This window comes from Mauremys mutica, chromosome 6 (genome assembly GCF_020497125.1).
Source record: "Mauremys mutica isolate MM-2020 ecotype Southern chromosome 6, ASM2049712v1, whole genome shotgun sequence".
Classification (NCBI taxonomy): Eukaryota; Metazoa; Chordata; order Testudines; family Geoemydidae; genus Mauremys; species Mauremys mutica.
In genome coordinates, this window is record NC_059077.1 from 55158608 (window position 1) to 55302786 (window position 144179).

General features: G+C 41.2%; 1 protein-coding gene and 1 long non-coding RNA gene across 6 annotated transcripts; one reads left to right on the top strand and one right to left on the bottom strand.

The window, feature by feature from the left end:
- Positions 1-9085: 9085 nt before the first annotated feature.
- ARRDC3 (arrestin domain containing 3) lies at positions 9086-25822 on the bottom strand. Of its 5 annotated transcripts, XM_045021118.1 has the most exons (8): positions 25182-25822; positions 20940-21021; positions 18369-18516; positions 17059-17161; positions 16460-16716; positions 15360-15522; positions 14360-14514; positions 9086-11790 (listed from the first exon to the last, which is right to left on the bottom strand). In XM_045021118.1, exons 1-8 carry the CDS (start codon positions 25459-25461, stop codon positions 11734-11736), a joined length of 1245 nt encoding a protein of 414 aa, XP_044877053.1. In that variant the 5' UTR covers positions 25462-25822; the 3' UTR covers positions 9086-11733. The 5 variants fall into 5 exon arrangements, with proteins under 5 accessions (XP_044877053.1, XP_044877055.1, XP_044877056.1 ...); XM_045021120.1 differs by lacking the exon at positions 18369-18516 and having other exon boundaries at positions 25182-25222; XM_045021121.1 differs by lacking the exons at positions 18369-18516; positions 25182-25822 and adding an exon at positions 23350-23471.
- Positions 23166-99547, top strand: LOC123372742. The gene is made up of 3 exons (XR_006580433.1): positions 23166-23607; positions 96725-96957; positions 99423-99547. It is a non-coding gene; the product is annotated as an uncharacterized LOC123372742 (long non-coding RNA).
- The last annotated feature ends 44632 nt before the right edge of the window (positions 99548-144179 follow it).

Genomic DNA, 144179 nt, shown 5'->3' on the forward strand with positions numbered 1-144179 from the left:
CTTAACACTTTATGGTCATACTGTAAGGATGTGGTGGATGGAAACTATGTCAAATATACTGCTGTTTAAAGTTCCTAAGCCTACATAGCTTTAAAAATCAAAAGGCTCTACTGAGATCATAATGGAAAAGTATTTTAAGGTGGGAAACTAATCTCCAAAAAAACTAATATATTATTTTAAAGAATGTAAAATGAACTCCCTAAGATGGTTTTCAAACACTAAGTTCCCTTGAATATAAACTGCAGGCACTTTTATGGCATGCAGAGCTTACTCTGCATTCATAAAGCATCAAAGGCCAGATGCTTCACTTTGAATGGAAAAATGCTCAAGGCCAAAGTTTTGGTACAACTCCATGCCCCATAAGGACAGCAGAACTTGTCTTAGATGATATCCTTTGATTTCTGCAAATCTGGCTGTAAAAGAGGTTTATAGATCTGCTTTTCAGAGACACGAGGTCAGTGTCCTCTGCCAGGCCCATAGTGGGACTTAGCAGTGAAGTTTGTGTTTTCTCCATTCCAGGTATCTCATTCTGAGTCCAGAATATATGACTAATAATTCCTTCCTACACTGCACACCTTCACTCCTAGGAATAGGGTTTTCTGAAATACACATATGTTTGTGGCAAGGAAGCAAGTTCCCAATGGATAGTTCAGATGACTAATGCCATGTCACTTTTGAGAAAGAAATTAGTCTATGAAATCCTAATATTAGGTCATCAACATAATAATTTTGTCGACAACTGCAAGAGACTTGCACAGATTTTTGGCTTAATACAGTCAAGCTCCCCTTTCTTAGTTTTAAACATTAGAAAATTAGGACATTTTTAGACCCTGAATTTTATTGCGCAATGTGAACATGTGTCCAGTATGCTTTTGGTAGTACATACCATTGGAGGAGCCCCTTGCTAGGCAACAGCAATGAGAGTGCTGTTCTTACACCAGCCACAGAGATATAGCAGAAAACATGCTGCTAGGCAATGGGCTCCCCAGTATGGCAAGGACAGTGGTAGCATAAGTGCTGTTGTAGCTTCCTAACAGACTGTCTTCACTAGTACCCATGGCACAATGGCGTGAACAATATGTCTCCCCTGAACAACACAAATTTCCAGCAGTGGCTGTCGTTAGCACTGTCCTTTCCAAGCAATATAATTTTCAGCATAAGCAACTTGTTAGTAAGAAAACCAACAGCTTTAGCTGCACATGAAAACAGGAATGTATTCAAAGGTGCAATGCAGGTACTACAAAATGCAGCACTAATTGCTGTCAGTGAAGCTGCCGGCTTTTGGAGCTGTGTGACATTTAAAGCAGGAATAAAGTCTCTTGTTTTTAAATACATGGCCTTGACCTATTTCTCTATTAAAAACATGCCTCACTAAATAATTAGCAAATACAGTTAAACTTAATTGCAATTAAATTGTAATTATTTTGAGTTTTATTTTATGTAGGCAAACGATATAATTTAATCCAACTGCAACATTCTGCAGTCTAGGATTCTGAGGCATGCGTCAAGCGATCATGAAGCGAGGGACATAATAGACACAATATTTGATTTTAGTAATCCACCTAGATTGAGTTAGCTAGTCTAGGCATCAGGCCATAGCCCAAAAGTACAGGTATAGCATGTCTCTGATGTCACTGATATGCGTGCCCCATGACACAAAATGCTGAATTCTTTACTGTTTTGGAGAAACAGTTTAAATTCCATTGTCTTCAGTCACACACAGCCTCCCTAAACAATTTAAACTGTAGCTTTTCTTAACATCCCATAAGGGTGACATTTTGAAAGACGATGCCAAGTTAATGATCACATACTGTTCTCCATGATTAGAAAGAGGGAAAGAGATTTTTCTCTGCATCTTTCTTTTTATAAAATGATTTTGAAAGTTTGATTTACTGATCTGAAGGAAACATGGGTGAGTTTTCCTTTTAATAACATGCATAGATAACATTGTTACCAGATAATATTGGTCACAGATGAAAAAATGATATTTATGCTTCAATCTTTGCTATAGTTGACAGATGTACAAAATCCAGTATAGCCAGGCAGCTCGCCAGACCATGTCTCGGTGGATACTGAGGAACACAAAATGTTGCTACTTGATCAGCATTTCTGATTATGATTTCCTTCCCCCACCAACCTCCCGAGCTGACTTCTACTGATGTTACACGTCTTGTTGTTTCACGCTGATTCCACCCACTTTTGGTTAAACTATTCCCATTTGTTGGTGATCTTCCAACAGAAGACGCAGGGAGCTGAAAATCCACCCTTTTGGCCAGATTAGCAAACTAGCAGGTCATCAATCAGATGTGGAGGCTGCTGTCAGCCCCTTAAATGTATCAATAAAGCCAAATTTCAGAGATGCAATGCAAATCTGATGGAATCCTAAGTGTGACTGTGAAAAGGCATCTAACTTCTAACAATTACATTTAAGTGAATAAGGTGCTAAGAAAAAATAAATTCAGTGGTATAACCCAAGAATATTATATAGTTGCATAATGTACACCCCTAAAAGTTTGTTTATAGCACTTTGTTACAATCCACATAAGCAAGCAAAAGTATTTATTATTTCTTCTTCATTTGTTTACAAGTTGCATACAAACTACTTATTTAAATAATTGCAACTATGTTGTTTCCCCAACCTTGCTCTTTCCTTTTGGAATGAACAGCTCCTAGAAATAACTAGTGTCAGCTGTGAATACGAGAGGACAGGTCAAGAATATGAAACAAATGCAAGTGCAGACAGATTTGACTCTTGCTGGGGGCAGAGACACTTTCCCTACCCCATCCACACTATGTGAATGTCATCAAATCCTTTTATATAAATCATATGAGCAGCACGTGCCTGATTTTCTTTGCAGCTGCTACCAAGAATCAGACAGCTTTGCCTCTGATGAGGATGCACTTTAACGTCAACTGGCCTGTGATTGAATACTGTTTACAAAGCACATATTAGTGCCACATTCTACTTTTGAACACTGATATATTCTGAGTTATGCTACAGTGTAAAACGTTACTGCACCAAACTGGTGCACAGAAAATCTTTGACAATCCAAATATTGGATATCATACCTGAATGGGTGAGATTTACATTAACATGCACTTGCAGATATTAAGCCTTGCATGAATACTCTATTGTCCTTGCAAACTGTTCAGCATTACTGATTGACATTGGGTCTAGACTGAAAGCAGACAACTGACATCTGGTACCCTCGAATAAGTGGAATGCCAACGTGGTAAACAGTTATTCATTAAGCAGTATCATTTACTAGCATTGCACAGAAGGTTTCACCTACTGAATCCAGTTGCTTTAATTTTCCTTGCAAGTAGTATAACATTATTAGTTTCCTCTTACCACGGTCCCCTTGCTACAACACTAGCCAGCCTTCTGAATATAAATTTCTGAACTTGAAAATTATTACAAAATGTTTGTTCCTGGTGTCAATAAATTACATTATGCCAAAACTGGCAAAAAAAACCAGTTTACTTTAGTCCCTGGTAAAATTCTGAACCTCCTGGAATAATCCCATAATAACATTTTGAAACTCTTATTAGAAATGTCACCATATTTAGAAAGATCTATGAGCAAGGGAAACAAAACATCTGCTTATAAGGTTAAAAAATACAACAGCATGTTCCAGTCCAGAATGTCCTTGTCTGAACTTGCAAGAACTCTGTTTTGTGTAACTAGTAAACAGACTTGTGACTTACATAGACTGAAGCTTCCGCTAATCCAAAGCCTACAAGTGTGAAGAGCTTTTCCCTTACAAAGACTATTGCTATAAATTAAGAGCCACTTTACCTGGCTAACGATCTCCACCTCTACCCTTGCTGCAGTTGCTTGGGACGCTGGAGGCCCTGGTAGCTGGGCTTGTAGAAGCAGCTGCAGCAAAAATTGGGGTTATTCCTTCCCATATGTAACACTGGCAACTTCTCATCTCCTTCCCCTTTCCCCTCTGCTCACATGGAGATAATCCCCTGGGAATTTTGCATTTCATAACTATCTGTCAGGAGATTAAGGAGTCATGCAATGGAATCTGTCTATAGTGGAGTGAAGCTTCACTATAAAAGGAGAGAAAGTCCACTGAAAGCTTTCCCTCAACTTTAACATAAGAGGAGTTTCACTGTCACAGAGTGTTGGCTATAAGTAGGTTTCCCTGTATATGGTATTAAGGTCACTAATGCCGGACACATTAGTTACAATCAGAGCCCCATTGTACTAGGTAAGACACAAAATCATGGAAAGATACAGAACCTATCCCAAAAAACTTACTATGTAATTTAAGATGACTTTAACAGTTGATGTTGCAGACAAAAGGAGGCAACAGGGGAGGCAGGACAAGGGTAACATTGATAGGAACAGTGGGTCCACAGGGAGACTGATTCCATGCATTAGTTATATACACATACACATAATGCTTACAACTTATTTAATAGTTGTTTTTGAGGGGGAGAAGTGTGTTTATTAATAAATAATATAGATAATAGCCATTCCCGCAAATCCTCTGCCTGGCAATTATCAGTTGGCAATTTCTTGAAGGCATCAAAGTAGACATGGGTTTGAGGAGGGATCTGAAGGGAGACAGGGTCATGGCTGTACCAGTTAGTTCTGGGATAAGGGGTGAAATGAAAGACATTTGTGTGGAAAAATTGGCCAATAGGCAGCTTGACCATGTTGGTGGAGTGGCAATCAATGTTACAAAACGCGAGGCACTCAGTGGTTAAGAGCCTAAAAGGTGAGGGTGAGAAAGTTGCCATTTGCTGTGGCAGAGAAGGAAGACTCAGTGTGGGGATTCAATTCAGGTGATATAATTAGGAGAAGGGGTAAGGAAGAGCATTTGAGTAATTTTGTTCTGAATAGTGAAAAGGGGGAAAGGCCAACGAAAAGGTTTCAGTAGTCAAAACAGGAGAAAGTGAGGGTAATTCTGGATGCTAATTTTAACTGTGTGTACTGATGGAGAAGGCCAGATCTTGCAAATTTACATGTAGCTAAAATTCTATTTTTACGTCTAAATTGGCTAGGTGTAACTTACTAATCATTTCCCTTTAGGAGTAAGCTTAATAAAGTAAGTAGAGCATACCTGTATAAATATATTCAGAGTATCTGTCAACAAAAAATAAGGACCATCTGTACCATACCCTGGTTGTCCTACTTAACATTAGGCTATTAAACAAGCATCAATAAGAATATATCCTGTAACATATTGGAAAGCTTCCAAACACAATGAGCCAAACTGAACTCTGTTTACACCAATGTAAACAAAGGTTAGAATTTGGCCCTGTCTTCTTACCACAGGGGCTTGAATACATTTTTAAATTTTAGCAGTCAAGTAAAAAATCATTGCTTGTCTGAAAATCTGTGCAAGATATACATTTTTATTTAAAACCATTTCATTTTGAAGAGCCAACATGAACCTGAATCCAATATATAGAAAAGTCTTAACCTACATTGCTTTTAATAAGAGGTATTAAAAGTGAAATAATTTTTAAGAGTCCAATTTAGATTCCAATATTTTATGATGATTTCTTCTCTGAAATCCAGTAATGTTGGCCAAAAATAGACTGGCCAACATTACTGGATTTACTTCAATGGCCTTTAGCTCAGGCCCAGAAAAGGGTGAGAGGAATAAATAATTCTATATAAATTATTCATCAATTAACCCCCCCGCCAGAAATAATTAACTGATTAATAGTATTTCATAATCTGTAGAGCTGGTTGAATCTTGGACACATTTATTTATGACTAATTTTTTGTCAGTTGGGGGAAAAGCTGGCAAATAATTATCCAGGAATATTATAGGGACCATCTGTCTTACTCATTTTGCCTACCTTGTAGTAATGTTGCCTTTTTCATCTAATTTACAGTGAACTTTTGTGAACCACTGAATGACTTCAATTACTTACCCACATTCACATTGGAATTTTACTTCTAATATCCATAGTCAGCTGACAGAACCATTGGCTTCATTATGACCACACACCTTACCATATGGCCTGGCTTGAGTAGCCAGGTCAGATGCTGGGCTGATGTAGGGGAGGAAACAGGGAGCCATTTTTTCAACAAAGCCTATGGAGGCTTTAGTTTAGTTTAGCCATGTCCTGCCCTGCTATCCTTAGTGGACTCCAATTCAGGGAGTGAGTTCTGTGATATTCCTGGGGTACCCCCCTCCACATCCTGCCTCTTTTCTTGGGCCAGAGATTTGTGCTTGTTTGAGGGGTACAGTGTGCATGCACATGTCCGGGGCACAGACTTGTTGCTGAATGAGTACTGATTTAGAAGTAGAAATGTTGAGGTAATAATTTTTATTGTATTTGTCTATGCTGTGCAATTTTTCTCTTTCTTTGCTCACATCACCTCTCCTGAGCTGCCTGATCACACCTGATTATTCCTTTCACTATTTCTCTTCTGTTTCTTTACTCCTTCGCTACTCTGGCTCATTGTCTTGCTCCTGAGCCTAAGGAGGGCTGCATTCCAGGGTGCTCAAAAAAAAAAAAGTGTTCTATAGCAAAATTACTGACACCACACAGAATCATGCCAGTTATGAAATGGGTCAGGTGAAAGACACGTAGTTCAACTCGCAGATTTCTCTGGAGCAGTGACTGCTGTATGTAAGCTCTCGTTCTGTCCTAATGTCCACTAGTTCACAAGAGATGAGGCTCTAGCTCTAAAAATAGCAGGTTATAGCTGTCAGAGAGAGTTTAAAAAACCACATGATTATTTTGATAACAAATAGGGTACTTTTTCCCCCCATGCCTAGAATTCCAGCAAGGTAGCAGACAAAAATTGCTCTTTAGCCAAGGTCAAATTGCATTGGAGTCCAATGGTACATGTGTGCCTGGTAAGTACATTTCACTAGAAGATCTCAGAACTGAAGCGTATTTAAAGCATCCTTCAGTTCATTCATTCAGGCAGGCACTGGCACTTTTTTAAATGTTGGTGCGCTCTGAAGTGGTGTTCAGATTCTGCTGCAAATAAGTCTTTAACTGGATTCTTGGTGTCAAAAATCATGTGTGTGAATTATGATTTTTTTATAGCCTCTTCAGCCAAATGTGCATTTCCCCAGGGTAGCTGCCCTCTTAAGTCCAGTGTCCTGGTAAAACTCCATATTTGGCCCTTGATTCTGCAACAAGCCCTACATAGCCATACTCCTGCATCTACATAGTGTCCCATTAAATTTAATGGGCTCCATATGGGTGATGGAGTTTGCCCACATGGAGCTCATTATTGGACAGGGACCCAGCTTATTGTAGCCCCCATCCAGTTTCAAAAAGATGCAGTATTCCTCACTTCCAGACCTAAACTCTTGTATGGTCTAGCTCTGCACTGCTAAACAAAGGTGGCTGCAATTCAACGGTGGGTGTTTGTAGTGGTTAACTTTGGAAAGCATATGGAGATAGAAAACATTATAGCCTGGCTAGCACACATGCATATCTCCAATAGGATGATCAACTTATAACATTGCCAAATCTCATCTGGAAACAATGGATTCTGAAGGCATTCCAATTTGTCACCTTGCACCACTGGACTGATAACTACACATGAACATAGTCAAAGATGTTAGAAGTAAACAGTTGATGGGTACAGACTATTTATTGTATCTGTGTGCAGCACAGACCTGTACATATGTACAGAAGCAATGATATTTTTATATTTAAAGAACATAAAATGCACTCACATTTCTATGGAATATATTCAGAGGTCAAAACTTTGATAGTAATTCCCAACTTGACAGATAGTGCTGGCAATGAACTTGCTCTTAAAAGGAACAATGGTAAGTCATTCGAGCCCCAAAAATGTAGATTTTGGAAAAAAAAAATTAACAAAATTATTAGAATATTGATTTTTTAAAATATCAGTGAACAGTAATTTAAGTGCTAATAGTCTCAGTGTTGCAAACCCAATAACAAAAGGATTGCACTAGTGCAAGCAAAAACCAGAATATCCAATCTGACTGAAAGGCAAAAAGTAAATTAGGATTTAAAAATTGTTTTAATAATAAAGTATTACCAGTAATGAAGATATAAGGGATTTCTAAGCATATGTATCTGCATGCACAGGAATCACCTGAGTGCTTAAGTTTGCAACTTTTACCATTTTTAATGGTGGGATTGTGTCTCCTGCCAAACATAGCTACCATGGCTGGTTGGGGGTGGTTTAATTATGTCGACGGGAGAGCTCTCCCTTGTCACCATAGAGCAGTTACAGGAGAGATCTTAGCACAGTGCAGTAGCATCAGTACAGCTGTGTCGCTGTAAGGTCTCTAGCATAAATGTAGCTACCGTCTCCTAAAGGTGGTTTCCATTCCCAGCTTATGTAACTGGTCTTTGGCTTCTAGCCCTTAGGCCAAATGATATTTTGATACAGGAGGTGGGTAATACATTTTGCCAGAGGTTCAACTGTGTGTGGTATGCTGCAGGACTCCCTGGTGGTGTGTTCATTGTTGGAATACTGAGGTACTTTACTAGTCAGTATCTAGCAAGCTCTACTTAATAATTCCCCTTTCCCATCTGTGTTTTGCTAACAGCTTATAACTACCCAACATTAATGAGGGCAGCAAAAGGCACCTTCCTGATCCCAACATTATCATCATCTGCTGCTCTTCCAAGTTCCAGATGCAAATCATGGAAGCACTAGTGCACCCCCCTGCAACAAACAAACAAAAAGCTACTATAAAATTTAGGTGCTGGGAAAAATTAGGCAACCTGAATAGGCCACTATGGCTCCCCCTATAACTATATATAAACTTAGTGTCCTTTACAGGTGTCCTATAAATAATTAGTGCTTTCCTATGTGGGAAACTAGGGTACAATACCCACTCATCCTGATAGGTCACTGGGATAGCTGCATAGCAGCAGCTGGTGGGCCTGAAGCTTAGTGCTTGTGTTGCTTAAACAGTTGATCTTTCAAAACATTGGCCACAAGTAGTTCAAACTGAAGACAATCTCATGATTGAGCCCTATGATAAATTTCCAAACTTGTCATGTAAATAGTAAAGTGTTCTTAAGTCACACCTTCTCACAAATAGTTTCATAGCAAAAGTTTTGTAGCTGTCTACATAAAGCACCTCAAGACAGAAAGGTTTTTTTGTTAAAAAAAAAAGTTTATTTTTCACAAGGAAGAGCAATAGGAAATTGTTTTCCACTTTTTCTGAAATCAGTCTACAAGGACATATTCAGCACCAAACTGGGGGGGGAGGGGAGGAGAAAGGAAAAAAAAATACAAACAGCCATAGAATATAATCCATAAAGCAAACATTTAATATTGCACTTAGTTTCTCTTAACATTTTGGATTTTACTCATTTTTTTCCTGATTCAAAAATCAGGAATCTAGCTTGAATACTGGGCTAACAACTGTGATGCTCACGTTTTATAACATCAGGAATTGACCAATATTTATATAACAAGAAAAAAAATAATGCCTCTAAAGAATTGTGTAAAATACTTTAATGGAAATGACTATTTGACAACGTTTTTAGAACTCTGAATCTGATCACACTTTGTGATGCAGTGCCAATTATGATGATATTGGTCAATCCCGCTTCATATGTCATTTTTCATTATATTGTGATAAGTATTTAATGCTATGCATATCCAACAATTGTTCCCTAGTCTGTTTCAAACAAACAAAAAAGGAAAAGGAAAAAACCACCAAATGCCCTTTTATGCCAACAAACCCATCAGTTTTTTTTCCTTTTTGTGGGGGAGGGACATTCAAAAAAAAAAAATGGTCTAGTAAAATTAAAAAAAAAAAAATTCACCCAGCTTCCTTATTATCCAGCATATTAGTTTGCTTGCTGAAGCCCAAACCCTTTAACTGAATCACTTAAAACGCGACTCGTATTTACATTGGGTTTTTTTCACCCTGTCATTTTTAAACATGAAGTGTCTTCCATGTTTTCATAAAGGCCACTTATGGAAAAGCCTATTTTGTTTTTTATGAAGCCTTAAAAGCAAGACAGCATTCCGGCATTCCACCATGCCAGAGACTTAACTTTTATTTTCAACCACTTTAACACATGGCATTAAATGACAGAATAGACATGAATGTTAAATAGCCAACCCAAGAAACACTATTTTTGTTAAAAATCGTGCTTGAATTCTTTCTGAAAAAAGTTTATACATGAACAGCTTTTGCAAATGAACCTATAAAATTCCTAGTGCCTACATCCTGATACTTGTGCTAATGGATCCAATGGTTCTCTGCCCCTGTGCACCTGTCCCAAATACTCTGACAGTTTACCCCTTCCACAATGTGCAGGGTGGAAGCCCCCAATCTTCAAGTAGTTGAAGTTTTCTACATATGTGGCTGTACAGTTACAATCTTTTTGCTTGGATACATGCTTTTAATTCAAGGGCATGAAAGGGAATCAATCATCAAGACAAATCTCTGCTAGCTAATATTCTAATAGGGCTGGTAATTTTGCTATTCTGGCCATTTCATTTTTCTGAGAATCTTTTATTGTTTTACAATTTTGTAAATGCTGAAGATCAACACAAAGTACACAAACAGCCATCTCACCAACCCTATACTCTTCTTGCACTTTAAAATATACTTTTAGACTAGAAACTCACTATGTATGTATAGATTTGGTGATTAAGTAACTATGTATAAAAATAAATTCAATTTCCCTTTCCACCTCACGATTAATCATGAACAGTACATTACTATTTCTTGTTTAAAACCCTTGGCTGGTGTCTGCTGGTGCTGCCTTCTTTTAAGCTTCAAAACTTGACCGATCTCTTCTGAAGATGCAAAAAGATAAAAAGGGAACGAGGGTGCATTTGTTACTTATGGGTATGTCCCTTTTCTAAATCCCCCTTTCAAATAAAAACCAAAGGAAAAAAAAACAAAAGAAAAAGTAACAGTGCAACATAACAAAACACACATAGCTTTCCAACGGTTTGGCAAGTGATGAGTTCACCTGAGATTAAGTGATTTTAGGCAGTCTGTAACAAAATGCTTCTTTGCGATAATAGTAGAAAGGCAACAAATTCTTAAAAGAAATCAAGAAGGTATACAATCTTGCAGAAGTCTATTATTCTCCTGTTAATTTTTTTCCATATAACTGTTGCGTGTCTACTACAGTAGGCTGCAAAACATACAGCAAGAAGGATTGGCTTGAAGGCATTTGATGTTTGTAAATAAATCCACAGCTGAAGAGGTGATACATGATCAGTCTACTAGGACAATTCTGAGCATGTGCATACGTAGGTAAAGTCCAGGCTACATTAAATTAAAAGAAAAAAGTCAGTGCATTTGTCATCTTAAAGTTACTGTTTTTTCAAAGCTTTCTTTTTGCTCCTTGTTGTGCGGACCACAAACAAGTTAGAAGGGGTAACAGTCCAGCATAAATGAGAAAAAGCTGTAGTGACACTGAACCGCACAACATAAGCAATGCGCATGTGCAAATTTTCAAATCAGAAGAGGATGTCCTCATCCCTCTTTTACAACATGGTGAGTGTTTTGACACATATTACCATAGGCTAATAAGGCTGCTCCTAGTATGTGCCAGTATTTAAGGGAAAAAAGCTCAGGTCTTCAAGCATGTGGAGCAGTCCTATGATGTTGTAGGCTTCAAAAGCATGATCACAGGTTGTTTTCACTTATTCACCGTTTTACAGGCAAGAGCAATACCACTTCCTTTGAAAGTATATCTCTGATATGACGCCTCGATCCTCAACACGGCAGAGATACGACTAAAAATCCAAATCAAGTCAGCTAGTGAATGATTCCTTCAACGAGAGGGACAAGATGGTCTGTCATCTGTGGGCTGATCTGGGTTTGGATCAATCTGAATGGAAGGAAAAAAAAATAGAAATTTAGTTTACAACTTTAAAAAAAAAAAAATTAAGAATCAAATTCACAAGTTACAAATATTGTGATAAACAAATACTGTGCCCGATCCAAAGGTCACTAAAGTCAATAGAAAGTGACTGCTGACTATAATGGACTTTGGATCAGGTGACCAATTATCCATATTGGCTTGTATCCAATACATCCATGTTTAATTTTGTGTATTTTAAACACAATGAAAGGCTATAGCTATGACCTGACAGTACCATGAGTTTAGGCATAAAGAGCTAATCATGTAAACAATGAAAATTAATGGATAAAAAAAAACCATTATAAAGTGTGATTTCTAATTATTTGTAAGGCAAACAATTTTCAGTTATTTGAAATGTGTTGAATAGTTTGCTTAAATGATATTTTATATGAAACATGCCTTTTGCTAATGATATCACTGAATATTACTCATGAACTTATACTGATGTATTCCACTAATTTATCAAATGCAGAAATTTTTCTTGAAAAAGTAGAGAAATCAATAAAACAGTCATTTTAGTTTTGGTCAAGAACTATTTTAGAACAATTTGACAGTTAACCAGTTTCTGCTATTGAGGTGTTTCAAGGTCATGTAGCTTTACTCTCCCTGCTTCTCATTTGTTGTAACATACTATCTCGAAAAGAAAACTATATTAGCTATCTTACATATACATCTTAGGGGGCAATATTGTACACTGTCATTGTACTGTCTAAAAATCAATAGGAGTTAGAAACTTATGGCCTTTTGAAAATCTCACTAGGTGCCTTTCTGCATATATAGGCAATGTATATGGATACCTATGAAAATCTGGCTTTGAGCTGTTTTTCATGAAAAACAGCAACAATACCCAAATCAATAGTGGATTGAATTCCTTGGTTTGGAGTATTCAGCATTACAAATCAAAACACAGCTGGTTTGTTAGTGTTCCATGTGTGGAGTATTACCATTCTACAATCTAAACTAATAATGTTACTTTCTTAACATGTAGAATTGTACAGCTAAACAAAGGATAAAAAGTGTTGTTCTTTTATTCTGCACAAATAGTTTTCCTTCTTGCAGTTACAAAAGATATCACTCAACAGGCACTGATACTGCCTGCTCATCCCAAGGTGTTTTATAAAGCTTAAAATCCATCCCAAGTGGCATTGAAGAATCTTATATTTAAGGCAGATTTTAAATCAGCCTGATCCAAGCATGTCACTTCCCAGCTGGCAGCTTATTCTACAAAAGTGGATTCTGATTATGAAAGCCCTGCCTCAGAAGGACTTCAGAGAATAGAAAGAGAAGCCAAATACCCAGCACTGGCTGACCTGAAATGGCAGGCAGAAAAACTAATTTGAAGGAGGTATGAGATATTCTGGACCTAAACAATGTTAAATGCTCTCTAGATCAACAAGAAACCAAAAAAAAAAAGTCAACTCAGTACTTGAATACTAACCAAAAGAATTAAAACTGGAATCACAGGCCTAGTGATGTAGCTACATTTACCTTGTGCTATGTCTGATTAGGCCTAGTTGGCCAAACTGGAATCACACTTTAGTAATCCAATAAAATGAAAAAATATGAGATATTGACCAATATAGTGCCCCCCATTCCTATCAAACTATAGTTTTATACGTACTATTGAAGTACCTACTGATAGTCAAAGGACATATTGCAAATGTAATTGTACTGTAAAAGGTAATTACAAAAGAGAGAGAACTTGATTCCACTATAAAATCAATATTCTGGATAATTTGCAAAAAATTGATGGAATTAGCACAAAGGTCTGCCAACGGGCTTCTAGTCTCTTAGGAGCTAACACTCAAGAGATCTGCAGCATACATAACTATCAATCCTGAATATACTACCTTTTAAACATGGTGAAAACTGAGGGTAGCATACATCAAGGGATATAAGATGAAGATGGATGATATAAAATATTATTTTTGTCCTCGTTTACTATTAATAGACTTAAGGTTAGTGGCCCAATAGAAACAAGAGTAATGAAGTAAGAAAGTGATCAAAGAATAATCAGCTCACTCCAGTGAGAAATTTGAGACTATAAGGAATACCTCTTACTCCTACTTACATTAGAGTAAGATGTGGGTGGCTTGGGAGCTCTGAAAAAAATCAGGTGATTTCTGTTGTGGAGCCTATCTATCTATAAGATTAGAGCCAAAATTTTCATAGACAGGGGCCTTAAATTAGCCTCTAAATCCATATGTAGGCACCTTGAAATAAAAGTGGCCTGATTTCATTTTATTAGAGATAATGAGCACTTGCAGCTGCCACTTTATAGGCCAGGTTATGCTGTCAGCTACACTGGTGTACATCTTCACTAGTCAATGAAGTAAATGAAATACTTCAGAATTATACTGGTGTAAGTGAAAGAAAATCTTGCTCCATGTTTTGCTTTAGTGATTTATATAAATGTTAGGGGGTGGAACACAAAAGTTCTCATTTTCTACTTATTGAACTTTTGCTACTAGAATGGAGAATGCAAAAAAAAACGCAAAATAGACTGTTATGGTTAACTGCATTTTTGTTTGCTTACCTCTGAATAGAGAGGTGGAGGCAGAAAACGAAACTCCTGGATATATGCAAATAATGGTCCTTGAAGTGCCCTCTCAAAATCATCACAAGCAGCTATGGGTACAAGGCTGGACTGCCTTTGCTCCTCTGTGACCACTTCTGCATAGCTAGGAGGTGCTGTAGGGAAAAGGTACACGCAGTTCGAACAACAGTTCTTATGCATGTCAAAATACATAACATGACAAATATTAAACGTTATAATTTGCACTAGGTAGGTAAAAGTGCTCAGTGACAAGTGTTATAGATGGTCTTGTGTGTAACAGTCCATGCTATTTAACTTAAATCTAAGAAAATAAGTTTACATTAAGACACGTTGAGAATTTTCATCTACTTTGGTTTGACTGTCTCCCTGAAATCCAAACAGGAATCCCCACATTTTCTGTAGGGGGAGCAGGGCAACCTCACATTCCTCTGGATCCCATACAGGGTCTCTTCCTGGGCTGGGCTGCAGACTAGGTACCCCAAAAGGAGGGAACGGGGATGCACATCATTTTCCCCCCCTCCAGTCATGTGGAGAATTCCCATAAAAAAGGTAATATAGACTGTTACCTTTCCACAAAGCATCTGCTACCAAGGATCCTGGGGTCACAGTGAGACCTTGGTAGCATAGCTGCAGTGGGCTGCACTGCCTGAGACAGAGCTGGTGTGGAGGTACTCAGATTCCACAGATGGCCCTGTCCTTCTGTGCACTGATTCCACTGAACCTGCCAGTTGTTGACAGATTACCTTTCTGGGGTTAGGAGAGGCAAAAAGGAACTCTAACCTCATGGTGGAATGATGTGGAGGAGATCTCAACAAGGTAGCAACCCTGAGGAGATTTCCTCCTGCCCTGTGTCTTTTATTGCAGGAGGGGATAATGTAGGTCTTAATATATCAGTGAAGTGTTAGTCAGGGGGGAAAATAAATAAAGAAAGAAAGAAAGAAAAACAGTGAATTGTTTGGGAATTGTATTGTCAAATTACCTTCAGGTCTTTCAGGCAGTGGCAGACCAAGCCAGTTCATATTCATGCTACACTGACTGCTTACACTTGACGTTCTGCTGCCAAATGGATGTAGAGGAATAGTACCAATGACAAGTGGTAAATTAAGGAATAAATCCATTGCTCCAGGAATATCAACATACACCTAAAAAGTAAGTGACAAAAAGGCCATGATTAAATGTTGAAACAGATGGTTTTTGTGGTTTTGTATGAGCCCTTTGATTTAGTGAGCTAAATTCTGCTCCAATATCCACATGGGTCTTGCTTCTCTTCCTCCTTTAGGATCAATCCTGAAAAGTGCTGAGCTCCCTGAAGTCCAACCAAAATAAATGGAAGCTAAGGATTCTCATAATCTCTCAGCATCAAAGCCCAGCTGCATGTTTTCCACTTACATTATATATCTGCTTAGCTGACAGGCAAATATTTTAAGATCTGCCATGGTTTTAACCAATCACCCTTAGCAAATTTCCTGCTGTGATGTGCATTTGGAACTTAAACTATTCATTATAATGCAGCAAGGATTACTGCTGAAGATATGTAGGTTTCACAACCAACTAGCCAAAAATATCTAAGTTTGTTTCAAATGTGTGTGGATGTCTCCATGAAAATTATTCATATCATATACGCCAGGGGTCTCAAACTCAAATGACCATGAGGGCCACAAGGACTAGTACATTGGCCCAAGGGCCACATCACTGACCCCTCCTCCACCCCCCCAACATGCTGCCCCAGCCCTGCCCCCACTCCACCCCTTCCATGAGGCCCTGCCCTGCTTCTTTCCACCCCTTCCCCACCCCCATTCCAACTCCTTCCCCAAATCCCTGCCCCGCTTCCTCCCCTGAGCACGCAGCTCCCTGCTTCTCCCCCCTCCCTCCTGGAAACTATTAAGTGCCGCCAAACAGCTGTTTAGCAGCGGGAAGCGTCTGGCGGTAGGCAGAGGAGTGGGGACGGGCAGGGGAGAGGAGGGGAGGGAGAGAGCTTCATGGCCACAGGAAATACTTGGGGGGGGGGGAGGAGACTCCACGGGCCGCGTGTTTGAAACCCTAATATATGCTTTGAGACAATCCGAGCATTTTACTTACCATTAGTGAGTATTCTACACGGATTATACTACAGTCAAGGATAGAGGGGGAAACAGGTGGAATTTTCAACTGTTTCCCATTCCAGGTTTCTGTTTTCCCAGATGACAGGGATTCCCCACGCAAGTTGGCAACAAGCTGTTTTACTTCCTTCATTTTTCCTTTGGCATAGAATGCCTGGGTTTGATAAATGGCTGCCTTTGGCACCACCATACGGGAAGAGCAGTTTTCAATCTCAGCAAAGATCTGAATTGATTCACCTGGAACAAAACAGAATTTCATATTGTTCTTGTTATATTACATAGCAACTGCAAAAACATTTTCAGCAATCTAAACATGGTTACAATGGGCCAGATGCTGCTCTTACTGAACTTACTGGCAAAACACCCATTGATTTCAACAGAAACAGAATCATGCACGACATAAGCAAATATAACAAAATGTGCAGTTTATGTACTATAACAACTTGAAGACAGCTACTACTTGGTCTGTTTTGATTAACAGCATACTCACAAGTACTTATTATTTACATATGGCTATACATGTAAAAGGGTACTTTTTAAAAAACAAGTCTTTTTTTCTGTAACTACTCTGCTACGTACCTGGGGTGTAGCCCTTCCTTTCAATTTTGGCACTTAAGGATATTGGGCCTGAGGTACAAAACCAACAACAGAGAGTCTTTTCTTTTGTGCCTGCTTGGGGTGACTGCAAAAGAACAATAGATACCTGTGATTAAATTTGGGTTCAGTGCAGAATAGAAGTACCTCTACATATCTTTTAATCAACACAGAGGAATAACCATTAGAGTTTAAAGGCCAACTCCTGCTGCTTGTTTTACTCATGAGAATAGTCTTGTTCACTTCAACAGCATTATGTAAGTAAAGCAAGCAAGTTTTGTCCTAAAAAGTCATCCCAGCACTAGCGGTGATAATTAACCAAAGAGCTACCCATGTCATGCTCATCCTCAACTCTGACTTAATTTAAATTAGAAAATACTGTATATGTGACAGTTAGTGGCTTTTTAGCCCATATTTCTGCAACATACTGTCAGTATAACTTTCCATATAATAATCTGTAATTAAGACATCTTTCCACATTCCATTTTACTTTTGAAAAATAAAAAAAAATTAAAAAATCCCTATCCCTGGCTACTTGAATATTGATCCTGCTGCCATTCCCATCTAAATCAATGCATTTCTGTTGTTGCCTTACATGAGATCAGGGCCCTGATCCAAAGCCCACTGAATTGTCTAGGAAAATCCAACTTTTTTCATCCACACACAAAAGAAACCTATTTCAATGGACTGTATTTTATTCATTTTTTTGCCTACATTACCATTTGAGCAAAAAAGAAAAGGGATTTCAGGCCAGATTGAAATGAGTGTGCCTCACGGAAAACATCTTAATGCAATATCTAAATAGTTTAGTAAAATACAATTTGAGAAAAATATTCTACAGAATTGTGATAATTTCTCCCCATTGGCAGACAATATCCATATTGAAGTTATGAATAATGCACTGTAGTACAATTTTACTTTGCATTTTTAAGTTAGCAGTCTATTGTTGAAAGATTCATAGGAGTAACACTGCTTCTCAAAAAAATAAATTATTCTTTATTAAATCAACAAAGAACAGTTAATACAATTTTCTCTTGAAAGAGAGATTTCATAGTTTATCATGTATGCAGTTCACCACTGAAGTTAAATGTAGATTATTTAAAAATAAGCAACTCCAAGTACTTGGAGTTTGTTTTCAAATTGTCAGCTATTAGGAGTTGCTCAAATGCAATATTTAAAGCATAGTTGCAGTTTAACGAGCATATTAGTAAAAATTGAAGATTTTGATGCTGTTTCAGTTATAGTTTTTTTGTATGCCAAAAAACAAAACAATTAGTAATTCTGTCAAGTCTTACCAGTAATGAAGGAGTGTTGATATCTATATGTTCAAAGACTGTAAATTCCTTCTTTAATTTTACTGGTAAAAGCCAAGGCCTGTGCAATTCGGCTTTCACCCAATAGCGCACACTGCCATGTCTGCCTTCGAATGAGGTAGCAAGTGGTCTGTGCAGGACACAAAGGTCAAAATTGAGTAAGTCTTTATCCTCTCTTTCTAATAGTGATACAACTGATCAGAATTAAGAATCAATAAGTTGTACAGTATTGTTTATGCTGCATAATATTTAAGCATAACTTATTTGCAAAGTTTCCATATTTCAAAAGGGATTAAGTTTGGGAGAAAAAATCTCTGTAGTTGAATTTTAATTCATTTTACAGTAGGTATGTCGAAATTTTCACTATCATAGGAATTTTGCTAGATCATGCCACAAGGATACACATTTCCTTTAAACTTACAAGAAGCAACTTTTAAATCTGGAATATACGAAGTTCTAGGACAAAGTAATGCTAACAGTTTCTAAAATTAGCAAGAATTGCTCCAATTGCTATCTGTGGTAGTCTATTTTGTAGATTAACTATTCTGAGTACTGTTTAATTGTGCCTTCATTCCTATTGTATCTGATTCTTCCTTAGCTAGTTTAACCTCTTGCTCTTGTAGTTGACTTTAGACAACCTAGTTCAGACATTACAAAACGCTGCCTGACCAACCCCTATGTTTCTCTAACATTGTAAAATAACTAAGAGCCTCAATCTGCAGTATTCTGATTTTCTGAATTGTACTTCTGTATTTCTACATCCTAGAATTTCACACAGAAAACAGGAATTAAACACAGCCTCACTGTCCTTATGCAGTGCTAGAGTAATTTCTTTCAACCTATAGTTTGACACCTCTATCTGTACATCTGAGAAATGTGCTTAATTTTTCTCAGTGCTATTAAAATCCAAGTTGAAGGCTTTTATCATCACCCTATTTTTCAGCACTTAACCAGTGAGTTTATACCATGTTTATACTTTAAGCCATTTTCTAAGAGGGACATCCCATTTCTTTATACTTTAAACCCTCCACTTCGCTATACTAATTACTCTTCAGGCTTTTATCATCAGTTCTCTCTTTCTAAAGTTCTTCATCATGAGCTAATTTCATGGTCGCTTTTAAGTCATTAACATAGTAAAAAAAAGACTGTTTTGACCAGTCCTTGTAATAATTTACTTGTCTTCTTCCATCTCAAACTTCTACATCTCCTAAGTCCAGTACCATTGGTTTTGAAGTCCAAACCTACTACTCAGGTTGTTCACCCATATGTTTACTTCCTGATTACTTTCCTAAAGTCTAGTCCCAATTACAGAATGGAAAACCATTTTTTTTTCAAAATGAGAACAGAATTTTGTGAACACACAAGCAGAGTCTGTATAACAGAGTTTGAGTCAAAAGAGCATTCTGAATATTGGTAAATGATGTTCTCATCTGAGTGCCCAGCTGGCTTCTAGAATTCCATAGAGGGGTCTTTTTAAATGTGTTTCTAGTCATACTATAGCATTTCCAGCAGTATCACATTAGTCCAACTGAGCCTGAGAAGTGATGAGCATCTGCAAGTTCCATCGAAGCCATGGGAAATGCAGGTGCTCAGCATCTCTAATAATCAGGCACTTTATTGGTTTTAATGTGGAAGTTAGGATATCCCAACTTGCATGGTATTTATCCAAGGTTTTCTATCTTAATTACTTCTGTTTTATATTGAAAGTCTCCTCTCTGCTTCTGTTCTTCCTGTTACTCTCTCTCATTACTTAGTATCCACTGATATTTGAGTTAAGCCCATGATGTTGATATCTCCTGTGTATAAATAATTTCAGACCTCCCATTTTTGCATTTATGTACATTTTAGTCATTTTCTCAGAGGAACATCCCATTTCTTTATGTCCAGATTACATTTTGTTAAAGTATTAACACTGCCTGACCTAATATTGTTCCTTGCTATCTATACATCTGCTTGTTTCTACCCTGCTTTCTGCATAACCACCCTCTTGGAAAATATATGTCCCTTTCCCCCCCCATTTACTAGTCTAAACTCTCAAAGGTGTTTACCCCTCTGTTCAGATGTAGTTCATTCTATCACATCTGGTCCAAATAAACCCAAATGGATTAGTATTAAATTCTCTTCTTATCACTAACTCTGCTTATCTACAGGGCTCCAGTAGAATCTTGATTCATCAGGAAGTGATCTCAGCAACTTTGCAGGGTCCAGTGGTCAACTGGTTCCTTTACCCTCTGTATAGTGAGTAAAACATTGCATGGGGTATGACCAAGTGCCACACATTACACTTGCAACAGGTCACAAAAGGAAATGATTGCTGCCCTTCAATCAATAGCCCTAATTTTCAAAATGTTTCCACTTAGAATAAAAGTAACCTCTTTAATAGTTTAATAGGACTATGTCCTTGTAGCATGTTTTAGTGGAATCCCTACCACCATTGAAAAGGGTTTTATTTCCCCCCCCCCCACAACTAGAATTTTCCATACAGTGCTTGCTTTCATAAGTATGTATTTCAACATTATTTCATACAGCATTGGTATTATATGTGGTACTTACGTCTGTGGAAGCTCAAAGCTGAATGCATATTCATGCCTTCCTGAATGAATAGTGTTGAGGCCTTCTTCAGAATTGTCATCATCTAGGAGGAAAAAACCCAAAAAGCTATTTCACCTGTGAACATTTTACATATCACAATATATTACATAGGTTTCTTGTTCGTATTGTAAGGGATTAACATCTGAACTCTTAAAAATAGTGATATTTCTTACTAAGATACAATCTATTTGGATTCAATAAAACAAAAAATGGTTAAATATAGGCAACATGTTTAACATGCTTTTATGTAAAAGGATTCTAGCCACAATTTTAATAGAGAATATTCTTGATTTGAACATAAGCTTGGATGTGATTATTACAATTCCAGTGTTTATTTAAACATATTACAAAATTATAATGGGAATAACTTTTCAATACAATTTCTAGGTGTCTTAAATGAAATAGCTTAATGATATTCAAAAAGCAATTCCATGTTATACTGACTATGGAGTCTGCACCAGAAGATTAAATTTAGCAATTCATCTTCCTTTTATTTCCTACCTAGCAACAGACGTCAGAAATTAGATAAAAAAATCCTGTTCTGTAAAAAGATGTGGGAAGTACTTGCAAAATAAAAGGGTGTGGAAGGGTGGCTAGCTACTACAAAACAATCAGCCTTGTTTAAAGCCAATCCATCTTAAGTGTTTTACACTTTAGATAGGTATCCAGGGAGGATCAGTTTGTCAAGTTCCAGAAAAGTTGACCTTCCTTGTTCTTATCTGTGATTTCTTGATGTTACACTGGACGTCCAATAAAATTTATTTTATTGTGAACTATAAAACTTGAGACAGTCAAAATTTCCATTTTGAGGGAAGTCTATGTTAAATAATAAATACTTGAATGCAAATTAAGTGGGTTGCTGGGTATATCTGTATTCACCATAGCCTGATTGAGAGCCCCCCCCCAAAAGGGGGCAGAAAAAGGGAGTTTTGTTCTCGTCCTTCACACCCCTGCTCCCCAAAAGTGTGCTGCACTCTTGACTTCTTTACCACAAGTTATATGAAAGAGGCATAGTATCTACCAAAAGGACAAAGTCCTGTAGCACCTTACAGACTAACAGAAGCACTGGAGCATGAGCTTTTGTGGGTGAATACCCACTTGGTCTGATGAAAGACTCTTTGTTGCTTTTTACAGATCCAGACTAACAGGGCTACCTCTCTGATACATAATATCTACAGGATCAGATAATTTACACCTCCTAAGGGAGATTTGTGCACATCTCCAGCATGCAATGTCACAGAAACTGCATCCTAGGTTTTCACAAGGGCATTTTAGTCTTTATCCTTTTCTATTTTTTAATCATTTCCTGGCACTGAAGTTTCTCTCCTTCTCTTCCTTTCTGCCAGCTCAGCACTCCCATTGAGTCTCAGCAGCAGCAGCAAAGCTGTGGTAAACAAGTGCTGAGCTGTCAATCACAGACCAGACTAGAGCAGGAGAGGACCGGCCTAAACCGGCGCGAGCAGCTCCCCAACCAGCCAGCCGCTCATATACATACCGTATACATTACACTAGCGCGTTTGCTCAGCACCTCCCCCACGCGCAACCCAGCTTGGCAGCCCGGGAGGAGCCGCCCCTTGCCTGGGCTCCCGCTCCGCACGCTGCCTGGCAGTGCCGCCTCCCACCACGGGCCGGGAGGGGCTCAAAGCCCAGCCCGAGCCACAGGGGCCGGTGGCTAAGGGGCAGCCCGGCGGGGCCCAGGCACCGCGCTAACGCCACCCTACGGGCCGGGCTCCCGTGGCGCGCCCCGGGGCTCTCAGAGCCGGGCGCCGGCTCGCCACGGCAAAGCGTGGGCAGGGGCGCCGGGGAGGATTTGCTTCTCCTCGCTACCCCCCCCCCTCTGCCCCCCGTGCGGCCTGGATCACTGGGCGCCCCCCGCTCCGGACCCGCCAGCCCGGTCCCTAGTCAGGGCAGAGCCGCTCCAGCCTCGGCCTCACGACTCCCCGCGGCCGAAGCCGGCAAGGCCCGGCGCTGCTAGCGGCGCGGAGCGGGTCTAGCCCGAGGGGCCGCGGCCAGAGCCGGGGGACGGCGAGCGGTTGTATGAACAGTGAGACTGCGGGGGGAGGGCGGGCCCTATCCTGCTCCCACCGTGGAGCCGCTCAGTTCACCGGGGGCAGGATCAGGCCCTAACCGCTCACGGCGCAGGGCTGGGCCCCGGGAGGATTCCGGGCCCAGGCGGCGGCGGCGAGCGGACACCGCCGCCAGCCCCCCCTTCGCCCCGCACGCTACGACCCCGGGACTAACTGGAGCCTGCGAGCTACCGCCCCCATCCGCCTTCCCCTCCTCCAATTAGCGGCCGGCATCGCCTTAGCAACAGGCTAACAAACCCCACTGGGCCAATGACTGAGTGAGCCCTGGGCGTGGTCTCTGTTACCAGGCTAGGCTGAGAGGTGCTGCCGGAGCTAAGTCATTGAAACTCCCTTTCCATTCAGCGCAGAGTGCACGGTAGCAGCAGTCGCTGGCTGTGCTGCTCCGGGAGCGGGTGCCTGAGCTGCTCCAAGCTCACAGTTTAAGTGAATGCACAAATCACCGGCGTTTACGCAACACACACTGCGCTTATCTACAAGTGCTTCTCATTTGCAAGCTTCAGACCTACTCCATCTTCCGTCTCCTGCTTCCCATCCAAATAGAGGTACGTGAATGGGACTGGTGGAAAGACACCTGAGATATATACTCACACATGCAAAGTCATTCTTGCTTTAAAAACAGCACTTGGGAACCTCTGTGGACATATTTGTGATCCTACACCCTGCTCTGAAGCATGCATACATTTTTGCATCTCTCTGTGATGGAGGTAGGGAATTCAGGGATTGCATATAGGGGAGAAGGCAAATGCACTTTGCACGGATGAAATGTTTGCACGGTAGGAAAATAAAGAGCCTTTTATCTCTATGCCTCTACCAATTATATTTACCTGCTTCCACCCTGGTAACTTAAACCCTTTCCATGACTGTGTAACATACACTAGGTAACTTCTTTACTGATATTAATTTCTTAGGGAGGGAAGGGGGAAAATACCCTACTCATGCACCTATCTCTGCAGCAAATATACTGCATATAGATGTAAAAAGAGAGAACAGCCGAAAATTACATAAACACTTTTAACATCATTTTCTTGTGCTAGGAATTAAGTCATCGCCATCACCTGACGCGTGTAAACCAATCTGCTAAGAGGAGAATAAGCACCCCCTCCCACTCCCCAGTACTGGTCCCAAACAGGATTGAACCGCTTCTAACAAAGGGTGGAAACTTCAGAAAAACAAGCTTAGTCTCCTATACTTCCACAATGTAACCATTCAAACAATAGATGAACAGTCTGAAGACCCACTCCTCTCTTGAAAATGCTTTATTCCCTTTTCCTAACCTAAATTAGATCATTTTCCACAGTACTTTTCATTTCCATTGGGGCTGGCACAGTAGGTTTCACTGAATGCAGGTTCCAGAACTCCCTAACTTAGAAATGATGGTCTAATTACACAATAATGGACTCTAAATGGCCTTTCAGACGGACTTCTTTACAGCTGTCTCACTGACATATAGTGTATTAAAAAATTCAGATATTTTACTAACTTGTTTAAAGCAAAGGAAAAAAACCACACGTGGGGTGCTGACTGCATATGTCAAAATAAACCACATGGAATCCTTTATCTGCCAACAATTATCCATCCTTGAAGGATTATCACATATATAATTTGAAAATTGGAATTGTTTCCATAAATGTCAAAAGCAGAATTCTATGTATTAATTATATCTCAGTATGTATGACGAGATTACAAAAAAAAATGAACTAAACCATTTACATCTGATTTCTGCTCCAGTTTTTCTTAATCCCGTAGGAGGCAAAAGCCTACTAATGTCTATCAGATCCATAGGACAAGAGTGTTTTTACATTAAACAAATGGAATCCCCATGCATTGGAAATGCGTATGAAAGGCTCTGTTTAAGGGCAGGTAGTTGGGAAAAGTCTTGTTTGTAGGCACTTTGCAGATGCACCTCAATGCAGTTTTAACAGTAAATGTCCATATCATCAAAATCTAAATCCCACAAAGAGGCACTGCACTTTTACTTTCGTATTTGTTCTGGTTTTTTATACCTGTACATTAAAAACAGGTTGTAATAACTAACAAGATACACGATACAATGCTGTACCCTCTTGCATCCAAAACGATTGTATATAATTTTAACTAGTGTAATAAAATGACTTACCTCTTTCGTGCCCAATTAAGATGTCTTTATGGTTGAAATATTCTACTTCTTCAGTGTAATTCTGTGTATAGGCAGTGTTGGATCCAGCATTTCTAGATTCTGTCCAGCGTACTTTTGCATGTCCTCTTGCATGAATTTTAAGAGATTTTACTCTAATTTCCCCAGTAACTTCTAAATTGACCCTTCCTGAGACTGTATCCCCACTAGAATAGACGGGGACATTGCTGTCATTGAGACAGTCAAAGCTTATTGTCAAACTCTTCACCTTCCCCAGCACCATGTTTTATAACAAAGTCTATAAAAATATATTGTAAGAAAAAAACAACAAAAGTCAAGATCTCATATGAAATGTGATCTTCACTTTACACTGATCAATACCTCTGCCGTGCAAAAAGTTTGCAGGCAGGATCAGTGTATTCTCTACAAACACTTCATTGGGATTGCTAAAAAGTAACAGCACTAGATGCTGTTCACAGCTACTACCCAGCTCTGTGGTCTCTGTACAAAGACGGGCTGGCTGCAGCCTGCCAGCTCACTTAAGACTAGCTTTGTGAAAAACAACCGGAGTGCGCATGAGCGGGTTGCTGCTGCTTCCCTTATAGGTGTAGCAGAGAAGACGAGCCTGCTGTGGAACAGAAGCGAGTGTCCTCTCCATTGTGTGTCTCCCCTGATGTGTGCTCGCTACCCTAAACTCTTTAAACAAGCCCTGCAGATTAGTACCAAATAACCTCTAATAGCAGGCGTTCAGCATTATATTATAGCAGTAAGGATAGGGGAAGAGTGGGCTGAGAGCCAGAGCTTCAGGCAGCTGATTAAGGACACAGCCACAAGCCCAAACCTCCCAAATCATTTGCTTCTGGGTAGTGCTGTGCTGGAATGGGGATGAGGGAGTTTGAGGGAAATAAGACACATATTGGGGGTCTGAGACATTCTTCATCCCAAAGAAGAGTTTTTGGCTAGTTCATTTAATTCATTGCATCTGGTGCATTCCAGAAAGCAAAATATTTGCTCTCCAGTTCAGAGCATTTCAATGAGCCAGGAATAAAAGTCTATCTTGGCAGTAATGGTTTAGCACCAGCCAAAGAGTAGGATGAACTCCACCAGAATTAGCTAAATCCCTTTTCCATCCCTCCCATTCAGTTCTGGTGTTGGAGACCAAGAGAAGAACCCCACATAAATCCAACCTATTCCACTGGTGATTTCTCTGATCTCTCCTGCAATTTTTTTTTAAAAGTTGATTTTTAACAGGAAAAGGGAAAAATATCTTTAAGCCTCTGTGCTTCCCTCTTATACACAATTAGGTCATTACAGACACCACCTACAATTTTTGTTCAGATTATTTCCACTTCTGTGTCCTGTGCCACCTGTAGGAATACAGCGGATTTAAAATCCTCCAAAAAGGTTTGGCATGAGTTTATGTATCAGACAGATTTTTTTAAAATAAAGATTCTATGAGAATTGGTGCAACTTAATATATAGATGAAAAAACAGAAAGTTTTAAACACTGACTTCTGAAATTAAGCAAAGCCTTCCATATATCTTGCATGGATTCAAAAAAATATAGCACATTTGTGTGCTAAAAGACTTTTTAAAAAAGCAACCAGAAACATAAGCATCAGACATACCTTAATTAGTGCATCTAGAAGCATTGTGCAAAACAACTTTTTAAACATCAAGCAAGGTGAAGTTTTTATTGTCACTTATTAACATGTAATTGTTATATAGTAACATTTGATTTGGGGAGGAGAAATAGGGGGAATATTGTCATTGCTTGACCAAATTATCTAGATTAAATTCAAGGCTACATTTCTTTTTCTAGTCCCTTGTTTATTGAAATAAGCATTTCAGCATGATATATAATTTAAATTATTAATGTTAAACAGATTAATATGTGTTAACAGTTATATTGCTCTGATTCTGTGAATTATGTATCTAAAATAAAGTTCAGAGAAACAGCTTTGCTTTTTAGCATTGTGCTTATATTATTTTCTTAAGTCTTTCACATTTTCCTTTGGTCGACAGCTGGTGAAAATTCTCATGCTGTTTAGTTTGAGAGACTTTGTGCTATTTCCTTCCAATCTCTTAATACGTTTTATGTTTCTGCACCATCTTGTGGTAAATAGGGGGAACTTACACAGACACTTTGCAATGGTATTTCATCCCTTTCCTGGTGGTTTTGTTCCTCTACTCCCATATATGTGTGCAGAGAGTCTCTTCCATGTGCAGATCTTCCCTCTCCCATGTGAAAGGGAGATGGTCATCTGCTTCAATGGGTCTGTTCCCCCCCTTGAGTCCTCAGAGTCTGCTCTGGGACAGTAGCTGAAAACTGTTTGGGCCATGTATACTCTCTCCTTGATGTCCCCTCCCACAAAGATCAGGCAGAAAAGTTAATACAACCGGGGCTGTGTTGTCTTTTCTGTAGTGTCCCTCCAGGGATTCTGGCCAGGAGTAGTCCATGTAGCCGTGCCCCATGGCACTAATCTCCTGCGGATCCTCTGGGATCTGCCAGGTTTGAGAGCAGGCCCTGTTGCTCGTACATGAGGAAAACTCCTGCTAGTCCAATGGAACAATGTTTATGGAGATTTCCTCCTACAGAAGTTCTTCTCGTGTTTTTTTTCTTACATGGGAAGGGAATGATCCAGCCCACAGTATTTTTTTGACTACATAGCACTTGCTGCACAATTATTTTATTTTCAAATGTATTTTCCTTCACTATTGATGTGTTTTGTATTTATATTAGGGCTCCCTGCTTGGGTCATTTGAGTAGGATCAAATGTCCTGTTAGATGCTATAGTAACATCAAGTACCACCAACTTCAAGTGCAGCTCTAAACTGCTCCCTCCTTCCTCCCCCCTGTCACCCGCTGCATGCTGGGGCATGCTGGGTCAGGAGAGCTAAGTGTTATGGCTGTTTTGGGCTAGGGAGGAACCTGTGGATAGCCAAAGAGAGAATTCAGGTCTTCTAGGCTGCTCCTGCTCTGTTGAATCTCTTGGGAGACGCAGCCCGAGACTGAGCCTATTGAAGTTAGTGGACCATCCAAAGGGACCAAGGAATTCAGGATCAGGCTCATAGTCTCTGAACCTTTCAGATTTGCATGCACTACACTGTTGGTGTTTTGGGTTTCAACACTGCAGGGTAAATTTAACAAAAAATGTCCTCTTTCAATTTTTAAAAAGAGTTGTAGGGCCCACCTGAAGTGGGCCAGTTTTCAGGGCCAGTCCCAAATTCCTGTGCTGGCTTGCACAAACAAGGCTTATTTCCAGTTTCAGCTGAGCCATGGAACATAGGGTATGTCTCCACTGCAATCTGAGGTGTGACTGAAGGTTTACCCATGCTAGCATGGTTAAAAATAGCAGTGTAGATGTGTCAGTGTGGGCTTCAGCGCATGCTACCAATATGAGTAGGTACTGAGGGTCCCCGGCATGCTTACACAGACCATGCTGAAGCCTGCACCAGTACATCTACATTGCTATTTTTAGCTGTACTAGTGCAGGTATGTCGGCCCAAACTACAGTCACACCATGGATTGCAGGAGAGACATATCCATATACTCCAGTTACTTCTGGTCCGGAATGAGCCACAAGAGGCCTGGTCCATGCAACATTCCATCCCTGAAACTCCATTAGCCCCTGCCACCTACATCTCAGCACTACAGAAAGTGGCTCTGTTCCTTGCCCGACGCACAGCAGTCATCTTAGGCTTCCAAGCCTGGATCAGTGAGGCTCCTCCCTCATCTTCTCCACCCAGCAACTTTTCCACCTGTTTCTCCCCCATTCCCTCTGCTCTCAGTACCCTGACTCCACCCTCTGCCTCTTCCAGGCTCTTACACCAGCTCCCTGAAGATTATAAAGTATGGCTTGAGAGTGGCTGCACCTGCTCCCACAGGTGATGGCAGGCACAATTGCAAGTCTGCTAATTTTATTGCCAGCAGTGCCAGATTAAAAGAATTTTGGGGCCCTGTGCACTAAGGAATTTGGGCTCTCTCCTATCTTCACTCAGATTTGTCCCACCAGCCCATTTGTCGTGACAGAAAGGTGGCTGATCCAAATCTGAGTGGCCCTGCGACCCTGCTCTAGTTCTGCTCCAGCTTCTGCTAGCCCTGTGCAACATGAACAGGGGCGGCTTAGCAAAGTACTCTTGCCCCATACATACCCCACCTCACACACAGATACCTAAATGTCCCTACCACTTCACATATACCCCAACAACCCTGCATCAGCCCCCACTTATCCTGACAGCTCCTCCACATGTCCCAGCAGCCCTGACATAACTCCTATTCACCGCAGCCCCCAACAACTCAGCTCCTCTAGACACAGTCTCCAAGATCTCCCACTCCCCCTCGCGACACCCTCCCAATCTCCCAGCAGCCCTCTATAACTCACTCCCCAATCAACCCATAGCCCCCCCTCCAATACCTTGCCCCCAGCCCCTCACCCACCACTCCCGGGACCTTCCTGGCTATTCATTGATGTCCCCCTGGCTCAGTGCTCCACTCCTGTCCTGGATTAGGAATGCTCCTCCCTATCCTGGCAGACCAGCAGCTCCACTTACTCCCATCACCTGCCTTGCACTCAGACAGCGTGGGTCAAATTTGAGTGAGTGGCATTGCCAGGTTGTAACACCACTCCATTCACTCACATTGGCAGGCCACTCCTCCATTGTGATAGGCAAGGAGTGGCCAGGTCAACCCTGAGTGACGCTGCAACCCCATGCACCACACCAGGTCATAAGAATCCCTCAGGTTTAGCCTGTCACAATACCACCCATCCATATCTGATGGTCAGGCTCCACTGCCTTCCCCCCCGTCCTGAGATGGGCCCTTTGCAAGTGGATATTGATTACTCCAGGCCTAATTCTGAGTCCCAGGATATGAGATATTTGTCTTAAAGATCCAAGTCTTGGATTCGTGTGATTAGGTAAGAATCTCATCTTTCATTGTTAAAAGGTACTTTTCTGGCCCTCAGGGTAGTGGAGAAAAGCTTGAAAATGTGATCCAAGTGCACCCTGAAGACTCAAAAATCTGAAGACAAAATGAGCTCAATGTGTATTATTTAAGAAAACTCTCATAATTCTTTGAGGCCTACCCCTATGATTTTTGAATACTTGGGACTGGCAATACTGTAATAAATGTGTTTTTAATTTATGGGGGGGGGGTCACAGTCAGAGGCTTGCTGTGTGAAAGGGGTCACCAATACAAATGTTTGAGAACTACTGACCTAGCACCTTCTCTAGTTCTCTATTGACTCTCATCCAGTCCTGCTTGCCACCAAGGATACCACACACCCAGTTTGCCACTCACCCATCCAGTTCCCTTCCCAGGCTTCCACCTATTCACTCTGCTTGCCAGCTATTTAGCCTTTCCCCAACTCACTAGCTACCCATCCCCTCTTCTTCCCATTCTGCTTCATCCACACTCACGCCCTTCTGGGCTGCTTTGCCACTCATTAAGCCCTTCAACCTGTTTCTCACACAAGATGCCACTCACCTTCCCACCCTTCCATTCACCCTCCCTACCAGCTTCTATACAGACTTGTATCCACCCCCATCTATTACTTTACCATTGTGAATACTATATATAATTTAAATATGTAACACTAAACAGACTAATGAATGCTGAAAGTCATTACTGTATCTGATTCATTTCAGGATATATATATGAAATAAAGTTCAGACCAACAGTTTTGCTTAGTGGCACTGTGTGTGTGCGTGCCTATACATATAAATAAATCAATAAGTCATTAATATTTGCTCTTCATGTAAATTCTAATCTGTTTTGTCATTGAGATGTTATGCTAATTTCTTCTGGGCTGCTGAAAATTTTTATGTTCTATGCCATCTTGTGGTGAATATGGTGCATTGCCTGCCTTGGTATGAGGGATGGCTCCAGACACCAGCGCAGCAAGCACGTGCCTGGGGTGGCAAGCCGTGGGAGGCGGCCTGCTGGTCACTGAGAGGGCGGCAGTCAGGCAGCCTTCGGTGGCATGCCTGGGGGAGGTCCGCCAGTCCCGTGGCTTTAGCGGTAATTCAGCGGCAGGCACTCCGAAGGCGCGGGACTGGCGGACCTCCCGCAGAAATGCCGCCGAATCCGTGTTAGCAGTGGACCGCCCACAGGCGTGCCGCCGAAGGCTGCCTGCCTGCCTGCCATGCTTGGGGCGGCAAAAAACATAAAGCCGCCCCTGCTTAGTATCTACCAGTCTTCTTCCTGTACACTTGTCCTCCAAACCTGCCATAATCATTCCCTCTTGTCCTTTGCAACCAGAGACCCATCTCTTTCTCCACATAACTCCCACTACAATACTCCCCCATTCACCTACTTGTTTCATGTCATCTCTCTCCACAACGCCCATTCCCTGGCCACCTGACAGATGTTTCTGTTTTTAATTTTTTTAACACCTCTTCAGTCACCATGAAAACGTTTCTATTAAGATAGAATAGCTTTCACCCCACCCATCCTTTAAAAACCCCACTTAATCTGGATTTAAGCTACTTGACAGTGGGTACAATTTTCTGAAATGCCTATGATTTAGGAGGCTAAGTCCCATTGAGTTTCTAAGGCCTGTTATATACTTAAAAAGTTTTCCCAGCATAGTTATATTGGTTGGACTTGTGAAAAAAATCACACTCCTAACTGACATAGCTATGCCAGCAAAAGTCCTAGTGCAGACACAACTATACCAGCAAAAAAAAAATGTATTTTTGTCAATATCGCATATTTTCTTTGGGGAATTGCTGTAAGGTATATTGGCAAAATAACTTTTTTGCCAATATAAGCTTTACGTACATTAGGAGGGTTTTCCGGTATAGCTATGCCAGTTGTATCAGCAACCCTTTCTAGTGTAGGTAAGGCCTAAGGTAGGCAGGGCCCACATCATGTAGGGAATGCTACTGATATAAATCGCATTCAAAATCTGACTGATTGTAGCATAATGGGTTTTTGATATTTCTACCATGGCTGTGCAAAGGGCAAAGAAAGATTTCTTCCCTCCTACCACAGGAGTCTTAAAATTCTGATCAGTAGAACAGTTTTGGTGGACAGCAACCTGGTTAATGTGGCTTATTTGTATTGTGAAACAGGGACAAGTGTTTCTCACTAGGAAATTTTCAAATGTTGTATATATGAAAGCTTGAATTCAGACCAAGATGATTGTCTTTGTAGTTGAGTTTCCTCTGCTTGAGTTTCAGCTAGTTGTTGTTCACTGAGTTGTGGAGGTACTGTGGGAAGTGTGGACTATGATATGTGCATTAGATATATGCCCTTCTTTGTTGACATAAGCCGGAAAGGAAGCACTGTGGTCATTATTGGAGTCAACATTTTGCTGCAGAATGGCAAGGTTCTATAAAGAAGCAGTCATTATCAACCCTTGCTCATTAAACCACATCCTGAAGTGCCACCTCCCTTTCTTTAATTTCCTCTTTTTTGGGAAGATTGTTTAGAATAGGGGTCGGCAACCTTTGAGAAGTGGTGTGCCAAGTTGTTATTAATTTAAGGTTTTGTGTGCCAGTAATACATTTTACATTTACAGAGGCCTGCGGACGGAACCCCAGACTGGCAGCGGGCTGAGCGGGGCTGGCGGCTGGGACCCCAGCTGGCAGGGGCTGGTGGGCGGAACCCCAGACTGGCAGCGGGCTGAGCGGGGCTGGCGGCTGGGACCCCAGCTGGCAGGGGCTGGTGGGCGGAACCCCAGACTGGCAGCGGGCTGAGCGGGGCTGGCGGCTGGGACCCCAGCTGGCAGGGGCTGGTGGACGGAACCCCAGACTGGCAGCACGCTGAGTGGCTCAGCTCGCTGCCGGTGTGGGGTTCCGTCTGCTGCCCACTCTGCGGTCTGGGGTTCTGTCTGCTGCCCTCTGCCTGCCGGGGTCCTGGTCACCAGCCCCGCTCAACCCGCTGCTGGCCTCGGGTTCCGTTCAGGCAGGCAGCAGGCTGAGCGGGGCCGATGGCCAGGACCCCGGCTGGCAGCAGAGTGCCACTAAAAATCAGCTCCCGTGCTGCCTTTAGCACGTGTGCCGCAGGTTGCCGACCCCTGGTTTAGAATGTTGTAGGTAGAGCATTCCAGGAGTGTCTTGAGACCATAGGTCTCTTTGACCCTGTTCCGTTTGATTTTAGAATGGAGACTGCACTGAGTATGTTGACTGATTATCACCTTTGGAGATGGCTGAAGAACTGCTGTCAGACTTTATGACCATTGACCACAATATGGTTTTGACACCAGTAATTCATAAGTTGCTATTGAGTAGTCCCATTACTTCTTGTCTGAGAGGTCTCTGAGAAGGACAGTCCGATGATAAGGATGTTAGCCTAGGATTTAGGAGACCTGGGTCCAGGTCCATGTTCTGCCATAGGTTTCTACTGTGACCACAAGCAAGTCACTCACGCCCAAATCATTATGAATTAGATGCCTAAATACCTGGAAAATGCTATTTGTTAATGAGACAACATATGCAAAAAATATGTTATTGTGTTTGTGTTTAGAAGATTACTAGACCTGAGTAAATAATTCATAACAAATAATTTATTTGATGAATTAAACCTTTTTTTTCCTGTTTACAAATTATCTGCAAGCAAATTTGGATATTTTCCTATATATTTCTTATCCTAAAATATTTGGGGCTAGACCGACACCTACCTTTTAGGCATCCTGTCACCTACTGGAATCCAGCACCCTGAGTTAGGCAACCAGATTTCCTAGACAATGCATGGAGAGATTTAAGTACCTAAGGATAGGATTAACAAAGGCCAGCACACTGAATTGAGAGAAGCCTAAATTAGCCAATAGGAAATGCTGAGGAGACTAAGCCCTGTCCCTCAAAGGCAGGTAGGCCCCTCATGGGAAACACCTCTTTCTCTGTGAGATATATGACTGTGAACTCTTGCTTGGAATTATATGCCTAAACCAGGTCAGTCCTTTCTCACAAAAAAACGAGGAGGAACAAGGACTTGAGTCTCCCACATCCCAAGTGAGTGCCCTAATCACTAGGCTATAGTCATTCTCAGTCTCTCTGTAGCCTATGTCTATTAAGTATATCATACAAAGCAGAAGAGCTTCTATGGGAGAAATTGAAAGAGTCCTGCCCCAGAATATCCAGTGGTTGGGACATTTATTGGGAAATGGGAGAGCTGAGTTCAAATTTGTGCAGCACAGCACATGGAGCAGGGATTTGTGCCTAAGTCTCTCACATTCTGGGTGAGTTGTCTAAACACCAGGACACAAGTTATTGGTGGAGGGAATTGCCTCCTCCAGCTGTATTTTTTGTGAGGTCTGGTCCTGTAGGCTTTCTTAGAGTGTGCCTACCAGATTGGGTTCTGCAGGTGAGATAGGTGAGGGAACACCTACTGTATATACTTGTTCATAAGCCGAATTTTTTTAGTAAAAAAGGGAAGCACCAGAGAAGGGGGTCAGCTTATGAATGGGTATAGAGAGGGAGAGGTGGGACACAGCCCTTCCCCCGCAACAGAGGGGCAAGGAGAGGCAGCAGAGCCAGAGGGGAAGAGGTGGGGCCAGAGTCTCTCTGCTTCTGGCCACGCTGCTCTCTCCCCAGCCTCCGAAGCAGCTGCAGCTCCGGGGTGGCAGTCTGCCGAAGCATCTCCGGCCAGGCCAGAGACATCCTCCCCTGGCCCACCCCAGCTAAGGTGGGAAGGGATAGGATGGGGAGAGTGTGAGGGCCTCAGGCTAGGGTGGGGTCATGTGTGGAGTGGTCACAGGGGTTACTCCCCTGACCCCCAGCTTCTCTCCCCCCCCCAAAAAAAATTTCCTCACCAGTTGCTGTCCTGGCCCGTCAGGGTAAGCCTCTGGCGGGCTGGGACACTTTGTCTATTTAGGTTTACCTCCGTGCCTGCAGACGCTCGAGGTAAACAAACTGTCTTGGCCCACCAGCGGCTTATCCTGATGGCCCAGGCACCAGTTTGGCGACCCCTGAATTATAGGGTCAGCTTATAAATGGGTCATAAAAGAATTCCATTTTTACTTATCCATCTTGAGAGGGTCGTCTTATAAATGAACTGGCTTATCATCAAGTATATATGGTAGTTTGTGAATCCCGCCAGAGTTTAGGAGTGAGCTAAACTCCAGGCATCAAGATTTAGGTGGTTTTGCATGTGCCCATTGGCTGAAATTTAGGTTCCTAGGGGACTATACCAGTGGAAATGTACAAGCCTCTGGACTTTAGGCACCTACAGAGATAGGTGGCAGCTTAGAGGAGGCTTTGAGGATCTAAATTTTGAACTTAGATGCCTAAAGGGGCAGTTAGGTGCCTAAATCCTTTTGTGATCTAGTCCTTGCTGAATAATTACTTAGAATAATTCTAGTGTGAAGCTCATTCCTATTAAGTCTTAAAAAAATAAAATTCAAGCTGTGTGATTATTTCCATTCCCTGATTTGATAAAATAACTCTTAGAGACCCTCAAAAGCAGCTTAACACAAATTTACAGCTATCCCTACTAAGCAAAGCACTTAAGCACATGCTTAAAGTTATGGTCTATGTGACCTTAAACTTTAAAATACATGCTTTGATGGATAATGATAGACTTCAGAGTCAGGGCCACAGTCCAGCTTCTGGTACTATGTCCATAGAAAATTAATTTAAAATTTGCTTTCCATGAACATCCCCCTATAGTTGTTTAAAATTTGCAGTTTCAGTCAAGATCCCTGCTAATAAACTAATTTCTTGAATATTCATAGCAAGGAAGCACAAGGTGCACAAGCTCCACAACACTTGTTTGGATTTGTACCCTGTGTTAGTTTTGATTTGGGGGCAACTACAATGTGTAACTAAAGGCCAAAAGGCATTTAGAAAGGAATTCACAATCAATTAAAAGGAGGCAAGAATGAATGTGTGTCTAGGTGACATGAGAGCCTTGAGGATTCCATACAGAGTGTAAAACTTCACTTGCCCTCAGTGGACATTGAGAGTAGCTGACGAGGGAGGGTACCTCAAAAGAACTATTTGTATCTTCTTTATCTGGGGACTGGTTTTGTATCTCCCCTATCCTCAGTATAGTTTTAGTTCCCAAAGAGCTATGACCGTGGTGATATACTTGGTACACTTCTTTCGATGGAAATTCCCATGAGTGCGATAGCCTCTTGGGGACCATTGCAAGCCACTACATAGGCCGTGGAGCTGCGGGGGGCACCCATGCCATGGCCTGACCACTTTTTGGCTGGGCCATACCTGAGTGGCAATGCAATCCTACATTCCAGGTCACCACACCATTCACTCAAATTTGGAGGGGTAGGTGTAGGGGCTTATGGGCTGAGGGTGTGGGGGGAGGTCAGGCTGCTAGGGTGGAGGGGAGACTGAGAGGGGAAGAGGATGGTCAGGTGGCAGAGAAGGGGAGCAAATCTATCCCTTCCACACTTGGTGCTCCCCAGCCACTGAGCCTGCATAGTTTAGAGCCTCTGACATTAGTTGAAGGGCCAGAATCTCTGCCCCAGGGTCTGTGGAATGAGTAAGAAGAAAACAAAAAATTCCCATGGAGAAAATAGGACAGTTGCTTTTCCTTCTCAGCACCTATGTTTCTTTGAAGATTTGCTAGAACGCCTTACATAAGGACAGGAAGAAAGGCTGAATTATAAAATCTGGATGATCTCAGAGGGTGACTAAGCTGCAAAAACTGTACTGAAGGCATTTCAGAGCCAGAATATGTTGTGCAACATCACTGAGAAAGCCTGTTTCTGTGCTTTTCCTGGTAGGCAGGACTTAGCTCCAGGGTCGTTTCTCCTTCTCACTGCCTCTAAGAGCTGACTCCTTCATTCTCTCTTACTGCTGCTGCTTTCCCTTTTTCAACTGTCAGCTCTTGTCTCTTCTCTTGTCTCTTTCAATATTTGGCCCCCTTTCCACTCAGTCTGCTGGCAGGAATCTTTCCGTGTTTCCTAGGCTGCATGTGGATGTGTGTGTGCGCCTACTCGCTGGTCTTTCTGCCACTCACTCTATGCCCTTTCCTAACAAGCAGTAAAGGAAGACCAGATTTGTTATCAGAATTCAGCTGGAAAGATGTTCAGATATCAAAACATCTGTTGCAAAATAGTTTTAAATGGTTTTGTGGAATGTATTTTTCTCTCCCTTCCTTTTATCTGATTAATCAGAAAGCACTCATATCATTCTTCCTATTTCTCTGTATCAAGACATACAGAAGAGGGGAAGATTTATAATGCTTCATATGCTGTTAAAGCCAGATAGGATTTCCACCCTGTAAATAGCATATCCTAGGAAGGCAGCATTTTTAGGAAGAAAGGAGCTTTATATAAGGTTGGCGGTCACTTTTTTAAAGGTAATTGCCATAGGCATCCTAATGCAACCTGAAATGAGCACTAGACAACAGTTTACTTCAGCTTGTTGAATTCAGCTAATAACACGATTCATCTTGACTTTTATTAGTGAGGAAAGGGTTTAAGATACACCTCTACCCTGATATAATGCAACCCGATATAACGTGAATTCGGATATAACGCGGTAAAGCAGTGCCCCAGGGGGAGGCTGTGCACTCCAGTGGATCAAAGCAAGTTTAACATAACGCGGTTTCACCTATAACACGGTAAGATTTTTTGGCTCCCGAGGACAACGTTATATCAAGGTAGAGGTGTATGTATTAGCTATGTTTCAATAGCTGAGAGTCTTAATAAAAAAAACAGTGGACTGTTGCCTTTGCTACTGATTTCTGATTCCCTAAAAATGAGGATTTAACAAAATTGATATTGAGCTCAATCCTGCTCCTGAGTGCTGCTGAAACAAATATGGAGAGCTAAAGCCCTGGCACTCAGCACTCACTGTTTGCTCAGCAGAGAGTCTTCAGCATAGCATGCAGAAATATAGAGTGCTCAGCAGTGTAAGCAAACCTTTCCACCCACACTGAAACCAAAATGGTTCAGGAGGAACAGAAGTGAGTGTGATAGGATTAACTGACTTTGTACTAGAACCTGGTGCTGAGACAAGGGGGAAGACACAGAACAGTTCAGTCATAGTTGTATAGGGCAATCTGGAGATTGCAAATGGTGGGGGTAGCAGCTATTTTTAGGATTTTCAGTTACTCCTACTGGCAATGTGTTTAAGAGCTAGACGAAAGTAAAGAGGAGGGGCAGCTACAAGAGACATTGACAGAAATGCTAGAGATTGCTATGTGATGGATCTGCAAAGCAGGGGATTACAATTCCTTCAGCTCCCTCTTCACTGTACATCCCCTTCCTCCTGGCTACGCAGGGACTATGTTTGCCATCACCCTCTGCCCACTATACTTCTCCTTCCCCTTTCCCTTTCCCTGGATGGGTAAGGGGAAGGGGGAAAGGTCTGACTTCTGAACCAGGAAGCGGCCAGACTCTGTCTGGCAGTGGTGGAGCTACATGGCAGCAGAGAGCTGGAGAAAGAAGCCCCAGGAACAGTAAACAGAGCCACATGTGGAACAGGCAGTGACTGCTAGACATCCCAGATGGGTGCAGTTTTGTGGGTTTATGGGGGATCAGCAGTGGTTGGACAGGGAACCGGTGGTAAGGGTCCCCAGTGGGAGACACCAGGGGCGGCTCTAGGAATTTGGCCGCCCCAAGCACACCGGGCCCGCGGCTCCGGGGGACCTCTTGCAGACGTGCCTGCGGAGGGTCCTCTGGTCCCGCGGCTCCGGTGGAGCATCCGCAGTCATGCCTGCGGGAGGTCCACCGGAGCTGCGGGACCAGCGGACCCTCCGCAGTCATGCCTGCGGGAGGTCCGCTGGTCCCGCGCTCCGGTGGACCTCCCGCAGGCATGACTGCGGAAGGTCCACCGGAGCCGCCTGCCGCCCTCCCGGCAAAATGCCGGCCCAAGCGTGCGCTTGGTGCGCTGGGGTCTAGAGCCGGCCCTGGGAGACACTGACTGAGCTTGGTTTGGAAACCAACAAATGTTTATTTGCTTGAATAGAGACTGGACTGGAGAGGGTGCCCAGGTACCGAAGAGCCCCGATTCTCAGCTGGACTGTCAGGGACCCAAACAAGAACTGCTGCTGCTCACTTTGAACTGTAACTGTTTAAGTCTCTGCACCTAGGGTATTTGCAACCTTTACTGCTAGCCCTAGTAAAACTTTTCCCTTAGTCATGTGTCTGTGTGTGTATTGGGACTACCAGGCCTAGCTACTGAAATACCTACAGTGCTTGCCTCTGAGACTGAGATGAAATACATTGGGCATGCTGCTGGCACTCTAGGAGTTTGGCATACAGAGTAACCTCAATAATTATACCAGGAAACATTCTGTCTCACAGTCAGCTACTCAGTGCTCATGCTATGTTTTGAGCACAATGGCTGTGATTCACTAAAGTACTTAGGCTCCTAAACCACAGACGTAGATGCCTAAGTCCTAATTTTATACACTTAAGTCTCAGTTTGGATTCCAGTGTGATTCACAAAATTCTCATTGAATGCTGTAAGTGCCTAAACTCACTCAGCGCCTAACTTTTTCAGGGTAAAAGTTTCCTACATGCCTATGTTTCTGCCTCTGGCCATGTGCACTGCTGCTTCCCTCTAGGCATCTGGACACTATCTTCTTCATAAACCCAGGGCGATCCACGAACCAGGGGAAGACAGGCATCCTGCTGCCTAAGTCACAGACGGGGCCTGATCTGGTAGGCATGCTCAAAGGGCGCCTACTGGATCATGTCCCACTCAAACCAGGGTGTGGGGGCAAGAAGAGGAGGAAGTGGTGGCACCCACCTTAGAATTTTTAGCTTAGTGATTAGAGCACATCTCCTAGGATGTGGGAGACAGGTTCAAACCCCTCCCCCCTGCCCAAGGGAGAGAAAGAATTTGAACAGGAGGGTCTCCCACCTCTCAGGAGAGTTCTTTAACCACTAAGCTATGGGATAATCTGTGGTGTGGCTCTTCTGTTGAAGCTGTTGCAGGCTTGATAAATAATGAAAGAGTGATTAGAGCAGGGGGACTGGACCTTGCCTCCCAGGTAGGTACACTGGACTACACTATGTTCAGTCACCCTCTAATGACTCATGTTTTTCCACAATCTTGTAGGATAAAGCTTATTGTGAATAATTAATCTGAATTAAAAAAGATCACCTTTCAGTCAGATAAATAGTCTAATTGAATAAGTGTAGGGATGGTGAATATCCAAAATGATATGGGCGACAGTGACCCATGTTAAGCCATGTACTGATCCTAGTAGTGATATTTAGAGGTCATTGTACTTTAATTTTTTTTTGCCTCTGAAACCATGAAATAAACTCTAGTGAACAGAGGGAAAGCTTTGGGATAGATCTTGATACCTTGACTCACCCTACTCCAGCATCCTACTCCAGTTAGTCCTGTTGTCTTCAGTGAGACCATCAGTATAGAATGGTACAAGTCAATGTGTGAGAAACTATCAGAACCTAGTGCTTTGTGAATATTACAAGCCATAACTTTATTAATGAGTGACATTTGTAAATTCCGTCCAATGCAACAGTCTAATACCTTAAGAGCAGTTTCTGCTGAGGTAAAATGTCTCCTAAAACCAGAGATAAAAAGAATAACTTACTCTGACAGGTGATTAGTAAGTGGGCAGGACTGCCTGACATCAATTAACCTTGCACACTCTGGAGATCTGAACAAGAAGAATGTTTTCCAACAGGATGGCAAAAATGCTATTCAGAAAGGATTTAGCTGAGCAGGTTTGCAAATGGTGCTCTGCTGAGACTGATAATTGTTGTTTCTGTTGGCTCACCGGGGACACTTAAAAATCATTTTCACGTTGAAGACAAGAACTAACATACTTCCTAATTGAAACGGCTTGTTTAAAAGAACCATCATGGCTAATGTAGTATTAAATACTATATTTTGACCCGTGTGACTAAATCTGAAATAAAGTCTTGTCCACATATTGCCTTAGTCCAGTGGTTCCCAGACTTTAACAACCTGTGAACCACTTTCACTAAAATGTCAAGTCTTGAGAACCCCCTCGTAAAAATAAATATTTCCAGGGATTTTCTCCTTTACCTGAGTATAAATTATAAAAGCAGTGATCTTGAAAATATAACAATTGTTTTTATGACATGCTTATTACACACTATTTATTATTAAGTGTCCCTGGCCTCTGTTTGCCAGAAGCTGGTAATGAGGGACGGGGATGGATCACTTGATTACCTGTTCTGTTCATTCCCTCTGGGGCACCTGGCACTGGCCACTGTTGGAAGACAAGATACTGGGCTAGATGGACCCTTGGTCTGACCCAGTAGGACCATTCTTATGTTCTTATTTATCATTATAGTATTTTTATTACATTTTGAAAATGGCAACACTCTTCCAAGATCTCACTTTCATAGCTTGTATCACTTTGAATAAGCCTGTTATAAGACAAGCTCCTATGTTTCATCAAAGAGTATCAGATGTGAAACGGCATGAAGGTATTTAAGAAGCCAACTCAAAGAGTTCCTCCTACACAAGCATTCAGGTCTTGAGAAGTCCAGACAACAAAGCTTACACACGTTACAACAAAGCTTAAACTTGTTCGTCATAATAATTTAAAAAACAATATTGGCTGCCTATTTAATTTTAAAAACAGCAAAAAATATCCACCTCCCTTTCCATTTCTTATAAGGAGTCTTGAAGTTTAAATCTCCTCAGTGTGATAGATATGCTTGCTTTGATCCTCTTAGCTCTTGGCCCCGTGCTCCCTGGGATCCCTAGGGTCAGCTCTGTCCGCCATTGGGGAATTTTTTTCCGAGAACCCATTGTAACATTTCGAGAACCCCCAGGGGTTCTCGAACGCAAGTTTGGGAACCATTGCCTTAGTCCAATTATAAATTGTAGCTAAATATACCCACTGATGGAATGGAGCATATGATTTGATATAATTACATTGTCTGAACATTGGATCAGTAATCATATTTGTTACTAAGCCTTTCAAGATATGCTCAAAAGGAAAAATCCTCAGTATTCTGGTGAAGGGATATATAGTGTTTTACACAGAGACTGTTCTTGAATACCTCAGAACTGGCACACAGAGTGAGCCAAATAGCTACACTTGCAGTTCTCTGCTGTTGTGGGTGTTGACTCATCCTTCAACTATAGATTGGAATTATTACAATTTCTGTGCCTAAATTAATCAGTGTGGGGAAAACATGGGCTGCTACAGTATAACATATGGAGTTGTTATTAGTTCCCTATAATTGAAATTGCTTTTGATGTTTTTGGAAAAAGATCCACACCAATGCATTTTAATAATAAAACCTAACATTCAAAGATTATAAAATATGCAAATACAAAAAAAATGCTGAGAGGCTGATTTATGGAAAGATCAGCCACCGAACGGCTCATATTCTTTCATTTATTAAGGATAAAATTCTTCGACAGAGAGGATCTGGACTCTGATATATGACTGTCCTGATATGTAGTAGTCTCTCAGGTGCATCACAGAGAATTCTGTGGATATGGGAAAAAACAGATTATCAGAGACAATTTCCATTATATGCAAAAGGAGAATTCTGCCTCAAATGATAATGTAGATCCTGCTAATGAGCTGCTGTGCTGGTGGTCTGTTGTAATAATCTAAACTACAGATTTATCCAAATTCTAACATCAGCTGGAAAAAGTAAGTGAAAGTTCATAAATTGTCACAACAACCTGCTATATAAAATTGTTTAAGAAAAGATGTAAGAAGGAGACAGAAAGACTGAATTAATTTAAACAGAAGGGGGGTTATTGCACTGAACTGGACCATTCAAGCACTGTGTTAAGATTATGGTCAGTAAACAAAAGCAGTAGAGAACCTGAAATCAGTAAACCAAAACTGGTGTGTCAGAAGTTAGGCCTATTGGTGGACAATAAAAAGATGATGGACTCTTCCGCCAACTCTCCCTTTTGGAAAAAATTAGTAGAAGAAGCAGCTCTCTACCAACAATCACAATGCTGGCTGACTGAAAGATGAGAGAAGGGGAAGAGAGAACTTCACGATTATGGCTGCCACCTCCACCATCCCCTGAAACCCTTCATCTTAGTTCCGAAAGATATCCTGACCAGACCGGACCAGAGAGAGGGAGCCAGATGACATCACCACCTCCACTGGCTTTGGTTAAATCCTGATTACCACCTGGGATTTGAGACTTTGTTATTCCCCCTCCCTTTGTGTGTTTTTTCCTTCCCTGTCTTATTTCTTGTCTTTCCTATCCCTCTCCTTTTTTTCACCCGTATAATAAGAGTCTGGATTAGTTAGCCAAGACTATAAGCATGTGACAGAAAGAGGCAGCTAAATGTAATGCCCTAAACAGCTCAGTGCTGATAAAAGTTTGCCAGATCTCAAAGTGGCTGATAAGACCATATGCTGTGCCTGTGTTTTCCAGCACTGAAGTTGTGAGAGTCAACATCAGAAACAGAAGCAGCATTTTCTATCATTGCTGCTCTTCCCTTTCATGTGTGCTCCTCTTGTTTTGTCATCTAGGAAGCGAGATTGGTCTTTAACAGTAATAACAAGAATTGTTCCAGCCCATCTTAACTAACTTTGTCTCTTTTCCCCAAAAAGGATAGTTATTGCCCACTAAGAGATTGTCAAACATGGGTTTTTTTTCTTTTTAAAGACTCTAAAGCTGGAGAGAAAGGGAACAAGGAATGTTAAAATGAAAACTTTATAATTTAATATTTTACATTTGAAATGGTTTAATTGTTTTCTCCTCCTTATCTGTATCATTAATCAAAGGCTAAAAGGATTTTTAATGGTGTGTTTGCCATGATACTAAGCAGGCTGAGGTCTCTGTATATCAAACCTTGCTTAAACTGTTTAATGTCAGTCAGTGACTGGATTATGTTAACACCTTTGACTCTTTGGGCCCATATATTCCATCTAAATTAATATGATTGTCCTTCTAATGGATTCTGTTATTGCAGGGGATAGGTTTTCTATGAATTATTTTTCATTTTTATAAGGAAGAACGTCCCACTGTAATTTAGGGAGAAGATCTAAATACAAGTAGGTGACCAAATGGTCTGACCAAATGTTCTAAACGAACTTAGGCATAGAAAAAGAAAAAGATCCCAATTAGTGTGATCAACATTTTAGCAGCTCAGCTTGTCCATCCCAGCATCACACAGGAAATATGATTTGGACTGAGACAGTGACTTCATTAACAAAACAATCTTGAGTGCTAGAATACCTATGAAATGCTTACAGTAAAGGTTGCTGAAGAACAAAAAGTTCTAATGGAAAATCTTTAGCTGGTATAAATTGTCATTGCTCCATTGGACTATTTACACTGCCTTTTTATTTTAGAGTGAATCACTTGTGACTGTTCCATTTGCACCCAGGGAACAGTGCACTCCTTTCTAGGAATAAAGCTTTGTAGGTGTCTTTTGTTTATGAGCTATTGGGTGTGAGGAACTTCTATATATTTTCTAACTTACTAGAATAGCTTTTTAAACTCAATTAAGTTTCAGATACACAGTGTGCTGTGTTCTTTGAGCTTTTAAGTCTTCATGTACATACACGAGTAAAATCATTACATATCTGAAAAGGGGAAGGTATAAAATGGTGAAGTCTCTGTTGATATCAGGGAAAAAATAATTGTGTCTATGACAAACTAGCAGTACTTACAGTTCATTGACCAGTAGATATTAATAACAGTGAAGTGATAGTGTGAAGGAGATAAAATTAGTGATCAGGCATAGTGTGGGATCCTGACTTCATGCACTTACTTTATTATTTTGAAAGCATCTAAAGTAGTACTTATTGATAGTGCAAATGTAAAGATATGGTTCTTCCCCTGAAATCCTGACAATCTCACTATGATATGCAACATATGATGGTAATTAAAATCTAAGGAGGGAATGGAATGATGAAATACAATGGTTACTGCAGTAAGGTCATGTGGTTATTAAGGTAGGTATGTGCAGATTCAATATTTATTTATTTTATAGATATATAATATTATTGACTTATGGGTATCTATTACTACAATACAGGTCCTTATACTGTGCCCATCCCTGTAGTTTATGACTACAGTCCACTAGTGCTTTATGCAATGTGATGAACATCTGAAGTTTGACACATAGATGAGCTTAATTTGTTGGGGAATAGTCAACATGGTTTTTGTAAAGGGAAATCATGCCTCACCAATCTACTAGAATTCTTTGAGGGGGGTCAACAAGCATGTGGACAAGGGGGATCCAGTGGATATAGTGTATTTAGATTTTCAGAAGGCCTTTGACAAGGTCCCTCACCAAAGGCTATTAAGCCAAGTAAGCAGTCATGGGATAATAGGGAAGGTTCTCTCATGGATTGGTAACTGGTTAAAAGATAGGAAACAAAGGGTAGGAATAAATGTTCAGTTTTCAGAATGAAGAGAGGTAAATATTGGTGTCCCCCAGGGGTCTGTACTGGGCCCAGTCCTATTTAACATATTCATAAATGATCTGGAAAAAGGGGTAAGCATTGAGGTGGTAAAATTTGCAGATGATACAAAACTACTCAAGGTAGTTAAGTCCCAGGCAGACTGTGAAGATCTACAAAAGGTTCTCTCAAAACTGGGTGACTGGCCAGCAAAATGGCAGATGAAATTCAATGTTGATAAATGCAAAGTAATGCCCACTGGAAAACATAATCCCAACTATACATACAAAATGATGGGATCTAAATTATCTGTTACCACTCAAGAAAGAGATCTTGGAGTTATTGTGGATAGTTTTCTGAAACATCCACTCAATGTGCAGCGGCAGTCAAAAAAGTGAAAAGAATGTTGGGAATCATTAAGAAAGGGATAAATAATAAGACAAAAATATCATATTGCCCCTATATAAATCCATGGTATGCTCACATCTTGAATATTGCATGCAGATGTGGTCACCTCATCTCAAGAAAGATATATTGGACTTGGAAAAGGTTCAGAAAAGGGCAACAAAAATGATTAGGGGTATGGCATGGCTGCCGCATGAGGAGAGATTAAAAAGAGTGGGACTTTTCAGCTTGGAAAAGGGACTAAGGGGGAATATGATAGAGGTCTATAAAATCATGACTGGTGTGGAGAAAGTAAATAAGGAAGTGTTATTTACTCTTTCTCATAACACAAGAACTAGAGGCCACCAAATGAAATTAATAGGCAGCAGGTTTAAAACGAACAAAAGGAAGTATTTTTTTCACACAATGCACAGTCAACCTGTGGAACTCCTTGCCAGAGGATGTTGTGAAGGCCAAGACTATAACAGGATTCAAAAAAGAACTAGATAAATTCATGGAGGATATGTCTATCAATGGCTGTTAGCCAGGATGGGCAGGGATGGTGTCCCTAGCCTCTGTTTGCCAGAAGCTGGGAATGGATTGATGATTACTTGTTCTGTTCGTTCCCTCTGGTGCACCTGGCATTGGCCACTGTCAGAAAACAGGATACTGGGCTAGATGGACCTTTTGATGGACATATATATTCAATGGGAAAGAAAATATTGTATTTATTCAAAACTAATACTGCTTATAGTCAGCTATGCCAGAAGTTGTCATGTAGCTTGTCAGCTGGTATTTTGTGCCATCTGGTGGCTGAATCAATGTACTTCAGACACAAAATATTCCTAATTTTCCACATTGTCCATTTTGTTTTATTGTGCTTATTACACAATAAAACAGAACTAGCAAATCAATATATACAATAATTAAGGAAGTGAGATCGTCTGAGCTGAAAAGGTATTCAATATAGGCTTGATCCTCAAAAGTACTGAGGGTGCTCAAGGCCTGTTGACTTCACTGGCTTGAGGTGCTCTGTGCAATGAATAATTGGGCCCTGTGCCCTTAAAATTTTTTTTATTTTGGTGCCTGTGGCTTACATAGGACTAAGTGAATTATTTCTGCAGAAATGCTTTATTAGTACTAAAGGACCATTTCACAGGCTATAGGTTGTAAGGCCAGAAGGGACCATTGTGACTGAGTCTGACCTCCTGCATAGTACAGGCCTTGGGACTTCCCTGAATTAACCTGTTTGAACAAGAGCATAGCTTTAAAAATCATTCAGCCTTGATTTAAACATGTCAAGTCATAGAGAATCCACCACAACCCTTGGTAAATTGTTCCAGTGGTTAATTAGTGTTCCTTTGTCAAAAGGGGAAAACTTTGGACGAGCATACTTTTATTAATTACTTTCATTCTACTCTTTAACATTTCAAGAAGTAATTTGTGGCAGATTATTTCTGAATATCCACAAATGTAAATTTGACTATTGGTATAAAGAAATATATGCTAGGTTAGGAAATAGTTTGTAAAGATGTAGTTCTGATGGGGTCAAGTGAAAGCTGTAACAATACTTAGAGATTATTGTCTGAAAGAATGATCTTTACCCTATTTGGTAGTTTTCATCTTATTTTGTTTCTCTTTGTTCCCTATCGTTCACAAATCCTAAGGAACTCTCTCTGAATCTGTGTATACACATCCTCCTGCCATATTTCCCCCCCAAAGTTTGGTCAGCGTACTCTGCTAGATTAGTTTCCAAGCAAATCTGTTGTCTTAGCTGTCTTAGCTGTCTTAATTTATTGTATATCATTCAGGGGAAGGCACAACATTTTAACTTAGGTTTCATTCAGTTATCCTGACACTGGACCAAAACTTACATATACACAACATTAGGGGTAATGTTTAATATTGGGGTAACTTTGCTGCCTTCTGTACAGTTACGTGAGGAAAGACTCTGGCTCTTGGTGTTCAGGCAACAGTCTAGTGACTGTTCAAAAAGAAATATACAAAATGAGCCAAGGTGCTATTTTCCATAGCACCAGTTAATTCAAAACTAAGAGTAGATTTGTAACCTGCATCATCTACCAGATTTATACCCTGTATAGAATTTGCTTCTTTCTCCCTAGCAGCAATTTCCTCATTGCTGTTCTTGTTATATCATAGCTTTACTATTGTATCTACTTCTTCTCTGAGGTGTAGCAAAGCAATTCTAGGTTTCAGAGTAGCAGCCATGTTAGTTTGTATCCGCAAAAAGAACAGGAGTACTTGTGTACAAATTTGTTAGTCTCTAAGGTGCCACAAGTACTCCTGTTCTCAAAGCAATTCTCTTCCTTGCAGCAAGTGCACTATGTGGCAGCATATTTTCTTGTTGAAATGAGCATGTGTTAGCTTATGGGGCTAGATGCTGGGTTGTGGCTGAGGAGCAGTAGGTGTATTTGAGGAGATCGTGGAGGCGGGTGTGAATGTGGTTTAATGTCTCTACATTCTCTTGGTTCTGGGGTTGTTCAAGCATCTTCAGGCTGTTCTAGTTTACACTGGCTGCCAACAGCCTCAGTGGCTGGTTTCACATTGGTGTGCAGGGGAACCCCAGCCACACTCACTTTTTCCTTGCAACAGCCCCTGTGGTGGCCTGAGGAAGAGCAGGGTAGCAGAGAAGCTGCTTCTCCATCATTTGATAATCCCCTGTAACCTGGGGAAATCCTGCTATACCAGCTAAAACAACTGTAAGACTTTGCATATCTCTGTTAAGGTAAAGCAGCCCAAATGCCTTGGAGAATCAGACTTGTTATATTCATCATGCTTTCTTGGCACTGACTGCCAACGGAGCAATAGGTGGATTATAACTTTGCATGACGTATAGAACCCATGCACATCCCTGCATTTTACTACCCACAAATAACTCCCTTAATGTTCACAATATTTACATCAGTTTTTATTTTAAAAAATGATTTCAAATTCATGATTATTTATTGAATGCTGTTGGTGCTTGGCATTATGGAAATACAAAGGAAGAAATTTAGAGGACCTGATATGCCTCGTTAATTCTAATTGTTTGCTGATGTAACACCAAACTTTAGACTGCAAGGCCTGAATCCACAAAGGGACTTATTGTTACAACCCTGAGCTGCAGACTTTGAGCTTTGCCCAAAACACTGCTCTACAGCCAAAATGCTTCTAAAATAAATGTAGTCCAACTTTACTAATTCTGGGTCACTGAGAACGAAAATGATGCTTAAAATTGTTGATTGGCTCTAGTTTTCAAGATATGCTATTGGGTCAGTATATACGACCCTTGACTTGGGAATAGCGGAGGATAAGTGAGTTATAAAGGAAAGGGATCTCAATTTAAACCAGAAATGACTAAAATACATCTTTGACTGGTTCTATGAATAAATCTATGACTGGGTTTGGACAGTACTTGCTTTTTAGGCAAAACAATGAATGATGCAATCTGAAGCTGGTATTGCGTCATACATGATATGAATTGCATCATGTTATTCCTAGAAGTCATGGATGATGCAATCATAACGAAGCTTACATCACTCTGCTGAACAAATTGCCCTATATCAGCTCTAGAAATCATACAGTGTCGTGCTCTCTTATTTGTTAGTGTTTGATTTTGCAAAGGGACACATTTCTGTTTAGCCAAAGTGAGCAGAGATGCCTCGTACTTGTGTGAACAGTGCAGATAACTTCTGCTATGTTTGTGGTGAAGTGACTTTTGGATCACAAAAGCGCAGTATAACCACTATGGTTAAGAAAGCCTATCACCTTTATTTTGGCTGCAAAATTGGAGATGAGGACAAGAGGTGGGCCCCACACATATGCTGCAACACTTGTGCAACAAATCTTCGCCAGTGGTTGAACAGGAAAAGGAAATCTATGCCTTTTGCAGTGCCAATGATTTGGAGAGAGCCAACAGATTAGACCAGCAATTGTTACTTCTGCATGGTGCCTCCAGTTGGGAAAGGTGTGTCAAAGAAGAAAAAGTGGACTGTGCATTATCCAAACTTTCCATCAGCTATACGCCCAGTACCCCACGGAGAAGGACTGCCGGTTCCTGATGCACCAGAATCATTCTCACTTGAGTCAGACGAGGAAGAAGATGAAACTTCTGGTCCTGAACCATCAATGTCACAGGACCCACATTTTCTCCCATCCTCCTCCTCTGAACCACACCTCATAACACAAGGTGAACTGAATGACCTTGTCAGGGATTTAGAACTACCCAAGAGTAAGGCAGAGCTGTTGGGCTCCAGACTACAGCAGTGGAATCTCCTGGCAGGTGATGTTAGGGTTTCCATGTTCTGTGACCGTCAAAAGGATCTTGTCCCATTCTTCTTCATGGAAGGTGATCTTGTAGCTTGCAACAACATCGATGGTGTGATGGCAGCCCTCAACATCGTTCACGATCCAGATGAGTGGAGACTGTTCATTGATTCATCGAAGACGAGTCTTAAAGCTGTTTTACTGCATAATGGCAATGTTTTGCCATCAATTCCAGTTGGTCATGCAATCCATATGAAGGAAACCTATGACAACATGAAACAACTTTTGAGGTGCATAAACTATGACCAACATCAGTGGCAGCTTTGTGGCGATTTGAAGGTTGTTGCTCTCTTGCTTGGTCTGCAGACTGGATACACAAAGTACTGCTGTTTTCTCTGCGAATGGGATAGTCGTGCAAGAGATTCCCACTACATCAAGAAAGATTGGCCACTCCGACAGTCATTGGAGCCTGGGAGAAAAGTGTTCAGCATCCACCACTTGTTGAATCAAGGAAGATTTTGTTACCACCCCTACACATCAAGCTGGGTCTGATGAAGAACTTTGTCAAGGCCATTGACAAAACACAAGCAGCTTTCAAGTACCTCCGTGGAAAATTTCCAAGGTTAAGTGAAGCTACGATAAAGGAAGGTGTCTTTGTTGGTCCTCAGATTCGTGAACTTCTTCGAGATGATGCATTTGACCATGCACTGCGTGGCAAGGAAAAGACGGCATGGAAAGCCTTCCAGTTAGTGGCAATAAATTTTCTCGGAAACAACAAGGCAGACAACTACAGGTTGTTGGTGGAAAACCTCCTCAAGGCATACAAAAGCCTTGGTTGCAACATGTCACTAAAGATACATTTTTTGCACTCTCATCTAGATTTTTTTCCACCAAACTGCGGAGCAGTGAGCGACGAGCACGGCGAGCGATTTCACCAGGACATTGCAACAATGGAGAAACGCTATCAGGGCAAATGGAGCCCATCAATGCTTGCAGACTATTGCTGGACAGTGACAAGAGATGCTCCATTTAATGAATACAAGAGACAAGCCAAGAAGCGCCGAGTAGACACTGAATAGGACTAAACTATGTACATAATAGTTTTTTACCTTTTGTTTCATAATAAATTTTATTTATATAACCCTTTTGCTGATTTTTAAAGTGTTACATAAACAGGACAGGTGAAATATTATCATGTAAAGCAACCATAAACATATGAAAAAACCTAGGTTTACAATTTATGATTAAAACTCTACTATCTACACAATATACATAGACATAAAATGTAAAAAACTTAAATACCTTAGAAACAGTAGCCAATCAGTTGTTTTAATTGTCATATTTGAATTCAGCACATCAAAATACATAATAAATAGCACATTTTATCTCTGAAGCAGATGACTTCTCAAAAATTGTAGACCAGTGAAATCAGTGGGACCCACAAAGCTTGGGTTAGGCATCTAACCTCCCAGTGGAATGCATGGGGAGAAACTAGTGCCTAAGAATGGGATCCATAAAAGCCAGCATGCTAGGCAGGGAGCTGCCTAATGTAGCTAATGGAAGATACCAACAAGCGGGGTGTGTCCTAAATCCCACCTATCTCCAGGAGTTAGATGGCTTAGGTGCCTCAGCTGTTCTTGCAAGAAATGGCAGAGAAGGAGGTGATGTCTCCCTAGCATCTTTTAGCCCAGTGGTTAGAGCACTCACTCAGGATGTGGGAGGCCTCTGCCTGAGGGGGAGAAAGGATTTAAACAGATGTCTCACAACTCTCAGAAGAGTGCTCCAACCATTGAGCTACAGGATATTCTGACATCCTCAATCTCTCTTGCTGATGTGTTTTACTGTTTTACTTAGGAGTCATTGGGCCAAAGAGAGCGTGAGAATGACTCTGTATCCTTGTGGTTAGAGTACCCACATGGGAGACCCAGAGTCAGTCCCTCCTCCTGGTTTCTGAATGGAACCTAATCCAGCAGGCTTGTTCTGTGCAAGCCTACTGGAGTGGGCCTCACAGGTGAGATAAGAGCACCCACCTACTTTTTCACTTGGTTTGAAGATTTTGCTGGGGCTTAAGCACCTGGACACCTGGAGTGAGGCAGCAGTGCATGTGCCCAGAGGCAGAAATGTAGGCAGGAAACTTTTACAGCCAAAATGTGGGCATCAAATGAATTTTGGCACCTACAGAGTTAGGTGGCAGCCAAGGAGATTTTTATGGATCACAGTGGCACCTAAATCAGTATCTCTTGTGGATCTGGGCCTAAAGTCTTTGGGTTAGAGACCACCTTGTACTCTTTGTTAGCACAATGGGCTCTAATCTTGACTGGGCCTCTTGGTGCTACCAGAATACTAATAAAATAATTTATGCTAATGGAGTTTCTCCTCATTCAAGTAAATCAGTGGAGAATCAGGCCCTTACAACTGAAGGTCCAATTTCTGCCTTGTCTTTATAGAGATGTATAAAGGGTATGGAAGGTGGGGAGGACCAGAGTGAAGGTGCAGCAATGGGTTGGCTTGTAAAGGGGTATAGCAGCAGGGATGAACTGTGTATACTGGGATGATTTGCAAGGCAGAATGCATCCCAGAATGTTCCCTGTGGCATAAGGTAGCTCACATCCCTCGGCTGTCCCACCCACACACCTCAAGCTGGCTGTGCGACCTGCAGCCGGTTCGCTTTTGGACCGCACCAAGGGCACACCTGTATATGCTCATGCTCCGTACTCTCCATTTCCTCATCCTTATGTCCCACCCCGATACTAAGTGGCAGGACCTATTGCTACCTGTTGAGGGTGAGGAACCCAGGAAGGCCAGCCTATATTTTATCTTGGTCCCAATGCCGGACAGATGTATTGGTTGGCAGCTCCTTCATGGAGCTGTGAACACAGGCGTGTACCTGGTGTGGTTCATCCCTGTCCCCGATGCCTGTCCCTTTTGCAGTGTGAGGAAGACCCTGGCACATGTTTACCTGAGTGTGCCAGGTTGCAGCCCCTCTTCTGGCTCCTCCTAGACCTGCTGTTGCATTTTTGGCTTCACTTCTTCCCCTACCGTCTCATATATGTATACCCTATCCGTGGCCCCACAAAATCGCAGGACCTCCTCGTCAACCTCCTCCTAGCGATGGCCAAAGTGGCCATCTACAACATCAGGGAGAGGAAGTTGGCTGAGGGGGTGCTCTGTGACTGTGGGGCCTATTTCCGATCCTCCCTCCATTCACTCAGCCAGGCAAAGTTCCTCTGGGCTGCGTCCGCTGGCTCCATTGACACCTTTGAGGGGCAGTGGGCGCTGTTTGGGGTTCTCTGCTCAATGTCTCCTTCTGGTTCCCTACTTTTGACCCTCTGACCTTCACACCTGTCCTTGTTATATTTTCTGTTGTTCCCCCCTAATTTTTTTGAGTCCCAGACTCAATGGATCCTCCCCATAGGCTGGGGGAGGGTCCTTTAGCCGTGGATGGGTTTGCGCCCATCCACCTCCCTGGAACCCAATAGGACATGGCCCACAACTATAGGCTGAGCTAAAAAGGCACAATCAGACACAGACTGTCTATTAATATTACTCATCATTTTGTAAATACAGTTTAGACATGCATAATACACCTGATGGAAGTGTATTGGTGTAAGTTTCTTTGGGGGCAATCATCAAGAAAGGCTTCAGAGATGAAGGAAAGCACTGAAAGATGAATTTGAATGAAAATAAGGAGGTTATTTGGTGAATGAAAGAGTGCCAAGCATAATGAGTGGTGTGGAAGAGGCAAAAAGGGAGAAAGATACAAAGTATGTTTTTAAGACAGGGCTTCTAAGGTGTATAGCATAAATAGCTCCCCACCACAGGGCCGCCCAGAGCCCTGGCCCGGCAGCGGTCCGGGTCTTCGTCCAGCATTTCGGCGGCGGGGGGCCCTTCAGTGCTGCTGAAGCTGCGGAGTGACTGAAGGGCCCCCCACCGCCGAAATGCCCCGCGAGCCCTGGCCCGGCAGTGGTCCAGGTCTTCAGCAGCATTTTGGCGGCGGGGGCCCTTCCATCGCTCCGGGTCTTTGGTGGCATTTCTGTGGCAGGGGGGCCCTTCAGTGCTGCCAAAGACGCGGAGTGACTGAAGGGTCCCCTGCCGCCGAAATGCCGCCGAAGACCCAGACTGCCGCCGAGTGAGTACAAGAGCCGCAGCTCCCCCACTTTGCCCCAAGCCCCCTGAATCCTCTGTGCGGCCGTGCCCCACCATGCAAACTTTCAGATGGCTGCACTGAGCAAATTGGGTGCAGTTTTCTCTTAATAATCATACGTCTTCCTGAACAAGAAGTGAAACAATATATCTAGCTATTTAGGCCTTACTAGCCTGTCAGTAATGGTTTATAGCAGGAGGATAGTTTAGTTATTGCCTTCTAGATATCCAAGAGATACAATCTTCTCAGGTGGTTCCCTATCCTGTTTTGGGGCAGCCCATCCCTTCCACACCTTTTGTGATGGATCAGGGGAATTGGAGGCTGTGCCCCAGCATAGTTGAAACTGTTTGTTTCTCCTGTCCAGTCTCTCTTGTCTTTTCTTTTCTCTTGTCTTGTCTTTTCATGTATCTGTTCAATGTGGCGCTCTGTTTCCATCTAGAGGCTGGACCACATAGAGAGATTTCTGAGTCTGTTACTGGCTTTGAGGAACCAGAGCTGTGTCCTTAAGCTCAAGAACTAGAAGCTCAGACTTTTAGATCCAGAGGTCGCAGCTTCTAGAACTTGTGGTTCTGTTTAGCTCTTTCCCTTGCTTTTTGCTCCTGCTTTTCTGGTGGCTCTTTTCCCACACACCAGAAGGCTAAAGGTTGCTGGGACTGTGCGGCTAGATGTTATCTTCTCTCACAGCTGAACTCAATGCTACTGGAGCAAAGAAAATAAATGGGCTGGCCTGCTCCTGAAATTATACCATGGCTAGCTGGATTAGACATATCCTGGGATGTAGGGAAGGCAGGTGGGCAACTTTCAAGGAACCACCAACTACAATCTCTACAGCCACAGGAACACAGGTGGATCTGGAGTCAGATAGCTTTCATAACTCAATTGCTGTTCTTCTCTATCCTGTGCCTCTTCCCAGGGAATTGCCATGTGTCCCACAGGTTTTGAAATATTGCTCTAAAATTAGATTTATTCTGGCACTGGAGGAGAACTTGACAGAACTGAGACCAGTTCTACCCTCACTTTATTATATAGAGTAACTCAGAGAAATATCCCTAGGGTGATTTAGATTATTGTATTTTTCAGCAGCTTGCTATGAACTTAATTATTAAAAATAAACAAGATTTAATATTTCACCGAGTTCCTCTAAACAACACGATAATTTGGTCAACATTGCTATCTAAATAGGCTTGGAGGAAGTCAAATCATGTGCAGCAACTGTAGTGGTTAGGAGGGAATTAACAAGAAGATCAAGTGGTTTGTACTTCCATTCCAGAGCAAAATCATAGATCTGAGGAAAACCAGATTTGTTTACCCAGAGTGTGCATGTTTGTCTGACATTGGTGTGGATGTCTTTCATGCAAATTTACTGAAGCCCTGAGTCTCAAACTGCTTGCAGTTTAACTTATTGTGGAGGCAAACTAATCAGGCAGGTGCTTGTGTGCCTTAAATCAATGGTTCTTAACCAGGCATCTGGGGCCTCGTGGTGCACCGCAAGCAGGTTTCAGGGCATCTGCCAAGCAGGGCCAGTGTTAGACTTGTTGGGGACCAGGGCAGAAAGCCAAAGTCCCACTGCATGGGGGTGAAGCGTGGGGCCCTGAGCCCCACCACCTGGGGTTGAAGCAGAAGCCTGAGCAACTTAGCTTCACAGTGGCCCCCTGTGGCATGGGGTCCTGGGCAACTGCTCTGCTTGCTACCCCTTAATGCCGACCATGATTTTTAGATGCAGAAAACCAGTTATTGTTGCACAGGTGAGCCATGTAGTTTTTATAGCATTTGCGGGGGAGGGAGCTCAGAAAGATAAAGGTTGAGAACCCCTACCTTAAATCAATTACTGATTTCAGATTTAGCATTTATTCTCTGACTGCTGTCATATCCTATGTGACTGCTGTGCTGGCATATGTTATCCAGTAATATATGACAGCAGTCAAATAGTTAATACTAAATCTGATGCTGTCCCTTCTATCATAACTATGATGACAGTTGCATTCTTCTGCAACAAAGCTACAACAGACCAGCTTCCCAAACAAGGGGAGATATCACTAGTTGTGTCATCAGGATATTTATCTGGAGTGAAGGCATGTGGTTCTGCATCGCTTGGTGCAAAAGAAAAGAATTAAGGGGTGGCTAGCTCATCCCACTGTGAATCCCATCTCCTCAGTTCCATGACTGTTGTCAACTCCACTATCCTCCTTGTTCCCCAGGTCTAGATTGAGGTGGGTTTTTTGGGGGGCTCCTCTCTAGTCTTCTGCCCCCACACTGATGCTGTAATTGGAATCTGCCAATTTTCCCTCTATATCCTCTTTCTTTTTCCACCACAAACCCTCATCTAGCACCTTGCTATTTTCTCACCTGAGCTATTGCAACCTCTTCCTTTATAGCTCCCAGGCTCTCACCTCATGCTGCTTCAATATCTCCAGAACACTTCAGGAAAAATGATCTATCAGGCCTGCCACTCTGACTGTACTCAGTCCTTTTAAATCCATCCACTGACCTCCCCACAAAAGGCCAACATGAGCATTTAATGCCACACCTGCAAGATAATCTTAAACCAATCCCCTGCTCCTGGTGTAAAAAAACATATGCTCTTTCCACTCCTGAAGTCCCAAAATAAAATGTAAGCTCTTCTCCCCACGAATGCCATCTGTCACTCTGCAGCCTCCATTTTTAGTCAATAAAGAGGGGAACAATGTTTTCCTGAACACTGTGAACATCCCTATTTTCACAGTCCGTCCTTTTGTCCCTGTCAATTTTACAAAAAATTCAGTGCTTTGCAAACCCCAGCAGACTGATTGCCTGCAGTGATCTCCACCCACCGAAGCAGGTGAAATTGGCAGTAGGTTGGATGAGCACATATATAACTTGGGGACCACTGCCTGGTTTGTTCCACCTGTTTCTTCATCCCTACATGGAGCATCTTAGCATACCTGCTTGGAGCCAAGCCTGTCCCAAACATAGAATTAGTTCTATATGGGATCTGAGGACCCCCTGTTGGGTTGTTTCAGGCATATCAGAAGCCAGAGCAGTGCTCTGTTTCTTCTCCCTTTCATAGCATATAGTATCTGTGTTGGAGATTGAGGATTTTATGCTGTAGTAATCCTAGCGGCTAGAGGTCGTGCTGGTTGCTCATCTTGTGAAGATGGGGGCTGGGGGGGGGGGAGGGGTATACCTCAAAGCATTTATCTCTGGAGCCAAAAACTGTTTAGCAGTTAAATAATACTCAAAGTGGAGCTGACTGAAAATTTTCTGACGGCACAGTTTTCTGTGAGAAAATGCTGATTTGATGAAATTGAAAAGTTTCATGGGAACATATCAATTTTTGTCAAATGTTGATGAAATGTTATTGAAGTGCTTCATTTCAACTTGATTGTTTTGAATTTCATTAAATTCAAAGTGGTAGTTCATTAGTTAGGCCCAGGCAGGGGTTCCTTTTGAGGGCTCAGTCAGGAAGCCCTAGAACAGAGGAAGCTCCTGGGAGAGACCCTACTGGAGACCTGGATTGAAAGGTACTCCAGTGGTGTCTTCTGGAGAGCAAAGGCTCACAGAGGGAGGAACCTTTGTCTATTCTTTGAATAGTTAATGACACACCCCACATCTACCAATATATGTGGTATTTCAGCTGCATAGATCCAGCTTTCTGAAAAAGTTTATTTTTGCAAATAGGTTATGTAGTTGGGTCCATTTTGTTCTATTTCAGGCCCTTTGATGCAGAATATTGCCATACACACACTCCCTCCTCTCATTTATTTTACTTAGTAATTCAGTACTAAGTAGTTAATATTTGATTCCATTTAATAGTTGGATTAACTAGAACATTCTTGAGGGGCTTTCTTTCTTATATTTCACATATCAAGCCCTTGATATATCATTTAATATGTATATACACTAGCTGCTTTTGGGTGAGCTCCTGGGTTTAAAAGTAAATTACAGTAAATCACAAATAATTGGTATTCACTCAAATAGCAATTTCACACAGTGGCTTATCCCGGTGACACTTCCCAAAGGGTTTTGAGTACCTCAGAATATTTATCACATCAAGTTCATGCAAACTATTTAAAATGACTCAATACTTATACAAATAAGTATTGTGACAAGCTATGATTTTGCTCTGCAATTTTTTTTATTTTTAATATTTCCCAAGAGAACAAAGCAGACTGAAATGCCTTTGAGTTTAAGGAAAGGTGGATTTTTATGAACTGACCAGAGAATGGTTTCTGAAGATGGACTGCTTGGACTCAAGTGATGTTAATAGGTTTCAACAACACCTCCACAGTGGCTTTAAACAAGTTGGTATGAATGGGTCTTCCAGGACTGTACATGACTGTTTTTAAAGTTCATATGAAAACATTTTTCCATGTTATTTTAGTCTCATACATTTTTTGGTACTGTACTGTTTTTCCATATTCCATTGTTCACAGTGGTAAAATAATTGCCCAACTCTGGCTTCTATTGAAAAGCTTCTGTGGAAGCAATTAAAAATGATGGCCCTTGAAAAAAAAATACACACGCAGGGGCCCCCACAAGAGTTTTTTGGGGGCCCTGGAATGGGATCCTTCACTTGCTCCGGGTCTTCGGCGGCAATTCGGCGGTGGGGGGGTCCTTCCGCTCCGGGACCTGCCGCCGAAGTGCCAGGTCTTCAGCGGCAATAAGACCCCAGTCCCCTGAATCCTCTGGGCGGCCCTGACACAAAGGGTGTAGAAATAGAGGTATATGAACCACCCTGATTTTGGTTTAAATTGGCTTCATAAACCTTAAAACAGTAGATTTTTGTTTTTAGGGTTCACAGCCTTTAGGTTTGCTTAGAGAGTTGGTTAATACAAACCTGAAATACCAATTTGAGCCCACGCAAAACTAATTGGTTTCATATGAAGGTGAAGTTGAGGAGGGCCCATCCTCCTTTTCTCTGCCCTACTCCACAAAAGGCCCATGACCCTTACATTTTATGAAGTCTTCTGGGTGTAGTCTGGTGGCCTGAAGCCACTGCCACCTATTCTTATCCATGTCTTTAGAGGACAGTTGGCTGGACCGCTTCATACCCTGTGATCTTCAGAGGGCATCAGATGATGGCTCTTCCCAATACCCTGTCTTTTTTCAGAGAAGTTGCCTGGCATAGCTCTGCAGACATGCAGCAATTTGCTGTGGGTGCTCTAAATTCCACTACTTGCTTATTTTCTCTTCAATTTATATCACCACTGAATTTGGCCAGTGTCAACTGAATAGGTTATTTTACTTGTTCCATATTTTTCTTTTCCTCCTACCCAAGTCAAATAATAACAATTGCTCTTTCATTTAGCCGAGTAGACTAACAAAGTTATATTTTGCCACCTCCATTTATATTGTACAGGGATATATTTTGCTGGCTTTGGCTATAGGGGTTATTTGCATGGGATTAGTATCACAGAGTACTGTATTAAGTGGATATAAAAATGTCCTGGTATTTCTCTTGCCAATATTCCAGCCTCCTTTAAGTTATCATTGCTTTTAATAAATAAAAGATGGTTCGCTGTTATAAACACTCTCTGTGAATGGTCTTGTGTTCTGACACATTTGAAAATTGAAAGGTCCCTCCTGGCACTTACTGTAGCTGTGCTTGATAGAAATCTGGGACTCCTTTCCTTTACCACTCAGTGGGAGTGTGACTGTGTAACTTGTCTCCAGTCTATATCACCAGGGAGTTCTGGCATCTTTCCAGCATCTTCAACATTTGTATAATGTTCCGCTGCAGGAGTTCTTCTTTTATCTACAGCTCAGGCACTTTCTTCTTGCAACCCTACAAGATTATCTCCTACCAGTGATGACAGACCTTGAATCCCTTTTCCTCATATTAAAGTCTGTAAAAGGATTAAAAAAAAAACATTCCTGCTGATTTCATTGTAATGAGTCTCCCATCCTGGAAGTTTTAAAAAAATCACTGGGAACTAAATTCCAAAGTAGGTTTTCTGTTGTTAGAAACACAAACATATCATTTTGCAGCAGAATCTTGGAATCCCAAATCTTACCGATCGTTTAATGGAAAATTTTGTTCATATTTTCTTTGCCTCGACCCTTGCTAGCACTATATCAAAATTTCATTTACAAAGGATGTTCCCTGTGCCCAGTGATCTGGGAATATCCTGGAACTTCAACTTTGTGGGAGTGTCTTCACAGTTGCACTACAGAGGTATACCAATGGATATGACAAAACTTCTATCCCTTTCATTCCATATTTAAAGGATTCTTTCCCAATACTGTTGTTTAATGGATTAATCCAGGAGCTGAATTTTCCATTTTTAGCTTTCAGTTTTGTGTAATTTAGCAAATGTTACTGATGGGCTACATAGACACTATTTGGGCTAAATTCTGTGGTACTTATTCAGGTAAAATATCCCTTCCCCCCTCCCCCAAATTCACACCCAACAGGAGGCTTTATTTCCATGGATTTATAGGCAGGAGTTTTAACTGAGTAAGGACTGTATAATTTCACCATTTGTTGTCTATTTTCTCAAGTACAGTTCTATTGCTGAAACATCTAAATCCCTGCTTTTAATCATTGTTTCTCTTGTGCCTTTGGGTTGTGTGTTTTGTGAAGACCATATACTCTTAAAAAAAAACCACGATAGAACTCTTAAAGGCATGTAGAAAGGGGCACTGGATTACTTATATTTGTTCATTTAATGTTCATGGTTGTATATAGATTTTTTTTTTAGAAAACCAAATGAATACTAATTGTAGTTCAATAATTTAAATTAATAAATTGACAGTGGTGTAATTACATAGTTTTAATAGAATACTTAGTTATTTAGCAGAAACCACAATCATGAATTTCGCTAGCTACAGTGCTATGGAATCTAACTGACCTAGATTCTGGGTGGAGGGTTCAGAGGCGGAAAGTCTAGCAGAGTGGAGATTGCAGTGGAGGGAAATAGTCCAACCTCCCCTTCACTGATTGATATGCCCACAGAAGGCTGTGATTCTTAGGAAATAACAAGTTGATGACTTGTTTACGTCTTGCTAACAAGACAGGTCTATGGGAAAAATTGCTTCCAAACTCTCCAATACTGCCAAGGAGATTTCTCAATGCTACTTTATGGGATAGACACATTTGGGCCCCAGTTTGAGAAGGTGCTTAAGTATGTATCTAACTCTAAGCATGGGAGCAATCTTTACTTCAGTGGGGACTATCATGGTCAAAGTTAAGCACATCCTTAAGTTTCTTCCTGAATTGGGTCCTGGGTAAGTCCACTAATGTTCACAAACAGCTGAAATGTAGCTATTTCCACTTTCTCCAACTCTTTTTTAGTTTGTAGGTAAGAGGAAAAACCTATTTTAGCCCTTCTAAGTTTAACTAATTCATTAAGATGAGTAATGTGAGTTTCCATTAGTGTTAAGTACCTGCTTGAGGTAATCTAGGTAATTGTTTTAGCCTGTAATGGTCCAGCCCTTATATCTCAAAGTATATTTCAGATTTTACAACAGTTTTGGTTTTCAGTAAACTAGGTAAAAGACTGAAGAATAGGCTTCATCCTGATAGAAGTGGCAAATGCCATGATCGTGTGTTTGTTTTAGCTGGTGATACTTTAACATACATTAACAATGATTTTGAGCTGAGACAAGCTTTTGCACAACTTCTACTGACTCAGTCTGATGGACTGACTGTGTGACTCATCACGTAGGTTTTCTGCCTCAGTACTATAAAGGTTTTGGTTTGAAGCTGTATTACATAGGGTGCACGTGTGCATGAATGCAGACACGTGGTCACACATGAACGCAGGGTACATTCAGACACTATTGGAGAAGTCCATTCTGGTATATGGACACCATCTGAGAGACACAACAGAGAGATCACTGATTGGCATTATAAAGGTTTATTTTTCAGTAATATCTCCTTTTCATAGTCCCTTGGAGACCTGTAGAGTTCATTATCTCCCCTGGACTTGTAATTCATAACAAGCTGTCATAAGATCAGATCTATGAGGAAGCTTTTAGTTCCTACTCAAGTTTGATTATATTATAGTTTGAGATCAATGATGAGGTCCTGCTTTGAACTCTTGCAGTAAATAGACCTGAAAGAATCTCACTAATTATTTTTTTTTCTTATAACATTAGCTAGTGGATTATTAGGGGTTCAATCCTTCAAATTACTGAGCATTCCTACAAATTGCTAAGCACTCTCTGCTCCCACAGACTTCAGTGGGAGTTGAGGGTGCTTAATCTCACATCTTGTTGAACTGAGCCCTATAAGAGTAATAGGCTCTAGTTATAAACTAACCTTTCCTCTGGACTACAGTTAACTCTGTTGCTGTCACTTACCAGACAGGATTCTTCCTTTCTTTAATCTGAAATTGCCACTGACTTTCAAATGCATTTTGAAGTTAATGGCATACATTAGACACACTGATATGCTGACAATTTTTTAAATAAGGGGCATCCACAAACTGGCCCCTTACTCTGTGATTAAACCCTGGGTACCAGACCTGCAGCTCCATGAAGACAAGAGTGAAGTAATCAGAGAATCTCATAACCAAGGGAAAAGACATCACCACTTGGCCAACAAACTTATGTCCAGAGTGGGTGGGGAAATATTTGTTTCTGAAAAAAATTTCAAAGATAAAGAAAAGTTTGTGTTTTTTTGGCAGTGTGTTTGGTTGTTCATTGGAAAATCAAAAAACAAACGTTCTTGGTTTTGGAGGAAATTTGTTTTGTCAAAAAGCCACTTTTTTGTCAAGTTTTGAAGAGAAAATTTCAACCCAGCTCTATTAATATTATGCTGCACTTGGTAGAAATGTTTATACTTTGTGCCATAAGACTGTAATGAGGATATTGACAGCATAGGACAGTGTTTAACTTGTATAGTTTAAGTCGTGTATGGAGCTAACCGTTTTTTGAAGGGATGTTGTGTTATCTTCCTTAAAGAAAAATACTGAATATAATGGCTTGTCTGTTCCATGTGGTCCATGCTATAGTTAAAAATATCTCTCCTGAAGTATTATTAGCCCCAAAGCTAAGTAATCTCCTGTATAGAGTAATTAGTAGTGTCTGGAGGGGATGAACTACAGTAGAGAAGAAATTGTACCAAATTTCCCTTCCATTTGGTAGCAGAATTTTAACAGGGGGCTTCCAGAAGCCCTTCTGCCCATCACTGATAAAAAATTTTTTTTATCTTTCTAATTAAATGTATTGGGCCAGGTGCTCAGTGGGTGTAAATTGGCATAACTCCATTTAAGTTGTTAGAGTTACATTGATTTACATCTGTTGAGGATCTGGCCTGCTTTTGTAACAAGACCTGAGTAAATAATGCAAAAAAAAAAATCTAGAAATTTTAATTTTAAATTGATTTAAGTTTCACTTGTTTTGTGTTTCAATTATGAGAACATTCTCATGACTGAGTTTTGTTGGCAAAAAGCAGATGAAAGTAAAATCAGTCGCTTATATGAGTATTCATAGAAACCGGATATTAAGAACATAAGAACGGCCATACTGGGTCAGACCAAAGGTCTATCTAGCCCAGTATCCTGTCTTCCGACAGTGGCCAATGCCAGGTGCCCCAGAGGGAATGAACAGAACAGGTAATCATCAAGTGATCCATCCCCTGTTGCCTATTCCCAGCTTCTGGCAAACAGAGGCTAGGGACACCATCCCTTCCCATCCTGACTAATAGATATTGATGGACTTATCTTCCATGAACTTATCTAGTTATTTTTTGAATCCTGTTATATTGTTTGTGCATGTGCACATTTATTTTGAAAGTGCATGCATCCCTGTTAAGTTATCAAGAGAAACCATATCATGTCCTTTGTCTGAGAAATTGGAGTTCAGCAGTACAGCTTGAATTTTTAATATCTGTGATCAATCCATAGAGAAAATAAATATAAGAAGATATTAATCAAATGAATGAGAATAAATTTGAGGAAATTTGTGATCAGCTTGTAAATATTTCATGAACAGAAAGATGCTAAATATTGATTAAATTTATTCACTCAGCTCCATTTGTAAAATAATCTGTGGCAGGAGTAGAGAGTTGTTTATAGAATATTATAATTTAGAGACAATCCCTCATAAGGGACAGTATTATGGGAATTCGAAGATGTGCCCTGGAGGTGGGAGTTGGGAACACTGCGTGGCTGTGTGCCATAGCTCACTAGATTGTTTTTAATTTTTTTTATTCCTTTCTCATTCCTTTGGTGTGTTATTTAATGAACAAAACATCATTACAGCAGGTAAGTTTGTTTCACATAGAGGTCCTGATACAATGGAAAGATCTAGGGAAAGATTCCCATTGCCTTCAAGGGACACTGAATCAGGCCCATAGTCAGTTTTCAACAGGATAATATGTACGGTATAAAAGTGTAATGACAAATATGAAGGCAGAGAGGAAAACCATTGCTTTTTTAAACAAGTGACTGTGTTTAACTAGGTAATGCAGAGTGATAAATTTAGTCAATATTCAATATTTAGACTTTAGTCAATATTCAAACATTAAGTCTTAAATGGAAAACAGTGAGGGACAGACTTCCAAAGCCAGAGGCAAGGGGTTCCTCTGCTACACTGGGTCACTTCCATCATGGTTCCAAACCCTCAGATTTATCAATTTGGGAAGTTGCTCATCTATCAGTTTGTGTGTGCAAATGTCTGCCTATATAAAGAGTAACAGGGTGTTTATTCCTTTTGACTTGCATCTTAAAAAATTACCTTTAGTTTTCTCAATGACTGAAGACACTAACTTTAGCCAATTATAAAAAGGCTTCTCCTTTGAGTTTTTTTTTAAAGCTCATCATGTCTATCTAATTAAATTTATCAGATGACTTCTGAGCATAGAGGTTTTTTAAGAGCTAATTGAAAAAAAAATCTGTGGACATAGATTTGGCAAAGAAACCATTGTTTCCATCTGTGGAATGATTTGAAGGCTGATAGAGTACTTGTGACACTTGAAGGTTACCCCTGCATTCATTGTTTTTTGCACTGACACACAGTAAGTTAATATTCCCACTGACAGTGCATATATCAATTTATAGATGCACTTTTCAGCAGAACTAATAATCTTATTAGCTTTCCACAAGATAATCAGTATCACAGCAAGTAATGCATGAATTTTATGACATTGCTGGATTTCTATCTGTCTTGGGAGCTACAGACTGTATGCATGTGGTAATGCATGCATCACCACATAATGACTAATGAGGCAAGGTAAAGAAATCGAAAATCTTTTCATTCCCTCAACATGCAGCTGGTGTATGATGCCAGATGTAAAATCATTGATGTACTTGCCAAGTTCCCAGGATCATGTCATGATTTATTCAAACTCAGACAATAAGGATTAGGTCAATCTTTTGAAGATGGTCAAATTCAAGGAGACTGGCTAATAGATAAGTAGGAGCATTTCTTGTAAATAAAACATTGAATATGTATTAAATATGAGAGTATTATTTACATCTTACCTTTTTTTTAGGTCACAGTGGTTCTTCTCTAAAGAAATGGCTAATGACTGCAGTTCTTAATCCCCAAACTCCAACAGAATCACTTTATAATGAGGCACATAAATTTACCAGACCTATAATCGAAAGAACCTTTGGTCTTCTAAGAAATAATACAGATGCCTAGCTAAATATGGTATTATAGATTATATAAAATCATCCCTTGAATGTTTGTGAAGATTTTTCCCTGGGTGTTGCATATAACAAAATGACACTGTCCGATGTATAATTTCTCAAGGAGAGAATGAGATCAGTGTATCAAACCACAAATATATGGTTAAATAATTAAATGGAGTCCATTTGCAGTATGAATTTTCAGTTAATTTGTGAATGGCAAGGAAAATAAAATGCCTGGTGGATCGGGCCCTTTTGCTGTTAGGGCATAATACTTGATGTATACATTTTTCATCTTCCAAAATAATTATGTATTTTATAATTAAATGTATTCCCAGCTGTGGCAATTTGTACACTTTTTATGAGTGTTCGTCTTCGGACTTATTTGCTCAGGCAATGTCATTTCTGAACCCTAAAGCCAAGCGCTTTATAAAACCAATGCACTTGCATTTGGCTTGCTGAAATTTGAAGAAAATATCATTTTGAATGAGGGAGATGTCTTGATAAATCATGTGGCAGATCACTAGCTAGGAGACACATTTATTTCATCTCTAGTCATTAAAGTGCACAGAGGATTTTTCAGGGAGACAAAGATGTTTGGTTTCTTCCATCTCCTCCTCCTTCTGTGGAGTGAGAATTTACTGGGCTTCCCCTGAGGTGGATGCCATGAGATTCTTACAGAGCAGCATAAGGGCTGCAATGCTTGTCAGCATGGCTCTGTAACAGCACTCTCACTTTGTGATGATCCAAAATGCTAGTGAAGAAGTGAATGTGAGGAAGGTTGGGCACTGATCATTATGGTTAGTAAGATTCCATGGTAATATTTGTAAGATTAGGGGTTAGTGCCATGGTCTTTGCCAAATTCCAACTCAGGTAATTACTGTGCATTTTAAAATTTCTCCCATGGCTATTGTGTGTATTGCACTAACATTTAGAGATCCCAGTGGAAATTGAGGAATCAGGATACGTGGTGTAAACACTTGGTAAGAGTTAATCCCTGTCCTGAAGAATTGTCTATGTAACTAGGCAAGACAAACGGTAGGAGAAAGGTCCTCTTCTGAAGAAATGGGTATAATTTCCTGAGTCTGAGACCTTAAGTGACTTATTCAAGGTCACAGAGTAAGCCTTTGGCAGAGGCTTCTCACCTCCTCAATCATGTTCATATCATTCATTTATTTTATTTTTGCTTTTTCTCCATAAACATACCCGTATTCATAGTAGAACAAGGCTAGAGGTGCACAAAGTGAATTTCTTATTCATCATTTGTTATTCACCATTTGTTAGTTTTTGCTCATTAGTACCCCGATTTAAGTTTCAGATGTCCAGCCATCTGAAGTGGAAGCACCAGCTGACTTTGCTGGCCAATCATTCACCATGAATAATGAATAGCAAACAAGCAAAGAGAAGCTTGTGAACACCTTGTAGGCTGAAATGTGTTTGCATAATTATTGAATACTTATGAATAAGAAATGCATTTGCAAAAAATCAAGAATGGTTTGTGAACAATCTGTAAACAGAAAAAAAAAGACTAGTGCTCTAATTTTATTTGCAGTGAATCCAGTACTACCTAAGCTCAGCCTCATTCTGTGAACCCAAGATATAGTTGGAGGGGTTTGCAAAATCTCAGTCAGGCTCACTCATCTGTGATAAAAAAACAATCTTTTACATTGCCCTGGAATTTTCCTCAACTAGGTGTGATTGCATGGAATATTTTATAGTGTGAAATGTAGTCATGTACAGCTTGGTATAAACTAGGGAAGCACTTTGTTTGAACTCTGTTGCTGTTATAAAAATGTTTAATTAACCTTTTCAGTTAATGTCAATATGTTTTTATTACATTCTTCAGCTTCCCCTGGTGACTAGTGAAAATTCTTGATTTCCTTTACCAAAGAGACTTTGTGTTGCATGATGAAAATGGTAGCTGACTTTTAGGGTTGCCGCCTGCCTGGTTGTAGACAAGAATTTTTGACTTCTTTAGCAATATGGCAGTCTACAATGGTTCTGTTTTTAAACAGAGGCTGACCTGACACATAGCTAGGAATAATATTTCCCACAGTGCTTGGTCTGTTGCCTAGCTTGCTCCAGTCACTAAACACAGATTAGCAGACTACTAATCCAACCAGAACCACCTCTTATAAATCCATTGAAGTCAATGGAAAGACTCTTACTGACATCTGGGGATTTTGAATTGAGGCAACAGTGAAGTGGTTTGCAGTAGCTTCTGTTTCTCCCTCCCCAGTGCACACAAAAAGAAGTCATAGGAGCTAGATTCTGCCTCCTTTAACTCAGATGTATTCATGGGAATGTATTGTAGACTACTAGGGCAGCTTCATCTTCATCTCTTTAGTTTTAGGGAGGAAAGAGCAGTTTTCTGGTTACTAATGGGATTTGATTTATTTGTAGAAGCTTTGGATTTTTGCAAAATGTTTTGGGATTGATTTGTAGTTATGGGGTTATCTGCTGCTCTGTCATGTTCACCTTTGCCCTAGTGCTGTTAACACGCTAAGTGTTTCTTCATCTTTGGCTAGACTACTGTGGCCTTGATGTCTACATGTAACTGAAAAGAGATCACATTGCTATCTACCAGCCAAGTAGCCTGTAACAGAATTGCAGAACTCATAATTTTTTTCTGAATAGAGTCTTAAGGGATCAACTTTGATTTCTTATGAGAACAGTATTAAATGCTTTAGGCCTTAAATTTGACATATTTTAATCTATACGCTCCAGAAGGAAATTTGTTCAATTTATTCCAGCATACTGTAATGTGTTTGTTTGGTTTTAAACCAAGCCTTCTGGAGCTGAATAATTAAAAACAAATGATGCGAGGGACTTGAGGATGCAGTGGACTATTGTAATGATATAGATTGCTTCACTTCTAGGTCACTATTTCAAATCAGCCAAGGCTGGTAGTGGCCAAACATCATTGCCATTTGATGGCTGTTTAAAATCAAGGTCCAATGACGCAAAACCCACATCTTAGATCTCTCCATTTTGTCTTCAATTTCTGCTTCATTTCTCTGGACAGGATTTCTAGCAAGGAAACTCTAAACAAGGACTGATGACCCCCGATATGTTTGGGTAACTCCAGAAAGACTTTTGCATGACAGCAGTTTACTCCACCACTGCTCTAATCCTGATCTAAGAACACTGAAAAATCACCTATATGTATATGTGATCTATTAACAATTTATAACTCTTTCCTTTTATTATTAAACCTTTAGTTTTTAGTTACTAAAGGATTGGCATCAGTGTGATTATTGGGTAAAATGTGAGTTATAGATTGACCTGGCTAAGTGGCTAATCCAGGGATTGGCAACCTGTCAGAAGTGGTGTGCCGAATCTTCATTTATTCACTCTAATTTAAGGTTTCACGTGCCAGTAATACATTTTAACATTTTTAGAAGGTCTCTTTCTATAAGTCTATAATATATAACTAAACAATTGTTGTATGTAAAATAAATAATGTTTTTAAAATGTTTAAGAAGCTTCATTTAAAATTAAATTAAAATGCAGAGCCCCCCAGACCGGTGGCCAGGACCCGGGCAGTGTGAGTGCCACTGAAAGTCAGCTCGCGTGCCGCCTTCGGCACCTGTGCCATAGGTTGCCTACTCCTGGGCTAATCCCTTGGGATTAGAAGGACCCTATATTTGATTAAATTGGTTTTCAATAATCACTCCTCATATAGTCCAGTGTCTAGGTGGTGGGCCAAGGGATGGAATACCTAAGGAGACAGAATTTTTGACTTCTTGTTAACCGGTGTGGTGAGACAGAAATTCACTTTTTGTTACTGATTTGGTATAATCTAATGACAGAATAACCACCAGTTTGGGCTGACTCTGCCCTGTTTCTCAGTGGTTTGTCCTGAATTTGGTATTCTCAGCTGTGACCCACTGAGGCACAGTGACAATCATATTACATGAAATATAAGTAGTTGCCTTTTGAGATTCTCTACCAAGCATTGTGAAAATAGTATTCAGACTTAGGATCCTGCTAGACTCCAGGTTCCTAGAGGCTCAACCAACAGCCATAGCTAGAAATATATTTTTTCCATCTTCATGCTGGTTGTCTGTGAAAGTCATGTGAAAAGATCAGTTGAATCTACCCGCAGCAGCCCGTCTTCTAAGTAGGATCACACTAGTGCTGCATGCTCTGCATTGACTTATCGTTTCTGTACATGTTTCAGTCCTAGTCTTTAATACTTTCAGTGCATAAGAGCACAGAGTTTGATCCTTGTACGCTCTGCCCTAACCGTACTGCATGATAAATGGGGACATTTTGACTGATGGTCATGTACATTTTAGAAATTAGAGATGGAAAATCCATCTTCCCTGATCCCCAAATAATCTCAGAGGCCAAGGCCAGGGTATTCTCCAAAAAGGAATACAGGCACAAGTGGTCATATTCACCTATGTAATTCCAGAATAATCCTATGATGTCAAGGATGTTACACCAAATTTACACCAGTCTATCATCAGTTTGGACTAAAATGTGCTGAGTTAGAATACATTATACAATTTGGACAGGTGTCATGCAGATTAAGGACATAACTGTCTGAAGTTGATACATAATTTAACTACATATGCTAAGTCAAAACACTGTTTAAAACATTTTTAATAATTAGGAATAACTATGTAGTAACCTCACTTCTGTTTCTCATCACTTGCAAACTTTGTTTGTGCCTACAGATATAATTAATGGCATCGGACAATAATTCTGCATTGCATATTCCATGCAAATATGAATTCTACCCCCAAAGGAAAACTAATAAGATGCAATATTTAACAGGAGACATGAAAAAACAACATTGTTTTCTCATAGCGAGTTTTACAGTTGCTACAAAATACAGATTTTGTAGCAACTGTAAAAATCTAAAAAAGCCTGTATAGATAACTTATTCAGTTTTATCTACTTGTCCTAAAATGTTTCTAGAAATGCCTTGCACTTGGCTTCAATATGTTCTTTTAAATTAAAATAACATTGTTAGTGTACATTGCTAGGTCCTGAAATGTATCCTACCTTTAAAGTTGTACTTGCCTGTTTGAATGTTCTCTTTACTCTAGAGTATTGGGGCAAAGATTATATTTACCCTTGTTTTGCTTTAAAAATATTTGGCATTACAAACAGTGCTTTCTCTAAATTCTATATGTATGAAAACATTTGTACATGAATTTCTGATTGTGGATAATGCTTGTCAAATTTTGCTTTTGTGTAGATTCCTCCCCTGGCCCCTTCCTCCTTTTAGTGATTTCAGTGCTCATGAAAGATGCCCTGGAGAATGAATGTCTGTATTAATCCAAATAAGAGATGCAAGCACAGGCTGAAGCACAAGCTGAAGCACAAGCTTCCCATCCAAACTACAGTACACCTCAAATATGACCTTAAAGAATCCCATCTAGGGCTGAGAGAGGTGGCCATTCACTGTTCCATCCTTAGGCTCTCTGCTGAAATTCTCAGGAAGGTTGCTAATTGTGGTTTTTGTGGCACTGGACCTTGACTTTAAATCGCCATCAAATGGCAATGACATTTGGCCACTACCAGCCTTAGCTGATTTGAAATAGTGACCTAGAAGTGAAGTATCAGAGGGATAGCCGTGTTAGTCTGGAAGTGAAGCAATCCATATCATTACAATAGTCCACTGCATCAAGTCCCTCACATCATTTGTTTTTAATTATTCAGCCCCGGAAGGCTTGGTTTAAAACCAACCAAACACATTACTGAATGCTGGAATAAATGGAACAAATTTCCTTCTGGAGTGTACAGATTAAAATATGTTAAATTCAAGACCTAAAGCATTTAATAGTGGACCATAGTGAACCACATCAGAATCTCATATGCAAATACCTACTACACAAATGGAAAATGAAGGAGAGTCTGTGTGAATATGGAGAACATACGCAACGATTCTTCCGGGTCGAGGAGAATGTTTTCCTCAGGTTTTATTTTTTATAGGTCCTTTGGAGAAAATACACAGACCATGCATCACCTAGTGAACTGCTGTCCTTTAAGATCTTTCTCTGGAGGGACACCCTTGATTCATTCTATGTCACTGGAAGCCATAGAAGGGATGACAAACTTGTCAACCTTTAATGTTGCTTTTTAAGCTGCCATACAAAAGAACTATCTTTGCATCCTAACCTGGCTAACAAGAAAATAACTGGACTATTTTGAACCTTAAAAATAGTTATTTGGAGTTTGATATATCAGCATTGTGTGAGGATTTAGGCAAATTCTTATTCTAACCAAACTAATCACAAAGGTGTTGTTAAGTAAATTGAATGATTTTACAACTACCGTAGTAAAGTATATTGCTGTCCGTATCCAGAGAAAGTCGCCATTCTACACGATTTAAATCAATGAAGTGACAATGTGCTCACTGACAAAAGTTACAGCTTTCCCTATCACTCTACAGTATGGGTGGCACTCTATAATCTCCAACTGCTTAGGCACTGCCTAAATTAACATTGGCTCTACATTGTATTCACAGAGACCAAAATAAGCACCCAGTTAAATACCTTCATCATTGTGATGATGTATGATTGAATATGACCATTTATATCGTTGATATAACTGTACCACTGTTGTGCAATTGCAACACATCTTGTAGAAAATATGCCATGTAATGTGTCAATGGAAAAGTTACAATCATATATGATAATCCTGGTTAAATTCATGTATCATCTTTGTATGTACAGTTACGGACATTGACTATGAAGTTATATCTTATACAGGTGTTGTATTCCTGGGTAACACCCATCATATAGAATCTACAATGGCCACCTCCTATGAGTCATCAAAGCATGTAAGGACATGTGATATGCTCATGTAACTCTGGACCCATCTTGGGTCAGTAAGTTTCCACAAACAGAGGATGTGGGCTTTGTTTGAGACAGTAACATTCCATGCACATGGCAGAGGATATTACATAAGTCATCTCTTCTCTACCTCTGTCTGTACATAGATTAAAAATACTCAAGGTGTCTATTTCTTGAATGACTTATTATAATTGGATGACAGAGTTACATTAGGTACATCACAAATATTGGAGATGCAGAGTACACACAGGAGTGTAAAATGCAGTCCTTCGATTTGCCTTGTAAAAGAATAATTTACATGAAGTTTAGAAATAATCTGTTTTCTTCCATCATGCCATTTGCAAGTTCTAGAGCTCATTGAGGCTTTATTTAATGGCCTGTCTTTTTATTGCCTCTTGTAATGTGCCAGTGAGACAGAAATCAGAATATATCATGCATAATTTAATCAAGAACTCATTACTTAATGCATTTAATAACAGAAATCTGCACTGTTTTACAAACACATCTTTAAATATTCAATATTTAAATGACTTGTTAGTTCTGTTTTTGAAATGGCTAAATTTTTGTTTTGTATTATAATGAATGCTATGTTTGGCATTTTGGACCCATGCTTTTAATCAATATCTTTAATATTTACAAGTACCAGTAAAGAGAACAGTATGATAAACATTGCTGTAGGGCACATTTAAAATGTCTAAATAGTAATCAATACTGAGAAATTAGGTATTGACTAAAATAGTTTTATAATAAGTAATTATTGGTTTGCTCTTTTAGAAATTAGACATTTTCACTTTGGGAATAAAAAGTAAATATACTGTCATGAAATTAAAGTGTTTGTGACCTTTTGATACAACTTTCCTCTTTCTATGAAATTATTAAGTTTAAATATGATTGCACAGCTGTATTATGCTCTAAGCATCAATTTTTAATTATTATAAGGTCAATGTTAGAACAAATGTGATTAATACAATACTTCAGTACACTTCTGTTTTTGATTTAGGGACCTTCAGCTATTTCAGGTTACCCCTCAGCACACTGGACCTTATCATAACACTTTAGGGAAGGATTTTCAAAAGTGCACAATATTTGTCTCATTCTGTAGCCATTGAGGTCAATAGTAAAACTCCTAGTGACTTCAGTGGGAACAGAGGTGGGCCAGCAATGAGTGCTCTTGAAAATCGTACCATTACCACTTAGTAGTATACTGTCCGATGCTTGCATTCATAACGTATCATCAGATAACTAGGTGACAGCAGTTTGACCTTCAAGTTGGTGTAGCAGTATGGATGTTTGCAGTACACATGCTCTCTCTCTCCATGAATTTTATGTTGCTACATTATTTACTTCTGCTATCTTAATCAAAGAGAGAAGGGCTTGTGATCAGTATGGTGATTGAAGGTGAGGGATCTGTATGTCAGTGTCTCTGTATATCTGTGTTCTCATTGGTACACTTTGAAGTAAATTAACTACCGTATTTTATATAACAGATTCCCACAGAGTTTTAAAGCTTTGTCTGAGTAGCCTCTTACGAAAATGCAATAAATAAAATAATAAATAAAATCCACCATTACACAATGTCTCCCATGTACCCCCAGAGACGTCTCGTGTCGTACAGTTTGGGAACTTCTGATCTACTGGTAACAGTTCCTGAATGAGCTCTATTATGGATAAAACCAGGGTACAGTTACTTTTCTATTAAACAGAGATATGTATGTCTTTGCAAAACATAGGGCTCAGGTGTGCCTTGAAGAGTCCTGCACAGGGGCATGTGGGGCTCACCACTCCAAGGAAACAGGAAACCCCGGCACAGTTGGCCAGGTCATAGGGCTTGTGGGGCCTCTGGTCCTACCCCTTTTTGTGAATCTTGCAGCCAAAGGACACATAGAAGAATAAGTTCATGCTCCCAGGATTTTACAAAGTCTGTGATTGTGCCCTGCTGTGGCTCACCCTCTCCACTTGCAGACCCATGGAGCAGCAGGGCACTGTCTGGACCATCATGAGTATAGCTTGATATTTTAAAACAGCAAATACAGAAAAAGCCACTACTCTGTAAAGGAGCTGATATAAAGGTCACAAATGTACATGTGACCGGATTCCAGGCAAATGAAAATACTGCTTTTCAATAGCAGACTTGTTGTCTTTCAGTCAGGACCTTATCTTTTTCAGTAAGTTTTCTGAACCAAGGAATATCCATCACATTATGTTGCTGAGTGGTGATCCACTCTTGTAATGTTTTCTTATTCTGGCCCATTATTACTATTTGTAAAGAAATTCACACGTTTGCCCGCAAACATAATAGAACCAATGCTACAAGTTTAATAGGTATTTTAGTTAGAATGAAGAGATAGTTGATAAATCCTGGAATTTTATATTGATTCATTTATTTGTTCAGCATGTGCAGTGTACTTGGCTTTGTGAAAAGCATTACACCATTTTGTATTAGGATTTATTAGTCCAAATTCTATACGGAATATACACTGCTTGTGGTCGTATTGACTTCAATGAAGTTTCAAAGTAGGCGAGGCAACCCAGAATGTGGTTCATTTTCTCTGGGCTCAATCTGATAAAGATATTAGTTTGAAAAAAGAGACCACGTTCTCTGATTGCATGCACATAATTTAGGTATTCTGGACCATGTCTTAGATTAAATTGTATAGGCATAAAATATTCTGTGCACAGGGATAAAACATTTTATACTTTTTCATTGAGCAAAAAATTGTATATGATTTTATCTGCCAATAATTCACATTAAAATAATCTAGAAAAGGCTGTGTGTTGGATAGACATTTTTGTAGAGCAAACCAGAAAAGCCTTTGTTCCAAGATGGACAACAGATGGTAGGAAATAGCTGATCTTCTTCCCATTCTCATGTCCCAGAGATCGGAGCTACAGGAGCACAGGGCAACTTTTGACTGGTCATTTTCTGTAGGACTGGTTCTTTAATGTCATCTGATGGTGAGCTGCTAGATCACAGGGAACAGCATTGCGATAACATGACCGTTGATGACTTCACAATACTTGAGCCCAGGGCTGGTTTCCAGTAATTTTGTGCTCAGTCCTTACAACAATACAGAGGGTAACAGAGCCAACTAGGATTAGAGGTGGTTAAAGAGTCAAAGCCACATCTCTGTAAAGACTTCTTTTGAGTCAGCTGAAAAATGTAATCAAAGTATAACCAAATTTATAACGTATCAGAGGTGTAGCCATGTTAGTCTGGATCTGTAAAAGCAGCAAAGAGTCCTGTGGCACCGTATAGACTAACAGACGTATTGGAGCATGAGCTTTCGTGGGTGAATACCCAGTTCATTGGATGCATGTAGTGGAAATTTCCAGAGGCAGGTATAAATATGCAAGCAAGAATCAGGCTAGCGAGAACGAGGTTTAGTTCAATCAGTTCTCCTACAGGTTTTTGTATATTGCCATTCCTAATATTTGATTTGTGTCCATTTATCCTTTTACAGAGGGACTGTCCAGTTTGGCCAATGTACATAGCAGAGGGGCATTGCTGGCATATGATGGCGTATATTACATTGGTGGACGTGCAGGTGAATGAGCCAGTGATGGTGTGGCTGATCTGGTTAGGTTCTGTGATGGTGTCACTGGTGTCTGTGGGCAAGGACTGGCCTGCCACCCAAGGCCTGTGAAAGTGAGAGATCATTGTCCAGGATGGGTTGTAGATCCCTGATGATGCGTTGGAGAGGTTTTAGCTTAGACAACCTGCCAACCTGAAGCATATTCTCACCAGTAACTACACACCACACCATAGTAACTCTAACTCAGGAACCAATCCATGCAACAAACCTCAATGCCAACTCTGCCCACATATCTACACCTACAAAAACCTGTAGGAGAACACTTCAATCTCCCTAGACACACAATAGCAGATTTAAAGGTAGCCATCCTGCAGCAAAAAAACTTCAGGACCAGACTTCAAAGAGAAACTGCTGAACTTGAGTTCATCTGCAAATTTGACACCATCAGCTCAGGATTAAACAAAGACTGTGAATGGCTAGCCAACTACAAAAGCAGTTTCTCCTCCCGTGGTGTTCACACCTCAACTGCTAGAAGAGGGCCTCATCCTCCCTGATTGAACTAACCTTGTTATCTCTAGCCTGATTCTTGCTTGCATATTTATACCTGCCTCTGGAAATTTCCACTACATGCATCCGACGAAGTGGGTATTCACCCATGAAAGCTCATGCTCCAATACGTCTGTTAGTCTATAAGGTGCCACAGGCCTCTTTGCTGTTTATAAAAGCACCTATATATACAAATCCAGATTGCTAATGGTATTTGCATTATCCTCTGCTTGTGAGCTCAGTTACAGCAGTTAGTTGCACTTGTTTCACATGCCTTATCAATCACGTTTTTAAAAAAGATAAACTAGTCATTCCACCCATGACTAGAAGCTCTCATTGGTGCCGGTATGGAAATTTTTATTTCAAACTATTTTCAAACAAAACTTGGAGCATCCAAACTGGTTTCTCAGTCAGGACACTGTGAATAAAATTTTGCAGCAGCTGCTTTAAAAGGATAAAACAAAAATGGATTAGTGTATTTTACAACAGGAAGTCACAAATTTATACCTAAGAAACTAATTTTTTTTGGAGCTATGGTTCATGTCTGGTTAACCTCTGAAAGGTTGTAACCACATACTGACTGAGGGCCATTTTATTTTATTTTGTTTCTTGAATATATCCGTAGCTAACACAGTCTAATCTGATGACTCAGAGCCAAAGCTGTTCTTTCTATCCAGGCCTGAAGACTTTCTACTGAAATGGGGGGTAGAGGGTGGGATAGAGATCAAACTTTGTACTTTCATAAAGGGTGACTTGCTGGCTGCTATAAAGGAGTCAGGTAGAAAGAAATATGACCTTAGCAACTAGTCTGGACGTTTGTAATCCACTATAAGGCAAACTGTTTTCTATACCATCTCCAGCAGTCCAATGTTATCAGGGAAGGATGCATTGAAAACCAATATCAATCTGTCATGGTTATCAATCTGATCTTGACTAAGTAGATGAAACCCTCTTTGTGCCTCTTGATTTGTGTGAGCTCAAATGCTTTACATGGAGAACCTTTTTCTGTTAGTGGTAATTTTGGCTTTCAGAGTTGCTGAGCCCTACACATTAGTGACCGAGCAATCTCACTCTGTTACTGAAGAAAGTAGTGTTGCATACTCATCTAAATTTTCCAGGTTAATTTTGAAGTTACATATCAATCAACTGTGCTGCAGTGGGTTGTACAGTGGTTAGAGCAGGCGAATTGAAATAAGGAATTCTAGGTTTCAGTCCTGGCTTTGTCATTGATTCATTGTATGACCTTCAGCTAGCTACCACACTTCAGTTTACCCATCTGTAAAACTGATACATTCTCCAACCTCATAGAAGTGTAAAAGATTAAGGCTTATAGTGTCTTGAAGTTCTTGGACATAAATGCAATGTTTGGTGGTGTTCCCTCACCCCCCACAACACTTGCTTCACCCTAGTAAGACCCTATGGTCTTGATTGTTCCCTCCCCTTTATTCACTTTTGGAGGAGATCTTCTCCTCCCTCATGGAGACAAGGTCGTGTCATGCAACACTGTTCCCCTTGAGCCTGCAAAGCATTTTCTGTGGGCAGATAGATCCATGAAGGGGGGAAGGCAAACTGGGAGGAGTTTCTTCAAGTTTCAGTGGTTCTTTCTTGTGGGTTCAATATGTATGGAAAAGGGAACCTGAATTTCAGGTTTGGGAGGAAGACAAAATTTGAATAAACCATGCACTCAAACAAATTTTGTTACAGTACCAACTAAACACTACCATATCACCCTCCATACAACTCTGCAACTGACTGGGCTTCTCCCACTCTCATATACTCATCTGGTGTTGACTTTTGAGAAAGACCAACTTGTCATTTTCCCACATGTCCCTGTGCCATCCCATATTCTTCACAGGGTAGCAGGCTGTTCCACTTTCCTCAACCTCCATGTTCCAAGAGGAGGGCAGCAACACAGGACTTGTCCCCTCCCTAATTGCAGGCAAGGATCTTTGGGGACAAAGCCTCACACTGGCCCTTGTGTTTGTAGCCACAGAACTTTTGGTTTGGTTTCTGCTGCTACTTCTAACACTAGGGATGGTGTCCCTAGTCTCTGTTTGCCAGAAGCTGGGAACAGAAGACATGGGATGGATCACTTGATTACCTGTTCTGTTTATTCCCTCTGGGGCACTTGGCATAGGTCACCGTTGGAAGACAGGATACTGGGCTAAATGGACCTTTGATCTGACCCAGTATGGCCGTTCTTATGTTCTTAATTCAATTGGGCTTGGAAACTCCCCAGACTTGCACCACCCTAATAGGGAATCCCCATACAAGAGTTTGTGCCATCCAGTGGCACAGAAAATACCTACTGTTGACTAATGTTAATAGTTTTACTACTTAATTTTTTAAAATATTTTTATTATGGACCAAGTTTGAAAAAAACCTTGCACACTAAAGATTATTTCAGGAACAAGGTGATGAAATTAAATTTAATTGAGCTCTCCATAAGGGCAAGGAGCCAGAGATTTATTGAAAATGGAATTTAAATCATCACTTTCTATTTTTTTCTGATATAATAAAACTTGTATCCACTTACTGATGAAAACATCTGCTTCATACCCTCCCCAATGCATATCTTTTGTTTCATGGGATTATGACTGAACAAGGGTCAGCCAGGTGGCTATAAATGATGCCAAGCTCATTATCCAAAGCAAATATTTTTAAAAACAAAGTACAATAATATTTAAAAAGAGATTCCCTACACAGTATAACAATGAGGACAATAAAAGCGGGGGAAACGGTAGGTTACCATAGCATATTTCAAACATCGAGCCAGACCATGAAGGAAATTAACAGAAATGTGCATGCAACATAATATCCTTCTCTCTCTTATACAGTAGAAGGTGCTTTGAAGATTGTTTGCAGTCTACAGTATGCCCCATAAGATTCAGGCTACATATAATTTATTTAACTGTATTGTAGATGAGATACCATAAGCATAGAGGAGTTGTTTTAATGTTTTAGAAGTTGCAGTAGGTCCCTTTAAAAAACAAAAGCTAAGTCATGCGGACAACATATTTGCCTGTTGGCGGCGGGATTAACTGCATCCATTCCAGTTTTAATTCATTTTTCTTGAACATAGGTGACCAGAATTGTGCAGAGTATCCCAACTGAGGGCTAACCAGTGCCTTGTGCAATGGCATTAATACATTTGTCTCTACTGGAAATACCTCATCTGATGCAATCCTAGGATGTATTTGCCTTTTTTCACATTATCGGTTCACATCATCCTGGTTGCTCATAGTCATCCACACACCAATGTCTCTCTACTCCTCTGTTGCTTCCAAATTACGAGCCTCCACCTTGTAGCAGACATTCTTATTATTACATCCTAAGTGCGTGTCCTTGCATCTGTCCTACTGAATTTCACTCCATTTCTGGTCTCCAGTCTTCAAGGTCATCCAGATCTTCCTATATAATTTTCTGATCCTCTGTATTAATGATGCCTCTAACTTTGTATCATCAGCAGATTTCATTAGCAAACTCTTACACATTTTGTGTGAAGGTCTTTAGTAAAAATATTGAATAAGATTGGTCCCAAGACTAATCCTTGAGGAAACTCCACTAATACTTCCCTCCAGTCTGATAATTCACCTTTCTGCACAACTCATTGCCTTCTCCTTTTAGCCATTTCTTTATCCACCTTAACATTCTTGTACTGATCCCCATCTTCCCTAATTTCACTAATAATTTCCCATGTGGTTCTGTGTCAAATGCTTTACTGAAATCCAAGTATATTAAAACTACTGCACTTCTCTTAACTGTTTTTTATTTTTTAGATATGTTCTCCAAGAAGGATATCAGGTTAGTCTGGTATGATTTATCTTTAGAAAACCCATGTTGTATTACATGTTTACTGTTTTAAATCCATGAATTTAATTACACATGCCTTCACAATTTGTTCTAAAGCCCTGCATACTACAAGGATCAGACTAACAGGTCTGTAATTTTTTTTACTTTTTTGCCTTTTTAAAAATATATGTACAATGTTAGCTATTCTCTAGTCATATGGTACTATCCTCGAATAGATAGATTTATTAAAAAATCTTGCTACCAGGCTAGCAATTTCATGTGCCAGTTCTTTCAGTGTTCTGGGATGGAAATTTTCCAGTCCCCTCAATTTGAGTGCATTAAGCTCTTTCAGTTTTTCTTCCATCTCAGATGTAATTTCCATATCTAGACACTCATTTACATCAGCCCTACTGCCTTCATGCTCATGTTCCAATTTATCACTGTTACTGAAAACTGAAGCAAGGTAATCATTTAGTTTTGGGGCCATACTAGATTATCTGTAAACTTCTTCCCATCCACACTGCTTAGTAGCCCAACTTCATACTTCCTTATTCTCTTTTTTATTTATATAACTAAAAACCCTCTTGTTATTAATTTTTCATTGGCAAGAGCTAATTCAGCTTGACTTTTAGCAATTCTCACTTTATTCCTGGATTTTCTGACCTCTTTGGTTTTCTTTGTGGACCAATCCCTTTTTTCATTCACTGTAGTCTTTCTGTTTGGTTCCTGATAACCTTTTTGAGGTGGTTATTCATCCTGCTGGGTCTGAAGCCTTTCTCTGCAATTTCCACCCCTCCCCCCTTGCTTGGGATTCAAATTTCAGATACATTTTTGTATAGTTGATCTGAAGAAATTCCAAGCCTCCTCCACACTGAAGTCTTTGAGTTCTTCAGTCCATTTGACTTTTTAACTAACTCCCTTTGTTTCCCAAAATCTGTCCTTTTGAAATAAAAAAACAAAACTGATGACCTGGTTTTGATTATCCTTCCATTTAATTTAAGCTGAATCAACTCGTGATCACTCAATCCAAAGTTATTTCCTATGACCAGCTCTTCTACGAAGTCCTCACCACTTACCAAAACCAAGTCTAAAATTGCATCACTTCTTGTTGGATCGGTAACAGTTTGGTGATAATGATTATCCTCTGTCACATCCAGAAATAACTGCATCCTACCAGTATTACCTACTAGCATTTTTTCTCCAATCAATATCTGGGAGATTAAAGTGTCCCATTATTACACAGTTCCCAATAACATGTATCTCTTTAACAATAGTTAGAGATCGCTATCTGTATCCAAATCTGACCCTGGGGTCTATAGCAAACCCCTACCATTATCAATCCTTCCCCAAAGTGATTTTGACACAAACATATTCTGTTTTATTTATGCTATCACTTCTTACTGGTTTTATAGTTTACTGCTTTGTTGATGTTCGGTGCTGCTCCATCACATTTCCCTTTATTTCTAAAAAGCACATACCCTTCAATACCTGTATTCCAGATCATGAGTGCTATTCCACTATGTTCCTGTAATCCCTACAAAATCTTGTTTGACATCCTGCACCAGTAGTTCTAGTTCCTCCATTTTTATTGCCCAGACTGCTTTTATTCATGTATAAGCATATCCATTATTTCCCTCGGACCTCACTCCAGTTTTCTAGCCTGATTAGATATAGTTCTGTTACTAACTGAGTTGAACTGCTAAACTCTTGGACTTCCTGAGTTCTGCAGGTTAGTTACAGGCTGTGTAATTTAATGAACATATGGGAACTGAGCCCATCCTTTTTCTCTGGAAGGAAAGGCCACTGTAAAATGAAACACCAGACTTTCTCTTGTACCAGGACAGTGCAGGAGGTTGAGTGAGAAGGTTGTGGTCAGGTATCCAGTTAAGGTTCCTTGATTTGGAGGGTCAGTCCCAGTCCTGACTCCACTTAAAACAGCAACCAGGCAGCTCTAAATTACGCCACTGATGTAGGGTCCCCTGTAACAGTGGAGGATTGGCAGATCATAGTGGTTCTCGATGTCCCCTCCCTATCCCTGAGACCCCCCTTTCTTGCTCAGCAGAGGCTCTGACTCAAATTTGGCACAGTTATGGCCAGCAGAGTTCCCTGATTCCAGGAGAACTTTCCTTGGGGGAATTTATAGCCAGATTGTGGCCCCTTTTCACTGTCAGTGTGGTGCAAAGGATCCAGATCCCCATAAAGAATTTAGGGTTCTGTAAGGTAATAAATAAAGGGGGAACTATGAAGGGATCCTGGGGTCTCCATTGTCAAAATAAATTGAATTTGTACATTATAAATAAGAACAGCTGGGACTTTCCTTTTGCTTGGCAGCGTCCACTATTTTATATTTTTATTTAAAGAGTTGCACTCTCCTGACTAGAGTAACTTAAATCATATGTCTGGAAGAAAGAGAAGTTAATGAAACAAGGAAAAGGGCTTTATCATGGGGAAAACATTTTACATGCTTTTCTACTGTGAAAAATGAGCTCTGTGGGAAAATATTCCTAATAATATCTTATCCCTTCCATGGACCCCTTCTGCACTCAACCACACTTAGACCCCCTTACAAAGCTGTATTACTTGGCCGTTGTTAAGAGAATGATGAATTTCATCCTCAGACTTTGTTGCTCCTCATTAGGAGAAATCAGTGGCTGGTAGTTTGATAGGGGATGAAGTAATTTTTTGTGTGTTAAACCTACAGCTAATCAACATTTTGAAAAAAACCCCAACATTTTAATTTTTTAAAATCTTTTTTCCCCCAACCTCCCTTTTTGGATTAGGCCAGTTTTTCATGCATTGGATGTGGAGTGATAACATGAGATACCTCCATTCTAGTTAAACTAAATTGGCTCTGTATTAAAGAACAATTGAAGGAGCTGCTGTAACTACAGTTTAGCATTCAAGTCATGTGAATGCAGACCAACTTCCAGGTGCCTCTTCCAAATTCTTTCCTTCTGCAACCCATGCTCCTACCTCCACATATCTGCAGACAGGCTGTCCACATAGTTGGACCATGGTTGCTACTCCATAGTGAACAGTAGAATGGCTGTGGCCAACTGTACATTCCTATGTCAGGATTTGTCCCAGTGGATCTGCATTATAAACAAACCCATTGGCTGTTCCCCTACCACAACAGTAGTGTGACTATTGTGTTCCCTCCAAATTCTGACACAGAAGCCCACCATAGAATTCTGCTCTGCAGCAGAAATGGGTGTAAAGTAACCTTGTGTGGGCTTTCCATGGGCTGGCAACCTACACAATAGAAATGTGATATTTCCACTGCAGTAGAGGTCATGTATATTTGCAAAGGGAGTGTTGCATGATTAAGGTTTTACATGCCTAGGACTTGATTCTGCAATCCACTGAGTGACATTTATTCATGTGAGTAAAACATTTATTTCAATATAACTAACTGTTCATGTGAGTGCTACTTAACTTGAGTAAAGGTTGCAATATTGTGCTGGGTACAGTCAAGGAAAGGATTTTATTATTTCTCGCCTCCTATTTGGCTTACAACAAACTAATATTATTTGGTTTATCTTGTCCTTTAAAAGATAACATATTATTTGATAAGGCAGCATTTTATAACAGTAGCCTGCACTGATTGTGGAAACATGTAAAGAAATGTTTCAGAGGGGTAGCGGTGTTAGTCTGTAACTCCTTGTTATGTAAAGAAATGTTTGCCATTGAAATGCCACTTTTCCCTATTATTTGCCTATGTAAGCATGTATATTGTCCACTTTGGGTATGTAGCCTTTCTAGCATTTTGCAAGAGAATTTGAAAAAATGTTTCTGTGAAAATTGTTGGCTGGAATGTTCTCTGAAGTCTTCTAGTATTTGTATTTTGTCATGCCATCTTGTGAAGATATTTTACTTTAGGCTAGCTATTCCAAGCAGATAGAGTTTGAGCTTTACAAACATCCACTGGTTCTCTTACAATTGTCTAAGAAATAAATGTACTGCTTTTCTCAGAATAATCAATAAAAAGTATACATGGAAATATAATGAAAAGAAGCTGCTTTGTGTGGGAAGAACCTGCTACTCTGTTCAGTTGTTTTAAAAAGCAAATCATGGACCAGAGCCATCTGTGAATACTGAAAGTAAAAAAAAAATGCTACAGGTTACACTGGAATGTATCTTCTGAGTCATTTTCCTCCAGTTACTTTAATTTACTGTACATTATCCCTCGTTCCCCCGCCCCGCCAAATTCACCTTATTAGCAGTAAAAGTGTTTTTGTAATCTTTCAATCGCCTTGTACAATAATTAGCCTTTTTAGTACCTCAAATGATCCTTGTTTGCTAATTCCAAAGACGTCTGAAGGAGGCAAGAATGGCCTTCAGAGCTGTTAGACTTTGGAATGAAATAGTAAATCAACTGCTGATAAGACATATATATCATATTAAACACTGGGAATCCACCACAAAATCATTACACTAAAAAGCGACAATTTTGATTGATTAAAATGGTATGGGCTGGATAGTGTTAAATCACAGTGAGTGATGTGACATTACAATTTTACATATCATATTTCTGTCAAGACAATGAAGGTAAAAGGCATTGTCATCATACGATAACGGACAATAAGAGGAATCCTGATGTTAGATTTATTACTTGGTTTAGATTTAGAAAGAAGTAATTCTTGTCTTGTGCCACTTATCAAATGACTGTAAATTCAGTGATGATGTAAAATTCTAAGGCAGAGCCACTTAGAGTTTTGACAAAGTGCCAGCTATAAAGTATTTACTGTTCTCAATGATTCTGCCTTGCACACTTAAATATTTATCAGAAACATGAACCCTTCTGATAAATGTTTCTGATCTTTGTTGGTGTTTTTTTCGCTTATATTTTTCATTAGATGCTGGGTTCCCTATTTTCATAATAATAATAATAATAATTAATAATCCTCTGCTGTTCTTAAAATAAGTAAAGGCAAAAATACAGGATTCTTGGTAATATACATTATTTCATTATATTTATTTCATTCAATATGAAGTACATAACATTTTCATAGTTTATGTTCTTTACCATTTTCATTTTAGAGATATGGAAGATTACTCACATCATGGACACTGATAGTCATGATTCATGGTGCATAGTGACTCAGCATTAGCAGAGCCTAATTGTTAGGGCCCTACCAAATTCAGGGTCCATATTGGTCAATTTCAGGGTCATAGGATTTTAACAATTGAAAATTTAATGATTTCAGCTATTTAAACCTGAAATTTCACAGGGTTTTAATTGCAGGGGTCCTGACCCAAAAAGGAATTTGGGGGGGGTGTGTGCAAGATAATTGCAGGGGGATTGCAGTACTGCTACCCTTATTTCTGTGCTGCTGTTGTCAGTGGCGCTGCCTTCAGAGCTGGGCAGCTGGAGAGTGATGGCTGCTGGCTGGGAGCCCAGCTCTGAAGGCAGAACCACTGCCAGCAGTAGTGCAGAAGTAAGGATGGCGTGGTATGGTATTGCCATTCTTACTTCTGTGGTGCTGCTGCTGCCAGAGTACTGCCTTTAGAGCTGGGCATCCGGTTAACAGTTGCTGCTCTCCGCTCACTGAGCTCTGAAGGCAGCACAGAAGTAAGTATGGCAATACTGTGACTCCTCCTAAAATAACCTTGTGACCCTGCACTGCAACTCCCTTTTGGGCAGGACCCCCCAATTTGAGAAATACTGGTCTCCCCCATGAAATCTGTATAGTATAGGGTAAAAGCACCTAAAAGACCAGATTTCATGGAGACCAGATTTCATGGTCCGTGATGCATTTTTCATGGCTGTGAATTTCAGGGCCCTACTAATTGTCAGTCACACCTTACTATTTGATACCTCATGTATGTATAGTCTTTTCTATGGCCATACTTATTATTATGTAACATTTACATTCTGATAGCACCTAGAGGCTGCAGGGGACTACATTGTGCTAGGCCCTGTACAAATGCACAGTAAATGACAGTCTTTGCCCCAAACTGTCTAAAAGACAAAACATAACAAGTGTATGAGATACATGAGCAGGGGGGAGGGAGGAAGGATGATATAACAAAAGGGATACACTATTTAAGCACCAGTTATGTGCATCCTTCTTAACCAGTCAATAGCTGTTATCAGATAGCGGCTTGATGTATGCATTACAGCAGGGATGAGTTTTTAAGGAGAGACTTGAAAGAGAATAGGTGGTGACTTATAGATTTTGAATAAGAGTTTTGCTTAAAGGGTAGCTTGAGAGAAAGCACAAAGATTCTTGTGAGAGAAACAGACAGGCAGACAATCAAGGCTGGCATTGTTGGTGGAACTGGCATGTGGACTTCATAATAGGACAGAGAGAGAGGCTGGGACAAGGAGTTTGTGTGTTGTGGTTGAAGAGAGGGAGCCAATATATTTTTAATGTAGTTGTGATACTAGCAGGTGGGCTTCACTGAACTAGCTCATGAAGTCTTTTAATGTCATTGCAGTAGATGAGGGCTAAGTGAAGCTAACTTGGAAACAAGCCACTTTTCAAATACGACAGTGTACCATAGAGCACTACTCAATAGCAGAAAAAAAGTTGGTGGTTGCACATGTTGGCCTGGGACATAAAAAGATTTGAAGGGGCAAGTTAAATAGATTTTATGCCAATGCATCTGTTGGAATTTAGAGAGAGACAAGGTGGGTGAGGTAATATCTTTAATCGGACCAACTTCTGTTGGTGAAAGAGACAAGCTTTTGAGCTACACAGAACTCTTCTCCGGGTCTTTTAGGATTTGTCATTGCACCTATCTGATCAAGATCTTGTTTAAGTGTCCATCACTGCAGTATCTGGAATAATTCCACTGGTTCAGGGGCGTTACATTGGATTTACATTGGTATAAGTGAGAGCAGAATTTGGTTCTTTGGCCTTTTTCCTTCAAGTTTTCCATCCTGTTTCAGCCTGGGGTACAAACATAGACTGATAGCTTTATGCTGAATGACTATAAAAAAGCATAAAAAAACTATTAAAATAGCCTCCAAGGATTATTTTTCTCCATTCATGATTCAGACTGACAGTCACAGTCGGAGAATGTGAGACTAATGTACATTAAATTTCCCATGCCATTTGGCTTTCTGAGGCCTATGCGTTGAAAACAAAAAAGTTTCCATGGCCTGGATGAATTTCTGATGAATAGATAAGGCTGGGTGCAGAGCCGCATTCTGTGACCCTCTGTAGCTTGCACTTAGTCCCTCCACAGTTTCTGTGACATGAAAGGTTCAAGATTGTTTTGAATGAGCATAGCCTTTTGAAACCACATCTGTGAAACACAGAAGAGCTGGGTAGCAGTCATCTTAAAAACAGGAGAGTTTGCAAAACTGGGGCAGATTATTAAAGCACTTTTGAAATATCTCAGCAGTCTCAGTGTAAGAACCAAAATAAATCCCTTGAAATTGCATTAGGAACTCTGCATTTTCTGTTACAGATTTTTTTCCCTCTTAGATATCTAAGTGGAAACAAACAAATGAAGCCTCCACTAGAAGTGGTAAAACTAAGGGCGTTCATAATTAAAACTGCCACTGTGCCAGAGTCTTGGAGCAGTATGTGATCTTATAAAGCACACAATGCCAGAAAGACATGATGTAGTTCCCCAGGGGAGCCACAAAACTAAGTCCACCAGAATTTTAAAGTGAAACCCGCTATAACCTTAACATTACATTTATTTTAGTATGAGCTTTAATGGTCTGTTATTTGGTGGGAAGAAGGGGAGAGGAGAAGCAGGAAGGGGAAGAGGCAGGAGAGGTAAGAGGGTTGAATGCATCTTCTAGAATTTTCCTGCTCTCTCTTACCATCACTCTACATGGCTCATTATGAAAGTCTTTCGTGTCTTGGGAGGGTTGGATGCCGTCCCTGATTTTGGCTAGAAAGCAGTTTAAGGATTCCCTCAAATCTGAGTATGCTGTGCATCCCACAGTCCTAGCTAACTTAGCAGCTCACAGCCAAGCACTCTGGTTTTGGGTCATAATCAAATTAATACCAGAACCATTGTAATGAGCTTGCAAAAATGTGGCTGCATTGATTCCTTCCATATAAAGGAGTTGCTACTAAATCTTTCTCTCTTGTCTCTTAACAGTCTCAGGCAGAATCACACTAAAACCCACATCTTTTGTTTACATCATCTGGTTACTGCTGGCCCTTTTGGCCCAATCCTAATCTCACTAAAGCAAATGCTAAATCTCCCCTAGGAGGATCAAGCCCTTTGGCTGTAAATTTTAATCAGGTTAAATTCTGTTTCTCATTTTTGATTAAACAAACAAGTTTCATTTGTTCAGTTTTTCATTGTTATTGTATGGGTTACATTGGTCCAAAATCTGCTTCATTCATAATTTTTTTTTTCATAATGTAAAACCTGAACCTGAGACCTTGCTCTCCCACACTCCAGGGGAGTCAGCACCTTATGGAAGTAAGCTGATAATATCTAACTACTTTGTTGCATAATTGAAATACAGGATACTAAAAAGTATTGTTCCTATTTTTAGATGCATGCTTTTTTGACGCTAGATGTCACTGTAGGACTGAGAGAAAGCTTAACTAAGAAGGTGAAACATGACTTCATCTTTCTCATGTAGCCTGTTAGCATCTGCTTCATAGCCGAAAGAGCCAGCATGGAATTGGTGCTTACACAGTTTGTTGGCAACTCTAGAGCAATATTTATGTAGGCCAGGATATCCCAAACACCAGTAATTGGGTCTGAGGGTTGCTTCTCTTTTAAAATATAGGGTATTCTTGTGTTTTAGAACATAATGGAGTTGTCTCAAAGATTCCTGTTATAAATGTCATGAAAATAGTTTGTCTATAAACAAGGGTCTTTTGAAATTGTTAGGCCTTGTAACTCCCACTGTCTTTCACAGGATTTGCGCAGCTAAAACCTAACACACAGTTTATGTAAATTTACTCCAGACTATTAACACAAGATTCAAGGAATTTACCAATGATAAAGTGATCAGATCTCTTTGGCCACAGCCTTTGTTTGAGTTCAGTTTGATTTTATTCCAATTTGTCATCTTTATTTTTGTTTTTTGTTTTCTTTGCATCGTTTACTTTTTATTTCCTGTGTCTTTATTGCATCTTTCTTACTCATATCTTAAAGCATATTTTCCCATTGTTTTTCTATATTTTTGAATTTCTCACTTTCCTTTTTGATGTACATTGTAGTGCTTTCATCTCATTGCTCTCTTCTTCGCTAGTTTTCTTTCTAACTCGGATATTTTTCTGTCTCTTCATCCTGATGTTTTTTTCTCTATGTGGTAGGTGCGGAGACTGAAGATGTCTTTGTTCCCGGTTCACCCAAATCTGCCATAGTCTTTCCTCGTTCTCCCTGAATCTATCACTCCTTCACTGTCCCTTTCCTCTGTCTCACTCTCTGCTTCTTTTGCCACCTGAATCCACTTTTTCCCATTTTCCCCCTCCAAGTCCATTGTTTTATGCCCTCCTCTTTCTTCTCTCTTGTTTAGTATATGTTCTTTTCTGACCTCCCTTGTTTTCCCACCTACAGAGTTTCCCTTCCATCTTTTCCCCATCTTCTGCCGTTTGATCTCTATCCATCCTTGGTTCTCCCTTCCCTGCTACCTGTTCCCACCCTCTTAAATAGTATATGAATATCTTTGGGCTTTTTGCCTGTCTCAGCAGTGTAGGCACCTGGGAGAAAAGGATCTGTAGCAAGAAAGTGCTGCATATGCAGTTCCCCCACCAGGGGCAGCTCCAGGCCCCAGCACACCAAGCGCGTGCCTGGGGCGGCAATCCGCGGGGGGCGCTCTGCCAGTTGCCGCGAGGGTGGCAGGCAGGTTGCCTTCGGCGGCTTGCCTGTGGAGGGTCTGCTAGTCCCGCGGCTTCAGCGGACCTGGTCCGCCGAAGCCACGGGACCAGCGGACCCTCCGCAGGCAAGCCACCGAAGGCACCCTGCCGTGCTTGGGGCAGCAAAATGCCTAGAGCCGCCCCTGTCCCCCACCATAACTCCTGGCAGCACACAGGGCCTGGACCTTGTTAAAGGTGTTGTAACCGGAACTGGGAACAGACTCAGAACTGTGTGACCCATTTCCCCTTGCATTGTTTAAGGAGCAATGGGCCAAAGACTTACTCTCATTACAGCATTAAGCAAAGTTCCACTCACATCTGACCTGCTACTACTAGCTATACATGCATGTGTTAGGTGTTCCTCCGTCTTTTGGCTATGGCTGCCCATAGAGCTGCTAGAATTATTTCTTACCAACTAGATGCACTATGAATTTAGTCTTTTTTTCCCCTGAGGGACTCATTCAAAACTGATCCTGGTTTTCTGACAATATCTTCATTATTTGTAAGTACTCACTATGCAATTTTGATGAATTCTTTTCAGAATACAGTTACGTGACAGAGAGTTCACTTTAGCTGTTTGCTGTTAACTATGATGATCTCCTAAGTCCGATGGTATTGTTTCTCCTTACTGATTAGATGACAAACTTTTTAAACAGGAGATAAACCCAAATAATTCAAATGGGCATTCATTTTTCAAACCAATAATAATCATGTTTCATTAAAATTCACTAACATTTTCATAGTACCAGGAGATTTTCTGAATATCTGAAAAAACCTGCCATGGTGACATTATGACTTCCAACAAACTGAAATTTCCACTGTTATTCATGTACATTTTTTCAAATCAGTGGAAGTTTTTTACTAGAAAAATAGGAATTGCCATACTGAATCAGACCATTAGTTTATCTAGTCTAGAACCCTGTCTGTGAGAGTGACTAGTATGAAGTGCTTTTTGAGGAAGAACCTGCAATATGAAGCTGTGGGATAGCCTGCTCCATAGAAAGTTTCCTCATAACCTCCAAAAGTTAGTAGTTGGATTATGCCCTGAAACTTGAGGGTTTATATCCTTTCCAGAACTCTTTTTTAAAATGTTAACTATTATAAATCTGGATATTCTTTGATACCATGTAGATGTTTAATCCTTTATTTTTATTCTGACTAAGCTCTGGACCTCTATTATTTAACCAGCTCTAGTTACTAGGCTTGCTGTCTCTGAAGTCCAGCAACAACAGCACTGTTTATATTCTACTTTGCTGGAATGAGCTGCATTCTGGGCCATTGTAGTAACTGCCTGAAGTGAAAAAACAGATTGACAGAGCCAAAAGAGTACCCAGAAGTCACCTACTACAGGACAGGCCCAACAAAGAAAATAACAGAACGCCACTAGCCGTCACCTTCAGCCCCCAACTAAAACCTCTCCAGCGCATCATCAAAGATCTACAACCTATCCTGAAAGATGATCCCTCACTCTCAGAGATCTTGGGAGACAGACCAGTCCTCACTTACAGACAGTCCCCCAACCTGAAGCAAATACTCACCAGCAACCGCACACCATACAACATAAACACTAACCCAGGAACCTATCCTTGCAACAAAGCCCGATGCCAACTCTGTCCACATAGCTATTCAAGTGACACCATCATAGGACCTAATCACATCAGCCACGCCATCAGGGGCTCGTCTACCAACGTGCACATCTACCAACGTGATCTATGCCATCATGTGCCAGCAATGCCCCTCTGCCATATACATTGGCCAAACCGGACAGTCTCTACGCAAAAGAATAAATGGACACAAATCTGACATCAGGAATCATAACATTCAAAAACCAGTGGGAGAACACTTCAACCTCTCTAACCACTCAGTGACAGACTTGAAGATGGCAATTTTACAAAAACAAAAAACTTCAAAAACAGACTCCAAAGAGAGACTGCTGAACTTGAATTAATATGCAAATTAGATACAATTAACTTAGGTTTGAACAGAGACTTGGAATGGTTGGGCCATTACACTAATTGAATCTATTTCCCCATGTTAAGTATCCTCACACCTTCTATGGGTCATCTTGATTATCACTTCAAAAGTTTTTTTTCTTCTGCTGATGATAGCTCATCTCAATTGATTGGCCTCTTACAGTTGGTATGGCTACTTCCACCTTTTCATGTTCTATGTATGTATAAATATCTTGCAGTATGTTCCAGTCTATGCATCCGATTAAATGGGCTGTAACCCATGAAAGCTTATGCTCAAATTAATTTGTTAGTCTCTAAGGTGCCACAAGTACTCCTGTTCTTTTTGTTCACAGTGTAATTCTCAACTGAAGGGACGATGAAATTAAACTGTTTACATGTTTCTTATTAGTTAAATGATGTAGGCCAGGGCCTGCAAAGGCAGAACTGCCACTGAAATGAAAAGCACCATAATCAATGTATTACAAATATACAAATTGTACATTTGGAGTAGAATAAAAACACAGCTTTCCATATGCAGGGGTCATAAAACACTAATGGGAGAGTAAGTATGTTTTACAATCACAGCTCTTTTTTTTGCTCAGCAGGCAGCTAGTCACCAGTAATTATGGGGGTGGGGGGGTGGGGGAATGTACTTCACCTGCATTGTTTAAGAATTTTTGTTTTTGCTGAAATAATACGGTATGACTCAGTCAGATGAGTGAGAGAAAGATGACATCTGGCAATTCAGCTGCTTACCCTTGATGTAACACTTTGATTTATAGCACATTACAATGTTCTTTCAGTGTAAGTAACAACTAAAATCTGAAAACTAGTTAAAAGAACATGCAATGGAACCTCTATATTTTTAATTGACTAGTGACTCCTGTGTATCCTTTAGCTGTGAAATAGCCCTTTTCTTTCCTTTTCTCTTGCTCTCTCTTTTTCCCCCTGCAGCTGGTAATAGTTTATGGAGCATGTTGCTGTGTTAATACCTTGTTAAGGCTGTTTCAGCTGCTGGGTCTTTGAGAGGTCAGTGTCAGGACTATTTTAGTGTGAACCCTTGATGTGCAGGGTAAAGCTGGGGACAGGTAGAACTTTCACCCTCTCACACTGCAGGGAGCCTTACTGCTCCCGGCATCCCCCCTCCCATAATGCAGTGCTGCTGGCAGTATAAGCAATAAAAAATAATATGTTTCTGGTCACAAGTAATTAGGGAAGCTTTAAGAAACATTTATGTTAATGGACTAGACATAACATCACTGGCATTACTTGATATTTCTAAATTCAGTTTGGTAAAGCTGCAGGTGTTAAAGGGCTGTTGAATGTAGTTGTCTACACATTTTTGACAGGTAGCAAAAAAATCATTCTCCAGCTTATAAAGTACAAGTAAAAATAAAAGCATAAGTTTAAAAATATAAAATGTTCATATTGTCATACTTGTGTTATTACATCACTGGTGACTGCATTTGTCAGGTTTCTAAACTATAGTCGATGGCATTTGGGATAAGCCAAAGATCAGATATGAAAGGGGAATATTAACATCTAATTTTTCAGTTCAAGGTAATATTTTAAATTTTCTAATAGAAGTTCATCCAAAAAACATACATTACTTAGAGTCCCAATTGTGAAATGGAAAAACATATTTTAGGAGCCTAATAGAAATAAAATCCAATTTGCATGCCTGCTGTTTCCAACACACAGCTTTTAAAAAAAAAAAAGGTGACCAGAAACACAGTATTTTCCCTTCGTTCTTTTTCTGGTTAATTTCAACATGCAGGTTGAGCGGTCAATTTTTGCACTCAGTTGGTTGTGAGGTTAATCATAGGCCAGGAACATTTGTTTCTGTAAAACTTGTTTAACTCACTGACTGCTGCTACATTAGTTTTAAAGGTCTGTTTCTTTTATACTACATAATTTAAGAAAAAATATCAAGACTAATTAGTTGTTAATGAGAAATTCATATAATGAGAACCAAATGCAACATTTATGTCATGTACAATATATGTCTGCATATCCTAAAAGGTAGGAACGCAACCATTATTCAAAACTGAGTAAAATCTTTGAAATAATTATTAACAGATGTGTTGTGAATTAAGATTTCAGTATAAGAACAATTTGTTGCAAATGGTAAAATGTGAATGCTTTATGTATTTTTGTAGATTGTTGTATAATTGCTTTTTAAAGAATTGCTTGGATATTTAGTTGTCCACCACCTGAGTTTTCTCATTTAATCTTTTAAGCAAATGTAAGAAACTATTAATAGTTTACATTTCTTTACCACCTTCCATCTAAAGCTCTCAAAGCACTTTAGAAATATTAATGAATTAAATAGCCCAGAGGTGGATATTTTCTCTCTTTTACAAATGAGGAAATGGAGGATCACTGAGGTTAAGTAAAGGGACCATCTCAGAGGCAGAGCCAGGAATAGAACCTAGATATCCTTATCCTTTACAAGATCATGTTTCCCTTTAATTTTCCTTAGCTGCATGGTTTATTAATTGAATTTATTTTATTTAATAATGCAATGTTGCCATTCATGGCATCTAGGTGCAAGACAAAAAGCAGATAACATTGCCCACAATGGGAAACTATAGGAACTCTCTGCTTTAGTAATCAGACTCTAGCTCACATACAGGGCCGGTGCAACCATTTAGGCGACCTAGGCGGTTGCCTAGGGCGCTGGGATTTGGGGAGCGCCATTTTCTTCAGCAGCAACCATGGTGGCTGGATCTTCGGCTGCCCCGGTTGCCGCCAGCATTTAGGTGGAGGGTGCTGGGTCAGGGGAGCACGGGGAGGGCCGCCTGCAGCAAGTAAGGGGGGGGGCGGCACGCAGGGGAACTCCCCGCCCCAGCTCACCCCTGCCCCGCCTCCTCCCCGAGCATGCCGTGGCCGCTTCACTTCTCCCGCCTCCCAGGCTTGCGGCGCCTAAGCTGATTGGCGCCGCAAGCCTGGGAGGCGGGAGAAGTGAAGCAGTGACGGCGTGCTCAGGGTGCTCGTGCTCGTGCACAGAGCAGGGGTGAGCTGGGGCTGGGGGGGGTGCCTCAGGGCGGAGGGTGGGGGTGGGGAGCTGCCGCAAGGGGGGCGCCTCAGGGCGGAGGGGGGGAGCTGCCATGGGGAGGGGGGCACCTCATGGCTGGGGCGTGGGGGGGGTGCAAGGTGGAAGTTTCACCTAGGACGCGAAATATCCTTGCACCAGCCCTGCTCACATACCAGGAAAAATAAGGTAATTAGGACAAGAAAGTACTTCTATAGTTTAGACCTTCTCAGACAAAGTCATGACTAAAAACAAGCATGGCAGAATCCTCTGAATACTAGCAGACTTGGGCTCAGTGCTATGGAATCAAAACTTATACTCCATCTAGGGATGGGCAAATAAAACGCTGAGCACCATGAATATCGGCCATGTTAGTGAATATCAATCAGAAGGCATTCAGCTACTGGACATCTAAAAGTGCATATGCCAAAACAGGGCTAGTGGAGATTTCCAGGTCTCATGAATCTTGGAGGAGACCAAGAGGAAAAAAAATCTCATTGCTCTTGTTTCAAACTTATAAGAATTCCCATAAATTAAAGTTTCCCTTTAAAAATGCTAAATCATAGCTAGAAAGGGCGAACTGGAGAGAGTGAGCCTGCCAGACTTCGTTTGTGTTGCTGGTTGCATTGCTAGCACAGGAAGGCAAGAGAAATGTGAGCAAGGGGCAAGCATACAAATATGCCTCAGTAATGTGTGTGTATATAAAATGGGCTGTGACACCATGTGCTGCTGTAAATATTGATGCGTCTGTTCTTTTCTGAGAGCTAGCTCAAGTTGTGATGTTGCAGTTTTTAGCTGTTGAGCTTAGTTTTCTCTAAATTTTAGACAGTTGGTACCAATTGATTTAAAAAAAAGGTTTGAGACCACTGTGAAAAACTGTAGGTGAGCATCTGCAATTGCTACCACTATAACAAGCAAATCAAGTAAATGCACGTGCAAATCAGCATTTAGAGGCCTGTCTGGCCATTTGCCCATGCACATAGCTGATTCATATGTGCCATGTAGGCACACAATTGTACAGATTGATTTTTCTTTTAAATCCCTTTGCCTATTTTTAAGTGGTTTTTGAAGTGCAGTCAGGGACTCTGTGCTGCTATTTCCCTTTGGTCTGAAGAGGCAGGAATTTCTGATCTTCCATTTTGAGAACACACCTAGAGTACAGTAGCACAGTGACAGAGGGGATAGAATGTGTCATCACTAAACTCAAATGGAGCAGAAGCAGTAGCACCTCCCTAATTAGTAGCCTTAGTACTGCTTCTGGCAATTTTCTCCTGTCTGTTGTCACAGCTATGAATACCACCTCTTCCATTGTTTGGGCTTGACTTCAGTGAAGTTATGCCAGTGAAGAATTTGGCCTCTTGTCTATTATGTCTAGCACATTGATAATATTGTATCTGATGAGTGGGAGGACACTAGTGAGGAGATAAGGAAGAGTTAAAAGTGCAGTTGTCAGATTCTAATGTATTTTCTCCATCAGAGACACTTGAAGTCCAAGCTGAAGAAGAAAGACAGTAAGGAGGGCAGTGATACCTACAGCATCTGAAGTCCCTTTCTGTTTGTCATTTTGGAGGAGGAAAAGAATATGCAAGCAGTCAGAAACAATACATGGTTAGGGGGTGAGAAGAAAGAAAACTGATCAAGGACCCCTGTGAATTTAAAGCTACTACAATATTAATCACTTCATTCTTCAATTCCTTCATGCAATCACTGGTAAGAACAGGGCTGTGAACTACCATCAGCAGTAGCAGCTGCAGGTAGTTCTGGACATCGATATATCTACAAAGTCCACGGGAGTGAGACTCCCAGCCTGGGCCAACAGACATGGGCAAGTAGAGCTCGTGCTAACACTCTAAAAATAGCTGTGTAGATACTGCTTTGAATTTGCAGCTCAGGCTCTGAATCCCATCCCACTCCCTAGGCTTCAGAGCCTAAGCTCTAGTCACAGCCACAGTTTGAAAGCACTGACTACACAGCTATTTTTAGCGCTCTAGCACAAACCCTGCTAGCCCAAGTCTGTTGACCTGGGCTGGGAAGCTTGCTTTGTGCAGGCTCCAAAATGCTGTGTAGACGTATTCAAAGGCACATAGCCTGAAGCAGTTGGAAGCACTAAAGAATTGAGTTCTACTGGTGATATACCAACACATGGTAATGTGTAGGGCCCTACCAAATTCACAGCCATGAAAAATGCATCCCAGACTGTGAAATCTGGTCTTTTGTGTGCTTTTGCCTTATAGTGTACTATACAGATTTCATGGGGGAGACTAGCGTTTCTCAAATTGGGGGTGGCCTTCAGAGCTGGGCGGCCGAAGAGTGGCGCCTGCTGGCTGAGGGCCCAGCTCTGAAGGTAGCATCGCAGAAGTAAAGGTGGCAATACCATACCACGCCATCTTTACTTTTGCGCTGCTGCTGGCGGCGGCTTTGCTTTCAGTGCTGGGCTCCCGGCCAGCAGCCGCTGCTCTCCAACTGCCCAGCTCTGAAGGCAGGGCCATGGCCAGCAGCAGCACAGAAGTAAGGGTGGCAGTACCACAACCCCGCCCTGCAATAACCATGCGACACCTCCCCCACAACTCCCTTTTGGGTCAGGATCCCTACAATTACAACACTGTGAAATTTCAGATTTAAATAGCTGAAATCATGAAAATTACAATTTTAAAATTTTTATGACCATAAAATTCACCAAAATGGACTGTGATTTTGCTAGGGCCCTAGCAGTGTGGCAGCATTTTCAAGGGTTAATATTCTTAATGCAGTAAACTAATGTTTTCTTGAATACCAAGTACACTGGCTAAGATGCTAGATCTCCCAGTACAGGATTTCATACAGTGATTTACTTGTAAATGGTGTGTGTGTGTGGGGGGAGGTGCAAGAAGTGGAGAGTCAAATATCAACCCATACCCTCTAATTAATCTGTTCCTTCCCTGACTCTAGCAATTACATAATATAATAATAATACCTAGCTGTTATAGCACTTTTCCTCCATAAATCTATGATGGGGTGTTCACCCCACACTGGAATGGAGGGGGTTAAAAGCAGCCTAGAGATACTGCACACAGAAGCTAATCAGGACCCAGCAGGCTCACATAAAAGGGCAGGAAAGGGTCAGTTGCTGCAAGGAGCCCAAAGAAAGAGGACTGTGTTCTTAGTGCAGGGATCCCCAACGCGGTGCCCGCGGGCGCCATGGTTTCTGCGGGGGCATCTAAATGCACCTGCATCCTGGCCGGCGGTGGAGCATCCACCGAAATGGCGCCGAATTTCTGCGGCATTTTGGCGGTGACGCCTCTCGATGATGCTGCTTGCCGCCGACAAGTGATGTCATCGAGAGGTGCTCCACTGCCGCCACAGTCCTTCATCTGGCACCCGCCAGACGAAAAGGTTGTGGACCACTGTCTTAGTGGGCTGCAGGAAGGTAGCACCTTGGACAGAGCAGTTGCTGGCAGGGACCGGGGGAGCAAGAGGGAGTTCCTGGCTGACTGCTGGACCTTATGGGCTGGAGGCCCACTGGGAAGTGGCTGGATTGGACTGGGAGATCCCTCCTCCCTCCCCCGCTCCCCCCCAAAGGGGGAACCACAGATGGTGGCATGGACAGAGGGCTGAGTCACATGAAAAGGACACTGCAGTTCCTGGGCTGAGACACAGGTGGAGAAGGCAGTGGGAATGGCATCACCAGCCAGCAGGAGGCGCCACTCTGGTGAGTGGACTCCATCACATGATCTCAAAGCTCTTTATATAGGAGGTCAGTATTATTATCATCCCTGTTTTACTGAGATGGGGAAAACTGAGGCACCTAGTGAGGAAAGTATCAGAGGGATAGCTGTGTTAGTCTGGATCTATAAAAGGAGGAAAGTCACTTGTCCAAGGTCACCCAGCAACTCACTGACAGAGCCAGGAAAAGAACTCAGGTCTCCTGAGTTTTAGTTCACATCTCTATCCACTAGGCTACACTGCTTCCTTCCTAGCCAGCATATACATTTTCCTAATTTACACTCATATCTAATCAACAGGTGACTGATAATTTGGGGCACTTAAATTTGGATAAGGATTGTAAATGAAACAAAGAATGAATTACATCTTCTAGTCTCATCCAGCAGAAAAAAAATTGCTAACTGCTCAGCTTCCTTGATCATCACATCAGTTCTGTTGGACAAGTGCTGAGCCATTAATAAATTTTTGCCTAGGAACTGCAAAAGAAGATTCCTCTTACTGAAAAGAATCAGAGAAGTTCCTGGGGCAACAGAGGATGGAGATGGAATAAACAAATCAGCATTTTCCAATGGAAGACTATTCTGTAGGAAAAGCTCTGACCAGCTCTTATGCTAACCTTTGTAAAGGGCTGTGAGATCCTAGAATAATGTGAATACCTATACAAAGGGAAAGGATTCCTATTGCTTCTCATTATTTGAGTAAGTTAAACTTTGCAGTTAAATTATTTTATGATGACTAGAAATGTACTAGATATATTAAATTTCTTTGTAACTTTAAAACAGTGTCTAGTGTGAACTAGCTGGATTCACCTCTCTAGGGTTCTAATTATTTGGATGTTGCATTACCCTTTTTCTTATTTTGCCAGTTGTGGCAGACAGCATATTTGGGACTGATTCCAAGGGTTTAAAAGCTTCTCTTTCCCTCTGCTTCCTTAAAATTGCACAATCTGAACCAGTACTGCCATCTGGGAAAGAATTTGATCTTGTGATGGAATAGAATCATTTGTATAAACTAAAACAAAAATGATGGAAAAATTAACAACTTTCCCCTCCCTACCTAAAGTTCCTGCCAAATAATGGTAGAATGAGCTGCTTGAGGGAACTTAAGAGTAAAGCAAAAGTAATTCCAAGTCTTTGGATATGTCAGCACTGAAGCCAGAAGGTGTAAGTTACGCCTTGAGGAGATATTCCTGTGCTAGCCCTGATCCATCTAGAATGCTAAAAATAGAGTGTGGCTGGGGTGGGGGCAGGGGGGGGCTAGCCAGCTTGAGTACCATCCCCTTCTAAGACCACAGATACGTACTTGGCATGGCTAGCTCCACCTCCTGCTCCAGCTGCTGTGGCTACATTTTATTTTAGCATGCTAGCTCAATCAGAGCTAGTGAGGGTATGTATCCTAGAGCTGGAATTTACACGTCCAGTTCCACTTGTGATAATCAGGGTCTGGATACCTTCAGGTGGAGAACAGGGGGTCTGAGCCCCAAAGAATAGGCAATTGAATCAACTATAAAAGTGTAACGAGTTAGGTTTTTTTATGAAAGTCAATGACACACTGCTGATTCATATCAATGTGAAATGTTTGTGTTAATGCTGTATGGAGAATCAAATGGAGATACTCACTGATTATATGCTTTAAAGTTTGTGACAAAACACGGGGGAGGGGCAGGCTTTCACCAGACAAGAGGAAAGGCAACTATCTATCTCTCTGCAATGTAAATTAAGCATTATGGAATCAAAACAATGGAAGCCTCATTTGCATATGAATCAGCAAGGCAATAGGAAGTCAACAGGAAGGGATGATCAGCTGGAGGTTATCCTGACCCTGAGGACAAAACCATGCACTTTGGGGAAATATAAGCAGAAGTAAAAAGCCACGTTGGTATCTATCACTTAAGGGACACAAGGAAAAGCATCCTGTGAGCCTGTGAAAGTTGGGTTCCCTAGTCTAAAGGGCTAAGGATGCTGTTATTTTGATTTTAAGTGAGAAAACTCCCAAGGCAAAGGTTGTAACTTTCTATTACTTTGTAGTGACTAGAAAGCCTGGTTTGTTTTGTTTCACTTGTAACTATACCTGCCTCTTTCATTCTTGCTTAGTATCACATAAATCTCTTGTTCTTTATTAATACAACATATGCTTGTTTCATTACAAAACCATCTCTGTGCTGTGTATTAAACTGGGGGGCGGTGAGTCCTTAGCTAGCCATACAGACTGGTGTGTACTCTGTCTCTTTGAGGAAGCAAACTTATCTTCTGTGACTGTCCAGTGAAAGGGACTGGACATCTCTGGGGAACTTGGGAGTTGGGGTTCACAGATTGTCCAACCTTGTCTTGAAGGTAACAGAGATCTATTTCCTGGCAAAGCAGGCAAACAAGTGTGGTAGGGAGCTGACACATAGTTTAGCAGCTGCAAAACTCCTAATTGCTGAGGCTGAGAGGGGGTAACAGAGGAGCTCACAATTCTGGGTACCACAAGCAGGATGTCACAATACCCTTAGAAAAATAGAGTCAGATTCTGCAAAACTTAACATTGGTGAGGAGACCCTCTTCTCCACCTCCCCCTTCCATTATTGAGATAAAGAGCTGTAGAGGATGGACCAAGCATTCAACTCCAACTGCAAAGAGGAAGTGGATGAATAAGGATTACAATGGGTTGGACTCTATCCTTAAAAGGATAATTCACCTCAAAGAGAAATATAGCAGAGGAGAATCCCATGAGCCAGAGTGGGCAAGAGAAGAGAAAATATCCTTGCCCCCACTCCAGATGTCAAGAGGGCTGCTGAAGGGCTAGGAAGAGCATCCCATCCCTGACAGAGCAACACCTGCCTTTCAACAGAGAACAAGGACTGTAAGCTGTGAAAATGAGGCTGATCACTGTGCTGACACCAGTATGATGCATGTCACAGACAATAACTCCTGTGCCTTCATACCCCTCACTGGAGTGGATGTTTCTGAGGAAGGAGCTAAGGGATGATTTGTGGGGATTGTATCCAACAACTAAATCTTTTCCCTAGCACCATCTCCATGTATTTGGATGAGGAGTTTTGATTAGTAAACACCTACATGGGATTGTGAGGCTTTTGCAAAGGAAATCAAACTCTTGACAAGGAAACATTTGCTTTGGGATGCTCTGTGTTCTCTGACCAATAGTGAATCGGGCCCTTCATCTTCCCATGGTGTATTGAGGGAGTGAACTGATGGGGTGGGTCTCAGATTGTGTGGCTTGGGAAGTTTAGTTTTCACATGGTGTCAACTTAAAAAGCACATTAAGAAACGTTTTCAGAGGGAACTCTTCATCCACATACATTGACAAGGGTCACAGGGGTCGGTGCTCTGGAACAGCTCCTGAGGGGCCAGCACACCTAGACCCTGATTAGTGTAAGGCAGAGGTTCCCAAACTTGGTTCGTGGCTTGTTCAGGGCAAGCCCCTGACGGGCTGTGAGACGCTTTGTTTACCTGAGCATCCACACGGACGGCCGCTCGCAGCTCCCAGTGGCTGGTGAACTGAGGCCACTGGGAGCTGCGAGCGGCCGCATGTGTGGATGCTCAGGTAAACAAAGCGTCTCACAGCCCGTCAGGGGCTTGCCCTGAACAAGCCACAAACCAAGTTTGGGAATCCCTGGTATAAGGAATCATTAATGTTTTTGGAAAATATAGTTTGATGACTAGAGCTTTGAAGGATAATAGGGTTTCCAAAGAAGTAGTTTTTCCTATGATCCAAATATGAAAAAGGGATTGTTTTCAAAGGTACTTCTGCTCTCTGGGTATGCAGAAGTGCTGACAGAGAAGAATCCTAAAGGAGGAAAGATTGGGATTAGAATCACAGAACTGGAAGGGACCTCAAGTGTTCATCTAGTCCAGTCCCCTGCACTGATTGCAAGGGGCCAGGTATCCAGGAAGATTGCTTGGGAACTGTGGTTCCAGAATAGCAGAGCTTGCACAGTAAGGACAGACTGAGAAGGGAGCTGGCTGGGACTGGGAAGGTACAAGAAGGAGGATTACCAGAGACCGCTGGGAGGGGAGACTGTGAAATCTTGGGGCAAAGCATGAGCTGAGTTTGTTTTGTTTGGACAGTGAACCTACTTAAAGGAGATTGGGCATGGCAGCATAAGCTTGAAAGCTGGGGAGAAGCCCTGCCATGTCTCAGGTCTCCTTCCCCTCCAGTGCCATACTAGGGGACAAGGAAATGGAGACATCTATGTCCTCTTCCCCTACAAGTACTCTGAGCCCCACAATTCCTCCCTGTGGCTGATCCACCCAACTAAAGGAGGGGGCTCCCTGATCAAGGGAGGCAACTCCCCCTGCTGCCTTCAGCACAAAGAAGGGGTCCAGGCTCACTCTTCCCCCTGGATGCTGCTGCTTCTCAGAGAAAAGGAAGTAAGAACAGAGCAGAAAAGTGGGGAGGAGTAAAGGAGGGGGTCAGAACTGTGCAGTGGGGGATTTAGAGGTGATTCAACTCTGCCTCCCCACATTCACGTGCCCCCATTTTTGTCTCCCTTTCCAAACATGCTCCATAATGCTGATCCCAGGATGGGGAGCTAGGAATTTTGTGTTGACTGCATGGCACAGGCACACAATGCTTAAAGGGGGTGGGAGCTGGGGATAGGTAGGCTCAGTGCATGGCACAGTACACAGGACTGAGATGATAACTGGAAGCTCAAACCAGGAAAGCATGGAGCACATAGCTCAGAGACTGGTGTGAGGAGTTGAGAATGGGCATAGTCAGTGCATGGCACAGGTCTGCTGAAGTTGAAGGAGGGGAGAGGCGATGAGGTCACCACATAAATGAATGGAGCAGTTTCCACCTCTCAGAGCTATTGTTTCAGGATGTATTCATCCCCACAGTGTATTCTCAATCACACTAAGATAACATCACACCTTTCTGAACCTTCTATGCTACTAAGAGTCAGCTGCAGATGCGGGGATGAGAAAGGGAGTGGGACCTGGAAATGCTGGCAGCAGGTGGAGGTGGGGCAATGGGTGTGGGTGCGGAGAAGCAGGGAGACGGGAGTCCACTCTCACAAGCTTAAACTTATCGTAACCTATATGGAATACATCTTTCAAAATATTGTGAAATAACCCGTCTCTGTGTTTTCTCTCCCTACCCTGGTAGCAAGTTCACCCCAAAAGAGTTCATAGCGTGACCATTATCGCTATTGGAAGGGGCAAGAATCATTTACAAACCAAATAGCATCCTTTACCTTCCTGAGTTTCCCCCCTGCAAACCCATGTGATAACTCAAATAATGTCTCTCCTAAAAATAACATCTTACATTGTTCAAAACACTAGGAAATTCACCGACAACTCTGTGAATGCAGAGTTAAGGTTGCCTGGTGGTGTCTCATGCCTTTCGAGAAGATCATGCCCAGCCATGTTCAAACTTCTGAAAATCAGGAAATAGAGTTAAGGTACATTGCACCCTCCCCCATGAAACCTTAACTCTATCCTCTTCAAGTGATGTTTCAACATGCCCATAACATGTACTAGCACTCCAGCCTTACATATGCTGCAGAACACTCAGGGAACAGAGCACATGAGCACTGTAAGAGAAAACTTACATTTTCTCTTTGCGAAGCCAAAAAAACTCAGGGTTAGGTCAGGTGTAGACAACAGGAGCTACCTGCACCTGGCCTACATTCAAACACCAAGCCTACTCTACACAAACCACCCCAGATGATTTGGATGTCCTTGGCTCTTCCTCTCCTTCAGTGCCTGAGGACTTCAAGGCCTACCAGGACCATCTGCTGCATGAGGCTGCTTCCCTGGACATTCAGGTGGAGTTCCCACAGGAGAATACCCATAAGTTGTTGAATATCCTACAGCCATCTGCCCCGGGAGAGTGAGTTCCTAGAGCCTGCAAAGGATCTTTGGAGCATGTCAGCTTCGGTACCACCTATTGCAAAGCACTTGTGCTACTTTGTGCTGGTACAGGAGTTGAGGACTTTTTCTCCCATCCAGCCCCAAGTATGCATTTTGAGTCCTTTGTCCAGAGCAATGGTCCAGTCATAACTCCCTCTACTACCTCCCCTCCATTCAGGGACAGATTGGCTCTCTTTCACAATCCTTGGGGCTCAATTTACCACTAACAACTGGGTCCTAAGCACTATCTAATCGAGCTATGTCATCCAGTTCCTCTTCCCCGTTACACACCCATCCCATTCCACTTCAGGGACCCCTCTCACGATATACTGCTTCTCAAGCAGCTTTGCTGTTCACTGGCTTTTGGGGCAATGGAGGAAGTTCCTCCAGAACACCAGGGTAAGGGCCTCTATTTCTGGTACTTGCTGGTTCAAATCCACAGGAGGAGTAAGACCCATTCTTGACCTTTGCAGCCCCAACAAATATATCAGATATATGAGGTTCCAAATAGTCACCCTATCGACTGTCCTCCCAGTGTTCTCTTAAAATGACTGGTTTGTTGTTCTGGACCTTCAGGACATCTGTTTTCATGTGGCAATTTTGCCAAGCCATAGAAAATTCCTCTGGTTCATCATGGCAGAACACCATTTTCAGTACCTGGTGTTTTCTTTTGGCATGTCTTCTGCCATTTTTTTACCAAGTGTATGGTGATGGCGTACCTGAGAGAGAAGAGAATCCATACCTTCCCATATCTGGATGACCGGCTACTGAGGGGCAGGGTCCAGAGGGCAGGTCACATACACACTATACTCCGTTACTCAACTGTCTGGGTCTTCTCCTAAACACTGGAAAGTCAACTTTGGTTCCCACTCAGAAAATCAAGTTCACTGCAGCCCTGCTAGACTCTATGAGTTTGAGAGCATTTTTGCCAACCTTTTTCAGGTGATTTGCCATCTTTGCCTCCGTCTGCAGCCGCAGCCTTCCATGACTTCAGATATGCTTGAGGCTCTTAGGTCACATGTCTGCTTGCATGCAAGAGATCCAGTTTTCAAGGCTGGGTGTTTGCTCACTTCAGATGTGGCCCAAGACAGTTTACTGTCCAATTCTTCACCCCTTGGACATATTGGTCCATCTCTCTCTGCTGTTCCTGGACTCCCTGCAGTGGTGGGCACTTCCATCGAATATATGTGGGGAGATCTCTTCATCTGGCGCTAACCAACCAGATCTGTTGTGTCTGATACCTCACTGATGGGCTGGAGAGCACATCTGGGATTGCAGAAAGTTCAGGGTCTGTGGTCGGAGCAGGAGGCCTCACTGCATATCAACATCCTGGAGTTTTGAACCATTTACAATGCCTGTCACACCTTTCTGGATTGTATTAGGGGCTCAGTGGTTCATACTTACTGACAATAGCACTGCAGTGTATTGTGTGAACAGGCAAGGGGGAGCACCCTCCAGGGTGTTCTATCAAGAGACAATCAGTTTGTGGCAGTTCTGTACTGAGGAGAGCATCATTTCAAAAGCTGATCACTTGCCCATGGTCCAGAATTATATCACAGACCATCTCAGCAGAAATTTTTCCTATGTCATGAGTGATCCATGAGGATAAGTATTCTGTGGGTCATCTTGGCAACTTGGGGCATTCCGACAATTGACCTGTTTGCTGCAAGGGACAACTGGAAATGTCATCTATTCTGCTTTCAAGGAGGCCTCAGTTGGGGCTCCCTGTCCAACACCTTCCATCTTAGCTGGAAGTTGGTTCTTCTGATTGTTTTTGCCCCTGATCCTGATCATCCCACAGATGAAGGCGGACTGGGCCTCATTGCCCTGGCACGGCCGAGGCAGTGTTAGTTTGCTGAGCTTCTTGTGCTGTTGATTCAGCCTCCCATATCCCTTTCTCTCCATCCCGACCTATTCCCAGAATCATGGTCACACCTCACTGCATGGCTGTTTCATGGCTGAATGAGGAGGAAGAGTGGTGTTCAGTAGCTATTTAACAGGTTCTACTCGATATCAGAAAGTCTTCTAATACATTACCTAGTCTGCAAAATGGAAGCGGTTTTCAGTGTTGTCATTGGCCCACAGAGTTCCACCAATACTAGCTCATATCCAGGACATCTTGGAGTACTTGCTGCATTTTCAGTTGTAAGGCCTTGCACTCAGCTCATTTGGTGAATATGGCAGTATTTCATCCTCCCCATTCATGGGAGATCAGTCTTTTCCAATGCCATGGTAGCAAGATTCTTAAAAAGGCTTCTTCATCTCTATCCTCTGGTCCAAGAGCTGGTTCCTCTGTGGACTCTTAACACAGTTCTGACATCCTTTATAGGACCTCTGTTAAAACCTATGGCATCTTGTCACTTTCTGCTTTTGTGTCAGAAATACATTCCTGATTGTGATAACATCTGCAAGGAGTGTCTGTGAGTTGAAGGCAGAGCCCCATTATGCACAATTCTCCAAAGTAACTTTATGATCACACCCAAAATATTTGTTTAAAGTGGTTTCTCAATTTCTTTTGACCCAGGCAATATATTTACCTGTGTTCTTTCCTAAGCCACAGTCATCTTTGGAGGACTAGCGTCTCCATACAGTAGATATCAGACAATGTCTAGCCTTCTATCTGGACAGAACTAAACTGTTTTGTGCTTTACCTTGTCTGTTTCTGTCAAATGCAGATTGTACGAAGAGGGAAGTGATCTCTTCACAGAGCATCTCCAAGTGGATGACATCCTGTATCCAGACTGCGTATGAAACAGCTTTGGCTATGCCTCCTCAGAGTGCGCAAACTCATTCCACAAGAGCACAAGCTACATCAATAGTATTCCTCAGTGATGTCCCAATAGTGGACATTCGCAGGGCTGCTATGTAGTCATACATACATACATTTACAAACCATTGTGGTGGGGCAGCTGGTCCTCACTGGTATGCAAGGGGTTAAAGCAACCCTGGGGAGGCTGCGTGGGAGACCGCCAATAAGGAAAAGGCTTGTAGTGCCAGCTAATTGGAGGAACCAATCAGGATCAGGCTGGCCCATATAAGAAGGGGCTGCTGAGCAAAGCAGAGGCAGTCACTGCCTGGAGTTTGAGGGAGGAGGACTGGATGCTTATAGAGTTGGAGCACCATGGCCAGAGCAGTGCTGGGCAGGGTCAGCAGAGTATGAAAAGCTCCAGGTTGATGGCTGCCAGACTGAGGCTCTGACACAAGGGCAGAAGAGGTGCTTGGGCTGCGGGGGAAGTGGCCCAGGGAAGGAGACGGCGGAATTGAAGGAGGGGCAGTACATGGCTGCCGGCTATAGGTTGGGGCCAGGAGTAGCAGGCAAGATTGGCCTCCTCCCCCGCCCCACCTTGCCCCCACTGGCCACTGAGGGAAGTGGGCCAGTACATGGACTGCAGTCTGCCACTGAGATGAGTGGCTAGAACCTGGACTGCAGAGTGCCACTGAGGCAAGTGGTTGGACTGAGGACTGTCGATCCCCCGGAAGGGAGGAAAAGAACTGAATGGGGCACAGCCAGAAGGCTGTGTCCAGAAGAGGAAGACACGGTCCAGGGAGCGGCACAGGTCCTGGATGTGGAGACAGGAGTGACAGCGGGCGAGACACCACCCGAGGAGGGGTGCACTGGCAACCCTGAGCTAATTCCCAGGGTGGCCATGGTGGTGAGTCAAACCCCCTCACAATCATTATGCCATGATCCAGAACTGATGCATACTTTGGGAGGGCAGTCCTGCAATCCTTGTTTAGATAGACTCTGAGCCTCACTACTTGTGAGTCACCTAAGTGGAATACATGGCTGTATCTATTCAAAGAAGAAGTAGAAATTGTTACTTACTGTAACTGTGTGGTTCTTCAAGACATGATGCAAATATGTATTCCATGACTTACCCTCTGTTCCCCCTGCATCAGAGCCCTGTCTCTGAGCATTCAGTGTGAAGGAACTGATGGGGCTTGAGGCAGTGCTGCCTCATATAGCTGGGGAGGGGCTATGAGCATGAACGTGAGCGCCACCCCTTACAGGTACTGCTAGGTAAAATTCTCCACCTCTGGTGCACTGGGCTCACACACACCTACATCACATCTCAAAGAACCACAGTTACAGTAAGTCACCGTTTCATATTGCTAACTTCCTCAAATAGCATTCCCCTTTCCTATTATGCTCACTTCTGTTTTTCCTGGAATGAGTTTGATCCATTTATTTTTTCCAGGTATTGGGACATCTTAACTGGCAGCAGACTTCACACACTACAGTTAAGTGTCCTCTTTGTTTGATGGCATTGCAGTCTATGGTGTTTTGAAATCTCTGTAAGCAGTCTCATACAGGTATTCATGAGGAGGTGTGAGTTTATTGATCCTTGAGGGATCCTCATGATGGAGTTTTAGGTGTGTGGGGGTAGGAGTTGTGCCTGAGAAGACTGCATAGATCCTGCACAGTGCTAAGCCTTTTACTCCTGCTAGGTCTTATATGTTTATCAGAAGCATTAAATGGCTACTGGGCAAGCACTGTGAAATAACACCACTTCAATATGAATGTCAATAAGTGGAGTTCAACAAACTTTGCAGTTAGAACCCAAATCTGAATTTCTTTGGGTTCCCTGACAGCTGACACAAATGCCAATTCTGTAGGCATAAATTCAGGGGGAAGGGAAACCTGATTTCAGGACTGTTAATATTTTAGAGAAATATTTGCTTAATAATTGACACACACATGGAATTAAGTAGCTAGTGTGATTTCCTTCTGGGATGATGCAATGATAGTAGATGTGCATTAGATGCTAATGATATTCTGAAATCACTAAAAATCCATAGTGCTGTATAAGAACTCTCTTGTGGTTGCTAGATGTACAGTAACTGTAACAAAATGGAATCCTTCTCCTGGCATAGAAGATACTAAACATCTAACAAGTATAGTATCAACATGGACTAGTTAAGAATGTTGGCATGGTTGTCTTGTTCTGATGGCACGTATAAACAAGGGTACACTCAAGTGCTGAGATATCACTGGCTATCCAGAGGCTACAGGACTGTATCTCTGCTACACACTGTATTCAAAGTGGCCCTGACACAGCAGGAACTGGAATCAGAAAATGGGTGGGTGCGGGGCACGAGCATGAATTATAAAATGCACAAAATCAAAATTACTGGCAATAATTCAAATTGGGAAAGGGTTACCCAAAAGAGAGGGTTCATTCATTCAGAGGAGCTGGTTTCTCTTGGAGAACAAATTACATGATTCCTGCAAGGCTAGAATTATGATAATCCAGTGTCAGACAAAATATCTACAGTTCTTTTTAATCCTAGGAAAAAATTCTATAGGAAAGGCATAAAACTTAAAATGGAAAAAATCTTCTTCTGTTTCCATGCTCCTGAAAAGCTTATATTGTATTTATTAGCACAGGGTTCAGAGACGGCTTCCCTAGCAGTTTACTCTGCAGACATACATAGTTGACTTCCATGAGTAAATAGTAAGCAAGCCCTTTTTCTTCATACCTAGTTTATAGTGGGTTGCTTTATTAGAGAATGATGTATGTAATCCCCATATATAAACGAGTCAGGGGATATTTTCTGCGAATTTAAGTACCACACATTTTTATTTTTTTTTAACCAAGGGCTAGTAACTTTGGCTTCTTGGATCACTGAGCTTTGATTTCTAGTACTTGCCACTTATTCACTCCAGACTTAGTAAATTATGAGGTGATGCTAGTAATATTTTTTTCAAATTCTTAAATAAATGTTCCAGTCACATCACACCCATACCACCTTAGGCTGTGATCTTAGCATAATTAATAAACTAATAAGGATGTCCCTAGTCGGTACTTTGAAAAGTAAGTACTATGGATGACTCACTAGAGGACACTTTTCCCTCAGTCAGTCAGTCCAGAACAAATGTCCCATTTTTATTTATTATGGGCCAGCTCTTCAGCTGATGTAAATCAGCATAACTCCATTGACTTCAGATGATTTTAAAAATAAGCGTGGTGCTTCATCAAACAAATAAATATGGATTCCCTGCCCATGAGTGCTCACAATACAAAACAAGGTCATCTGGAGGAGAAAATATCACAGCTAGGGGATGGGACAGGATAAGTAGATGAAGGAAATGACATTAAGTTATGAGGTCACACTGGAGGCTAGAATACGCATGTGGGTAAAAAAAATCTTTTGAATAATCACTGTTTTTAGTTACAGATATAGTTTATAGGCACGGGACATAGAGTAGGAGAGAGGGGAAGCATGATAGACTCAGACAGAAATGCGTGGCAGGCAGCATGAAAGAAAGCATTGGAGGAGGACACAAATGTGATCAGCTTGGACTGACCAGAGAGGTCATTTTGGTATTGTGGGGAAAGGTCAGAGCATGAAGAGTTTTAGGTGCAGAAAGGTGCCATCATGGTGGCTGAGAGGCACTGTGCTGTTATATTGCAGCCAAAAAGAAGCACTTTTAAGAGTGACATGCTGATCACAAACAGCAGCATCATTCAGTCTTCTGTGGCACTTTCCACCAGAATGGGATCATAGAATTACAGAAATGTAGGACTGGAAGGGACCATGAATCATAGAAGATTAGGGTTGGAAGAGACCTCAGGAGGTCATGTAGTCCAACCCCCTGCTCAAAGCAGGACTAACACCAACTAAATCATCCCATGAAAGGTCATTTAGTTCATCCCCTTGCACAGAGGTAAGACCAACTACTGAAGTTAGACATTTTTAAATCAGAATGTCCAGATAACTTGTATTCAAGAGTTTTAAAAGAGATGGCTGATGTGCTCACTGGATCATGATTTTTTTTGTCAGTGAGGCTTGAAGCTAAAGCCCTGTGCGGATACAAATTTATATCTGGGGCTATCTGCAGATATAAATCAGGATCTGCAGAACTGCAGGGCTCTCCTGGGAACCGCAGTGGTGAAAGGAGCAGAATGTGAAGCTGCTGCTCCCAGGAGCCAGTGCCCCATGCTGGTAGCTCCTCCAGCATGGCTGTACCGCCCCCAGCCCTGCCCCCATCCCTTCCATGCAGCTGTCTGTGTCTCCTGTCCAGGGACATGCCGGTGAGCGTGGTGCCCACCCCAGTGGGTGGGTCTGGCGGCAGTATAGCCATGTTGGAAGAGCTGCCAGCGTGAGGCACTGGCTCCTGGGAGCGGCAGCTCCATGTTCTGCTCCTTTCACTGCTGCTGTTCCCAGGAGAGCCCTGTGGTTCTGCGGATACCGATTTATATCCGCATCCATGGATATAAATTTGTATCTGCACAGGGCTCTACCTGGAGCACTGGAGAAGTTCCAGAAGATACAAGAAAGATAATGTGCCATTTTTTAAGAAGGGTTAAATGGGATGAGCTGGGTAATTATAAGCCTGTCAGGCTGACATTGATACTGGGGAAGATAATGGATCAGCTGATATGGAACTCAATTAATAAGGAATTAAAGGAGGATAACATAATTAAAGCAAATCAAAATGGGTTTATGGAAAATCGATCCTGTCAAACTAACAAGACAGGGCTGAGAACTGAGCTCTACACTATTTAACACTTTTATCGGTGACCTGGAAGAAAACATAAGATCATCACTGATAAAGTTTGCAATTGATCCAAAAATTGGGAGGAGTGGTAAATAATGAAGAGGACAGGTCACTGATTCATAGTGATCTGTATCACTTGGTTACCAGGCACAAGCAACCATATGTGTTTTAATATGGCTAAATGTAAAAGTATACATCTAGCAACAAAGACTGTAGGCCACACTCACACATTGGGAAAAGCCATCCTGGGAAGCAGTGACTCTGGAAAAATTTTTGGGGTCATGGTTGGATGATCAGCTAAACATGAGCTGCCAGTATGACGATGTGGCCAAAAGAACTAATGCAGTCCTCAAAAAAAACAGGAGTACTTGTGGCACCTTAAAGACTAACAAATTTATTGTAGCATGAGCTTTCGTGAGCTAAAGCTCACTTCTTCGGAATGCATAAACAGGGAAATCTTGATAGGATATTTTACCTCTGTATTTAGTAGTGGTTCAATCATTGCTTGAATACTGTGTCCAGTTCTGATGCTCACGATTAAAGGATATTGACAATTGGAGAGGATTCAGAGAAGAGACATGAGAATGATTTGTGTTTAGTCTGTCAGTTCGATGATGACGTTTTCATGCTCTCTCTTTTTGTGGATTCTGGAGTGACTCTGAAGTCCAAAGCATGACGCTCATGCTCGTGAGCAGATTGAGCAGACAAAGTCATTGGTGAGCATCTTTGTAGCTATAGCAGTAGTATGACGCTTTTTTTCATTGCAGCTAACAGTCGGTTATTTCTGTCCTCTTCAAAGGCTTGGAAAGCTCTGAGTGTTGTGTGTTGCCATGATGATCTATTTAATGCAGTCTTCTCAAGATCATCCAGTTTTATCGTACCAAAGTGTATGCTTTTCTTGCTGCTGTCCTTGTAGAGCTTTCTGGGGTGGCCTTGATTCCGATGTCCCTGTGCCAATTTTCCATAGAAAATTTTTCTGAGAAGTCATATTCAGGCATCCTAATGATGTGACCAACTCAGCGTAGTTGTACATTTATCAGCATGGCCTCAATGCTCGTGACATTTGAATTTTGGAGAACCTCCAGGTTGGTAATTTTGTCCTGCCAGCGGATCCCCATAATGGTACGCAGAGTTCGCATATGGAAGGCCTCTAGCTGTTTGATGTGCCATTTATATGGTGTCCAGGTCTCACAGCCGTAGAGGAGAGATATGAGCACAAAAGAATTATAAAGTTTTATTTTTGTTGAGAGGGTTTTGTTGTGGGATTTCAGGACTTTGTTACGTAGCTTTCCTAATGACTGAGAATCTTTCTGTATCCTGTTTGTGATCTTTTTATCAAGAGATCGCTCATGGGAGATGTTGCTGCCGAGATAGATAAAACTGTCAACTTGATGTAGTTGGTTTCCACTAATGGATATGCTAGGGGTTATGGCACAGAGTGGTGAAGAGGATTGGTGCAACACCACAGTTTTCTCCAGGTTGATTGTGAAGCCAAACAATTTTGATGCTTCAGCAAAGTGATCTACAATGCACTGGAGATCTCCCTCTGTGTGTGCTAGGAGGGCACAAGCATCCGCAGAGAGTGCTTCTCTTATTATCAGTTCTGTTACTTTTGTTTTTACTTTAAGCCTTACAAGATTGAAGACTGAGCCGTCGTGTCTGTATCTGATGTATATGCTTCTGTTGAGCCCACCTGTAGCATGGGTGAGAACTTAGGTGAAGAAGAGATTGAACAGTACAGTGGCAAGGACACAGCCTTGTATGACTCCATTTGAAATGGGAAAGGAGTCCATGAGATCTCCAAAAAGTACATAACCTTGCATCCCCTCGTGAAATAAACAAATGATTTTTCCCAGTTTTGGTGGGCAACCAAGTTTGCTGAGGATCATCCATAATCCTTCTCTGTTGACTGTATCAAATGTTTTTGTCAGATCAATAAAAACACTGAACAGATTCATGTTTTGTTTGATACATTTTTTTTGTATTTGCCTGATACTGAAAATCATGTCTATGGTGCTACGACCAGGTCTGAATCCACACTTAGTCTCTTCTGAGACAGATGAAATCAGTCAGTTCAGGAGGACACAAGCAAAGATTTTTCCAGCGACAGCTAGGAGAGATATCCCGCGGAAGTGATCACAGACCATTTTGCCGCCTTTATTTTTAAATAAAGGAATAATTGTGGCATCATTTGAAGTCTTCTGGTATTTCTTCACTGTCCCAGATCTCAGTAAGGATCTTCTGGAGTGTTGTTACTACTTTTGGACCCACAGATTTATATAGTTCTGCCAGTATTCCATCGCTGCATGTGGACTTTCCTGAAAATGATTTAAAGGATTAGAAAACATGGTATACTGATAGACTCAAGGAGCTCAATCTGTTTACTTTAACAAAGAGTAAAGGGATACTTGATCACAGTCCAAGAATCTACATGGGGAACAAATATTTAATAATGGGCTCTTCAGTCTAGAAGAGAAAGATATAATATGATCCAATGGCTGGAAGCTGAAACTAGACAGATTCAGACAGGAAATAAAGTGTACATTTTTAATGGTGAGAATTATTAACTATTGAATTAATTTCCCAATAATTATGGTTGATTCTTTATCATTGGCCATTTTAAAATTAAATTGGATGTTTTTCTAAGAGACATGTTCTAGGAATTCATTTTGAGAAGTTCTATGGCCTGTGTTACACAGGAGGTCAGACTAGATGATCACAATGGGCCCTTCTGGCATTGGAATCTATAGAATTTGTGTTCTTTCCATAATAAAGAAAAATCTAGCAGCCAACCCTTACCATACAGTGTAATAAAAATAATCAGTGAAATCCTTAGAACAAAGACTGACAACACGCCACGTGCCAGACTTCAATTCATAAAGTTCTTCCCACCTCCCCAAAAGCTCTGGTTGAAAGATGACACTTATAGTGTGCCCTGAGAGTCAACAAATTCAGGCTATTTCTATTTCAGACCAGGAGAAAGTGAGTTATAAAGATGTACAACCTCACAGCAGCCCCATCTTTAGTTAGTGGGGGTCTCTAATTTGAGTGTTTCTGCTCATTTCAACGTAGAAGAATCCCACAAAAAATAGGCAGGTCCCAAATTAGTAGGGGCTCTGGTATGGGTCTTTTATACAAAAACTTTAGGCTGGGGCTTTAACAGACTCATATCCCCTGTGGATCAGGCCCAGAGCATGACCAGTAACATGCTTTCACCCCCAAAGAAATCCTGTTACGACCCCAGCTATAGAGTCTTTGCTCTTTAGCTCAAGCTGTAGCAGATCAAGCTCTGGAGTTCCCACAAAAGCAACATATCAGTGTAAGTTGGTGCTACTTTTAATTGTTTTCATTATAACTAATGGAGAGACTATTTTCACACATTTATAATGCTTCCATGATGTGTACAAAGCCCTTTATTTGGAAGGTTTTCTTTTTTGGTTTTGAGTATTCTTAGAGGTTTGTGTCCATGAAAACTCTGTCAAATAGTTATCTCATGCGTTTTTCACATTGGTGTTCCTTGGTGGGATTAGCTCCTGACGATTTGAAGTAATCCTCATTCAACCAAACATGTGGTACATATGGTGTATCTGGTTCAGGTCAGCTCTGTCTCTTCAGTTTTGCAAGACAGCCCCTTAGAGTTCATTGCACACTTACAAACATTAACAAGGTCTAGTGATGAGATTCCAAACCCAGTTTGGCTATCTCATAAGAGATGTTCCCCCTTTCTGGCTCTTGTCAATGTCTGGCAGCTGGCTTTATATATGCCTACAATGTCTGTAATATAAATGTAATATAACATTTAGCTTTCAAACTTCTTATATAATTCTGTTTGCCATAAAAAACCCACTTGCTCCGACATCCTCTTTTTTTGTTTTAAAGAAGCTTTTCCTTTCATGTGCAGATGTTCTAGCTCATTTTGTATCTTGTGGTATAGTGACATTTTCTCAGCTCTTCAGTCCACATGTGTGGGGCTCATGCAGGATATTTATATTTTTGAGAGGAAAGAGAATTACTTGTAACTGGAGATTTGTAAAGGTGATTTTCACTTTACATCCATAGTTACCTTCCCCTGCATCAACTTTAACATTAGCTCTTTTATGTTAAGTGATTTAACAAGTCAGGGATTTTGTCTTTATTTCTGCAACTCCCACAACCAGTAGTAATAGTAACCTGTCTGCAGCCACTCGACAATATTGTCAGTGGAAACCAAGAGTTAAACCATTTTTTCCTCAGTTATGGCAGGTTTCACCTATTTGTTGTAAGCATGTCAATTTTTTAAAAGGTTGTAATCACTTGGCCTAATTTGGACCTTTAATATTCCCTACCTTAGAAGTCAACACCCTCATGTGCCAGTACAGCATGTATCTATATTGCCTAACTCTTATCTGTGTTGTTGCACTGTTCCACAGTACCTCTGCTGGATGAACCAGAACTGGCACATCCATTGACTTCTACCAGCTGTTCTCTGCCAATTCCAGTTCCTGACAGGTAGCAAGCTGTGTAGTTGGCAGTGAAAAATCTCAAACAGTTCAAATGTGCCCCAGGGAGGGCAACTGCTTACCCTAAGCCCATCAAAGAAGCACTGTTGTGCTTTGCAAGATACATTACATTAACAACATCTGTCTCATATTTTTGGTATTCAGAACTGAGGAAGCGGTGAGATGCGGCTTTTAATATAAAGCAAGAGCAACTTGCTCTTGCTAACACAGCTAATATAAACATCTTGGTGAACAAAGACTTTGTGTGCTGTGTGAAATGTTTCTGAATCTAATCTTTTTTTTTTAAGATATAAAAGACAAAATTATCCATTTAAATGTCAAGGCAGCCTATTTTACTCTAAACTCATATTTGGTTCATTATTCATATGCTTCTGTGACGGTCACATGCCATACGGCAAATGGGCTTGATCCTGTGATGGCAGAGCACCCGCAGTCCTCATTGACATCAGTGGGAGCTGGCATGGCTGGATTGGGCCTAAAATAGTTGGAAATTCAGGATATTAGTGTTTGGAATAGTTAAAAATGTAAATGAATGAGGACCATGGAACTACTTTTAGCTTCAGTCTTTGTTCAGGAATAAACTAAGGTCTTGGTCATAAGAGAAACTGTGTGTCCTCAATTACCATTAGAGTCAGTGAGAGCTGAGGGAGCCCACCACTTTACAAGACTGTGCCTTAAAGTAGCTGCTGATAAATGCACTACCAGAGAAAAAAAGTCCTGACTAATTTGGTATGAAAATATTAGTACTGTATTAACTGTAATACTTGTGCTTTGGATGACTTCCACCTCCTCTATCTGTGAGAGTTAGGCCTGGGTGGTGGTGATTTATTTAGAGCTTTCAAAACCTTTGTCAAGTGAATATGAAATTTAGAAGCTGAATAAGTTGACAGTAATGGACATAAACTCTTGTTTTTCTTCCAACCCCAAAATACAATAAAATAAAAGCAGACTTAGATAGAAACATTGTCGCTTTCTATCCAATAGGACTGTACTGGATCTACTAGATCAATATCTAGTATCACATGGAAGAAAGACATTAAGTGACCTGCATATGGGCTTCATTTAGAACTCCTCACATTAAGAGGCCCCACATTTGTAAGTAATGTGGACATTTTTTTTCCCCTTGAAGGCTAAGCAGAGTACAGATGCTCACTTTGTAACTGATTTGGAATGACAGGGGTTTAGTGTAGCCCTGTAGTTACTGACCTGGAGCATTCATGATTCTGTGCCTTGAGCAAGAAGGAATAAATTATTCTGCTACCTTCCGCTGTCATTTTAAATCCATAAAGGAATTTTGCAGTATAAAAACGTGAAGACTGCTATTCCATTGTTAACATATGATTTTTTTTAATTGAGCTGTCAAAGATCAAAACGGGGTTGCCCAGTGCAAATGTTGTTATTTTTTTCAGTCAGAAACCAATAAAACATTTTATAACAGGATACTGAAGTGTATTTGTTAATTATAGTGATCATATAGTCTTTCAAATGCTAATGGTCTGACTCAAATTTCACTTTGTTTAGTACTGTTAGAACTTGTGATTAAAGAATGGTATAGCTTTATAGTTGTTTTACTGCCATCTGTGTGCACCAGGCAATAACTATGTACAGATGGTTGTGATTCAGAGACAGGTTGCCACATGCAAAAAAAGTATGTTTCAGTTATTTTAATAAGATTTATTGCGGCAGTCACAGTTAAATGCTTGAACCATAATGATAATTGCTACTAATCTTTCAAGAAAAATGATTAGAGTCTAATAAACCTCAAGGAGCAAGTTTTGCCATAAACTTCAGAAACATATCATCAAAGGTATGTTATTTTTTGTTCTCCTCCTTCCCTGTCTAATTATCTATTCTGCTCTTCATGGTCTTGCAGTGTTTTGTATGGAATTGCAGGAGATCATCTCTCAATACTCTATTTCCTTCCTGTATTTTTTTTTAAATTGGGTACAACTACAGAAAATGTCTAAGTATTAAAAAAGCCCTTAAACTAGTTTTAAAAAAATTGAACAAATTTGGAGTGAAAACCAGACTGTGCCTCACAAAACTTTTGTTTTAGTGATGGGGGCCAGGCTCAAACTCCATACGTAACCCCCTGCTGAGCTTTAGTGGGAGAAGTGGTGATTTAGAATCTGTACTTGAATTTAAATCCAAATTTTGTAGATGATCCCCAGAAAGTAGTCAGAAGTCCCTTCCATGATTTCATTTTCCAGGACAGAATTTACAGGAGACTGTGTGTGGTGACACAAGACAACAGGCTGTGCTTCTCTGCCTGAGATCTACAGGATCTAGCTTTGCCCAGAGGCCTTGCTAGAAAATCCACTTTTTATTCATTATAACTGAACCCTGTCTCTTCCTTATCTCTGGCATGGGTCAAACTATAACCTTAGGTCTGAACACCCCAGACTCTGAAGTGTTTGAAATCTTTCCCCAGTTTTCTGCTGAGCCCTGTCTCTAATTTTTGAGTAATAAGACAGATTTTTCAATTAAAAGCCCATATACATTAGTGTATATTTAATTTAGCTAAGCTAATACCAGGTGGATGTAACTAGCCATGTGCTTATGTAAACTTTGACAGTGTTTTTACTCAACTGCTTTTGCTGTTGTTGTTAAATTTTGTGAATGACACTTAACCCAAGGTTGGGCCAGAAACACTGACATGCAGCAGCCAGTTTAAGAGGCTGGCCTGAGCCTAGAGAGTCCTGGGAGATTCTGCCTATTTATTTGCCTTACCTGTCATGTTTCCCATTTTCATTTATGTCATCAAAATTTTGGAATCATATAATATTTTTTTGGAATCTAACAAGTAGCAGTCCAGAACACCCCTAAATATTGAGAGTTTCAAAATCAGTGACTTGAACCCTCCTCTACTGTTAGCTTTAGAGCCTCCTGCTGCAAACTCTTCTTGCCAATCATTGCTTATTGCTAGGAAGAGTCACACTCAAGTCACAAATAGAAGAATTGGTCTACTCGTTGTGGTCAGCGATCAGCCAGTGCTTAAGGTGCTTGCAAGAGTTCACGTTGTTCTTTGTCTGGCTCTAACTAGCTGTGTATACCAACAAAGCCCTACCAGACTGTCTGATAAACTCAGCCCTCAATGGCACAGGCCACAGTCATGGTATTAAGCACTTCTCTTGATAGCAACTGTTGCAGCATCAGGCCTGTATTGTGTAGATTAATGGTTTGGTTAATTATGATCCTTAGAATGGATGTTTTCCCTCTCTGTCATCTTCTGTATGACCTCTTTTCTTTTGTGGGGCTTTTTCTGCTTTCTGGGCAACTTTCAGGGCCAACTTTTATATAGGTCAATTGCTGCTGTCCCTTTTCCTTTCTCTTTTTATTTCCTCTACATTTTGTGAAATATTGTTTCAAGCATGGGGTTGAGTGCACTGCCCCAAGGAGAGGAATGTCATCACTTGTTGTCTACATGCATTATTGTTCTCTGATACCACAGAGGTTGCATTTAAAGGCAAAAGTACTAGGTCTTACAATCACTCTAGGCAGTGCTGAACCAGACTTAGAAGCTACCTTAGGTTTTGGATGCTGATTTGAGTGATTCCTAGTACAAAATATTCATTGGAAAAAGTTAATGCTTAAAGGTGCTCAGTCAGGTTAAATTCACATTAAAAATAAATGTCTTTACTTGGGTTACCAAACCATTTATATGAGGAATTCTCAAGCTTTTTAATAGTGTAGACCACTTACTATTAGAGAGATTGTCCCCGGGATCAACTCCTCTCATAAAATCTCTGTGACAATTAGGTAATTGTGTAAATGAAAAAGAAATATTAGGAAAGTATTTATCCTGCAGCTGTCCTTTTTAAAACAAGGAGGAGGAGCCAGCACCATGTCACAAACCAATTCAGCACAGCTTAGGATGGGTAGTCCCAAAAGTGAATTTAAACCACTTAAGTATTCCTCTATTTCCAGGGCCACTTCAGCACTGGACCAGTCCCAGGCACAACACAGATCAGCTTTGGGGCCAACAGTTTCCAAGGGCCTGTTCCAGCAGTTCTAGGATGCTTGAGCTTCCAAGGTAGCGAGGGAAGGAGGAGAATGAGGTGAGACTGCTACACAATCCGAGGATACTCATGTCCTACCATATTTATGTCTGATTTGTGTCACAGAGCAGCTGGAATGGGGTTCAGGATATGGCCTTGGACTCAGTCTATGTGAGTGGTAAAACTACCATTGACTTCAATGGCAGTAAGATTGAATTCTAACTCCACAGTGAATCCGTGCAATATCAACTGATTTGGCAGTAAGAATCAACACTAATTCTTCATTTCCCACCAAAACTGGTCACCATTTGGAGATAAGAGAAATTCTTACCACGAGGGTAAGACAGACAGGCGAAGTGGGTATTCACCCATGAAAGCTTATGCTCCAATACGTCTGTTAATCTATAAGGTGCCACAGGACTCTTTGTCACTTTTTACAGATCCAGACTAACATGGCTACCCCTCTGACACAGACAGGCACTTATGAAAACACTGACTGGTCTCCCTGGACACCCAGTGAATCTGACTATTAAGCTTAAGGTAAAATTCCCCCTCCCCCCAATTTATGACTTTAAAATTGGCCTTGTGGGGTTCCACTAAAGAACCTTGGCCATCTCTGTCCCAGCCTGGCCTGCTGCATGTCTTTCTGTATATACAATAGACTTTAAATATGTGTGAGCATCTGTTACTGTATTGCTTCCTGTCTTCTCTCCACACGCCAAGATTTCCATAGTCTGCTGCCATGGTACTTGTGTATGACATTTTGAATTCACGAAGTGCAAAAGCATGACATTTTGAATTAGAAGTTAATTTAACAAAAATATCTGTGGAAAAAGTTTGAGCCCTCAAAAATATGTCAAGTTATATTTTGAGATGTTGAAAGGAAATTAAACAAAATGAACTGGCAACAGTTACATGTGAAAGTTCATGCGGGGAAAAAATGTTCACTACCTGAGCAACATCATGGTCTAGTGTGTAGTGCACTGGACTAGGAGCCAACTATGGTCCTCACTTGCTGTGTGATTTTAGGCAATTCTTTTTATTTCTCTGTGTTTCTGTTCTCCCTACTCTTTTCCTATTTACACTGTAACTGATTCTGAAGCAGAGAATCTCTCAGTAAATATTTTTACCATGCCTGATACTGTGGTGTCCCAATCCCAGTTGCAATCTGTGTCCTTGTCTCATTACATTAGCCTGTGGGTGCTAATGCAGTACAAATAAATGATGATTAAGCAATCCTAAATTGCTCTGGGAAGCATAAAAATTAGTTGAGGTTTGATAACTGGGTCAAAGTGTGACGACTGAAATTGGTTTGTAAATATTAGGGAAAGGAAAGTGATACTGACTTTCGTAAATATGCACATATATTGAATTTCACCACATCACACAGTGGCTGAAAAGTGGTTCCCCTGGATGTGTAGACTCACCTTATATCACTGTAAAGAGGAAGGATGGAGGCCTCTCTGGATGTTTTAAATTTAAAATGTTGAATTTTTATTTAAAAATGTTAAAAGGATTAAATCAGCATAAACAAGTTCGTCTAATGATTAGGTCCTGATCCTGCAAATGGATCCATGCAGGTGGTCCCTTACACCATCTGATCTTTGAAGGCAATATGGTTCCATGTGGGCTTTCAGCACAGATCCTTTCCAGGACTGGGACGGTGCTTCTTATCAAGGCCCAGAGCCTCAAAGGTATTTAAGCACCTTGCCCCAGATCCATAAAGGGACTTAGGCATTGCAATGCTCGGTGCTGGAACACCTAACTTTGAGGAGCCTAGAAAATGACTGGAATAACAATGGCATCCACAAAGCCTGTGTTAGGTGCCTAGGCTCCCTATACACAGCATAGGGAGAAATAGGTACCGAAGACTGGGATCCACCCTAAGCTTAAACTAATCAATGGCAGACGCTGACAAGAAGAGTTGTCCTAAGCCCCCTGGCTTTCATGAAATTCAGCACCTAAGTCTGGGTTGCAGGTAGGTGCTTATCTCTGCTTGAGATTCACAGCCAGGAGTCCTTCTTCTGGAGTCTGGTGACTTTGGTTCCTAAGCCATTTCTTGCAAGAATGAATTTGGAGTTAGCCATTTGCCTCACAAAATTGTCAGGCTGCACAAGGGGAGGAGGCCTTCATCATAACCTTCAGCCCAATGGTTAGAGCAATCACTCAGATGTGGGAGACCCCTGTTCAATTTCCCCCCTGCCTGATGAGGAGAAAAGATATGAAGAAGGGTCTCCTACCCTTCAGGTGAGTGCCTTAGCCACTGGACTGTAGAGTAGTTCTCACACCTCCTCTCACCCAATTAATATTTAGTTATTTAATTAAAATTGAACAGCTTCAAAGAGAGTTTGAGAGCCCCATCAGAATATCCCATAGTCTAGTGGCTAGGATGTTCAGCTGAGAAATGGGAGACGCCTGTTGAAATCCCTTCTCAGGAGGTGGAAAGGGGAATTGAACCATGGTCCCTCACATCCCACGTGAGTGGTCTAATCATTGGGTTGAAGGTTATCAGGAGGATGCCTGTAGCATCAATGTCATAGGCAGGTGATAGGTGTCAAGATGTCTAGCATGAGGAAGTAGAGTGAATGCTCAGAGGCAGAAATGTAGATGCCAAGGAAACTTTTTACAATGGATATTTAGGCACCAAGTGAATTTTGGCATTTACAGGGTTAGGTGCCAGCTGAGTGGGCGTTGTATGGATCACAGTCATATTCTCCCAAGGCTGAAAGAGTGGCCCTATCTTTTTCTGTAATGCAATGGGCAACAGAATGAAAAGGGGTTTGATATATGGTATTTAGGGACTATCATTCTGGGTTAATTGTTCAGTGGCCCCCACCTTTGTCCGTTCTTTTTTCTTAGTGGTGAATTGCTCTGTCACACCATGACATGGCATTTTATGTACATGAAACATTAACATCCCTTACTATTGCACAATGAGAAGTAAATTAATATATTAATGTTTATTAATTTAAAATTCTGTTTGCTGTGAGCATTAATATTACTTAGCTATTTTTTTAGCTGCCCCAAGCATGGCGGCATGCCGCGGGGGGCGCTCTGCCGGTCGTCGGGAGGGCGGCAGGCGGCTCTGGTGAACCTCCCGCAGGCGTGCCTGTGGAGGGTCCGCAGGTCCCACGGCTTTGGTGGACCGCCCGCAGGCACGCCTGCGGGAGGTCCACCAGAGACGCCTGCCACCCTCCCAGTGACCGACAGAGCGCCCCTCGTGGAATGCTGCCCCAAGCACGCGCTTAGCGTGCTGGGGCCTGGAGCCGCCCCTGACAATGGGCTGGCTAGACTGGATGTAAACTAGTTTGTGGGTGTTACCTAGGAACAAGCACATTTGAGATATAGGTACATAGCCAATATTCATAACTTCAGATACTGTGATGATGCATGGATTTAAACAGGATAATCTTATTTAGCAAATCATAACTTCTACATTGACACCTTATGATATACTTTGTACAAGATTTGTTGCAATTGTATTACAGTGGTAATATCATATTTCAAGCAGACAGTATCAACGAGTTACCCAGTGTCATACATTAAATCTGTGACAAAACTGGAATTATAATAATTCACATCTCACATAATAACTAGATCTCCTGGACCACAAAGACAATTTGATTCCTTTCTGATGAGTTGATTCTAGGCATCCTGATTTCTGTAACTTTTTCTGTAAGTAGGGTTGCAAAGAGCTGAAAAAACAAGCTCGTTAAGTGTACACACTGGACTTGTAAACTCTGCATGTTCAGAATATATGGACACTTCAGAAAGGTACAGATTAATACAATGTTTGGCATAGTTAGCTCACATGGATTAAATTACCATTGTATGCCAATGACTCACAAATCTACTTCTTTCCTCCTTACCCATCTCCCTCTGTCCAGTCCCACACATATGGCACACCATCTTATATAGATGTTCAGAGGCAAGATCAAGATAGTAAAAATCAATAATTCTTCCCTCTCCCATCCTCCAAGCCCTTTGCATTGCTGTGGATAACATGATCATCCTCCCCATCAATCAAACTTACAGAGTTGTGGGAGTCTTTTGACTTCTCATGACACATGAAGGCTGTGATCAACTTTTATTGTTTCTTCTTATAAACATTTTTTTGACCATCCAGTCCTTCTTTTCTTTCCTCTCTGTCAGAACACACTTCACATCTTGGTGATTGTAGGTATGTGTGGCCCTCCCTTACTGTCAACCTCCGAGGGAGGACACACCTCTTTGCTGCCACGCCCCTGTAAGGACAGTCTAAGATAATGGGGAAGTTAGTCCTGGTGCTCAATCCCTCCAGCGGAATAGAGCAGGGAGTGGTTCAGGGACCCAAGCCCTCAAGCAGGGCCAGGCACCCGTCTAAAGCCCAACCCTCAGGCAGGGTATAGTCAGGCAGAATATAGTCTAGGAACCCATGCCCTCAGACAGGGCAGGTACCAAACACAGTCTTGGGTTCCAGCCCTCAGGCAGGGGTGAACGCTCAACACAGTCTGGGGGCTCCGGCCAGGAGTGAGGCACCTAGGTACAATCAGTTGTCCTGGCTCTGGTGGGAGACAGACAAACACAGGCTTCTTGGCTTGAAGAGGGGAAGTACTGCCACCCTAGGGGTGGAGTGGCAGGGGTAGGGGACGCAGGCCCGCCCAAGTCCACTGCGTCCCAACCCAGGGCCCTAACAGTGGCAGACCACTCTGCCACTGGGTCAGCGAGGAATCCCACCACAACACACTCACCACGTTTCAGATACCCCTGCAGCCAGACTACAATCACCTATCCCTGGGCTCCTTCTGCCCCTCCCCTCATGGTGTACCTTAACCCCTGGCTCATCCTTTGTCTCCTCGGGATATACTGCTAGTGGTAATCCCAGCAGCTCTTCAGCATTTGTTGGGTCTGGCAGCTCTGGTAGCTTGGGCAAGTCCTCAGGGTAACTGAAGTCTTCTGCAGCCTCCTGCATCAGCAGTGGGGAGAATAGATCCATCTCCTTTGGTAGTTGCCTCCCGACTGAACTACGGGGCCCACCTTTTATACTTCCTGTTCCTGTCCTGTCCCTTCTGCTTCCGCCTTGGTGAGTGCGGCCTTCCTGGTTCCACCCACCAGGGAGTGTCTGGTCCTCCCTTGCTGTCAATCTCCGAGGGAGGCCACGTCTCTGTGCTACAGTCATTTCCTGCCTTGATTAGTGCATCCTCCTCCCTGACGTGCATATTGCTCTTCATCCCTCCATCCAAAGTGCAGCTGCTAAAGTGATCTTTCTTTCTTATTAATTTGTCCTCATTACACCCTCTTCTGGTCCTCCCACTGTATGAATTTAAAGGTTATATGCAACTCCATCCTGGCCTACACCTTAGATCTCATTGATTTTCATGTCTCTCATAAGAAAGGCCATACTGGGTCAGACTAATGGTCCATCTATCCCGGTATCCTGTCTTCTGACAATGGCCAATGCCAGGTGCTTCAGAGGGAATGAACAGAACAGATGTCCAGTCTCAGCTTCTTGCAATCAGAGGCTTGGTGCACTCAGAGCAGGAGGTTGCATTCCTGACCATCGTGGCTTATAGCCATAGATGGACCTATCCTCTATGGACTTATCTAGCTCATTTTTGACTCTCCTTGTAGTTTAGACCTTCACAATATCCCATGTCAATCAGTTCCACAGGTTGACTGTACATTGTGAGAAGAAGTACTTCCTTTTGTTTGTTTTAACCCTCCTGGCTCTTGTAACACTTCCTTATTCACTTTCTCCAGACCAGTCACAATTGTATAGACCTTTGTCATATCCCCTGTTAGTTGTCTCTTTTCCAAGATGAACAAAGTCCTAGTCTTTTTTATCCCTCTTCACATGGAAGCTGTTCCCTACCCTTAATCATTTTTATTGCCCTTCTCTGTATCTTTTCCAGTTCAAATATATATATTTTTGAGCTGGGGTGACCATAACTGCACGCAGTATTCAATGTGTGGGTGTACCATGGATTTATATATCTATTCCCTTCCTAATCGTTCCTAACATTCTGTTAGCCTTTTTGACTTCCACTGCACATTGAGCAGAGGTTTTCAGAGAACTACCCACAGTGACTCCAAAATTTCTTTCTTGAGTAGTAACAGTTAAGTTAGACCCCATCATTTTGGATGTACCGGTATAGTTGGTATTATGTTTTCCAATGTGCATGACTTTGCTCTTCCAGAGCTGCCTTATATCCTTCTTCCTGTTATTTGTGGTTTCTTCAGTGTTACCTGCTGTGCATAGAATCACCTCCCAGTCCTCTCTGTTTGGCCCTTTCCCTCTGTATTCTAGACTCTCCTAAAGACTAGCATCTTCCACACACAAGCACTAGATTACATTAGTCAAAACCTTCCCACCATAGCATGCTATAAAATAGAGAGAGTGAGTGTGAAAAGGATCAAGGCATGAGAGAGAAATAATATAATTTCATATAGTCTATCAAGAAGCATGAACAGTGCAAAGAAACTGTATAATCTTCCTATTTTAACCCTAGGCCTGGTCTACAATTAAAATCACACCCCGAGTGCAGTTGCTATGTTGACCTACTCCCCAGTGTAGGTGTGGCTAGGTCGACTGACAGAAGCATTCTTCTATCTAGCTACTGCCTCTTGGGGAGGTGGATTGCCTTCAGCGATGGGAAACCCCCCCACTTGTCTCTGTGGAAGGGATCTACACTAGAGCAGCATAGCTATGGCACTGTAGCTGTGCAGCTATATTGCCTGCAGTGTAGACAAGCCCTTAATCTGGTCTCCCTGCCCCTGATTTGTCTTGTGGCTCTCACTTGTGTATCATCTAAAATTAGATCATAAACTCCTCAGGGCAGTGACTGCCTCTTTTATTTGTTTTGCAAAGCACCTAGCACATTGTGTAAATAATCATCGTAATGTAAAAACATATTCATCTTTTTTTAATTTTTCCACAGGGATTATGAATAATGTAAAGCATTATTTCACTCTCCTGAACTTTGAGTCACTATAAAATCTCATCTGCTAAAAACTGTTTTTCTTACCTTTAAAGCCATCTGTAAAGCTCTGTGTGCTATAATAGTTTTCACTTAAATTGGACTAAAATATTTTTATTATTTAATGACAGTTTTTGAAGGCTGAATATTTAACAAATTCTCCACTTCAGAAAGGTACCAGGTAGCCTCTGAAAGATTGCTAAGTAAAGCAGCTGTTTATCACTTTATCCGCATTATCTGTATAAAAAAGGGGGCATTGTCATGAGTCTTGTGTCTTTGTGTATTTTTCCCCCTTTTCTCTTCATAGATTATATTGTTAAGTGTTTTGGGTTTTTTTTGGAAACATAATTCTTCATTAGAATCTATTAACAATGCGGATATTCCAAAAGATGAGATAGAATCAGACCCAAATTTCCTATGTACTGCAGCATTTTGCCCCGAAGATCACACAGGAAGATCACACTCTCTGCTGCTTCCTAGTGGTGAGCCAGAGGAAGTGATAGAGTGAGCCAGGGCTTATTTGCATTGTTGATGTCTGCCATGCCAGTGTGAAGGGTCTTGGTTGTTTTGGTTAAAATTCATGTACGATTTGGTTGGAGGGGTAATGAAATCATTACAACTCTACTAGTGCTGGGTAGGGGCACCTACACTTCTGTGTTGACTCTGGCCACTATGCATGATCCAGGTCTTCAGTTGCTTAACCCATTACAGTGATAACAGCTCTGGGGATTATGGGGTGGTGCAAACGGCGGGTAAAATATTACTACTGCAGAGTGGTAGCATGTTAGACTCACTTTACCCTATTGTAAGTGATGACACAAGTTGCAGAGAAACAATCAGGCTCAGGTCAAAAATAATCCCAACCCTAAGGCAGCTGTCTCAGTCAAGTCACTTTGTATGGGAAAACTGTTGTTATGTATTCTAACTATATATTGTGTTATGGTATTGTTTTAAAAAATTGTTCACAATTGTCATTTTGAATTCTGTAAAGTTGTTGTTTGGAAGCCATGTTGGTCTCCCTTGTTGGGATTTTGGTGCCCTTTTTCTGTAAGGCGGGAAAAGATCGGTCACATGATCTGGCAATTCTGCCCAGAGACAAGAGAGTATATAAGTTCCTCTCACAGGCTATAGGGTGCTGTCCATCATGGTGTCCATGTTGGTCATTGGTCGTCATGAACAGTCTCCGAGAGGCAACACATCACTCACCCCTACTTACCTAAGACTGAGGGATTCTGGTCCAGCAGCTGATTTGCATTCGTGTTCCTCTTGTGCACATCACCATCACCAGGCACAGTAGAAGGTCCGGGTTGTCCATCACATTGGAACTGAGGCAATCAGGTCAGACACGACCCTCCTTCCATGACTGACGTCTCATCTGTAAAGTATAGATTTCTTGACTGTTAGTCCATAATATCTGTAAGGGCTAGAGGGCTTGGACTTCACGCCCTTGATTTCAAACCATCGAGTGTTTTTCTTTTACTTACCTGTACACAATAAACTGTCTTTTTGTTCACCTTTAATTTTGTCCCTCTTCTGTTTCATTGAGACCAGAGGTGACAGACCCTAAGTCAGTGATAACCCGAACTTCCATAATTAGCAGGGGTCCTTTAATACCCCCTTTAATTCCCTTTTCCCCTAACAACTTCATCTCCCTGTGTCTCAATTTCCCTATCTGTAAAATAGGGATAATGATGCTTACCTCCTTTGTAAAGGGCTTTGAGATCTACTGATGGAAAGTGCTATGTAAGATGGAGGTGGTATTATTATATTAATTGCCCTAAAAGAAATTCCAGTAAACTCCACTGAATCTTCAATTGCTCTCTGATCTTTCTTGGTTTCTCCTGAGGGACCAGTAGTCCCAAGGAGCAGAAACAGCATCCAGCTAGTGCTCTATTCCAAAAATGTAGTTGCCCGCTAGAACAAGTAGCAATTAGCTAAAATTGGCTGTGCTAGTGACTTATGCTTCTTTGTGCCAGTCATTTCACTCATCTGAAAAATTATACCAGGGATAGTAATTACCTCACAGAGGCATTATGAGGATCACTTAGTAGTTTGTACAATGTTTTGAAAATGTAAAGTGTAACATCCTATTATAGTTTTTGAATGGAATGGAATGTCACACCCGAACTTTTACAGCCCATGCCTCCTTTCCCTTTGCTTCCAATACAGAAGAGTCTAGTTTTGGACTTCCCTTCCTGCACACCTTACCCTATAGACAGATGCTTTTCTATGGGTTAAAGTGCTTAAGTAAATGAAGAGTCTAAAGTCCCATTGACTTTCACTTAGAAGCGTTTGAGAATTCTATTCTATATTTTTAGAGGTGTGTTTGCCTGTCAAATATCCCTCCTGCCATTGCTTTCACAGGATAACTCTTTTGGACCCAGTTTCACTCCTAATCTTCTACTAAAGAAGAAAATCACATAAAACCACAAAGCATCTGAGTAAAATATGTCTTATTGAATTCAGATGGTGGGCAAACTAGATAGAAAATAGCAGGTTTTGCTAGTTTGGCCACACACAACAACTGAACCCTGAATAAATTATTAGGTGTTCTTTCAGATTATTTGACCTTTTCTTTATGCAGATATTCTTGCAAGAGTAGAGTGGCAAATTGACTTTGCCTTGACACTCCTGCTCCATTCTGGGCAGATGACAAAAAATCCATACAATGCCCATTAATGTCAAACTAACACATACTTGTTGCTGCAGGCTTTACTGCGATTCGCTGTTCCCTCGGCCCTTTTTTGTGCCCCAGGGTACATATCTAAGAAATGTACACACTTTATGTGCAGGCCAAATATGAGTCATAGATAGAAATAAACAGGTGAAGGGGAAAATGGCGGGTGAAATGGCCTGCAGCAGTATGTTCATAAGAACAACCTTCTAATGACCTGTATCTGTACCTCTGTTACCTGTTGAGGTATTGTATGGTTTCAGTTCTTCCCTGGAAATACGAATCAGTCAGTGTTGTAAATGTATTTGTCCGTGTCAAACAGTTCACAGTTTTTGGAGTCTGTGCGTACCTTGAAAGGTTCCGTTATGTCTCATGCCAGAGTTCTCATAGGACTTTCCTTCACTGTCGGATGCAACAATAACTGCCATTCAAATATTTTAAATATAAACTTGTTAGCCTTTCATCATAACAAATATTAACTGAACCCAGAATCTCTCTAATTGCCTAAAACTTCCTTTCTCTGGAGAAATGTTAACCTTCCCAGGAAATGATGAGCAAATATGATCATAGTGTTCTGGACAATGTGTGCTTACTGTATGCCAGATTAAACTACCATTTGATTCATACTTTGTACTTTTAATATATTATGCCAGGAGAGAGTTTGCTGGGGTTTTTTCTTATTGGCTGCTGGCTTCAAGTCTGTTTAGAAAAAAACAAATTCCTGGTCAGTACTCTGCAACTTGTCTCTTTAGCATTGTCTGTGTAAATGTAGTTAATTGCTTGTAGGGTTATTAGCATACATTTATCCACACTGAGCTATGTTTTCTATATATTGGTTCTGTCATCTAAAATAACCAAGTACCTCAAATCTATTGTAATATTGGTCCATGTATGGATTATTTGAATTTTGTAGCTCTGGGTAGAATTGTGGTATTACTGGCAAAAATCACCCTATTTGGTGCTCTGATAAAAAAGAAGTTGCCTGCATTAAGCCAAATAAAAGGCAGGGATTTTTAAAAAGATATCACTAAGTATTTTAGTACATAAGGCCAGAAGAATCGTATAAAATGAAAAACTAATTTTTTTTCACTGAATTTTATTATTGACTTGGAAATGGCCCCATTTCTGCCAAAACTTGTGCTAGGGTAAATTCATTTTCCAAGTGCTTTAGAGGCTCTCTATGGGGAATATGGAAAATGGAATATTTTCAAATGGAGGGTGCTCCGAATGTGCCATAGAGATTTCACAAATCTGTGTGAACTTTTTAAATGAGTTATGGTCCATTTTCAAGAGGAAATGGGCCTATTTTTATTGGATGATGGATTTGTATCGAAACGTGGACTTTTGTGATTTTTTCATTGTGAAAACAGGAATTTCAGATACATTTTTCAGATAGTGAAATGGAAGTAGGTGGTGGGAAGGCAGTGCCAAATAATGTGAAATGAAGCAATAAGCATTTTTCTTACAGAAATCAGTGAAATGAACATTTGAACTTTGTACAGCACTAGGACTTCACCAGAGACATCGTCAGGATCTTATTAGAGGAAATGTCTTTACCAGTGGCTGCTGGAGACTCTTGAAACTTGATTGCATGTGCTAAATCTACTTGTGACTTTACACTATGAATCTTAGTTAGTGACCATAGCTTGTCAAAGAAAGTTTCCATTTCTTTATTAATCTTTTTAATCACCAAAGGTAGCATAAAGATGTTTGAAATAGTATTGCTGTTGTCACTCTTTTTTTCTTTTTAAAATGGTGGAGAATATAATCTGGTTCAATTAGCATCAGTTAAAGATAACAGTCCCTCTCTTCAAGTGGTTGGTTTGTTGCTTAATGTCCTTCTTTTGAGAAGCTTTTTAGAAATACTTCTTTTCACTAAATAAAGAAATGTAACTCTTGAACATATTAGAAAACCAGCTGGAGAATTGTATATTGCCCAACTTTGGTAAGAAGCAAAGTTAGGGTGAGAACTAGAAGGTTAACACAGGGGGAAAACATAGCACCTGATATGTGTGGGTACAAAGTATCTACTTCTGGAAACAGGCTAGTAAGTATTAATGAACTGAGATTCTTATCTGTGTAGCTCAGATCCTTGAAAACAAGAATGTATAATATTCCCCCTAGTAATTCAGGGAGTTATTGTTGTTTGCAGACATACTCTATGCAAAGTGACTAGTGTAGGAGGGAGAGATGGATTATATGAAACATCTGTCAAAAGATTCAGCAAGTGGGTGACACTTTTGTCTTTGATGTTATCTGTACTGAAGATAGAGGCGCAGCTTTTCAAAGCTAGGTACATGCAGTTGGGCACGTACACTTGTGTGCAGTTAATTTGTTATAAAAGTGCATGTAATTCCGGTAATTAAATGTACACAGGATCAGTTAAGAATTTAACTGACCATATGCATGCATAAATGTGACTTCAACATACACATGTGTTTTTTACAAGCAGAAACCAAGTGCATCAGTGTTTGCCTGTGAAATGCAGCCCTCATGGCTCAAAGGGTGACACCCATCTCAACATGAGTAAAACTATCAAATTTGAAATTTTTCCTTTTAAGTGGTATTCTAAGGATGTCTTTTGGGGGATTTGAACAGCAGCAGGAGGAGGCTGGCTAGCTGTGGAGTTACATGTTGTACATGGTCAAAACTCACTCCTTTCCTTGGGTTTATTAACAAAATTACTGGAAGTAAAACATGAACCCCTCTTCTTCCTAGGTCTGTCTCTTCCTTGAAGAGCTCCATTTAAATTTACCAGCCAAACATTAGATTCCTCTGACTAGTTACTGTTATAGAACCCAACAGGTCTGTAGGTTGCTTACAACCATTTATAACACCTTCCACCGTCTGCTTTAACCATCTATTCATATCTGTAACTTGTATGTATAACCCTTCTGCCAGGTGGAGCTGGCAGTAACCAAGGTCGGGTTCAATATCTAGGGGTTCCTTTTCAACAATACAACACAGAACTGGCTCGAGCCCCACACAGTGACCTGGGAAAATTACACACCACCCCTGGGGCCATACTTCCCCACTCACAAGCACAGAGACTGAGAGTGGAAAAGAAACTTTTAATGAAAGGAGGGAAGTCACCCGAAATTAATCAGGGAAAATGCCACAAGCAGGATTCATAATAAAACTGTGATCAGGACACCCACCCCAGAGTGCATGGGGTAGTGCCTTCTGCCTCATGTTCTTGAGTTCTACAATGAAAGGACCTTTTCTGTGCCCCTCTCTGCTCCCTCACCACACCCCACTCACAGTGGTTATCCTTGATCAGTGAAGACCCAGCGTTTAGAGGTGCATCTGTGTGAGTTCACCTCCCATCCAGGGAAGAAGGCACCTTGCCATTCCTCTCTGATGGTCAACCCACCAGTCACGGTTCCTTTCCACTGGCTTCCCCACCAGCTGCTTGTTCTGCTCGCTGCCTCACCAGATGCTGGTTGCCTTGCCACCCGCTTGTTCTGCTCAGTGCTTCGCCAGTTGCTCATTCACCAGCTGACTGTCAGTCACCTTCTCCTGCCACCTACCTCTCTACTGTGAACTCTGCACATCAGTCCCTTAGTGATTTTCAGCTCTTTGCAGGCTGGGCAGGAACACACTGCCCCACCACAAGTGATTTCAGCTCTCATTTGAGCACTTTAACATAACAAAAGGCTCCTAATGAAACCTATTTAGCTCTATCTTTGAACAGTGGCGAAGAACAGGTTAAACCATATTAGGGACCCTATCCCCACCCCTCTCTTACCTTCACAGGGGTTTGGCATTTGAGCCCCTGGCTTAGTGAGTTCCATTTATCTGAGGGTGACCCCTCAATTGGGACAAGTTCAACACAGTTCTGCTCCCCTTTAGGCATACAATGAAGATAACAAGATTGATACATTTCACTACCCCTGCATTTAATACTAAAATGATTTGTAACCCAATACCAGTCAAAGCTGATCACTTGAAGTTGCACAACTCCTGTTTGCTAGATATCTATGGAGAGTAGTTGTGGTCATGAAAATACAACTTGCTCCTGAGGTCTCTCCCCGCTCCTGAACTAGATCGGTCAGGGGAGAGTTCATTCAGACCCTGCATACATGTGTAACATCTGTTAATCATTTATTAATCTTTTATAAACTGGTTATAAATGTACTCAATATAATGAGTGGATGAAGGTGTAGAAGGGTGATTTGATTTCATGAAGGGTTTTGATATTTTGAAATGTATTTATTGTGATTTGAAAATAACCAAAAAATTCAAAATTATCTGTGAAAGGGAATGAAGAGACCTAGCTCAAGGGCAGTTTTCCTGGCAGGTCGTCCTGGCCCTGAAGTTCCCAATTCTGACAAAAACTGTTTAGCAGGGTGACCCAAACCTTGACTCCAAGGCAGGCTGCTGGGTAGCTATGGTTCCTGGAAGCCCTGACTCTGAGGCAATTTACTTGGAGGGTTGCCACAAAGCAGGGGACCCTGGATGCCCAGGCTGCAAAGAAGCCATGAGCCTTGTACTGCCCAGCACCCTCCTGGACAATATAAGCTCATATGAAGTCCATCATTTATTACTAGAAAATGATATGCACAAACCTATCCCAAATGGAGTTCGCCAAGCACTTCAGTCCAAACACACTGGTTTACAATAAACAACAAAACACATCTATTAACCACAAAAGATAGATTTTAAGTGACTACAAGTAATGTGGCATATAAGTCAGAATTGGTTACAAAGAAATAAAAGGTAAAATGCAACTAACCCCTAACTTAACAAGCTAAGTGAATACAAAGCAAAGGTCTCTCTCACCACATGTTCCAGCAGCCTTACTGGCTGAACCTCTTTCAGAAGGATATCCCCCCAAATCCAATGCTGATTCCTTTGTTGTTTGGGTGTTGGTGCTGCTCTGAGTAGAGAGCAAGGGAGAGATTTTGGACATCTGCCTTCTCTTGTTATAGTCCTTTCTCTTGTGCAAGAATCACATCCAGCTGATGTTCAGGAGACAGAAAGTCAATGTAGCCATGGACCTTAAACTGCTTCTTTGTCAAAATGTAGATCTTTTGTCCACCCCCTCACTCCTACAGAAGAGTGGTCACTTAATCTGGTGATGGCCCCCTTTGATCCTGTTGACACCTGGCTAAGGCGTTGGCCAATCTTTTGTCTCTAGGAATCTTGTGTGTGACTTCCCTCCAGAAATATGTTGGAACTTGCCTGGGGGTAATATTATACAGTGGAATCGTATATCTTTACATACAATATTACCCCACACATTTTACCAGGACAGTAATGGTCAGAAAACCCAGAGTTTTAAAATGATACTTTACACAGTATGCTTTGTACAAAATTTAACATGGTCTCGTAAGAGGGGTTAACGTAGATGGAACTATTTTAAGTTTTGCACTTGCTAACTTGATCTAGTTGATTATCTTATCACATATAAAACAGGTTTTTTTGTGAGTGGGGAGATGAATTCCAAACTTCCATCCTTGGGAGCATTAATTCTCTTCCTTTTCCACATAGCCTCCATTTTCAAAATGGTTACTTTGAGGAAGTGAAATTTGTTTCTTGTCTGCTTCTGGATGCCTAGTGTTTATAGCAGTTTTAGATTTTTTTTTTGCTCTTCTACTACTTTATTTTCCATATTACACTTTCTAATAACATTGTGACCAATGACACTTGACAACATAGCTTAATCCACCCATGGAATAGCCTTTCTGGGAAAGAGCATCCAAGATATAAACAATAACCCCTGCATATTGACAAGGTCAGTGTTGCCTCAGTTTAAGTTTTGGTTCCCACCTAATGGAGTATATTTTAATTTTATGGTCAGGCTTTTCTCAGGTAGATTCAGTTATCCCTCTGTGCAGCACATTGGGTGTCTTTTTTTGTTACTTTAGTCCACCTATATTTGACAGTTTTCTTTACAATATATACTTGTATTTGGATGAGGTAGTTTGGCTCTGGAGTGGTGCTTGTCATCATGTAAGTACTAGGTATAACTCTTTTTCTCTTTCCTATTCTTCCACTTCCACTACTCCATTAGTCTGCAAGATGATTATCTTCTCATGTCTACAGTAAAGTGAGACCCTTTACTCCTACTTCCTTCCCCTAGTACTGTCATTATCTGTCTTGGGTTAGAAATAAATTCAACTGGAACTAGGCAGCTAGCCAGGTTGCACACTACAATATTAGTGCACTAGCCTTTCACCTCACAGACACAATATGAAATATAGGTTACAATTAAAAATAACTTTGCTCTCAGCCTAGTCCCCATTTGTGCCCAAAATGAAAACCACTGCAGAGTTTGACAGTTGTCAGTCTCTGCTCAATAGTGCCATATGAATAAAATAACAAAGGTGTTGTTGCAGATCAGAAATGAAGCGTATTTGTGAACTCTAAATTCACTCACTAACTTAAAGTGCAATTGGAATTAGATAACTTCAAGTACCACAATGTGCATTAGTTCTTACTTTTTGATTTGTTTTTGTTTTACAGCAGGTATTTTTACTTTGAGGAACAGAAAAAGAGTGAAAAGTAGAAAATTTACTTTCTTCTCACTACAATAACTAAATGTCTTGGGTATTTGTTTTTTAAGGAGTGTTCTGACATACATCAGAATGTTGGAGTGGTGATTTAAGGACTTAGTCTGTCCAAAGTCTGAATTTTGGTCTACTATGAAGTTGTTCTTATTCCACGGTCAACTTTAGGCACAGTCAACCTGTGGAACTCATTGCCAGGGGATGTTGTGAAGACCAAAAGTAACTGGGTTCAAAAAATAATTAGAAAAGTTCATGGTCCATCAATAGCTATCAACCAGCATGTCTAGGGATGCAATCCCATGCTGTGGCATCTCTAAACATTTGACTGCTAGAAGCTGGGAATGGATGACAGGGAGAGGATCACTGGATAAAGTGTCCTGTTCATTCTCTCTGAAGCTGTTGGTGCCAGCCATTGTCAGAAGGCAAGATACTGGGGTAGATGGACTATTGGTCTGACCTAGTACTGCCATTCTTATGTTCTAGGATACAGCAATTTCTATGCAGCTATGTCTGTGGGTATCCACCATTGCTGATAAGCCCATAAGCACCTCTCTCTCCCTGACTAGATACAATGGAGAAGAGTGAACCTTAATGACTGTACTCTGACCTGTCATAGGTCTGCTAAGAGGTTGTCTGAAACTGAGAGAAGCCACTTCCTCCAACTTGTTTGTAGTGGGTTTGGGGTTTGAAGAGTGGAAAATTACTGACAGTAAGACAAAGGAACCAAGTATTGGGTAGTGGAACATATAAACTTGAGCACACAGAGCCACACAGCAAACTTTGGGAAGGAGAGAGGGAAAGAGATGGACATGCTTGGGTAGAAGGGGGTGGGGGAAGGGTCTGATTTAACTTCTGACCAGCCCAAGATCAAAGCAAGCTGACTGCATGTGTGAGAGAGAGGCTCCATGATTGAAAGGATGAGCCATGTGTCATGTAACTCAGTATGTGCCCTGTAACTCACTGGTTGCAATTTTGAGCCTTAGGTGAAAGAACTTGTAGGACTTGTGAGGCTGCAACTTGCACTGGTAAGTACTAAAAACATTGCCTTTTGAGATTTATTCTTTTTAATCATAGTTGTTGTGAGCAGGTGTACAGAACTGTAGCTTGCAACAGTGCCCTGGGAAAATGTGTTCTGTATAAAGAATAGGTTTGGGCAGATAAAGTGCATTCATAGATGTTAATAGTTTATAGCTATAATAAGCACAAACCCAGCAATGGTAGAACAATTTTTCAATCTCACAAAGAAATATAGACTTTTTTTCTTGTTTTATGCTTATTTAATAACTAGCTTGTGATGTGGGGACTAAATGGCAGCACCTTGTCAAACTTAGGACTAGTTAGCATGGTTCCAGTCTTGAACCAATAGCTACTGTGTCTCCCAGCTTAACTTTCTTATCTACCCATGCTTCCACCATATCTATGGATCAGAAAGTGATTACAAAACCAGGGTCCTATTAAGTATATGCTTGATTTGAGGTAGTCAGCTTCTCTTTTGAAAATATAACTTCACCAATTTAAGCCACTGTTGTAATAATTGCTGAATCATGCCAGTGTGTTCAGCTTGCTTAAAAACATCATTGGTTGATTGCTTAAAATAGAATAGGCTTTATTACTTCATTTACTGAAATGATGCAAAGTAAAACTGTGTAATCTCAGAATTGTTCAACCAGCTATACATTAAAAGGTCCATTTTTGAATGACCCTCAGTGTATAGCGTTATCAATTCATCACACTTAATTTTACTCCTCATTTGATTGTAAGCATAGTTTACAGCTATAGATCTATGAGCCAATTTTCACTGGAAAGAAGACAGCTGGTTTACTAGTTACAATTTTGTAATTTTTATCCACTATACATTTGTGTCTTTCCTTCCTCTAGCACACCATGGCAAGTCCTAGCTACTCAAGTGACTTACCAGAGTGTGTGCATTTTCTCCATTCTTTCTAGCCACTGACCACAAGGAAAAAAAATGGCCTCATTAGAAACAAGCAGAGCAATTCCAGTTCAAATAAATCAGCATTCAGAGGTGTTGAAACACACACATGCTGACATCATTCTCTTCTCAAGTTCAGACATATATGTTAGGGATGTCCTGTATATGGATATCTTTAACAATGTCAAGAACCATCTTAGTCTGTCCCTCTGCTTTCCAGCTTCTTATGCCAATGGGCCAACTGAGCCTTATGTCAGTGGGTCTTCATTGTGCCTTTAAGTCCTCCAAGCTAAACTCAGAGTCATTGAAATGAAGTTAAGGACTTATTTTTGGATTTACACCAATGGATTTGGGCATTTTCTGAGGTTTTGGGGATGAAGATTACTGTGTAAGTAATTTTTTAAATTATATTGATGCATTGTTTTGCAGGAAGTCAGTGATTCTATTTGAAAGCAAAGTGTTGTAGCACTTTAGCCTTGATGATGAAGGCTGTATTTGATTAACTAAAACACTAGAATTTGTCCTTGTAATAATAATAATAATTTATGGGGGAGCAGCTAGGAGCCTCAGTCACAGACCAGGACCCCACTGTGTGAGGTGCTGTACAAACAAGATAGTCTCTGCTCCATGGAGCTTACAATCTAAGTATAAGGCAACAGGTGGATACTGATAGGTGTGGGAGCATAAGGATACAATATTGTTTGGCATGGTAGACAGTGGTCCTCATAGCTCATCAGCTATTTAAACATTGTCAAGTTTTTTTGTAGGCATCATAGCAAAGGAGAGTTTTCAGGATTTGAAGGAGGACAAGGAGGAACTTTGCGGATGTTTAGGGATGTTCCCAAGCATGAGAGAGCCCAGAGTTGCCTGTTTGAAAGTTTAACAAGTGAGTCTGATGAGAGCTGATCAGAGCTGTGAGTCAACATCTTGATAACATAGATATGGTAGGTGTCATGGGGTTAGACCAGGAAGGCATTGAAAGTGATGCTCATGTTTGATATGAGAGAGAAGGGGGAGCAAGTGTAGGATGCAAAGGGAGTGGTGACATGGTTAAAGTGACAAGCTAGGAAAAAGATCTTTGGAGAAGCATTCTGATGGGATATTTGTATGGCAAAATTGCATTTGTGAAGGCTGGAGAAGAGAATGTTGCAGTAATCAAGACATACGATGATGAGGGTTTGGATGAGAATTTTAACTGTGTGGATGGATAGGAAAGGCCATATCTTGGAGATGTTGTGCAGAAACAATCTGCAAGACTTAGACAGCACTTGGGAGTCAGGCTCTAGAGAGAGAACCCTAGTAGAAGATGAAGATGAAGTTATGGGCCTGAGTGACAGACAGTGTGCTTTATTGTCTGCAGTGATTGAGAAAGGAGTGAGTGGAGAGGGCTTATGATGGGGAAGACTGAGTGCTGTTTAGCCATGTTGAGCTTGAGCTGATGGCCAGACATCCATGAGGAAATGTCAGAAAGACAGGCTGAGATTTTTAATTTGGACAGAAGGAGATAGGTCCAGAGTAGACAGGTAGACATATGAATTGTCAGCAAAGAGATGATTGTTGAATGTTTTTGCAGATAAGATTACCCAGAGACAAGGTGTGGAGGGAGAAGATGACAAAGACAGAGCCCTGTGTTACCCCCATAGAAAGTTAGAAGGGGGATGAGTCAGATCCTTGAATGACATGCCAAAGGAGTGATGAGAGAGGGAGGAGAACCAGGAGAGGACTGAAAAGCCAAGAGAGGACAAATTATCAAGAAGAATAGTGTGGTTGACTATCAAAGGTGTCTCATAGGTTGAGGAGGATGAGGATTAGGTACTGATTTGGAGCTTTGGTGAGGAGGAGGTCATTAGAGGCCTTGGCAAGAGTTGTGTCAATGGAATGCAAGGGGAAGAATGCAGAATGGGGACAGTGTAGGATGGAATCAGAAAAGAAGAACTCTAGAGAGGAAATATAGTACATTTGATAGGCTTAGAGATGATAGTGAGCAGGGAGATGGGGCAGTAGTTGAAGAGGCAGGTGGAATCGTATGTGTGTTTTAAAGATGGGAGAGGCTAAATCTTACTTGTAGATCTCAAACCAACCTGATATACCTCAATCTGTACTGGCTCCACATTGAACACAGTTCAGTTCAAGATCCTGATTTGAAAAGCCCTGAGTGGAACTGGTCTTAGTTATCTGTGGAGCAGTGGTTCTCAACCTATTTATCAATGTGGGCTACATATGCATGTCACAATATGTTACCTGGGCCGCAAGTTGAGAACCACAGCATGCCCCCTCCTAAACCCCTCTCAGATATCTATGCCAAGCACCTCCCTCCCAGAGACCCCTCCATAGAGTGAGGCCAGGAGCAGAGCCCTTTGCAGGGGACTGGGTGGCAGAGACCCCAGGCCCCACTGTGCAGGGCCAGGTGGCAGCCCTGAACCTGGTTGAGTGGGGCCAGGTGGCAGAGCAGCCAGGTGACAGACCAGACCCCGACCTTGGAGGGCCAGCCAACAGCCCTGATGCTGACCCTGGACCTCAACTGCAGCTATGTGCTAAAGGTCGCTGGGCCCACGCAGTGGGGTCCAGGTTCCCAGCAGCCACAGAGCAGCCCCGAGGCCCCTCCGCCCCTCGTGGGGACGGCTGGCAACCTCAAACCCACCGCACAGGGCAGCCCAGACCCAGCCCACACCGGGTGGCCAGGAACCTGTACCCCGCCCTGTGGGCCTAGCACACAGCTGGGCCACAGCTATGTGCTAATTGGGCCGCATGTAGCCTGCAGGTTGAGAACTGCTGCTGTAGAGTCTGTGTCCCTCCACAATGACAGCGTCCTATTATGATGTTCTACTGGAACAATGAAACCATTGTTGACCAACAGAGGGAGACTCATGACCACAGAAGACAAAACTTTCATATGAGTCAGACTAGCACTATGGAACTCACTGCCAAATGAAATAAGAATCTACTAACTTTGTCACATTCAGTGCCAAATGCAAAATGGGCCTTTTCACTGAAACATTCCTAAATAATATACCACATCTTGTAAACAGGGAAGGAAGAGATAGTTGTAATTATTGTTGTTATTTGTGATGAGCAACAATATAAGAATCTAGATAGTTGGGTAGATACTGCCTGGACTTTCCTTGTTATAGATATTTGCTACTTTCTGGAGCCAAACTGCATCAGAAGCCTGAGAGAGCTAAAAGATTTGCCAGGTGTAAAAAATGGAATCCAGAAAGAAGCTGGCAGAGCTGCTTGGTTTCATCACCATTTCTGCTATTTCTCAAAGGGAGGGTGGAAGCTAGGGTTGATGGACGTCTTCTGTGGGAGAAGGCTCGAGGTGTGAGTGGGAAGCCATCATGTACAGTTAGGGCCTGGGAAGGGCAGATAAATGAGTTATATGTATTGAAAATCTATTAAGAAAAACATTTTATTCTCAGGGATCTATGACTGTTCACACTTGATCTTTATTAGTGTCTACCAATTTACCCTTTTTCAATAAGAAAATAGGATCAAATGTATGAATGACTGGAGTGAGGAAGTTGATTTGTTTCTAATATAAGGTCGACAACACACGGAAATTTGGGTATTTATTGCAATAATTATCTTCTGCTAGGCTGTTTAAAACTGATCTTAAATAAATTTCTTTAATGTTTAACTTCTGTCCTAAAAAAGCATGTCTTTTTTAGGCTATATCTATGTATAGATACTGTGGCTACTAGATAGATAAGCAGATTGGCAGGTGTGGTATTATATAGCACCACATTTAAAGTAGGCATTTATATTATTAGTATTAGTACTTTAAAAAATTGCATGCCTTTTAAAAATAAAATGGATTATACTATTACTTGTCCTTCTTTAGCAGATGTATTTAATGTTTTAGTTATGAAATATTTGATGGGAAAACTCACTGGGGAGATTCTTTGCACTTGAAATCAAGTTCACTTGGAAGGTGGAGAAGGAATTTTAATAATTGCAGCAAAGGTAATTTGATACATTCTTAGCAATAAGTATGCCTATGACAGCACGCTTGCTGCCACAAATCAGACTAAGGGCTCTATTCATGAATGAGTCATGTCCCGTTTTTATGTAGTGTAAGTTTAATGGAAATATCAAGTAGTGTGTCTTTTCTATGTAACATGCAAGAACATAGCTCTCTATCCTCCACGGCTTAAATGTATGACAATACCTTTTGTTTTTATGTATGAGAGACTGAGGTTATGCATAAATAAACAAAATAGAAGCTTGAAATGATATGCAAATCTTTTCTGGAATGTGCATGAAGTTATTACCTCAGTTTTAAGATGTTCAGTTTCTAGTGTCAATTTATCCTTATATCTCAGAAGAAAACCTACAACCAAGAGGGCAGCCCATCTACAGAGGCTGGACAAGATGTAGAGGCAAGGGAACCCCTAACATCTCCAGATGAGGGCCCCTTTTCTCCATCTCCCATTCTGATTTTTTTTTCAATCCCTTAATCTTTTTCTTTTCCCTTTTTTCATTCCCTGCCCCACCTTTGGCCATACATGGTGAAATATATTCATACATAACATATAATATGCAATATATATTATATTCACTACCAGGTAAAACTATATCTTAACTTGGATTTTAGGTTGAACAGAGACCAGGACAGAGATAAGATTCTATGGGTGCTGTTAACTGACCACTTCCAAATGTGACTTCAGATTTCCCAGTATTCCAAAGTTTAGATACCCATCCCCCAAACTGATATGTCCTTTAAAGCCATATTCTAAAGAGGTTACTCATATGCCTATGGAACTTTAATTCTAGTTCAATACATTGCTTTTATCTGGGAATTTGTGTAGATTTTTTATAATATATAATAATTGCTGTATGGGATGAGCCTTGGGGACCTTGAAAGCTTGAAATAGATGGATCCCATTCCTTCTCAGAGGCTTCTGACCGCCACATGTAGCTTCTTTTCTCCCCTTTTCAAGATTGGGCCTTTTATCCTCCATGTTGCTTTTCTCTCCTTCCAGACTAGATCCACCTGCCCCAATGTGGTCCTCTGCTTTCCACTCTCATCTGGGACATTAGGGTGACCAGACAGCAAGTGTGAAAAATCGGGATGAGGGTGGGGGGTAATAGGAGCCTATATAAGAAAAAGACCCAAAGATCAGGACTGTCCCTATAAAATCGGGACATCTGGTCACCCTATGGGACATGAATATTTTATAAAGCCCATATTGCTTCACCTGTATTTTCATTGTGCAATGCCCACTTTGTAAAATGTCTCAGTGTGCTGTATATGTCACAGGGTGGCATGACTTTTATTAAAACCAGGGTGGGTGGACAT

Coding starts and splice junctions, on each gene's coding strand:
- ARRDC3 (XM_045021118.1), bottom strand. CDS start 25,461: ATGGTGCTGGGGAAGGTGAAGAGTTTGACAATAAGCTTTGACTGTCTC. Junction 17,162..18,368: donor TCAACACTCCTTCATTACTG/GTAAGACTTGAC, acceptor GTTCTTTTGCAG/TCACCCCAAGCAGGCACAAA. Junction 11,791..14,359: donor CTCCACCTCTCTATTCAGAG/GTAAGCAAACAA, acceptor CCTTCCATTCAG/ATTGATCCAAACCCAGATCA.